At 46.5% G+C, this 103,342-nt stretch overlaps 1 protein-coding gene across 4 annotated transcripts; it reads right to left on the bottom strand.

Moving 5' to 3' along the window:
* Positions 1-50,730: 50,730 nt before the first annotated feature.
* On the bottom strand, positions 50,731-98,571 carry LOC142466880 (uncharacterized). 4 transcript variants are annotated; one of them, XM_075572447.1, is made up of 3 exons: positions 98,348-98,571; positions 93,525-93,713; positions 50,731-53,317 (listed from the first exon to the last, which is right to left on the bottom strand). In XM_075572447.1, exons 1-3 carry the CDS (start codon positions 98,460-98,462, stop codon positions 50,874-50,876), a joined length of 2,748 nt encoding a protein of 915 aa, XP_075428562.1. In that variant the 5' UTR covers positions 98,463-98,571; the 3' UTR covers positions 50,731-50,873. The 4 variants fall into 4 exon arrangements, with proteins under 4 accessions (XP_075428562.1, XP_075428564.1, XP_075428566.1 ...); XM_075572449.1 differs by lacking the exon at positions 98,348-98,571 and adding an exon at positions 97,900-98,251; XM_075572451.1 differs by lacking the exon at positions 98,348-98,571 and adding an exon at positions 74,627-74,931 and having other exon boundaries at positions 93,525-93,635.
* Between the last annotated feature and the right edge of the window lie 4,771 nt (positions 98,572-103,342).

The following is a 103,342-nucleotide window of genomic DNA, read 5'->3' as shown; positions in this document are numbered from 1 at the left end:
TGAGAGTTACCTCTCGTTTTCAAGTATGTCCTGGGCACAGAGTAAAACAAATAATACATGGTTACAAATACAGTTACATAAATGAACAGGGTATACATTATATACAAGACATTGCATGCACAGTTAAAGAAAATATATATTATGGGCGTATGAAACAGTTACAGACCAGGTTAAAATGTGAGACAGCCTTAGATTTGAAAGAACTTAAACTGGTGGTGGATGTGAGAGTCTCTGGTAGGTTGTTCCAGTTTTGGGGTGCACGGTAGGAGAAGGAGGAAAGTCCGGATACTTTGTTGAGCCTTGGGACCATGAACAGTCTTTTGGAGTCTGATCTCAGGTGATGAGTGCTGCAAGTGGTAGGGGTGAGGAGCTTGTTCAGATAGCTGGGTAGCTTGCCCATGAAGAATTTAAAGGCAAGACAGGAAAGGTGAACTTTGCGCCTGGACTCTAGTGATGACCAATCTAGTTCTTTGAGCATTTCGCAGTGATGTGTGTTGTAGTTGCATTGGAGAACAAAACGACAAATTGAATTGTAGAGGGTGTCAAGTTTGCTAAGGTGGGTTTGAGGTGCCGAGCCATATACTGTGTCTCCATAGTCAATAATTGGCATTAGCATCTGCTGTGCGATACGCTTTTTGACCAGGAGACTTAGGGAGGATTTGTTCCTGTAAAGTACCCCTAGTTTGGCATAGGTCTTGGTTGTCAGGGTATCAATGTGCATCCTGAATGTTAAGTGGGAGTCCAACCACATGCCCAGGTATTTAAAACTAGTAACAGGAGTTAGGGTGGTGTTAGTGTTGGTTCTAATCTGGAGCTCAGTCGCTGGAAGCTTTACAAATTTAGTCTTGGTCTCAAATACCATTGTTACAGTCTTGTCAGTGTTTAAAAACAGTTTGTTTTGGGAAATCCAGTTTTCGAGTCTCAAAAAGTCAGACTGAAGTATGTGTTGAAGGTCAGAGAGGCTTTGGCTGTGTGCATATCGGATTGTGTCGTCTGCATACATGTGTATTGAAGCTTCCTTACAAGCTGTGGAAAGATCATTAATGAACACTGAGAAGAGTAGGGGCCCCAGAACAGAGCCTTGCGGGACACCACAAGTGATATCCAGGGGGTTGGAGTTAGAGCCTGAGATGGACACATGTTGGGATCTACCTGATAGGTAGGACTGAAACCAGTTTAAAGCATGCTTCCCTATTCCAGAGCTCTGGAGTTTGTTAAGCAGGATAGCATGATCAACTGTGTCAAAAGCCTTTGCAAAATCTAGGAATACTGCACCAGTGAGTTGTCCCCGTTCCATTCCACAATGGATTTCATTGCAAACTTTTAGCAGGGTAGTTACGGTGGAGTGTTTGGGACGAAAGCCAGATTGGAATTGGCTAGGGAAATTTGTCTTGGTGTAGAAATCGCTTAATTGGGAGTGGACACATTTTTCCATGACTTTGGATAGAATTGGGAGAAGTGAGATTGGCCTGTAATTTGAGACAGTGTTTTTGTCCCCACTTTTGAAGATTGGGACAACTCTGGCAGTTTTCCAAGTCTTAGGGATATGGCCTGCAGACAGGATAGAGTTGACTATGGAAGCAATTGGTTTGGAAATGGCTGGGGCACCAAGTCGTAGGAACCTAGATTGTAGTAAGTCGGGTCCACATTGGCTGCTTAGTTTTAGTTTGAGGAGCGCTTGTGTAATCTCTTCAGATACTGGGCCAAATTGAAAATTGTGGGCAGTGTTGGGAGGCGGTGGGGCTATGTGTGTACTCCCAGGGTGAGATTCAGATTTGTGGTTTGGGCTGCGTTTCGCTAATAAGTTAGTGGCACACCCCACAAAGTAATCAGTGAATGCATTTGCAATGTCAGTGGGGTTTGTCAGAGTAATATCCCCCTTAGTGATGTTACTTGGTTGTTGATGGTTAGGAGGCTGGAATATATTGTAAATAACCTTCCAGAAGTTAGCTGGGTTTGATGTATTTTGGTGGAGATTGTCAGAGTAATATTGTGCTTTTGCATGCCTTGTTTGCCTTGTGCACATATTCCGCATGCATCTGTAGTGATTGAGATCCTTGGTAGTGCCAGTTACTTTGTAGCTTTTCCACAAGGTATCCCTGAGCTGGTAGAGTGCAATAAGGTCAGTTGTAACCCGTAGTGGAGCATGGGTATCGCAGAGTTTTAAGAACTCTGATTGGAAATAGTCGAGCGCAGAATCAGGGTCGGGAATTAAATCGATTCTGTGCCATGGGCAGTTGGTAAGGTCATCCAGAAACTGTTGTGGGTTAAAGTTCTTAAATGTTCTGGTGAGGAGAACTCTAGGGCTTGAATGGGGCGGTTTAATTTTCCTTACACAGTACACTATTGCATGGTCACTGAAAATATCAGGAAGGATGCCAGAGGATTGGATTCTGCTGGGGTTTGAGGAGAGAATCCAGTCAGGTTTATCCGTGTGGGTTGGGAAATGAGTTGCGATAGGTTAAGTGACTTGAGTTGTATCTGGATTTTGTGGTTTTTCGGGTCAAGCCAATTGAAGTTGAAATCCCCAAGAACTAGCAGCTCACTCTGCTCATTCAGAGAGGAAATGGAGCCAAGAAACTGGGTGATATCAGTCAGGGATTGTAGAGGGGCTTTAGGGGGGGCGGTAGATGCCAGCAAGCAAGACGGGCTTAGAAAAGGGGAGGCAGATTTTGCCAACTAGAATTTCAAAAGAGGGTGGGCTTGGGGGGCAATTTAACAGTGTAAATTGTAATGTGTCTGCAATATAAAATAACACTCCTCCTCTCTTTGACCTATCTCTCCTAAAAATGGAGTATCCCTGAATGGCGATATTTGCATCAGGGGTTTCAGGGGTTAACCATGTTTCTGTAAGAACGATGGCTTTTGGTTTATGCATAAGGCACCATTCCCTTAGTTTGTCCAGTTTGGGCAGCAGGCTCCGGATATTTATATGGGCGACAGATAGCACTTTTTGGAATTTAAAGGTGGAATTCTCAGGGGCATGGGACAGAGCTGAAATGGGAGGACCTGGGTTAGGTTCAATATCACCTGCTAAAGAGAGTAATAGTATGAGTAGAAATTTGTATAGTTGTTTGCAAGTTGTAAATTTGTGGTGTTTGCCATTAGAGTGAGCAGTGGTTGTTGTGCTGCTTTTTAGAGTTCTCCACCAACATTCAGTAGATAGTGCAAGGCTTTTGAGTAGTCCAGAGTGTATGGTGATGTTGGGTGTGGGCCAGGATGGAGGAGTTTGTAGTGGATAGAGGGAGTGACATGAGGCCAGGAGAAAGAAAAATGTTAAGATACAAAGCAGGTTCATTATGCCAGAGGTAGGCAGTGCTGCATGGAGCTGTTGTGAGCAAAGTGAGTGTGTGCAGACTAAACAGCAGGGGTGAGCCTGTTCCTTGTCAAGTGTTTTGCTGCATTGCAATGCTAGAGTCAATTCAGGGTTTCAGTGTTTTGTGCAGTCGGTTTTGGGAGAGGCTGCAGTAAATAAGTTGTAAAGGGGTGGGGGGTTAAAATATGCATGTTAACAAGCATGGGATCATAGTGTGGTCATAAAAGCTCACAGTTTCTTGACTTGAGTAAGAGAGTTTGCAGAAGGATGAGTCCCCAGTCACCTCTAGTCAAACTATAGTCTAACTATTATTGTCACTTAAAATGATCACTTTAAATGCATCACTCTTAAGATGCCAATGCTACTGGGGTGGGGGCTACTCACAGGCTCCCCACTGGAGTTGGGGGGGGCTGCACATGGCCCCCACTGGAGTGGGAGGCTACATCTGGCCCCCAATGGGATGAGGGGCTTGCACATGGGTCCCCACTAGGGTGGGTTGCTACATTTGGGCCCCCGCTGGAGTTGGGGGACACACATGGGGCCCCACTGGGGTGGAGGGGCAACACTTGCGAGAGCTTTTGTATAAACGTGCCTTCATGCATTGTTATAATCACAGAATTAGGTTATTAATAGGCTCTAGTATTGGTAGTTATATTGGATTGAAGAAAATGTGCATCTTGTTCATTCTTATGCATTGCTGGCACCAAAGGGTTTTGTTATATTGGGCATATTAAGCTTTCAATTGGTTGATAAAACTCATCATGAATGCAACAGTAGTTTAAAACCCTGTGTTCTATCACAGGTATAGGACTAGGTGACATGTTACAGTTTCAGCATGTTTTCGCTTTTTGATTTGGAAGCTACACTCATTCATAATTCCACAGCATTGCTTTTGGTCTAGTGTTAAGCTATATTGTGTAACGGCTTCCATATATCTCATAAGCAAGGCTCTAAAAGTCTCTTTCCCGAGTGTGGTCCTGTGAACCTCATTGTGGTCACACCCTGGGATCACTTTAATCTGACATATAAACGTCATATTTAACATGGGTGGAATAACATGACTCTATGAAAGACGTGCCCGCAGTAAGAGTATGAATCCAACATAGAGTATGAAGACAACAACAAAGTTCCCTTAAAGAAGCACACAGGTATATATAAAGAGTAACAGAAGTTTATTGATATAACATTAAAAACAGGGGAGAAAATACATCAAATGGGGGAGGGCACTTAAAACCGAATACTGGAGGGAACGGAACTCAATGGCAAAAGAATGGCTGAATTAGTGTCTGAAAATCAGAACACGAAATCAAAGGCCCACAAAGGGTCTAATGATAAACATGTGTATACACGGTAGGTAGACAAGATGGTAAAGGAGCTCACTGACTGCCTAAATACACAACACATGTAACATATACAACCATGCTCACAGAGAGTATATAAGCAGAATATCAGCTTGAGGCCAAAAACAGAAAAAGTATCAAATGAATTCTGAGAGTGAAATCTCTAAATTATGGCCTGCAATTGTAAAGCATGGAAGCAACAGTCCAAAAAGATGCAAGTTCCTGAAATACGTCACCAATAAACAGGGAATAAGTGTATCCTGTGGTTGGTCCCTGATACCAGATGCAGAAATAATAAGTCCCCTTGCCAAGCTCCCACTCCTACGCGTTTCTGCCTGACTGCCCTTCAATTGGGAGTGCTGGCATGGAAGGGGAACGTAAGAGAAAAATTTCACCAGGCGCTCCTGTTGATGTTCTGAACGTACAGTAATACACAATACAATAAACAATAACATATACAAACAGTGACAGTTTGCTGCTCGACCCTCGCTGGACCTTCCTAGATGATCCTTAGTATAATGTGGTTTGTAGAAATCAGGGAGCGCAGGTCACGATGAATACATAGAAAATGAAACAAAAAGATATATAGTGCAACTCTGTGAACACAGAATCTCTCAGAACAAATGAACTGAGAGAACAAATGAAAAGAAATAAATTTAAAAATCACAAAATAACAATAATAAGAGGGATGACCCAATAACATGGGTAGAACAGGAGAAAAACCAGCAGGTATAAAAACACACAAATGCAAAACACACTCAAACAAAAAATAAAAGATAACCAATAAAAATAGAGAAGTCTCCTCAATGAGGGCAAATGAGTGTATAAGAGCTGCACAATGGGTTAGGGTTGCAGCAAAAAAACACTGAGACCGTGGAGGTAAGATCAGCAAGATATATTCAGGGAGATCAACATACAAATGGTGTAGGCAGTGGCAACTCACAAGACATCCCCATGTACAGGCATATGGAGCATAAGGTGCGGCGCAGAGTTGCCCGGGAGTGGAGAGGAGTGAGTGCCGTGGTGTAGACAGCTCTCACAGAGGGTTCGTTGCGCTGACGTCTCCTCCAGTGGTCGCGTCACAGGACTTCCGGGTTCAAAAATTCAGTGTTGCGGTTATTCAGAGTTACCAACTCATAGAGGGTTTCTTCCTATGCGTACTAGTGGATATTCCTCAGGAACAGGATAGGGAGATTAAGTAATTGTTAAACAATCTACACTATCTGTGTCCTCTCTGCTCTGTTCACATATGGGAATTACTTATTCTCCTTATTCTGTTCCGAGAGCTGCACTATCCCCTTATGCAATATATTTATTTCTGTTATCACAAGTGTATTCACTTTAAATATTGTCAAACGGTATTTGCGCTTGAATTTCTATTTTTCCTATAGTCATCTTCTACAGTTTGCTTTGCGTGTGGACCCAAGTGTCATAGGGTTGGGACACACATAGGGTTGCGACTGGTTCAGTCAATCTTTGACAATGGGAGATATGCACATAATATACGGTTATTGGTTTTAGGAATGATATACTACAACATTGTATATCTCTGGTAATAAACGTTCTTTTCCTATGGAGACATTTATGTGTATGTAAATGCTTTTGAATGTGTACTACCAGAATGTTAGTGTTAATAAAGTTTTGTTAGTCAAATGTACACGCTCTGACGTCCGGCGCCGTGCGTCAGTGGGAGGATCACCCGGTTGGCATGGGGTTGGTGGCATCAGCACGTCTAGAGGGTACAAATACACTCCGGTATGTACTGTCTCTTTTTTTACCTTGATAAAGAGCCTTTGGGCTTGAAACATGTTGGTTTGGGCTTAGCTTGTGCTCCATGATCCAATACATTTTGTATTTTACTACTTTTAGGAAACGCATCTCTCTGTTCACCAAGCATGGGTAGTGCTCCGTTTTTGCTCTTTTCTTTTTGCCTACAGACCGCTTCAGCATAATGGGGAACGCACATTTTATTAGAACCAACAGCATGTAAATATAAAACATTATTAAGAACATTTTTTTTAATTTTTATAACATACGTTTTTATTGTTTTTCTGTGAGGAGTAACAGAATGATACAGAGCCAATTGTATACAACATGTACAGGAGTCAAAGATACCAAAGGATAAACAGTAAGGTATGACAGGTATACGAACAGAAGCATACGAATGGCTCATTGTCTATGGCGACCTCGAGTGCAAACAGAACATTGTGTGACGTTCCTTTGTGAACCCAGCCGGGAAGATATCCAACTTGAGAGAATCACCAGTCTAACTCCTCAGAGATGGTAGAAAAAGGACAGAAGGAAAGAGAGGGAGGGAGAAGAGAAAGGGGGGAAAGAGGGGGAGGGGTAGTTAAGAAGAGGGATAGAGATGAGAAGGGGGTAGTGTCCCCTCCCCCACCCCACCAGCGACCCCCGTCCAGGCCGGAAGGACAGCCCCAAGACTCGGCGTGCCGGAGGCAAGGCCTTTCAGAGTCTCTTACAAGCCAGTTTTGTACGCTTTTAGTTGTATGGCCAGAGTTCCCAAACCCTATTGAACTGATCGATTTTCTGACTCAGGAGAGCCAAGAGGTATTCCATTAGTTTGACATTACCCATTCTATGTAGCACCATCTGTTTGGATGGTGGCTTAAACAAGTAGAAAAATAAGGCAGTGCACTGCCCAAAGTAACAGAAGGAGGCTCACGGTTTTAAGCAACAAAAAATAGATTACATAAAAAGTGGACAAAAGGGTCCCCCCTAGGCCACAGCAGGGGTCCACCAACTAGTTTCAAGCAAAAATGCCCTTTATCATGGTGGCTTAATCTTTTTCCAGTAAGCGGTTAATGAGCAGCGGGCCACAGTGAGGACGAGCGAGATAATTTTTTTAAAGGGGGCCGAGGCCTCTTCGACAGGTTTCGCCAAGTGGAACACCCTAGATCCAGGTGGTCCTTGACCTGAGTCAGCTCCTCTATTAGAGAGCGGACCATGCTCCAGAATACCTGGACTCCAGGGCATGTCCATAAAATGTGTGCCAGATCTCCTCGCTGGTCACACCCCCTCCAGCAGAGATTGGACAGCCCAGGGAAGATCTGGCTCAGCCTACTCGGTGACAGGTACCATTGGAATATAATTTTGTAGGTGTTTTCCTTAATGGAAGTGCAAATAGAGGTTTTGGCTGCTGCTTCCCAAATGTCCTCACAGTCATCTCTATATCTAGATTGAGGTCCTCAGACCATTTCAACATGTAGTTGTGGTTGACGGGACCGTGCTATCTCTGAGTAGATCCTCGAGATCAGGCCCTTCGGTATGTGCCAACTGCACAGAGCCCTTCGAAGGACGTAGAGCCACTAAACTTAGACTTATGGGATATCGCCCGGAGGAAGTGTCTGATCTGGAGGAACCCAAAAAGAGGACATTTTACTGGTTGATGTTTTTCCTGCAGTTCCAGGAATGGGATCATGGACCCCTTGTTCAATAGATCCAAAGCTGTTTTTATGTTAAGACTCCCTGAATTGTTTGAAATCCCTTGGGTCGCAGCCGGGGAGGAAGTCCACATTATCGGAGTCAGTATGGAGGGGAGGACGTCAAACCATCTCTATCTTTGCTTTTAGACCATATTTTCCACGTGCATTTCATGGCTCCCAGGCCCGTCCTGCCCGACACTCCCGGACTTAAGGATTGCCCTGAGAGGGGAGAGACGTAGGAGGCCTCGATTTCAAACCAGCAACAAGATGCTGGGTCATTGTTCCAGACCACTGCTTGTTTTCGGTGGGCCATATGATAGGATCTGATTATGTCTGGTACATCGAGGCCACCACACTCCCTTGGTGCTAGCATTACAGATCTACCCACTCGCGGTCTTTTGTCTTTCCAAACAAATTGAAAGATTCTATTTTGGAGGTCCTTAAGGTCGGCCAGCGGTATACAGACCGGAAGAGTCTGGAAGAAATACAAAAGTCTGGGAAGGATGTTCATCTTGACAAATGCCACCCTACCGAGCCATGAAATATGGTATTTGTTCCATCTCTGGAGGTCTTTTTTGAGTTCAGCGAATAGGGGAGGGAAGTTACAATTGAATAATGCTGAATAGGAGTTAGCGATTTTGACCCCCAAGTATTTTATATTAGTGGAGCTCCACTTATAGCTAAAGTTAGTTTGTAATGGTTTTATGTCGTGGGCCAAAAGAGATTCAGGGCTTCTGATTTATCGCTGTTAATTTTGTACCCTGAGATCCGGCCAAATTTTTCTAATTGGGACTGGAGGCTAGGTAAGGTTGTCATGGGGGAGACTAGCGATAAGATTATGTCATCTGCAAACAGAGAGATCTTGTGTTCTCTATCCCCGATGACAACCCCTTTTATGTCCATGTCTTGTCTGATTGTTGCCGCGAGGGGTTTGTGACGATAGCTTCCACAGGCTTATTAATATTACACAAAAATAATTGGGTTTGAACTGAACGAGGCTTAAGATATAATAAATTGTATTTATTCCTTAGAATAAAGGTGAACACAACAGATAATACAGTAACAAACAAGAAGTACACTTACTTAAGGGTTGGGGAATGAGAAGTATGATGTAGCATTTCTCTCAGCAGTCAGGAAATCATTCAGGTGATATCAGGTAACCATATCAGCAAATGAAGACAAAGGATATATGGGTGGACAGCAGTTTATAAACCTTTTGTCCCTCTATCTGTACCATTAAGCACTGGTGATTGGTTTTCAATTACCTCCAGCCAATCTTTAACATGGGAACCCATTTCAACACATGCCCCTCTGCTAGCTGGCCCATGCGCAGTAGAACTCTGGGGTCCCATTTCTGTAGCCCCACATATGCAAATGGAATGCCAGCCCTTCTACCCATTTGGCTTTATGGCAGGAAAACCTTTGTTGGAAGGTGTTAACTGGAACACTTAAGAACTGCCCTGGTTTGGGCTTCGGATAAACAGTGAGGGTGACAAAACTCTTTGAACAATACTTAAGTCCTAGACATTCAGTCGCCTCTCCGGCCATCTGCTACATTATGGCCAAAGAATTTGCCTCTGGAATTTATCCATACCTTAGAATACAGTATTAAGCATAAAACATAGACGTATTAAAATATCCGGTTCCGTTAGGTCTAGCAGGTCCAAACTTCCCAGTTCGCATTGTCAGAACTGGGACACCATATGGTCCAAAAAGCGACTTGCTACGACCTAAGAAACCGGAGTTACACAAATGTACATTAAATCATTTTAATACAAAAATCTCCATTGAAAAAGAAATCTCAGCTTTTCACTAAATCCCCATTGAAAACAACGGGCAGCTCCGCCATAGACTTTCAATGGTAAATCGCCGCCATTGAAGTCAATGGGGGTTTTCTGCCATTGAAGTCTATGGGAAAACTCCCGAACTTCAAGGGGGTCCATACTCCGTCGGGTTGGTCCAAGCGTGTCAAGGATGGTTCTGCAGCGATGCCGGAGCAGTGGCTACAGATACCCCAAACCCTGATCCGCTGAACCCTCCGGAACCGGAGATATGGATTCCTAAGATTCAGCATTTCTCACTTAGTCATTTTTCTGAGCCGTTTCTGCCGCCGCCGGCAAAGCCTATGGCGCGACCCGCTCTATCTGGTTCGACCCTTATCGGGGGTCCAGGATTCGGGGACCCGGTTGTGGTCGAGTGGGGGGAAGCCTAGGAACTAGGGGCAAAAAGAATTTTATTTCTAGGTGCCCTAGAACTGTTTATTCCCACATCAATTAACTTTTGAACTTGACTCAGTGATTGTAACTCTTTTTAGACATTGTATCCGCTTTGTGGTTTGTGGTCTGGACGGCAGCCAACTTCTTCTTGAAAAGATTACCTCGAGGCATCTCCATTGAAGTCAATGGGCCCATTGACTTTCAATGGGAAACCGCCGCTCTCCCTCTCGGACGCCACCTGCTGGTCTTTACAGGAAATCGGACTAAAACAGCACATTCTGCCATTGAAACGCATTGAGCCCTAATGGCGGCCAATGGGGACCTGCAAAATGGTGCCTGAAAAGGCGGGAAAACTACACAAAGAGCTATAATCATTAAAGAACTATTAACCCTTGTGCTCCCGGATGGATTCTAGTGTGAATGTGATGCAGACACTGATTAACACAGACATTACAATGGAACAGGGGAACATACATTTACAGGTCATAACAAGGGTTAAATCACATTTCTGGACCTCAGTCCAGTTAACCCCTTGTCTCCCTGGTGCGGTCAGGGGTGGCCAAATGGGGTGCAACCCCTTTAATACCGGGCCACCCCCTCTCTCCCTCTACACCTCCGCTTCTTAATGCGTGTCCTGTGGCCCACTGGCCCTGACGGGGAGTGGGGCACTGCTGGCACCATTAATGAATTCAGTCTCAGAGGGATAGTCCTGGCGTGAAAGTCCATCAGCATTGCTGTTTTCACTGCCCTTTTTGTGCTGAATGGTAAATTCAAATTCTTGCAAAGCCAAGCTCCATCTCAGCAGTTTGGCATTTTCCCCTGATACCCTCTGTAGCCAACTCAGGGGATTGTGGTCGGTGATGACTGTGAAAGCCCTCCCATAGACATAGGGCTGGAGCTTTTTGAGTGCCCACACAATGGCCAAGCACTCCTTTTCAATGGTGGCATATGCCACCTCCCTGGGGAGCAGTTTGCGACTGAGATACACCACAGGGTGCTCTTTGCCGTCATCCCCCACCTGGCTCAACACAGCCCCCACACCAAAGTCTGAGGCATCAGTCTGAATAAGAAAATGCTTGGTATAATCTGGGGCAGCCAGGATGGGGGCCTCAGCAAGCGCAGCTTTCAGTGCCTGGAAAGCAGTTTCATAGGCAGGAGACCAGGTAATAAGCACGGGCAGTTGCTTCTTAGTCAGATCAGTCAGGGGTTTGGCCACGGCGCTGTACTGTGGGACAAATTTCCTGTAGTACCCTGCGGTGCCCAAAAATGCCATGACCTGTTTCTTGGTTTTTGGAACAGGCCACTGAACTATGGCTTCTACCTTGGCTGGCTCTGGTTTGAGATGCCCTCCACCCACCCTGTGCCCTAAGTACAGGACTTCTGCCATCCCTACCATACACTTAGTGGGTTTTAAGGTAAGCCCAGCCTCCCTGATCCTATCCAGCACCACAGCTACATGTCCTATGTGGGATTCCCAGGAATTACTAAAGACCGCAATGTCATCTAAGTAAGCCCTGGCATAGCTCTGCATCCCTTCCAGTAACCTATTGACCAGGCGTTGGAAGGTAGCCGGGGCATTCTTCATCCCAAATGGCATCACTAAGAACTCATAGAGGCCACTTGGAGTGATGAATGCTGACTTCTCCCTAGCCTCCAGGGTCAGGGGGATCTGCCAATAGCCTTTGCTCAGATCCATGGTGGTCAGATACTTTGACCCCGCGAGTTCATCTAGTAACTCATCCATGCGGGGCATGGGGTAAGCATCTGACACCGTCCCAGCGTTGAGCAACCGGTAGTCCACACAAAACCGGGTGGTTTTGTCCTCCTTAGGCACTAGGACTACTGGACTTGCCCAAGGGCTCTGGGACGGAGTAATTACCCCTAGGGTCAGCATCTCCTCAATCTCTCTCTCCATACTTGTCTTGACCTCTGCTGACACTCTATAAGCGTGCTTATGCAGAGGCTGCAGGTCCCCTGTGTGTACTGGGTGTTTGGTGAGATGTGTGGTCCCTGGCATGTCAGTGAAGAGGGCGCTATACTGAGCTAGCATGTCCCTGGCTTCTCCCTTCTGCCTAGCACTCAACTGTGCCCCTATCTCTACCTGCTCAACAGTGTTTCCTTGCTTTGCCTCCCCTAGGAGATCAGGCAGAGCATTGCTCGCCGGATCCTCCAGCAGTGGGCTACAAATGGCCATTACTGCTCCCATACTCGGTGCTCTGTATTCCTTTAACATATTAATGTGATATGTCTTGTGCCTTTCAGGCGCTACCTGTACAACATAGTTGCACTCATTCACCTTTCGGATGACCGGGTACGGTCCCAACCAGGCAGCCATTAACTTGTTCTCCCGAGTGGGTTTGAGAACAAGCACCTGCTGTCCTGGGATGAACTCTCTGCTACGGGCCTGCTGGTCATACCATTGCTTCTGCTTGGTCTGAGCAGCCCTGAGGTGGTCCTGGGCCACCCCCATAAGCATCTGTAACCGGTCTCTGAGATCTACTACATACTGGATCACTGAAGCATCAGTAGCAGTAGTCTCCCCCTCCCATCCCTCACGGAAGAGGTCCAGAGGTCCACGTACCCTGCGGCCATATAGTAGCTCGAAGGGGGAGAAGCCTGCAGATTCTTGCGGTACCTCTCGGTATGCAAACAGCAAGTGCTGCAGGTGAATCTCACAGTCTTTCCCCTCCGCCTCTATAAAGGTCCGAAGCATCTGCTTCAGGGTACCATTAAACCTCTCACATAATCCGTTTGTTTGGGGATGGTAAGGGGTAGTGCGCTGGTGCTGTACACCGCAGGCATCCCAGAGACAATGTAACAGTTCACTCATGAACTGCGACCCCTGATCGGTTAGGATCTCACTAGGGAAACCTACCCTAGCAAAAATGTTCAGCAAAGCTGCTGCCACTGTCTTGGCACTTATGGTGCCTAGCGCTACCGCCTCAGGGTACCGGGTGGCAAAATCCACCACCGTGAGGATGTAGCGCTTCCCTGACCTGCTAGGAATCATGAGGGGTCCTATCAGGTCCATCGCTACCTTCTGGAAGGGTTCCCCTATTATCGGTAGGGGTCTCAGGGGTGCCTTCACACGGTCGCCCGCCTTACCTACTCGCTGGCAGGCATCACAGGAGCGGCAGAAATCAGCCGCATCCCTGGATGCCCCCGGCCAGAAGTAACGCTGCAATAACCGGGCTCGCGTTCTGGTGACCCCCTGATGTCCCGCTAACGGAATAGAGTGAGCTACCCGTAACAATTGCTGTCGGTACCCCTGGGGCACTACTAGCTGTCGCTTACCGGTCAATCCCTTCTCTATTCCCGGGTTCGCTTCTCTGTATAGGAGTCCCTTATGCCATAGGCAGCGCTCATTGCCCTCCCCTGCCTGAGATTCGGACGCCCGAAGTCTCACGCCAGCCAGGGTAGGGTCTGCCTTCACTGCCTCCCTAAACTGGGCTCCTAAATCTGCCCCCCCCCCCAGTCATGTCATTGTCAGGGGAAGAGGACACGGTAAGTGGGAACAGTAAGTCAGCCTGTGGTTGCAACTGATCCTGGCTTACCTCCCCGGGCTCCTCTGTGCCCTCCGCTAACGTTGGTCCCAAAGGCTGGGGGACTGGGGTGGCCACCACCGGCATTGCCGCGGTCTGGCTCCGGGTAACCGCCGCCACTGCAGCGGGCTGGGGCACACGGTCGTAGGTGCAGGTCATCGGTCCCAGGTCATTGCCCAAAAGAATTTCAGCATCCAAACCTGGTAAAACCCCCACCTCCCGCACACCCTTGCCCACCCCCCAATCCAAAAAAATGCGGGCCACCTGCAGGAAACGTGGCTCTCCGTCAGCCACAGTGATCTGCATCCCAGGGCCTGGGATCAATTTCTCTGGCCGGACCATATCAGGTCGGACCAGGGTCACTGCAGCTCCTGAATCAAGCAAGCCAACTGCTTGCCGGTCACCGACTGTGACCGGGGTGAGATGCTTGCTCCTGCCGTCCGTCTGCTGCAGGTCTGCGCTGTGATGTCCTCCGCTCCTGGCTGTAGGCACTGAAGAAACCGGGGTAGGGGTGACATGGGACGTCTCGCTGGGAGTTGTTTCCATGACCAGTCCTGGTTCTTTGGTGGAAGCCACCCGCACGCGGGCTACCGGCTTTGCAGCTGGGGTGCGTTGCCCTCGGTAGGGTCCGTTGGAACGCAGGGGTTCCGGGCAATCTGGTCTGATGTGACCAGTGCTGTTGCAGTTGTAGCACCGGCGCTCATGCTGGAGCTCTCCTGCCTTCTGTGACCCGCTGCCCGCAGGCGGCTTTTGGGTCCACTGGGGGGTACTCACAGCTTTCTTGGCCGGCGCCGGTGGGGTTACCGCTTTGGCTGGTACCTTGGCGGTCATCTGGGACCGGCTGACCACATAGTCATCTGCCATCCTCGCCACCTCGGTGTAGGTCTTGGGCTTTTTATCATACACAAAAGCCCTCACCGCCGGCGGGCACTGCTGCATGAGCTGCTCCTGAAAGATGAGGTCCAGCAGGCGTTGGTAAGTCCTGGCCTCAGAGCCCTCCACCCAGTGTAACCCGTACAAAGCCATGCGGGTCACATAAGTGACATAGGTCTCCTGAGGGTGCCTCTCCTCCAGCCGGAACTTACCCCGGTAAGCTTCAGGGGTAAAACCGTGCTGAAACAGCAAAAGTTCTTTCAGGTGGTCATAGTCATCAGCAAACTCCTCTGTAAGCGCCATCAAAGTCTGTTTAGCCAAGCTGGAGAGTAGCGGGTCCAGGCGTGCAACCCTATGCTGGGGAAGCACCCCGTACCGCCGGCACTGCGTTTCAAAGTTCCTTAGAAACATGTCAATCTGATCAGTGCCCTCCACATACTTGGTGAGACTGTGCTTGTCCAGTTGGAGTTCATCTTTGGGGGGTCGGACCGGGGGGCAATAAGCGGGTCTGTTCACTGCCATAGAGATAAACTGTAGCCGCTCCTCCGGTGTCCCTCGGTCTCCCCACGCTGTTATCAGTGCCAGCATTTCAGGGGTAAACGGGCTGGTAGCCGCAGCTATCCGTGCCCCTCCTGCTGCACTTGTCCTGGGAGGTGCACTTGGTCCCTCCCCGGGATCCTGCCAGCCCGGCACTGGGTTCAGTCCCTGATCTCCGGGCGGCTGTGAAAGGGCAAGCTGAGCTACTTCCAGGACCTCTGGATGCTCAGCTTCATATGCGGTGACTGCAGCAACCATGTCCTCGACCTCCTGGTCCACATATTCCAGTCCATATGCACGGCACTTGTCTTTTAGCGGATTTCTAGTTCTCAGGTAATAGAGGTTCTCCGCTTCACTCATGGCTCTGAGTTCTGGGTCGCAGCAGTGAGGTGGTGTGACAACTTGCGTTACTTGTTGCACTACTGTGTGTTCAATATCTTTAGTCCCAGGAACTTGCAATTACCATCAAGTTCCCACTGGATCACAGTACCCCGCAGAATACTGTAATCCAGGTCCAGTTCAGTCCCGCCAGCTGCCACCAGTTTTATTAATACGCCTGTGACGATAGCTTCCACAGGCTTATTAATATTACACAAAAATAATTGGGTTTGAACTGAACGAGGCTTAAGATATAATAAATTGTATTTATTCCTTAGAATAAAGGTGAACACAACAGATAATACAGTAACAAACAAGAAGTACACTTACTTAAGGGTTGGGGAATGAGAAGTATGATGTAGCATTTCTCTCAGCAGTCAGGAAATCATTCAGGTGATATCAGGTAACCATATCAGCAAACGAAGACAAAGGATATATGGGTGGACAGCAGTTTATAAACCTTTTGTCCCTCTATCTGTACCATTAAGCACTGGTGATTGGTTTTCAATTACCTCCAGCCAATCTTTAACATGGGAACCCATTTCAACACATGCCCCCCTGCTAGCTGGCCCATGCGTAGTAGAACTCTGGGGTCTCATTTCTGTAGCCCCACATATGCAAATGGAATGCCAGCCCTTCTACCCATTTGGCTTTATGGCAGGAAAACCTTTGTTGGAAGGTGTTAACTGGAACACTTAAGAACTGCCCTGGTTTGGGCTTCGGATAAACAGTGAGGGTGACAAAACTCTTTGAACAATACTTAAGTCCTAGACATTCAGTCGCCTCTCCGGCCATCTGCTACATTATGGCCAAAGAATTTGCCTCTGGAATTTATCCATACCTTAGAATACAGTATTAAGCATAAAACATAGACATATTAAAATATCCGGTTCCGTTAGGTCTAGCAGGTCCAAACTTCCCAGTTCGCATTGCCAGAACTGGGACACCATATGGTCCAAAAAGCGACTTGCTACGACCTAAGAAACCGGAGTTACACAAATGTACATTAAATCATTTTAATACAAAAATCTCCATTGAAAAAGAAATCTCAGCTTTTCACTAAATCCCCATTGAAAACAACGGGCAGCTCCGCCATAGACTTTCAATGGTAAATCGCCGCCATTGAAGTCAATGGGGGTTTTCTGCCATTGAAGTCTATGGGAAAACTCCCGAACTTCAAGGGGGTCCATACTCCGTCGGGTTGGTCCAAGCGGGTCAAGGATGGTTCTGCAGCGATGCCGGAGCAGTGGCTACAGATACCCCAAACCCTGATCCGCTGAACCCTCTGGAACCGGAGATATGGATTCCTAAGATTCAGCATTTCTCACTTAGTCATTTTTCTGAGCCGTTTCTGCCGCCGCCGGCAAAGCCTATGGCGCGACCCGCTCTATCTGGTTCGACCCTTATCGGGGGTCCAGGATTCGGGGACCCGGTTGTGGTCGAGTGGGGGGAAGCCTAGGAACTAGGGGCAAAAAGAATTTTATTTCTAGGTGCCCTAGAACTGTTTATTCCCACATCAATTAACTTTTGAACTTGACTCAGTGATTGTAACTCTTTTTAGACATTGTATCCGATTTGTGGTTTGTGGTCTGGACGGCAGCCAACTTCTTCTTGAAAAGATTACCTCGAGGCATCTCCATTGAAGTCAATGGGCCCATTGACTTTCAATGGGAAACCGCCACTCTCCCTCTCGGACGCCACCTGCTGGTCTTTACAGGAAATCGGACTAAAACAGCACATTCTGCCATTGAAACGCATTGAGCCCTAATGGCGGCCAATGGGGACCTGCAAAATGGTCCCTGAAAAGGCGGGAAAACTACACAAAGAGCTATAATCATTAAATAACTATTAACCCTTGTGCTCCCGGATGGATTCTAGTGTGTATGTGATGCAGACACTGATTAACACAGACATTACAATGGAACAGGGGAACATACATTTACAGGTCATAACAAGGGTTAAATCACATTTCTGGACCTCAGTCCAGTTAACCCCTTGTCTCCCTGGTGTGGTCAGGGGTGGCCAAATGGGGTGCAACCCCTTTAATACCGGGCCACCCCCTCTCTCCCTCTATAGGGTTCAATCGACAGTGCGAAGAGGAGTCGGGATAGGGGGCAGCCCTGTCTTGTACCATTCTTTATTTTTATGGGACTGAGTCTCCACCTGGGAATTTTACAAAAGCCATTGGATTTTTGTACAGAGCTCTTACTCCCTCTAAGAAGGGGCACCTGAAACTGAATTTAATCATAATTTGGTCCAGGAAGTCCCACCTTATCCTACCAAATGCTTTTCGGCATCCAAGCTCAGAAGAAATGCTCTTGCACCCAGCAGATGCACGTGGTCGACAATATTGATTATTTTACGGGTGTTATCCGAAGCTTGTCTGTCTGAAATAAATCCCACCTGGTCTTTGTGGATCAAGCTCGGTAAAATCGGGTTAAGTCTGTTAGCGAGAATATTACAATAGATTTTTAGGTCCGGATTTAGGATATAGGTCTATAGCTGCCACATTGCAGCGGATCTCTTCCCTCTTTTAGTATTATTGCCAGGTTGGCCGAGGACGTGGACGAGGGTACATCCTCCCCTCCCATTAAGGAGTTGAAAACCTCTAGTAAGTGCGGAGCCAGCACTGCCTTAAATTTCTTAAGAACATTTTTTTTTTTTACCTTTTTTTATAACTTTGGTTTTATTGTGTTTTACAATGCATACATGGTAACACATTCCATAGGCAAATGCATATACAACCCATAATATAAGAGCACGGACAAACAAGAACAGACAAACAGGACAAATGACATGAGTGATACAATATCACGACTTACGGGACCGACGAGACAGACAGGACCAACAGGAACGGGGGCACGGGACAGAATGGTACCAGGAGGAGGGGGGTGGTATGGCGGATGGCTGTTCTTTGCCTCTCATATCGGCCTCATACTTGACTTTGGATGACTATTGTGCGCATTCTATCACGCCGTCTAACCTTGGCTCCACACGGACACAGTCTCCGAAATCTCCCTACCTGTTCAGTTGCTATGTGGTCGTGGACCCTGCCTGGTTACCGGAGAATGCATTTCCTGCTATCACTGCAAAATTGTGGTAACCTCCACCCCCGGGATATCCGTCTGGGCCAGCCAAGGCGGCCAGACCTTTAGGAAGTTTGGGCTGGAGTCGTTGACCAAACTCGTCAGCTGCTCCATCCGGCACACATGCCAAATCCTGTTCCTGATTTTGGGGATGATTGGTAAATCTGACTGTTTCCACAATGCTGTGATCTCGCACCGTGTGGCGGTTGCAAAATGTGCACCCAATTTATGTGTCGCGTTCGACACACCCTGGATCCGTCTGCCCAGAAGGAATAGCCACGGGTCCAGGGGTATCTATAAGCCGAGTATCCTTTGCAACCAATCTCAATTTTTTTCCGAAATCGGGACCACCTTTGTGCAAGACCACAGCATGTGTCGCAAGTCAGCTATTTGCCCGGATTCTTGGGACAAAGCGGGGAGTATCCTCTGACAAATTTGGAGAGTTTTACTGGGGTATGGTACCATTGCATAAGGACCTTATATGTGTTCTCCTTTAATGTGGTGCAGATTGAACTCTTGGCTGCCACCTGCAGGATCCTGTCCCAGTCTTCGTCCTCTAAGGTCTCCCCTAGGTCCGCTTCCCATTGTCTGATATAACTGAGTCTGGGTTCGTCCACCGTCTCAGGACAGATCACCTCCCTGTACATCCTAGATGTTAATACAATGTTTGGGGAAGGGGAAAAGGATAGGGGACCCTCGCATCAGCCTATGATGAAATGAAATAAACAACGGTGCAATAAGGGGAGAGAACAGAATAATTACTAGGAAACAAAGACACCCTCAGGGCAGCACTCGTTGTAAGTGATAATGAGATGATGATAAATTTAAAATTAAAATGCTTTAATTGTATTGGTTAAAATAAGTGTCAAAATCGTTGAAATAAATAAACAACTGACAGTGGTAAAACAACACACATAACAGACAAAAATACACAATACTTTAACTGAAATCAAGGGGGGAAGGTAGAGATCCTACCTATCTGCTAATTAGCAGTGATGAGCAATCAATGACTGAATAGTCAACCCCCTGGTTCAGCAATAACAAGGTTAAAAAGCCTGTAACATAGATACAGGTAACGGTGGACTGGTCATGCACAGATATATGCCAAAAGGCTATGCAAAATATAATGCAATAGAGTGAGAGCTCACTGGTGATGATACAGCTACAGTGGACTAAATTGTAGAGCTAGCTCTGGTCGTGAAAGGTCCCCACTAAAGGATTGAGATGACCTAACTTAAGGTGGGTGAAGTGGTGATGCAAGTGTTAATAAACAGTGCACATAAGAGCTCACAAAATGTGATACTTAGCTCTGGGGCACGGATCTAGTCCGTATCCAGTTATAGCCCCCTAGTTCAAATGTGCCACTGGATAACACTTATGGAGACCTTACAATACACTGACAGCAGTAAATATTGTGACACTACACACAAATCTCAATATTGATCTGGGCTGCCGATAGCTAGATGTACAAGAGCTTACAAAATGTAATATTCAGCTCTGGGGCACGGATCTAGTCCGTATCAAGTTATGGCCCCCTAATTCAAAATGTGCCGCTGTAGCTTATACAATAGCAGATAGCAGAGTGAGCAACCACATATAATGAGCTGAGGGGGAGGGAAGGGACACAAACGATGCAGCAATGATGCATAACAATTTATACTTGAATATTCAGGGTAGGGTAATTGTAAACGACCCGTGCCCCTATCAAATATATTCAGCACGTTCACATGCCGGGCAGAGGGTGAGAGGCACTGCTAAGTGCCGATGCATGCTTGAAGGGATAGCATTTTTACACGCAGTAGACAATTTGTACTGTGAATGATGCCGCTGCCTGCCGGATTACAGAGGAGGTAGATAAACTACACCAGCGGTAATTTGCTGTGCAAAGCTCTGACGAGGGCTGAATATATTTGATAGGGGCACGGGTCGTTTACAATTACCCTACCCTGAATATTCAAGTATAAATTGTTATGCATCATTGCTGCATCGTTTGTGTCCCTTCCCTCCCCCTCAGCTCATTATATGTGGTTGCTCACTCTGCTATCTGCTATTGTATAAGCTACAGCGGCACATTTTGAATTAGGGGGCCATAACTTGATACGGACTAGATCCGTGCCCCAGAGCTGAATATTACATTTTGTAAGCTCTTGTGCATCTAGCTATCGGCAGCCCAGATCAATATTGAGATTTGTGTGTAGTGTCACAATATTTACTGCTGTCAGTGTATTGTAAGGTCTCCATAAGTGTTATCCAGTGGCACATTTGAACTAGGGGGCTATAACTGGATACGGACTAGATCCGTGCCCCAGAGCTAAGTATCACATTTTGTGAGCTCTTATGTGCACTGTTTATTAACACTTGCATCACCACTTCACCCACCTTAAGTTAGGTCATCTCAATCCTTTAGTGGGGACCTTTCACGACCAGAGCTAGCTCTACAATTTAGTCCACTGTAGCTGTATCATCACCAGTGAGCTCTCACTCTATTGCATTATATTTTGCATAGCCTTTTGGCATATATCTGTGCATGACCAGTCCACCGTTACCTGTATCTATGTTACAGGCTTTTTAACCTTGTTATTGCTGAACCAGGGGGTTGACTATTCAGTCATTGATTGCTCATCACTGCTAATTAGCAGATAGGTAGGATCTCTACCTTCCCCCCTTGATTTCAGTTAAAGTATTGTGTATTTTTGTCTGTTATGTGTGTTGTTTTACCACTGTCAGTTGTTTATTTATTTCAACGATTTTGACACTTATTTTAACCAATACAATTAAAGCATTTTAATTTTAAATTTATCATCATCTCATTATCACTTACAACGAGTGCTGCCCTGAGGGTGTCTTTGTTTCCTAATAATCATCCTAGATGTTAGTTCCCTTGTGTCCGTTCCTCTAGAACACAGCTGCACAAAATTTGTTCTGGCTGGCCGAATTGGGAATTTATTATAAAATGCTCTGATCTGGAGGTACCTAAACAATTCAGCATTTGGCAGTTCTTTTTCTGATTTGATGTGATCGAAAGTTTTAATGTGTTTTCTACCCTTCATATCCTTCAGTCGTAAATATCCCGACTGAGTCCACAGTGAGATGTTAGTGTTATTCATTCCTGGAGCAAAATCTGGGTTGCCTATCAGTGGGGCCATCAAGGTATACTTAGTGGTGAGAGAACAGCTAAATTTAGAAGCCTCCCAGACCGCCAAGGAGTTGGAAACAGCCTGCAGCGGTGTTCCTAATGTAATCTTACATTTTTTGTGTAACCAAATTAAGTTGTGCAGCTCAACTGGTACACAGCACTCTTTCCAGTGCTACCCATCTCCGGAGACCCGGGTCTGTGTGCCACTGTACAATTTAACATAATTTGGCCGCCTTGTAATATGCCAACAAGCAAGGCACCGCTAACCCCCTTCTCGAGGTAGGCCTCCTCAAGATGTTTTTCTTAATTTGCGGACTTTTTTTATTCCAAATAAACTTCATTATTCTCGACTGGAGAGACAAGATGTCTTCTCTTAGCAGGGGAATTGGGAGGGCTTGGAAAAGGTATTGCACCCTTGGAAGGAGATTCATCTTCATGCTGTGAATCCTCCCGATCCAAGAGATGCCACACTCCTCCCACCTCCTGAGATCCTCTCCCAGAATCTTGAACAACCTGGGATAATTAGCCTTATATAAAGCCTTGTAGTCCTTTGTGATATTAACCCCTAAATATTTGATCGCGGAGGTTTGCCATTTAAAATTGAAGTTGAGGAGAGGCGCATGCGCGATGGCAAGGAGTATGGCAGCATAGCCTTCTAGCTCCATGCCTCGCTCTATACAATAACGCATACAAAAACGGAAAATTAAACGTTGAAAGCCGAAAACCAGAGCAAACACAAGCTACAACTGCAGGGATGTCGAAAAAGCTCACCAAAACCCCCAAGAAAAAAGGTTTACCCGAGTATTTTGGCGGGGGAAGATCCGGCAGGTCAGCCACGGCAATGGCGCCCGCTTCCCGCACAGGTTCGGAGTCGGAGGAAGAGGGGGAGAGGGACCCAGGGGAAGATCAGGGGCTGCTGCCTGTGAGGCGCTGCGACTTTGAACGTCTGTATACTGACTTGAAATCCCTATTACAGGCGGAAATCAAAGCACTGGGCAAGGAAGTAGGGAGCCTGGGAGCACGAACAAACGAGCTAGAGGGGAAGGTGGATGCTAACACTAAAACGGGACAGAAGAATGCTAAAAAAAACGGCGGACTTACAGCTGCAGATAAATGAGCTCCGAGAGACAAGAAGACACGGAGAACCGCAACCACCGCAACAATATCCGCCTCAGAGGGATACCGGAGAGTATCGGGGACTGTGAGGAGTATGTGGCGAGGTGGCTGGAGCATCTCTGCCCGGACACCCCAAAAGACAAGCTCATAATGGACAGGTGCCACCGAGCACTGCGTTCCAGGCCACAACAAAATGAACAGCCGCGGGACATTATCGTGCGGCTTCATTATTACACGGCAAGGGAGGAGGTGCTGCAAAAAGCAAGGACTGCCGCCAACATAGAGTTTGAAGGGGCAAAAATAATGGTCTTCCAAGGCCTATCACCGTCCACCCTGGCCCGTCGTAGAAGCCTATGGCCCATTACAAAGCTACTGAGGGACAAAGCGATACGTTATCGCTGGACATTTCCATTCGGGCTGCTGGTAGTCCGAAACGGATGTCCAATATCCATGAAGTCCCCAGAAGAAGGAGCTGTGTTCCTTAAAAAACTCGGGCTGCGGGAGAATCCCCCAGACACAGGGGAGGAGGATCAGCCCCGGGACCCTCGTGGACAACGGTGGGGACCCCGGCCATGAAAGGAGCTGAGCAGGGATGAAAGAGCCCACAACAACGATGATAATCCTTTGGGGCATTTCAAAGACACAGTTGAAAAGTTGAAAAGTTTTCGGTTAACACAGTTACAAGTTACTCCTATGCTGGAGTCTATCCGGAGGGGCACCAGCAGACAGCTTACATTTCCCCTGTAAGCTACCGTTGAGGCTTGCAATATCCATCAATCACCATACCATGGATAGTGAAACCTGTTAAAAAGACATTGGAGTTACCTCGTGGGGGCATGGCGCCCAAGATGGCGGAGACAGCGCATCCAGCGTGGCACGCAGAACCAGGAAGGCGGGAAGATCGGGTCGAGCGGGAAGAGCTGCTGACGATGCGTCCGCCTCGGTGAGTTGCCCATTCCAAAATGGCGTCCAGGGGAAATACGTCACCGGAAGGGGCGGGACCCGGGGCGGCCATCTTGGAGGTGGCACGGGCCGCAGGAAAGGCCAGAATCCACGTCATCCAGACGTGCCAGATGGAGCGGCACCAACCAGCAGGGAATCGAGCGCCGGAGGTAACAACGCCACGACAGAGAAGGAGCTGCACCAGACAGGCCACGCGGCAGACAGAGGACAGCACCGGAGAAGCACGGAGGGAACATTGCGGACTATACTGGAGATATTAAAAGACAGAGTGCGGAAGTGATTTCGGACGGGATGCAGGGGGTGGTGGAGAGGGAGAAAGAAAGGTGGGGGGGCAGCAAGAGAGTGGCGTAGATCGTACCGAAAAGGAGGCCAAAGGAGGAAGAGGGACAGGTGAAGTTAGAAGATAAGCAAGGAGGGGGAAGTGAAGCATAGAGAGGGGTGATAGATCAAAGGAAACAAGTAGGTGGCATAGAGTAGACAGTAAGGGCGAGAGAGGAAATAGACAGAAGGGTTAGAGGCGGGATGTGAGAGGTGAAGGAAGAGGAGTTGAGGTAGAGAAGGGAAGGCAAGTAGATAAGAAAGAAGGGGACGTGATAAGTTAGACGGCAAGAGTAGGTTAGAAAAGGGAAGTGACTAGTGGAAGTGATGGAGGGAGATGAGAAGGCTGCACCAAATCAAGGGGCTAGAAAGGGACCAGGAGGGAGAAGGAGGGGATACACATAGCCAAGATATAGATAACGCAGGTATGGACAATGAGCCAGAAACATAACTGTATTATATGCGGTACTCCCGATCTCAAATGGCACTCGGAAAAGAAGATTATGCGGCATGCCTGGCCATGCACCACGCAGAGGTAGCAGGTTCCATACAGTAAAGTACATCAGGGGTAAAGCAGTCGTAGAGAAGCGGTGCTAGGTCCGGTAGCAGGTCAGAAGGTATCTAGGGTGAGGGGATCCCAGCATAGGAGGGTTTTTGTTATTAGTAATTAAAAGAGCGGGGCCGGACAGCGGGGGTTAGGGCCTGCACCGGAATCCGCATGGGCCGAGCGCCGGGACACGAGAAGAACTCGCGCAAGGTTACCGGCGAAGTCCCTTGGGTAGGAATTAAGATGGGAGGGGGAACAAGGCGAAGGAGGAGGAAGAGTTTGGCCGTTTCCACGGTGCACCCAAGGGCGTTGGTCCCAGGACCAGGGCACGTATGCCAGGGCCCTGAGACCATAGTATATGTGTTGTGTTTGTGTTTGTCTCAATGTTTCCCTCCCCCCCCCCTCTTGTGTCTTCCTATCCCCCTGCCAGCACCCACTCATATCGGATCCGGAGGAGATGCGTAAGGAGAACGGCAGACGTACCGGTCGCAGCAGTGAACAGCACACAGCACATGTCCATCCCTGATATCGGAGCAAGCACCAATACCAGCAAAGATGAGTAGAGAGCTAATCATGGTGTCACACAATGTTAAAGGTCTTAACAGTCCGGTCAAACGCAGAATAGCATTTAGGGACTATAATCGGATGAAGGCAGATATCGTCTTGCTGCAGGAAACACACTTTTCAAACACCAATCCCCCCAAATATCTAGATAAAAACTATAGATCTTTTTATTTGGCCTCTGCTAATGTTAAGAAAAGAGGGGTAGCTATAGTGGTGCATAATCGAGTAGCGCTTTCCATAGAAAAAATCCACACAGACAAAGAAGGTAGATTTATTATAGTAATAGGTACAATCCAGGGCCAAAACCTAACATTAGTCTCAATCTACGCCCCTTGCGAACAAAACTCAGCATTCTTTAATTGCTTCTTCAATAAGCTGCATAAAGTTGCATAGGGTAATATTGTCTTAGCAGGAGATCTCAATCGCGCGTTAGACCCAGACTTGGACAGATGTACGGGACTTAACTCTACCAACAAACTGGACGTACTAACAATACACAAGGGCATACAAGACTGTCAACTAGTAGACATCTGGCGGGAACAACACCCAGGCTCCCGTGAATATACTTTCTTTTCCCACCCCCACAACAGTTACAGTAGGATAGATTACCTCTTAGTATCCAATAGAGTGGTCCCGGTGGTCGACCATACTGAGATCCATGATATCTCGTGGTCGGACCACACACCAGTAGAGCTGAGGTGCACACTAGATACACTAGACAGACCTGGAGCAAACTGGAAGCTCAATGAGCTCCTTTTAAAAGCCCCCGCAACTGAAGTTGAAATTGGGGACCGGATTAAGGAATACTTTCAAGAAAATGAAGGGAGTGTATCCTCACAGTCCACGCTATGGGAGGCCCATAAGGCTACCCTTAGGGAAATATTAATGAATATAGCTGCTAGACGTAAAAGAGAGAAAGAGAAAAAGATAATAAAGCTGCGGGAGAAATTGGCACAACTCACTGCACTGCATAAAAGCAATAAAAATCAAGATATCTGGAAGGAGCTATCAGATACTAAAACTAAGCTTAATCTAGTGCTGTCCTCCCAGGCCGAAAAGGAGTTAGCATGGTCGAAGCGCAGATTCTATGAACACGCCAACAAGCCAGATACCCTACTAGCCAATAAGCTCCGAAACAAGCTTCCAAATATTCTTATAGCATCCATCAAATCTCAGAGGGGGGACCTTACCTCCGATCCTAGACAGATTGTAGAAGTATTTAAAAACTATTACGCGACACTCTATGAGGGGGACAAGGTCAGCCACACTCAAAAGACCGCAGAGACATTAGAGAAATTCTTAGCTGAGGCACAGCTTCAGACGTTGAGCGGGGAGGAAAGAGAGGCGCTGCAGGGGGATTTCACCCTAGAGGAACTATCAGAGGTAATGAAGTCCCTAAAGCCAGCCAAGGCCCCTGGGCCAGACGGCTTTTCAAATTTATATTATAAGAAATATAGTAAAATCCTGGCTCCTCACTTGCTGAAACAATTTAATGGGATACTGGCAGGGACGCCCTTCCCGGCACACATGCTCCAGGCGTCCATCTCACTGATCCACAAACCCGGAAAGGACCCGGCAGACTATAAGAGATACCGGCCAATATTCCTGATCAATTCTGATATCAAAATATGCTCTAAACTTATAGCTAACAGGGTGGGCATTGTCCTTCCCAGGCTGATACAACCGGATCAAGTAGGTTTTATAGGGGGTAGGCAAGCGGCAGACAATATAAGACGGATTATAGATTTGATCGATCTGGCCAAAAGAACAAATATCCCGTCAATGGTATTAAGTCTGTACGCGGAAAAGGCCTTTGAGAGGATCGACTGGCCCCACCTCAGAGAGACGCTGGGGGCGTTCGGCTTTGGGGGGCGCCTCCTAGAGGCGATTTTAGCCCTTTATAATGGCCCTACGGCAAGAGTGCGACACCAGGGATTTCCCTCGGAATTATTTCACATCCGTAGCGGGACGAGACAGGGGTGCCCATTATCGCCTTTGTTATTTGCCCTTTGCATACAACCCCTTGCAGCTCATATCAGATTGAGCCCTGATATATCAGGGATAGATGTAGGAGAGCAATCGCATAAGGTGGCACTTTATGCGGATGACGTGATTTTGACGTTATCAAAACCTCTCACCTCTTTGCCCAACGTCTTCGAGATCTTGAGAAGATTCAACATGGTCTCGGGATTCAAAATCAACCAGACCAAGTCGGAAGCCCTCAACATTAACCTAGCCAAACCGGTCGAAAAATTGTTAGAGCTCAATTTCAATTTTAATTGGTGGTTTGGGGCATGCGTCCCAATAACAGTGCTCAATCCAATTCTGAACTCCAGTCATATGAATATTTGCAGTCCATATATTTGTGAAGTCAGTTTAACCATACAGTGAGATATTGGACCCAGTGCTATGTAGAAGCAGCAATACCACAACCACTAACAAAATCACTAACAAAGTGAGATGATCCATGTATCAATATAAAGAGATGAAATGAAGGTATGACATACCATGGGTGTGTGGAATAGTGCCATGCAGGACACTGCAGCTGCAGCACTGTTGCCGGTCATCAAGTCTCCACTTGGGGAGAAAAAACAATACTCACTGAGGTCTGCTTCCTTGGTTGCGTGCATCAACGCTCCATAGTCAAAGTTGTGATAGAAATCCCTGGATTCCAGCGGTGCACAGCTTGGTAGATTCAGGAGACCAGCAAGGTGTAGGTTAAAAATTGAACTTTATTAATAGAACATGGTATGGGGGATACACTCTTACACGTTTCGGACCAACAAAGTCCTTAATCATAGAGTTGATTCGCGCCGTTTGGTTCCCCAGTCTTTAAAGGATAAGCCCCTCCCACCTGCGTCATCGCGCTGCGTGCATTTGGCGCGAAAATCGCCGAGCTATCCCCTCATTGGTTAGTGCTATTAGCCAATAAGCAGCCGTATGCCGCGAGTGTGTTCCGAGCAGGGGAATGACGCGCATGTTGGTAGCTGCGCGTACATCCCCTCCTTCCAGACAGGTCGCGACGTTGCTAAGCAACCAAAATAAACAAATATACTGAACTGCCCGTCTCTGTGTTCTGTGAGGATAAATACATCATCGTATGGGGGGGTGGGGGGGGAGGGAGGGGGAGAGGATAGAAGGGGGAAGGGGGAAGGGGGAATGGGGAAGTGGAGAGTAAGAAGGGGAAGGGGGGTGAAGACGGGAACAAAAGGCTAGGGGAAACAAAAAAACGGAATGAATAAAAATTGGCATGATGCAACATGCACAATGATAGTAAAAAACATACATAACAGACAGAAACAATTAAACATTGTATAGCAAATCTTTTAGCTGCAATGGAGATCACAGAGTCTATTAAAGGGCAATAGATTGGTGTTGTATTGCCAATAGATCATAATTAATCATAGCAGTACATTCATCCCAAGGCATAAAACAATTTGTCCCTATTATACTCCATGTTGAGATATAGTAATCAATCATATCTGTGAGTGCCATATTTATTTCACCATGTGGGAAAACTGATATTGACCCCATATATCTTAATTAATGTGATAACAAAGAGTACACTTTGGTTAGCAGCTACCAACATGCGCGTCATTCCCCTGCTCGGAACACACTCGCGGCATACGGCTGCTTATTGGCTAATAGCACTAACCAATGAGGGAATAGCTCGGCGATTTTCGCGCCAAATGCACGCAGCGCGATGACGCAGGTGGGAGGGGCTTATCCTTTAAAGACTGGGGAACCAAACGTCACGAATCAACTCTATGATTAAGGACTTTGTTGGTCCGAAACACGTAAGAGTGTATCCCCCATACCATGTTCTATTAATAAAGTTCCATTTTTAACCTACACCTTGCTGGTCTCCTGAATCTACCAAGCTGTGCACCGCTGGAATCCAGGGATTTCTATCACAATTTCAATTTTAAATGGCAGCCCTCCGCAATCACATATTTAGGGGTATATATCACCAAGGAATACAAAACTCTATACAAAGCTAATTTCCCCAAATTAATGAAGAAGCTGAGGGAGGATCTCAGGGTATGGGCGGGCTATGGCATCTCTTGGTTTGGCAGGATCAATAGCGTAAAAATGAATTTACTTCCTAGAATGCTATACCTGTTTCAAGCCCTCCCAATACCGCTCATTCAGGCTGAGATCCTCGCACTGCAGGCTCATATCATTCAATTCATTTGGAACAAAAAAAGCCCACGAATTGCAAAAGGCATACTGACAAGGCCAGTGACGAAAGGGGGGTTATTGGTACCTTGCTTGATGGCATACTATAAGGCGACACAACTATGCCAAATTGTCCAATGGCACTCGAACCCAGCCAAAAGACGGTGGGTAGCCCTGGAAAAGAGTGCTGTGCCCCAGTGCAGTTACACGATCTAATCTGGCTCTACAAAAAATGTAAGAAATCAATAAAGATGCCGCTCTGCGCAATTGCGAACTCGCTGGCGGTCTGGGAGTCTACTAAGTTTAAATCTAATCTGACCACTAAACAATCGTTGATGACCCTCTTGGTGGGGAATCCGGATTTTGCTCCCGGTCTGTTAGGTAACAGATTTCTGAAATGGACGCAGGCGGGATATAAAAGATTGAAAGACCTGGAAGGCAGGAAATTTATCAAGACGTTCGAAATGATTAAAGCAGAGAAAAGAATGCCAAACACAGATTTTTTTCAATTCCTCCAGGTCAGAGCATTTTATAACAAATTTCCAATTCGACCAGCGCGTACCAATTTTGAACAGCTGTGTTCTAGAGAAACGGACACGAGGGGACTAACGTCTAGGATGTACAGGGAGGTGATCTGTCCAGAGACAGCGGACGCCCCTCGACTGAAATACAAGCGACAATGGGAGACAGATTTAGGGGAGACGCTAGAGGACGAGGACTGGGATCAAATCCTACAAACATCAGCTAAAAGCTCAATATGCGCCACGCTGAAGGAGAACGCATATAAAGTCCTAATGCGGTGGTACCATACCCCACTAAAACTCGCTAAATTTGTCAGGGGATATTCCCCGCTCTGCCCCAAACAGTGCGGGGAAATCGCTGACTTAAAGCATATGCTGTGGTCCTGCCCGAACGTGGTCCCGATTTGGGAAACCATTAGAGATTGGTTACAGCGAATACTCAACTTGGAGATCCCCCTGGACCCGTGGCTGTTTCTAGTGGGCAGACGGATCCGGTGTGTGTCCAACGCGACACACAAATTGGTTGCGCATTTTGCAACCGCCACAAGGTGCAAGATCGCAGCATTGTGGAAACAACCGGAATTACCAGCTTTACCCAAAATTAGGAACAGAATTTGGCATGTCTGCCAGATGGAACAGTTGACTAGTTGGGTCAATGACTCTGGCTCAAAATTTCTAAAAGTATGGGCCCCATGGTTAGCCCAAATAGACATCCCGGGGATAGACGCCGACACAATCTTGCACTAATAAAATCAGATGCGTTCTCCTTTGGCAAAGCAGACCAGACGATGACATAGCAACGATTTAGAGTAGGGCGCTTCTATTGGCCATAGAGAGCAAGTTAGGTCACACACCAAGGTGCAGCTCCTCCCCCCACAGAAGCAATCTTTGGTGCCTCCCTTTCCCCCGCCTGCTCGCACAGGTACCCCACATGTGTCCCGCCCAAGTCTGGTAAGTCATGTTTGTCCCATTTCGTCTGTGTATGTCATTTGTCTAGTTTGTCTGTCGTCTTGTATATCTGTCAAGTTCGTTTTGACGCAAATGATTAACCATTAATATATGCTAATGGGTGGTGATGTAATGTATGCAATGTAAAACCAAATAAAACTGAAAGTTATAAAAAAAAAATTGAAGTTGAGATCAATCAGTTTTTCTACCGATTTGGGCACATTTATGTTGAGGGCTTCTGATTTGGCCTTGTTAATTTGGTTAAATTTCCCCAATATCGCAAAGACATTGGGCAGAGAGGTAAGCGGTCTCGACAACGTTAGAATCACATCGTCTGCGTACAGTGCCACCTTACGTGACTGCTCCTTTAGAGAGATCCCTGATACATCTGGGTTTAAAACCAGAGACAGAACATAAAACACAGACAGAGCTCAGTACACATCCAGTGAAACTCATACACGGTACAGTGCCTAAATATATATGTATAGATATCTATTAAATAAAATGGTCTTTTAGTTTAACATTTTGGCCAAAATTGTTGTAAGCCCCTGAGCCACTACACGGCAGACCACATCTCAAGGGTCCCTAACACTAATATAGATTCTTAATAACCTGTGCATTACCAGGAAGAATGATTTATAATAAATCTGTCAAAATTAGTTGCATAGTTCTAAGTCTGACTGAAGCTTTTATTAACCTGTACATTACCAGGAAAAGCACTCTGTATTAGATTTGTCACAATCAAACTTCAAGCAAGCAAGTTCCTCTGAGAGTGGGAGATGCTCACTCCATAGCATCTCCCACTCTCAGGGGAACTTGCTTGCTTGCAGTTTGATTGTGACAAATCTAATACAGAGTGCTTTATCTGTTAATGTACAGGTTAATTAAAGCTTCAGTCAGACTTGGAACTATGCAACTAATTTTGACAGATTTATTAGAAATCATTCTTCCTGGTAATGCACAGGTTATTAAGAATTTATATTAGTGTTAGGGACCCTTGAGATGTGGTCTGCCATGTAGTGGCTCAGGGGCTTACAACAATTTGGCCAAAACATTAAACTAAAAGACCATTATATTTAATAGATATCTATACATATATATTTAGACACTGTACCGTGTATGAGTTTCACTGGATGTGCACTGAGCTCTGTCTGTGTTTTATATTCTGTCTCTGGTTTTAAATATATATTGCCATGCTCAGTAGCACTCCTCTGTGACACTCATATGCTTATATATATGTTGTGGTTATTTTGGGGTTTCAATATGAGCTTGTAGGTGTCCTGTATGTTTTACATCTGGGTTTAGTCTAATATGCGCTGCCAGGGGTTCTACACAAAGGGCAAACAACAATGGGGATAGAGGACAACCCTGCCTTGTTCCGCTACGAATGTAAAATTGTTCTGTTGGGAAGTGCCTCCTACAGTGCCAAGATGGCCTTCAAGAGACGCCCCTCAAAGCCAAATACTCCCAGCGTCTCTTAGATAGGGCCAGTCTATTCTATCAAAGGCTTTCTCAGCATCCAGACTTAATACCATTGACGGAATATTTTGCTTCTGGGCCAGATTGATCACGTCTATTATACGTCTGGTATTGTCTGCTGCTTGCCTGCCCCCAATGAACCCTACCTGATCCGGATGGATCAACCTGGGAAGGACACTATCCACCCTGTTTGCTAGAAGTTTGGAGAAAATTTTGATGTCAGAATTGATCAGAGAAATGGGCCGGTAGCTCTTACAGTCTGCGGGGTCCTTTCCAGGTTTATGGTTCAGGGAGATAGACGCCTGTAGCATTTGTGCTTGGAATGAGGCCCCCGCCAGAATCGAATTGAACAATTTCAAAAGGTGTGGGGCTAGAATTTTCAGATATTTTTTATAGTACAGGTTTGAAAAGCCATCCGGGCCTGGCGCCTTTGCTGGTTTGTGACTGTGACGGAGAGGAAGGGGTTAATACCTGATTTGCTATGCATTACTGTAGTTGCCCTGTCCCAGCCATTTTTATTCCCTATTTGCAGGCCATTCCCTGCCTGCGAGGGTAAAAGACAAGATGCATTGCTTGCCATACATACCCTCGAACCGGCACATGATGGCAGTCTAGAAGCCGGCATTTCAATGAGAAATACTAATTCTAGAACGAAAGCACCCAGAAACCTGATTTTTAAAATGCAAATACAGTGTAAAAATGATATTTATGCGCATGCGCGGCAGGTTGGAGATGGAAGTGTAACCGCACAGCTCCTCCAACCGCCGGCAGAGATTAGCGAATAATCAATAAAAAACCAAACCGAGAGATTTAAAAACTATCTCCAGCAACACCTCATATACCCCGGATAACAATCTGAAACTAGAGGAAGGATGGCAGCGACCAGACAAAAGGCACGGCGAAAGTCTGATGTGCGGGCCTATTTCACCGGCCAGGGCAAAGCCGGAGCTGCAGAGATATCTGCAATGTCGGATTCAGACTCGGCACATGATACAGAGGGGGCCGCGGCGGCAGCGGGACAGTCCCGCATAATAAAAAAAGAGATTTCCCGACTACTCGTTGACTTGAAAGCATTCTTCAGGGGCGAAGTGGAGGGGCTACGGAAAGACATACTGCAAATCGGTATGCGAACGAATGTACTGGAGGAGCAAATGGAGGAAAGCTCCAAGAGGCATAAAGAGACGCACACGCGGGTACAGGCCCTGGAGGATCGGATCACAGAGTTGGAGTCCCGCCAAGAAGATACCGAAAATAGAGACAGGAGAAATAACCTGAGGGTTCGGGGCATCCCAGAGGAAATTCTAGACCCAGAGGCACTACTGACGAGGTGGATGGCATCTATTCTCCCAGGCAAGGCAGAATCAGACCTGCGGATGGATAGGTGCCACAGGGCGCTGAGATCGCGACCATTGCCGTCAAACCCCCCTAGGGATGTCATACTGAGACTCCACTATTTCTCAGTAAAGGAGGAGGTGAGCAGGATCGCTCGGGCCACACCTCACATCACGTTTGAGGGAATAACACTGACAGTATACCAAGATATATCCCCCCTCACACTGGCCAGAAGGAGAGCGGTGGGGCACATAACTAAGGAACTGAGAGATCGGGAGATTCGCTACTGGTGGGCATTCCCGTTTGCCCTAGTGGCGATAAAAAATGGCCGACCGCATGTGCTCAAACACCCGTCGGAGGGGATGAGCTTCCTGAAGAAGCTGGGAGTCAGAGGGACCCCGGACTCCGGCCCACGGGGGGTGCAGGAGGAGCTCACAGTGGATATCCCACCACGGCGTTCGGGATCCTCCTCCCCGAAAGAAAAACGGCAAGAGAAGACAGCAGGGGGGGACAAGAGTCCATAACTGCCCAAAAGTGCCAAAGTTTAAACAGCTTTTCAAGTTCTAAGTTGCCGCAGGCGCTGCTCGTTTTCCCCAGTTTTAAACCCTATGATCTGAACAGTCCCTCAGTACCAATACCAAGGGTGTAGCAAAAGAAGGCTCAGAAAGACGAAAATCGCCCAAAGACTTTCTTTCCACATTTATTGCCGCCAAAATGGCCACCACAGGCTTACCTGAAGTAGACGAAGGAGTAGAGGCGCGGAGACACCAATGGCGGCCAAGGTCTTGGCGGGAACGACTGCTCCGTGAGGGGGACCCGCCCGTGGAGCCGCCTCCGGACACACCTTCTTCCCGCGAGGAGCTGCCTCTGAATGCGTCCGTCTCGCTCAGTCTGACGACATCACTGAGCCGGCTCTCGCGAGAGCGGGAGTTCGGTCAGACGGACCGGAAGCGGAGGACGCAGGGGGGAATGCCCGGATGTCTCGGGGACCCGGAACAGCAAAGGACCTCCCTGGCGGGGGTGCGCGAATTCCGCCGCCAGGGAGAGGCAAGAGTTGTAACAGCAGCAAGGGAGGGACAGAGAAGGTGGCCCACGAACAGCAGTGCGGTAGCTATGGGCAAAAGGAGAGCCTAGATAAAGGGAGGAGGGCACGATATAGCCAGCTGGTAGGGGGATAAATACAGGAAAGGTGTATTAGAGCCCATACAAAAGAGGGGGGACCCAGTCTAAGGGGATCAGCGGGATAAAAAAGAAGGTTCGGGGTATTTAGTTCACGTTTAACAGGGGGCGTTAGGGGGGTGGAGGGAGGGCAATCAGGGCTAGTTAGGGACAAAGTTGGGGATAGGTTAAAAGATAGTACGCAGGTTTGGGTTATTAGGAAGTGTCGGCGGGAGGGGGGCGGAAAGCCACTCTACCTGCAGGCATGTGCACCGTTACCAGGGAGGTGGGCTTGAACTGTTTCCCTGGCAAAGACCCGGATGGGCATGGCCAAGACGGCGGGCCATGGTCCTGGACCAGGAGGGAGGGGGGTCCAGAGACAGAAGAGATCCACCGGGCAATGAACCAGAGGTCCAAAGGGACCACCATGGTTCTTTCTGTTTTTGTATGTGTTTTGTGTATGTGTCCTTCCCTCATGTTTCACCCCTTCCACACCCCAGCTTCAAAAGGCGAAAGGCAGGAAGAGCCCTACCGATGTCAGCTCTACACCACGCAAGTCTGCCGAGAGATCTTGGATATGGTCCCGAAAGGCGGTTGGTTGAATAGGCGATTTGAGAGTCTGCGCTACGAATTCCACGCACAGAGCATGCCCAGGGCCCGGGGTAAGATCACACCGGCTTACATATTAGGACCTCACAGACACTACTGTATAAAATGGAGGTAATTTTTATCTCGCAAAACGCCAAAGGGCTCAACAGTCCCCACAAGCGAAGAGTCGCTTTTACTGAGTTCAAAAGGAGACGGGCTGACGTGATGTTCCTCCAGGAGTTCACTTCAGCTCGCGCAATAACCCGAAATTCCTCGATTCTAACTTCCGAAAGTTTTCCTAGCATCAGGGGAGGAGAAAAAGAAAGGTGTAGCTATTCTGTTTCAAAATAACACCCCCTTCCAGGTTGAAAAGGTTAAAAGGGACCTGAAGGGGAGATACCTAGTTCTGATCGGGATCCTTAAGGAGGTCAGAATGACGTTAGCGTGTATATACAGTATGCGCCAAATGAAGGCCTATCAGACTTTTACAACGCATTTTTTCAGAAGCTTCAGCTATGGGCCGAGGGGCAAATAGTTCTGGGTGGCGACTTTAACACAGTCATGAACGCGAGGGTAGATAGAACCACGTCCCAGAAAACAAATAAGAGAGAGGGGAATATCCCACTACTGAGAGGCCTCAAACAGATTAGCCTGGTGGACATCTGGAGAGAGCAGCACCAGGGGGACCGCAGTTATTCTTTCTACTCCCACCCACATGACAGCTACAGTAGGATTGACCACTTCTTTGTATCGAGCAAAATGGTCCCACAAATTTCCGATACAAGCATACATGATATCACTTGGTCGGACCATGCATCAGTAGAGCTGAGATGCATTCAATCTGGTAGTGCCAGACCAGGAGCAAACTGGAAGCTAAATGAATCAATAATTAAAATCCCGGAGATACAAAACAAAGTGAAGTCTGAAATTTCAGATTATTTCCGGATAAATAGTGGCAGTGTGGAGTCCCAATCACTGTTATGGGAGGCTCATAAGGCCACGATTCGGGGGGTACTAATCGGGATAGCTGCAAATAGGAAAAAGAAAAAGGAAGCCAAATTATCCCAGCTATATCACAGGTTACATGAGCTCTCTATTCTACATAACCGGACAGGTAGAGATGACGCTCTAAAGGAGTTGAAGGATGTTAGAATTCAGCTAAACCTCCTCCTTACTTCCCGAGCGGAGAAAGACATGAGTTGGACGCAGAGGAAGTTCTATGAGAAAGCTAATAAACCGGACACTATGCTAGCCACCAGACTCCGTAATCGGAAACCAAATTTTAATATTCAATCAATTAAGACAGTTGGAGGCCAGAGTTCCTCAAACCCTAAAGTCATAGTAGGGGAGTTCGCGAAATACTACGCACAGCTATATAATGGAGAGAAGGTAGTACACAATGCTAGGACAAGTAGTAATCTACAGAAATTCCTAGCGGACGCAGACTTGCCACAAGTGAACAGAAGGGAGCGAGAGGCTCTTCAACGAGACTTCACAAGGGAAGAATTAGAGGCGGTAGTAAAAAACTTAAAAGCATCAAAAGCCCCAGGCCCGGATGGGTTCTCCAACCTGTACTATAAAAAATTTATCGGAGTTCTGGCTCCGCACATGCTCCAGCTGTTTAATGGAGTATTAGCAGGGGAGCCCTTCCCGGGACAGATGCTCCAGGCGTCGATTTCAGTAATCCATAAAGAGGACAAAGATCCCACTAGCTGCCAAAGTTACCGGCCAATATCATTAATTAACACAGATGTAAAAATCTACTCTAAATTACTGGCCAATAGATTAAATATAATCCTGCCAGGGCTCATCCACCCGGATCAAGTTGGCTTCATTAGAGGTAGACAAGCGGCCGACAATACTAGCAGAATAGTGGATATAATAGACTTTATGGGAGCCAAAGAGATTCGGGGTATAGCCCTAAGCTTAGATGCGGAAAAGGCCTTTGACAGGATTGATTGGCCATACCTGGAGTCCACGCTTGGCGCATTTGGGTTTGGAGGCATATTCACACAGGCTGTTAAGGCATTATACACGGCACCTTCAGCCAGGGTGGTTCACCAGGGATTCCCCTCGGAACTATTCCCAATTAAAAGTGGTACGAGACAGGGATGTCCGCTTTCGCCCCTGCTATTCGCCTTATGCATCGAACCACTCGCAGCACAAATTCGGAGGAACACTGATATCTCTGGGGTACAGATCCATTCGCAGGAGCACAAAGTGGCTCTGTACGTGGATGATATTATTCTAACCCTGGCCAAGCCGCTCATCTCGTTGCCCAATCTGTTCGAGCTTCTAGAGCGTTTTGCCCAGATCTCTGGTTTCAAAATAAATCAATCTAAATCAGAGGCCCTAAGCCTATACATGCCAAGAGAAATGGAGAAGCTGATAGAACTCAACTTTGAGTTTAGATGGCGCCCCTCCTCCATGAAATACCTAGGAGTGCAGATCACCAAAAAGACGAGCTCCTTATATTCAGCAAATTATCCCAAACTGTTGAGGACTCTCAAAAAAGAGCTACAGGAGTGGAAGGCACATGGTATTTCTTGGTTGGGGAGGATCTATAGTGTCAAGATGAACATCCTTCCCCGAATTCTATATCTGTTCCAAACTCTCCCGGTTGCCGTGGTTAGAGCAGACATTGCAGGGCTCCAAAAAGCTATTTCTCAATTTATTTGGAAAGATAAAAAACCACGGATTAAAGTAAAACTTATGCAGAAAGCTAAGGAAGCTGGTGGCCTGGCAGTTCCGAGCGTCATATCCTACTACAAAGCGGCACAATTGTGCCAAATCACGCAGTGGCATGGGAACCCGGGGCTCAGGAGGTGGGTGGCACTGGAGAGGGAGGTGTGCACCCCGCTGGAGCTCAGGGACCTGATCTGGTACCCGAGGACACGGGTGAAGGATGTGCTCATTCCTCTGTCCTCTGTGCGCAACTCACTCTCGGTCTGGGAGGCTTCTAAAAGTAGCTGCTCTTTGACCTCCAAACACACACTGATGGCTCCTTTATATGGCAAACCGAACTTTGCTCCTGGGCTGGCGGAAAAATGCTTCCCGCGCTGGCGGCAATTAGGGATTAGTCGATTGAAGGACCTGGAGGTTAAGGGCAAGATCAAATCTTTTGAACTATTACAGTCAGAAACGGACTTACCTAACACTGATTTTATGAGGTACCTCCAGGTTCGGGCATTCTATAACGCACACCCGGTGAGACCACCGTTGACTAAATTCGAACAGCTCTGCGTGCGCGGAGCAGACACGCGGGGACTGATCTCTGCCTTGTACAGAGAGGTGGTGAATACTGACTCAGACAGGACAGTCAAATCCCGTTTCATGGTACAATGGGAAGAGGATCTCCAGGCTCAACTAGAGGACGAGGACTGGGCCGCGGTGTTTAAAGCTGCGGCCTCAAGCTCCATATGCACGACGTTGAAGGAGAACTCATATAAGGTATTATTAAGGTGGTATCTCACCCCAATCAGATTAGCTAAATTCGTCAGGGGTGCTTCCCCGCTCTGCCCCAGGCAGTGCGGGGAACAGGGGGATCTGGTGCACATGCTGTGGTCTTGCCCGAGATTAGTGCCGGTCTGGACCCAGATCCGAGATTGGCTGCAGAGGATCTTTTTAGGGCTCAAAATCCAGCTGGACCCGTGGCTATTTTTATTAGGTAAACCTACAAACGAGGTATCTAGATCGGGTAACAAGCTGATAGCACATTTTGCTACCGTTATGAGGTGCGAGACCGCAGCACTGTGGAATCAGAATGCGATTCCGTCTATTGATAAAATTAGAAACAGAATTTGGTTCGTGCAGAATGGAGAAGTTAACGAGTTTAGTTAACGACTCAGCCGACAAATTTGAAAAAGTATGGTCATTATGGCTTGCTCAGACTGATATTCAGGGGATGAATGAGGCCACAATATGGCTTTGATAGAGATAGGTGGGCTCTCCTTGGATGTCGGGCTGGGAGCTTGACAGGACGATCTGACAGTAGGGCTCCCCCCGAGGTATAGCGGTGGACCGATGTAAGGATCAACGAAAAACTGAGGTGTACCGGGTTTAGGCTCCTCTGAGAGGTGGACTGGAGCAGAGCAACGGCAGTTGTGGTGCAGGACTCCTGAGAAACGAGGGAACAGCGATTTTCCCAGGCCGCCCCCCCATCCCTACTCCCCCCCCCTCCCTCCCCGCCATCCTTCCCCTTTTTGCCCTGTCCCTAGATGTTGTCAGTCGGTCTTTGTCCTGTCCTGTGGTCTCCCCAATGTCCGTCCGTTCTTCGTAAATTGTTCCTGTAAGTTTGGTGTATACCTGAAACACTTGCCAATATTCTGTACGCTATGATGTGTATGCACAAAAAACTAATAAAAATAAAGTTGAAAAAAAAAAAAATATGATATTTATGTGCATGTAGTGGCTCAGTTATAACACAAACGTAACATGTTGTTTAATAAAGTGGGTAAAAACTCCAGATCTTAAATGTAAGACAGAAGCAATTTCTTGTAAGTCCAAGCAGGAATTCCGTGGACATCCAGCTGTGATAGGGGTGAATGAGCTTCGGTATTTTTATGACCGAGCCTCAAAGGGCTCTCAATGGGCTGTAGGTATTTTTATGACCGAGCCTCAAAAGGGGTCTCACAGATTTAGAGTCTCCCTGTCTAAAAGGGTGTCAGTTATGAAAAGACCCAGATACCCATAAGTTATACACGGCCGGCATTCTGAGGTATCACAGATGCCAGTCTATTGACATTTATTGTTCAAAAATCAGATGGAGTGGCACCAAGTTTTGGGTGTAGCCCAGGTATGCTAAGTTGCATGGGCGTCAACCTGACCCATGCTCCCTGCCCACCGGACAGCCCTTTTGACCGGTCTCATGAACTGTGGGTAAGTTGGCTATTCGTGGGTTGTTTTGTTCCCACGAGGGGGATTGGATCCACATGTTAAAGATAGCTTTGGCCAGTCTATAACTGTGGCTCCCCAGGTATCCCCAGTGTGATTCCTGAATTTTAATCCATGATGTAAAGATGCAAGACTTTGTTCCAGCCCAGCAGCAACCAGTCCAGGAGTGAAGGGGTTAATAACAACATAACCACAGGACTTTTAAAACCAAGGCTGCATTTCTGGCGCTTGCAAGCAAAGGACAATTTATTTAGTTCCAAGGACAATTAATTTTGTTCCCTTATCCCAGTGAATGTTGTTTTCGGTGTATTCTGCAGATGTCGTGTGTTTGTCTATTAAGTAAATAAATCACAATTTATTTTGCAACTTGTTCTGTTCAATCAAGTACCCAGAAATATAAATGTGTTGATAAAAGTTAGTGTCATCGTGACAGGCTTTTAAAAAACTGGTGGCAGCTGGTGGGATACTGATTGAACCTATATTGCAGTTCCTGCGGGCTCTGTAATATAGTGAGGACCTTGTAGCTTGTGAGCTCTTCAGACAAGTAGCAACTGACACACACTTCTAAAGAGCACGAGAGACTTCACTGTTCCGTTCACCCATACTCCGAAGGCACCATGAGCGATCACTCAGGAAGGTTCAGGTCGTGGACCAGAGAGAAAGTCGTGGAGAAATGTGCGGGTTATGGCTTACCGATAGATGGGCGGTCGAAGGCACAACTGGAGGAGGATTTGGAGCATCATGAGGACCGCAGGGTCCTACCAGGGGGGAAAGTCCCCGTAGCTGCTGTGTTGGCAGATGCTATTCAGCCCGGAGTGCGGGAGGTCCCTCCAGCTCCAGGGCTGCAAAGACACGAGGAGAGTGCTAGTGACCCCCCAGTCGTGGGTGGCTTGGCGCCAGGGGTTGCGGACGAGGTAGGAGCTGCGGCTGCCGAGCGTGCCGTCCCTGGACTCACTGCACTTTTGGCTACATGGGGAACGGGTGTTAGCACTGCGGAGCGGGTACAGCTCCTGACAGCAGTGCTCGGAAGATCCCACAACTCCTACCTTGAAAACGGGGAACAAGGTCTTTCCGGGCGGATCATCACAGCTTCAGCAAGTTCGTGGATGGCACAGATGAACTCGATGCGTTCCTGAATGACTTCGAGACGCAGTGTTCCCGGTTCCGAATTCCAAGGAGGGACTGGGTGGTGAGACTGCGACCCCTGTTATCTGGCAAAGCCAAATGGACTGTGATGGGTATTCCACGCGTGGATGCCGATGACTACGGTCATGTGAAAAGCAAGCTGCTAACCCAGTATGCCCTGACCCCAGAATCTTACAGGGGCAAGTTCCGGACGGGGGTAGTACTCCCCGGAGAGTCATACAGCACCTATGCTGGTAGGATGGCTTTGCATGGGACTCAGTGGGTGGAGGGGAATGGGGTTACAAAATGCCATACCCTGCTGGACTTATTCTTTCAAGAGCAGCTGCTGGAGCAGCTTCCCACAGACATGAGGGGATGGGTCTTTGACCATAAACCTCACACCTATGAGGATGCAGCGAAAATGGCAGATGAGTATGTGGCCAGCCGAGTTGCAATAAAGGACCCTGTAGCACCCAAAGGAGCGGGCCGTGTGGCCCAGGGCGCTAAGACTACCCCTCCGTGGACACACCAGCCAGCGGCAGCAAACAGCACACCCAAGGCTGCGGAGTTCAAGCATGAGAGGCGGTGTTATTCCTGCAATAAAGTTGTACATCTCAGGCCAGATTGTCCAGACTGTCCAAGGGACCCCATCAGGGGCAACTCTCACCAGCTGCGAGGCTGGTCGCCCGTGTGCGACTGGCACACACAGAGGAGCCAAGTACAGCCGTGGAACCAGCCCACAGAGGGATGCCCTGCAGAAAGACTGCACTTGCCACCTCGGGACCAGCAGCGGAGAGCGGGGGACATCAGGTTGCTCCAGTGGGGAGGCAGCCCAACGATGCCTGGCAGAAGCATCTGCGGAAGGTGACCATCAGAGACCGGCAGGCAGACGGCTTGCTAGACTCCACCATGACTCTGGTTCGCCCTGACCTGGTGCAGCCAGAGGATTTGCTCCCGGGCACCGGGATGCAAGTGACCATGCCAGACGGAGGACCGCGGTCACTCCAGGTTGCCCGGGTCTTTTTGGACTGGGGTGTCGGACGTGGCATGAGGGAGGTGGGGTTTTTGCTTGGGTTAGATGCTGAGGTCTTGCTGGGTAACGACCTAGGACACGTTACCTGTGTTTTTACCACTGAGCTGGCGCCTGTTGCAGCGATCACCAGGAGCCAGTCAGCAAGGATCGCAGCAGAACCAGCCCCTGTCCCCCTACATTTGGGACCTACAGTTCCAGTAGTCTCTGCAGAGATCAGACAGGTAAGCCAGACTCAGTCGCTTTTTGACACTGATTTATTGTTCCCTGTACCTGTTCCCTGTCCCCTTGACTCAGATGTGACCAGGGGGTGGCCAGAGTTAGGTGCCCAGTTTAGGGATGCAGTGCGATCTGATCCCAGCTTGGAGGGCATGAGACTGCGAGCGTCTGAGTCTAAGCCAAGCAAAGGGTCTGATTACTTCTTGTGGCACTGTGGTCTGCTGTATAGAGAGTAAGGGACCACCGGGTTAGATGAGGTATGGACAGGGAAGAGACAGCCAGTAGTACCCCGGGAGTATAGGCAGCAGTTGTTGCGGGTAGCCCACTCCATTCCTCTAGCGGGGCATCAGGGAGTCATTAGGACATGAGCCCGGCTGTTGCAGCGTTACTACTGGCCGGGGGTATACAGTGAGGCGGCAGAGTTCTGCCGCTCCTGTGACTCCTTCCAGCGAGTAGGTAAGGTGGGTGACCGTGTGAAAGCACCCCTTACCGGTAATAGGGGAACCCTTTCAGCGGGTAGCTATGGACGTCGTGGGACCCCCCTCATGGTTCCCAGCTGGTCAGGAAAGTGCTACATTCTCACGGTGGTGGATTTTGCCACCCGGTACCCTGAGGCGGGAGCGCTTGCCAGTATTGATGCTAGGGCCGTAGCTAAACTCTGTTAGCCATTTTTGTCTAGGGTAGGTTTCCCTAGTGAGATCCTAACCGATCAGGGGTCGCAGTTCATGAGTGAATTGCTCCAGTGTCTCTGGGATGCGTGCAGGGTGAAGCACCAGTGCACGACCCCTTACCACCCCCAAACCAACGGACTATGTCAATGGTACCCTGAAGCAGATGCTGTGAACATTTATGAGGCAGAGGGAAAAGACTGGGAGATTCACCTGCAGCACTTGCTGTTTGCATACCGAGAGGTACCGCATGAATCTACAGGCTTCTCTCCCTTTGAGCTGCTATATGGTCGCAGGGTACGGGGACCTCTGGACCTATTCCGTGAGGGATGGGAAGGGGAGACTACCACTACTGATGCTTCTATGCTTCAGAATGTGATAGTTCTCAGAGACCGGTTAGAGATGCTCATGGGGTTGGCACAGGACAACCTTAGGGCTTTTCAGACCAAGCAGAAGACTTGGTATGATCAGAATGCCCGTAGCAGAGAGTTCATCCCAGGACAGTAGGTACTTGTTCTCAAGCCCATTCGGGAGAACAAATTAATGGCTGCCTGGTTGGGACCGTATCCGGTACTGCGAAAGATGAACGAGTGCAACTATGTTGTACAGGTAGATGCTGAGACATGGAGAAATAAGACTTATCACATCAACATGCTGAAGGAGTACATAGCACCGAGTGTGGCATCGGTGCTGGCCATTTGCAGCCCACCGATGGGGGATCCGGTGAGCAGTGCTCTTCCTGATCTCCTAGGGGAGGCTAGGCAGGTGGGTACTGTAGAGCAGGTGGAGATAGGGTCTCAGCTGAGTGTCAGGCAGAGAGCAGAAGCCAGGGCTATGCTAGAGAAGTATAGGGCTCTGTTCTCAGACAAGCCAGGAAAGACACACATTGCAGATCACCCAGTGCTGACAGGGGATCTGAGACCTCTGCATAAGCATGCTTATAGAGTGTCAGCAGAGGTGAAGGGCAGTATAGAGGGAGGTAGAAGAGATGCTGGCCCTAGGGGTAATTGTACCGTCCCAGAGCCCTTGGGCTTGTCCGGTAGTCCTGGTGCCTAAGAAGGACGGAACACCCGGTTCTGTGTGGACTACCGGCAGCTCAATGCGGGCACGGTGTCAGATGCCTACCCCATGACCCGCATGGATGAGTTGTTAGATGAACTCGCAGGGGCAAGGTATCTGATGACTATTGATCTCAGTAAAGGGTACTGGCAGATCCCTTTGACCCAGGAGGATAGAGAGAAGTCTGCATTTATTACCCCAAGTGGCCTCTATGAATTTCTAGTGATGCCATTCGGGATGAAAAATGCACCAGCTACCTTTCAACGCCTGGTCAATCGCTTGCTGGAGGGTATGCAAGGGCATACTTGGATGACATTGCTGTCTTTAGTAATTCGTGGGACTCACACTTAGTGCATGTAGCTGCGGTGCTAGCCAGGATTAGGGTAGCGGGACTCACGTTGAAACCCACCAAGTGCTTAGTAGGGATGGCCGAAGTACTGTACCTAGGGCACAGAGTGGGTGGCGGGCATCTTAAGCCAGAACCAGCTAAGGTGGAAGCTATAGTGCAGTGGCCCGTTCCCAAAACCAAGAAGCAAGTCATACCTTTCCTAGGCACCGCAGGCTACTACAGAAAGTTTGTCCCTCAGTATAGCGCCATTGCCAAACCCCTGACTGACTTGACCCAGAAGCGACAGTCTGTGCTGGTAGTCTGGTCTCCTGCCTGTGAGGTCTCGTTTCAGGCATTAAAGACTGCACTAGCCAAAGCTCCTATACTTGCTGCTCCAGACTATGCAAAAAAGTTCCTGGTGCAGACTGATGCCTCGGACTATGGCATTGGGGCTGTACTCAGCCAAGTGGGGGAAGAGGGCGATGAGCACCCAGTAGTATATCTAAGCCGCAAGCTGCTGCCCAGAGAGGTGGCATATGCCACCATTGAGGAGTGTCTGGCCATAGTGTGGGCTCTAAAGAAGTTACAGCCTTATTTGTATGGCAGACATTTCACAGTAATAACTGACCACAATCCTTTGAGTTAGTTACAGAGGGTGTCGGGGGAAAATGCTAAACTTTTGCGCTGGAGTCTTGACTTACAGGAGTGGAACTTCACCATCCAGCACAAGAAGGGAAGTGAGCATGGTAATGCTGATGGCCTTTCCCACCAGGACAGCCCTCAGGACTTACTAACTTCAAGAGCTGGCAGGTCAGCCCAGCCACCGGACGGGGTGGTCAGAGCAGTCCATACGTCTTGAGTGGGGGAGGTGTGATGGGGAAGAAGGGGTTAATACCTGATTTGCTATGCATTACTGTTGTTGCCCTGTCCCAGCCATTTTTATTCCCCATTTGCAGGCCATTCCCTGCCTGCGAGGGTAAAAGACAAGATGCATTGCTTGCCATACATACCCTCTAACCGACACATGATGGCAGTCTAGAAGCCGGCATTTCAATGAGAAAAACTAATTATAGAACGAAAGCACCCAGAAACCTGATTTTTGAGATGCAAATACAGTATAAAAATGATATTTATGTGCATGTAGTGGTTCAGTTATAACACAAACGTAACATGTTGTTTAATAAAGTGGGTAAAAACTCCAGATCTTAAATGTAAGACAGGAGCTATTTCTTGTAAGTCCAAGCAGGAATTCCGTGGACATCCAGCTGTGATATGGGTGAATGAGCTTCTGTATTTTTATGACCGAGTCTCAAAGGGCTCACAATGGCCTGTAGGTATTGTATGCACAGGTTATTAAGAATTTATATTAGTGTTAGGGACCCTGGAGATGTGGTCTGCCGTGCAGTGGCTCAGGGGCTTACAACAATTTTGGCCAAAATGTTAAACTAAAAGACCATTTTATTTAATAGATATTTATACATATATATTTAGGCACTGTACCGTGTATGAGTTTCACTGGATGTGCACTGAGCTCTGTCTGTGTTTTATGTTCTGTCTCTGGTTTTAAATATATATTGCCATGCTCAGTAGCACTCCTCTGTGATACTCATATGCTTATATATATGTTGTGGTTATTTTGGGGGTTCAATAGGAGCTTGTTAGGTGTCCAGTATGCTCCCCAGGTATCCCCAGTGAGATTCCTGAATTTTAATTCATGATGTAAAGATGCAAGACTTTGTTCCAGCCCAGCAGCAACCAGTCCAGGAGTGAAGGGGTTAATAACATAACCACAGGACTTTTAAAACCAAGGCTGCATTTCTGGCGCTTGCAAGCAAAGGACAATTTATTTCGTTCCCTTATCCCAGTGAGTGTTGTTTTCAGTGTATTCTGCAGATGTCTTGTGTTTGTTTATTAAGGAAATAAATCACAATTTATTTTGCAACTTGTTCTGTTCAATCAAGTACCCAGAAATATAAATGTGTTGATAAAAGTTGGTGTCATCGTGACAGTGACTTTATTACCTCCGCCAACTCCTCAACTGAGAAGTCTTCCTTCAACGCCTCCCGCTCCTCCCTGCTCAATGCCGGCAGATGTGCCTCTTTTAGAAACCCCTTCAGATTATCCCTCGCTTTCTGATTGTGGCTAACCTTGTCTCCATCATAGAGCTTCTCGTAGTAGGTTTTGAATTCCTCCACAATTTGCCTAGGATTAGAGGTAAGCCGCCCCCCCCCTCCCGCGTTCAGATAGATTGAATATGGTAATTTGGCAACTTATTCCCAATCTTATTGGCAAGAAGGGTATCTGGCTTGTTGGCTGTTTCATAAAACTTTCGCTTGGACCAGTTTAATTCCTTTTCGGCCCGGGTGGAGAGCAACAAGTTGAGCTGAGTTTTGGTGTCTAATAGCTCCTTCAGAGTGTTATCCTGTTTAAGTGTCTTATGGAGAGCAGAGAGGGATGCCAATTTCTCCTGCAACTCCTTGATCTTACACTCCCGTTCCCTTTTTCGTCTAGCAGCCAAACTCATCAGAATTCCCCTGAGGGAAGCCTTATGGGCCTCCCAAAGCGTGGAGTGTGACGACACACTACCCTCGTTCTCCCTAAAGTATTCTTTGATCCTCTCCTCCACCTCCCGTTCAATGTTCAGGATCATCAGCAGTAGCTCGTTAAGCTTCCAGTTCGTTCCAGGCCTGTCTAGAGAATTTAGGGTGCACCACAGCTCGATTGGTGCGTGGTCTGACCACAAAATGTCATGTATCCCCATATGGGAGACCACTGGGACCATTCTATTTGACACAAGAAAGTAATCTATCCTGCTGTATCTGTTGTGTGGGTGGGAAAAGAAAGTATATTCCTTGATCGCCTGATGTTGCTCCCTCCAAATATCCAACAGTTGGCAGTCTCGTAAGCCCTGTGTGATGATTAGTATGTCCTGTCTGTGGGAAACATTAGTTCCCGTGCATCTGTCTAAGTCTGGATTGAGGTTCCTGTTGAGGTCTCCTGCCACTATAATGTTCCCTTTTGCCGCTTCGTGCAGCTTCTGAAAAAAGAGGGAGAAAAACTCCGGTGCCTGCTCACATGGAGCATAAATTGAGGCTAGGGTGAGAGGCTGGCCCAGTAGGGTCCGTATCAAGATTACGTAACACCCCTCTTTGTCTACTATTTTCTTGTCTACTTGGAATGGTACTCTATTATGAATCACAATAGCCACCCCTCTCTGCTTTACCCGGGCCGAGGCCATATGTACTGACCTGAAGTCCTTGTCTGGGAACTTGGGGAAACGGTCTATTGAGAAATGAGTCTCCTGTAAGAAGATAATTTCCGTGTTGTGCCGTTTATAGTCTCTAAAAGCCAAGTTACGCTTTGCCGGGCCGTTAAACGCTTTTACGTTATGTGATAAGCATCTAACTTCTCTACTCATCCTGAGTCGATGCAGACACAATTCTGGCGTTGCGAGCTGAGGTTGAAGATACTTTTTGGAGCTGTGAAACCACTTATTCGCCACCTTCTATTCAGCCGTTTTTGCCTGACAAAAGAAGGGGGTAGGGAGTGGGACAAGACACAAATCTGCCTGAATCCTCTGCTGCGCTGTTCCCCCTCTTTGTATCCCCGACCGCAACTCCTTCACTTGCCCCTGCGCCCCCTCGCCCTGTGCGCCCCCCAGTGAATCCCTTCTCTCTTCTACGCCCCCTGCCGCTCAGAATCTTAATTGCTGCTTCCGATGCCCTCTGCTCTCCCTCCTCTGCCCCACCTCACTTCTCCCCCTTTCCCACCTACGGCCCCCTCCACGCCCCTCCCCTTCTCACCCTCCCGGCACCCCTTTTACTCCCGGTTCCATTCCCCGCTCTCTGCGTAGCCCCTCATTCCAAGCTGACCTCCGGAGCCTGCCCTTCTCCTGGCCTCTGTAGCAGAGATTGCGCTTCTGTCACTCGTCGCCCAGCTATGGCGTGTATCTGGGTTGCCATCTCCAGCGCTGCCACCTCCATGATGTCGTCCATCCGCCAATCCCCAAGCCATGACGTATATCCGGCTTCTGCCATCTTGGGGTTGTCTTCGCGCTAAGGTGGTGAGTGCGCGTCTTCTTCCCGCTATCTCGGCTCTTCCTGGTCCTGCCTGTCACGCTGGGCCAGGGGGGGGGGACTCCGCTGCTTCCGCCATCTTCGCCCATCTATCAGGCCCGCGCCAACAGGTACGTTTTTGCATATTACAGGTACAACCACGGTAGAATGATGTATCGCCAGGGTCTGTCGATAGGGATTTCTTCAACTTGTTGTCTCCGCTTCCACCCCGCGGCTTTTCACGTCGCAACTTATTTCCTAAGCCTCGAACAACGGCAAACTGAGTAGCTATATAACTTTGATAACAGCAGGCTCCGTTTTGTTTTATTGAATAGTTATTTTACTTTCAGCTTGCTTGTTGTATGTATGTCTTTTGTTAAGTGTTTTATGTTGTTTGTCCCATTTTAATATTACGTATTACACTATTATTTCTTTTTGTTTCGGTCCCTAAGTCACGGACCCCCGGATTGGAGATATTCCAGTGATTGAACCATTTGGATTTTCTTCTCTTCCATCTGTTTGGACTCTATTAGGGACTTTGGACTCTTTTTGGGCGCTGGTCTGTATATGTTGTTTGAGCTATATAACTTTGAAACTTTTCCAAGAACGACCGCGTCGGTTCCACCTCCTCAGCCCTTGTCTACTCTTGACTTGGGAGACCCCGAGTTCCCAGACCAGGTGGGCTCCAGGGACCTCCTCCGTCGCTTACCCTCTGGAGGGAACTCCTTTAAGGCCCAACCTGGACAGGAAAGCCGGACCCTTCGCCGGGTCTCTCATCGTGATGGCAGTACAGAACGGGAGGGCCATCAGGCCGAACGGGAAGGTCCACCTATATCAGATGTCCTGGTTCCTCAATGCTTTAGTTATGGGTAGAATGTTCCGTCTCCTGGCTAGCGCAGCCGGGGACAGATCCTGGAAATTAGCATCTTCGTTCCCTCGAACTCCACCCCCAGGCAGAGCCCTTGTCTTCCGCAGTACTGCCTCCCTGGTAGTATAGAAGTGCAGATGCACTATAATGTCCCTGGGTTGCTCAGCCTGCATTAGTCTAGAGCGTAGCGCTTTGTGGCATCTGTCCATGGCCAATGCCTCCTTAGGGCTGTTTGGTAGCATGGATTCGAGCCACCGCAAAGTAAACTCCTCACAATCCCCTATCACCTCCGGGACCCCCCTGAGCCTGATATTTCGTCTGTTTTCAGCGTCTTCCTGCCGCTCTTTCAGTACATCAATTTGCGCCTGCAGCTCCACTGACAGCTTCTCCGTTGTATTTATCACCTTAACCGTCAGGTCCATTTTGTTTTCCAGCTCCCCTGTTCGTTCCCCCAGACTGTCCACATCCTTCCTCACCTCCTTTATTTCGGCTTGCAATAGTGCTTTCAAGTCTTTGAATAATCGTGCAAAGTCGTAGCGCCGGACAGGCAGTAAGGCTTGATTCCCAAGCCCCTCATCATCTTCCTCCTGCTCTGTGTTAGAGCCAGGATTTGAGCTGGGCGCCATCTCCTCCGCCACTCCAGCTCCCCTGAAGTACCGCCTCACATCGGGTAATTTTTGTTTTTTCTGTCCGTTCGGCTTCCTCAGGGCCATCTCAGCTGTTTTATACAGCCTCTGCTGATGTTTCAGGTTGGATTCTGGTACTTTTGAAGGTTTTATTTATATCATTATATAGAGCGGGGAACGGAGCTAGCTGATCATACAACCATGCTCCTTCCCATTGCGCATGCGCCTCCAGAATTTTTTTTTTGAAATAAAACCACAATAAAAATGATACAGATAACCTTCATTTAAAAAGTTATAACTTTTTTTTATCCTTTTAAAATGCACATTTTATGCACCATAAACTAGTCACTTTTCATTGTGATTTAGCGTAACACAGATACACGTGAGCACTTATATGTGAGCATCTTAGTCGCTGGTTATCCTTAAACATGCCTGGCTTTAGAGAAATGTCCCTCCCCTGTGTGTGTTCTCTTGTGTGTACCCAGGCTGGAAAAGTGACTAAATCCCTTCCCACATTCCCCACATACATGCGGTCTCTCCCCTGTGTGTGTCCTCTTGTGTATGTCCAGACTGGATGACACACTAAATCCCTTCCCACAATCCCCACATACATGCGGTCTCTCCCCTGTGTGTGTCCTCTTGTGTCTGATCAGGTGGGATAACCGACTAAATCCCTTCCCACATTCCCCACATATATGCGGTCTCTCCCCTGTGTGTGTCCTCTTGTGTATGTTCAGACTGGATGACACACTAAATCCCTTCCCACACTCCCCACATACATGCGGTCTCTCCCCTGTGTGTGTCCTCTTGTGTATGTTCAGACTGGATGACACACTAAATCCCTTCCCACATTCCCCACATACATGCGGTCTCTCCCCTGTGTGTGTCATCTTGTGTATGTTGAGGTAGGATAACTGACTAAATCCCTTCCCACATTCCCCACATACATGCGGCCTCTCCCCTGTGTGTGTCCTCTTGTGTATGTTCAGACTGGATGACACACTAAATCCCTTCCCACATTCCCCACATACATGCGGTCTCTCCCCTGTGTGTGTCATCTTGTGTATGTTGAGGTAGGATAACTGACTAAATCCCTTCCCACATTCCCCACATACATGCGGTCTCTCCCCTGTGTGTGTCCTCTTGTGTCTGATCAGGTGGGATGACACACTAAATCCCTTCCCACACTCCCCACATACATGCGGTCTCTCCCCTGTGTGTGTCCTCTTGTGTATGTTCATGTAGGATAACTGACTAAATCCCTTCCCACATTCCCCACATACATGCTGTATCTCCCCTGTGTGTGTCTGCTTGTGTGTGTTCAGGCTGGATAAAAAACTAAATCCCTTCCCACATTCCCCACATACATGCGGTCTCTCCCCTGTGTGCGTCCTCTTGTGTGTTTTCAGACTACATAACACACTAAATCCCATCCCACATTCCCCACATACATACGGTCTCTCCCCAGTGTGCGTCCTCATGTGTGTGTTCAGGTTGGATAAGTCACTAAATCCCTTCCCACATTCCCCACATACATGCGGTCTCTCCCCTGTGTGTGTCCTCATGTGTGTGTTTAGGTGGGATAATTCACTAAATCGTTTCCCACATTCCCCACATACATGCGGTCTCTCCCCTGTGTGTGTCCTCATGTGTTTGTTTAGGCGGGATAAGTCACTAAATCCCTTCCCACATTCCCCACATACATGCGGTCTCTCCCCTGTGTGTGTTCTCTTGTGTATGTTCAGGTTGTATAACCAACAAAATCCCTTCCCACATTCCTCACATACATGCGGTCTCTCCCCTGTGTGTGTTCTCTTGTGTATGTTCAGTCTATATAACCAACGAAATCCCTTCCCACATTCCTCACATACATGCGGTCTCTCCTCTGTGTGTGTTCTCTTGTGTGTGTTCAGGCTGGATAACTGACTAAATCTCTTTCCACATTCCCCACATACATGCGGTCTCTTTCCTGTGTGTATCCTCATGTGTGTTTTCAGGCTGGATGACACTCTAAATCCTTTCCCACATTCCCCACATACATGCGGTCTCTCCCCTGTGTGTGTCATCTTGTGTGTGTTCAGGCTGGATAACACACTAAATCCCTTCCCACATTCCCCACATACATGCTGTCTCTCCCCTGTGTGTGTCCTCTTGTGTGTGTTCAGGCTGGATAACACACTAAATTCCTTCCCACATTCCCCACATACATGCGGGTTCTCCCCTGTGTGTGTCCTCTTCTGTAGGTTCTGGTCTGATAACCAAGTCAGACTCTTCCCACTTTCTCCAAGATCTTTTCTTGTGGCAGCGGCTAATATATATCTTTTGGCATGAGAAGCAGTTACATTGTTTATTAATTGCCTTGACTGGTTGAAAGATGCATTTTCTGTCATATTTATTGGAATGTTGCAAGATTGTTCTGTCTTCATCTTTTCCATATACTCATTTGGGTGTCTCAACTTCAGATGTTTGAGAAGGTAATCCTGACTGATAAAAGCAACCTCGCAGTGTTGGCATGGGTGGATTATTGGAGCTTGTCGTCTCTCCCCGGTCTGTGTCCTCTTCTGTAGGTTCTGGTCTGATAACCAAGTCAGACTCTTCCCACTTTCTCCAAGATCTTTTCCTGTGGCAGCTGCTAATATATATCTTTTGGAATGAGAAGCAGTTACATTGTTTATTAATTGCCTTGACTGGTTGAAAGATGCATGTTCTGTCATATTTATTGGAATGTTGCAAGATTGTTCTGTCTTCATCTTTTTCATATACTCATTTGGGTGTCCCAACTTCAGATGTTTGAGAAGGTAATCCTGACTGATAAAAGCAACCTCGCAGTGTTGGCATGGGTGGATTATTGGAGCTTGTCTTTGTACTAGACGAAACAAAAAAGTCACTGTTACACAAACTGTCTTACAAAAGGTCATGAAGGAGAAGTAAGTTGGCATATCACAAAAAGTTCTGGATGAAAGTAAACTGTACATGTACATTGTAAAAATGAAGGGTTTAGCACAGCATGTGCAGCATTAGGGCCCGGAGAGCAGATGTAGTGGATCATACATTTAAAGTGGATCATAATATTTAACGATTTAAAAGGAAATCTCAGTAGCTGCAAAACACAGATTAAAGTGGCAGAAATCTTTTCAAATCCTTTGATATTAAGTGTGACGGTGAGGGGGTAACCAGGCTCACTAATAAAGGTTAAGCCCGTCTGGTTGCCCCTGATCCATGTTTTGGAGTCCTGGAGTGTCAGCTCTTGGACCCAGCTGTTGCATATGTATTACCATGCGTGAATGTAAATTATGTTAAAAATAATTTTTGTATTTTTACCTTTCATGGGGTGCTAGCACGTGGAGATTGCTAGGCTATGAATTTCAGGGTGGGTTTTGTGGATAAACTTTTGTCAGAATGTGTCTAGGTAAAGGGGTTTCTGAGTTACTGGAGACCCCAGAAATGCACCCAAGAATCAGGTTGGATTCCTGGATACATTATAGCACATTGCTACGGTAAAACATCCCATTGAAAACATTGTTATGACTCACCGCTACGATCCCCTGCTGCAGCACAGACCAGAAAGGTAAATTGGGCATAGGGGATCAAGGTATCCCAGAACATACAAGGGGTTCCTAGAATAAGGAGGGATGGCCAGTTAAATGCCCAAGGTAGAAAAAAGGAAAAAGTAATCCCTCTAATGCTTGCACTCAACCTCTTATTTTTACTAAGAGAGGTGAAACATTTCACCTCCACCAATTTATCTTAAAACCTATATTCCAATAAGTGTATCAAATCAGTTCTATATGTAAATGGGACTGATTTGACAGTAATGCCTAGGATAATTAATATATATCTTGGTAGCCACACACAAGTGAAGATAATAAACGTTAGTGTTAGAGAAATTGTGTGATGTTTACCGTGAATCCCCAAATTTAATAAAGTTCACTATTAATGTGTAAACATATATATCATGGTGTGCAAATAGTGATGAACGGTGAAAGATATTATATTAAGTAAAATAATAAAGATAGTGGTGTGTGTGGTTATTTGTTCCTTTCTTTGCTTCCTAATAAAGTTTGTTCAAAAAGCAAACAGGATGTATTCTCTTGTTTTCAATCATGTACCTATAATAGCAAGCTGTACTTTAAGTAGTACTCAATATATTCAACTTCTAGTAGTCTAATATGGTTATACATTGTAATTGCATGCACATATGAGGCACCTGACTGAATATTTGCTATTGGCAAGTGCTTTCTCTTCTCCTCAAATTACATTGCTCTATATTTTGTATTTAAGAGCTCACAAATGTCCTATATATATATTTAGCCTCTGTGGTATCCTATTTCATTAACCATAATTAATGGTTTGGAGTTCACAAAGTGCTGTATCAAGCACTGTGTCCCTGCTGATCCTAATTCCCTCCGTTTATTGCCTAAGTTGTAAGAGGAGTCTGTGCAGGAACCTAACTGCTAGTGGATTCCTTCCTGGTTCACATCTTTGTTACACTTGCTATATAGATTCAATGATATTCCTAGGCAAATCTTTGCTCGCAAACTTTGTTGCGGTCTCGCTTAGAAAAGGGATGACAATGACGTCTGATTTCTGTGCTATTTAAACTCAGAAAAGGTACTTTTGTAGCCCAGACCCCCAGTAAGTGTGTTTTCTCCTGTAATTTGTAGTCCACTGTGTGTATGTCTGTTTCAATTAAATAAATCACAATTTGTTTTACTTTCTGGCTTTGCTCAGTGATATGATCCCGGTATAAAGGTGTAAATGCATGGTCTCCATGACATTAAGTCGATAGTTTCAGTTGTGAAGGTATAATTAAAAACGGTTTGTACAATAAATAGCATACGTGTCTCATTAGAAGCTCACATATCAGTCACCGGGTGTTCCCGTTACCGTACCATGTACCAGCTCTTTAATAGTTATAGGACGACCCAACTTTCTGCTAAATCCCCATTGTTAAATCAGAAACCAAATGCCCAATTATTGTATTTGACATCACAGATGTTATTCAGACTTAAGCTATACCAATATCATCCAGTGTATTCCAGAACTGTGATGTTTTAATACAATTGTTTAAAGGTTATTTTTAGGAAACAAGGAGTCTGTACTTGTGTTACTGATTCTCCCCTATACAAAACATTGAATTTTATTAAACACTATTAAACACAATCACACACACACACACACACACACACACACACACACACACACACACACACACACACACACACACACACACACACACACACACACACACACACACACACACACACACACACACACACAACATTGCATTTTATAAGAGAAAGAGACAGAGAGAATAAAAAAGATCACCTGCGAGCACATTCACATGGTATGCAACCCTGCCTTTCACCATTATCACCTAGCATATAGTGCTTCCACTGCTATGCAAAGAAAACTCAGGCGCAAACTCAGAAACCAGCGAGTAAACGACTGATACTACCTTGAACCACTCCCGAAAGTATTCCCCACTGGTGCAGACACGCAGGGGTAAACACGTTCCTGCTGCTCAACCCCTCTAGGAGAGAAAAATAGGGGAGCAAGGCATTATGGAATGAACATAAAAACATTAAATACCCAGAGCTAGCAATGCTGCAAAAATTGTTCAGATGCTTCAGAAGGATCTAAACCGAGAGATTTAGGAGATAGGAATAGGACGAGACGCCGAGATGTAATTCTGTGAATACTGTGAAAATATCCCCTCCCCCCATGTTAGTTGCTGTGTTCTATCCCTTATGGTTGCCCCCCCTATCCTCCCTCCATCCTGTGAGGGACTGACGTATGCAATTTTTATACAACACTTCAAATATGTATGTTCAGTAAGGTGAGATATGTGAATGCCGATGTACTGTAATGCGTAACAATTTCCCCAACCTTTTACCCTTCTGTACCCCAATATTACCATTAAAGAAATCTGTTTAAAAACAAAACATAAAATACACAAATACAAAGTTATAATACAGTTGTGGGAAGGCTGCATACGAGTTCATACTGTATACCAGGCCTGCACAACTCGTAAAGCAAGAAGAAGGGCCGAACTGCTCCAAGGAAAAAAATATTGGGCCGCACGGGTAAAAATCATCATCATCATCATCTCTCCTCCAGCACCTCTCATCATCATTATCATCATATATCTCCCCCAGAACCCCTCACTATCAACCTTTGCGATACTCCCCATCTATCTCTCATACCCCCATCTCCCCCTCACCCACACATATAATACTCCCTCTCCACATCAAACACACAATACCCCCTGCACACCACACACATCCCACCCCCCTAAACCTCACATCCTTCTCCCCCCTGCACCTCACACCACTCTCCCCCCTGCACCTCACACCACTTTCCCCCCCTGCACCTCACACCACTCTCCCCCCCTGCACCTCACACCACTCTCCCCCTGCACCTCACACCACTCTCCCCCCTGCACCTCACACCACTCTCCCCCCCTGCCCCTCACACCACTCTCCCCCCCTGCACCTCACACCACTCTCCCCCCCTGCACCTCACACCACTCTCCCCCCTGCACCTCACACCACTTTCCCCCCCTGCACCTCACACCACTCTCCCCCCCTGCACCTCACACCACTCTCCCCCTGCACCTCACACCACTTTCCCCCCCTGCACCTCACACCACTCTCCCCCCCTGCACCTCACACCACTCTCCCCCCCTGCACCTCACACCACTCTCCCCCTGCACCTCACACCACTCTCCCCCCTGCACCTCACACCACTCTCCCCCCCCTGCCCCTCACACCACTCTCCCCCCCTGCCCCTCACACCACTCTCCCCCCCCTGCACCTCACACCACTCTCCCCCCCTGCACCTCACACCACTCTCCCCCCCTGCACCTCACACCACTCTCCCCCCCTGCACCTCACACCACTCTCCCCCCCTGCACCTCACACCACTCTCCCCCCCTGCACCTCACACCACTCTCCCCCCCTGCACCTCACACCACTCTCCCACACCCCCTGCACCCTCACATCACCCCCCTGCACCTCCATTCACCCCCTGCACCTCCAATCACCCCCTGCACCTCCAATCACCCCCCTGCACCTCCAATCACCCCTGCACCTCACCCTCCTGCACATCACCTCCCCTGCACCTCACCTCAATGCACCTCACCTCACCCCCCTGCACCTCACCCCCCTGCACCTCACCTCACCCTCCTGCACCTCACCTCAATGCACCTAACCCCCCTGCACCTCACCTCAATGCACCTCACCTCAATGCACCTCACCCCCCTGCACCTCACCTCACCCCCTTGCACATATCCACATTGGGATCAGGGGGGGGAGCGGACGCAGAAGAGCTCAGCTGGCAGTGACCTCCCCCTCCGTCCCACGTTGCGAGCGGGGGGTGGGGCGGGGGAGGGAGCAAGGAGCGGGAGCGGGCCCTGCGCATGCGTGCCGGGAGCGCGGGGAATCGCCGCCAATTTTTTTTTTAAATCTTATCGAGGGCCGCACAGAGGCCAGGAGCCCTGCTGTATACAGTAGTCTGGGGCTCCTTAGCCATAAGCATAAAAAATATGAGGACACATACTGTACTGCAGGGTAGCGCAAACTTTTTTCCCTGCACCCCCCTACCGGCGGTCCTCTCACTCCCGCGCCCCTCCTAACCCCCACTCACCCGCGCTCCAGAGTCATGACATCACGTTGCCATAGCAATGTGACGTCACATGACCTGCCACGTTGCCATGGCGACGCAGGAAGGAAGCCGGCGGAGCCTAGGTAAGTGAAGGTTTACAGAGGCCCTGCAGCTCCCCCGGCACTTAATTTTAGTGCCTTCGGGAAGCGCGCGGGGCCTCTGTAAACCCCGCGTCCCCCCACCGGCAGTCTCACGCCTCCCAGTTTGCGCACCGCTGCTGTACTGTATACAAAGGGAAAAGAAGTACAGTATTACAAAAATATAACGTCTCGTCTTCTTCCGAATATAAAATATTTTTTCCGCTCATGCGGATTGGAACCTTGTTGAAACGCATACTGTATGCGTGTCATCACATTTCTATATGTATTATTTATTAATCCATACTTTTGTTAGGCTTGCTCTTCTTTTCCTACTGTTTTTATTTTATGCTTATGTGTGTATGTCTCATTGGAACCTTGTTGAAACGCATATGCGTGTCATCACATTTAGGCGCATGCGTGTATGACTTCTCATTCAATTTGAATTTCAAGTCTGAAAAAAAAAACTTTTTTGTTTCTTGGCATGGGCTTGCATAAATTTTTTGGCTACTCTGAGTGTAGAGGGAGAAAGGGGGTGGCCCGGTATTAAAAGGATTGCAGCCCATTTGGCCATCCCCTGACCTCACCAGGGAGACAAGGGGTTAACTGGGCTGAGACCCAAAAATGTGATTTAACCCTTGTTATGACATGAAAATGTATATTCCCCTGTTCCCATGCTTTATTGTAATATCTGGCTTAATCAGTGTCTGCATCACACACACATTGGGATCCATCCGGGAGGGCAAGGGTTAATAATTCGTTAGTGATTATAGCCCTATGTGTAATTTTCCCGCCTTTTCAGGCACCATTTTGCAGGGTCCCATAGGCCGCCATTGGAGCTCCATGCGTTTCAATGGCGAATCTTGCTGTTTTGGTCCTGTTTCCTGTGAAGACCAGCAGGTGGCGTCTGAGAGGAGGAGCGGCGGTTTCCTATTGTAAGTCAATGGGCTCATTGACTTCAATGGAGATTCCTCGACTTCCAGGAACGAGTTGGCTGCCGTCCAAACCGCAAAGCGGATACATTAGCTTTGATCACTTAGCAGTCAAGTTCAACGTTAAGTGGCGTGGGAATCTACAGTTCTAGAGCACCTAGAAATAAAATAATTTTTGCCCCTAGTTCCTAGGCCTCCCCCCACTCGACCACAACCGGGTCCCCAAATCCTGGACCCCCGAGAAGGGTCGTACCGAGAGAGCGGGTCGCGACATAGGTTCCGATGGCGGCGGCAGAAACAGCTCAAGAAATCGGCTAAGTGTAAAAAGCTGAAATCCATGAATCCATATCTCCGGTTCCGGAGGGTCCAGAGGGCCAGGGTTTGAGGTACCTGTAGTCACTGCTCCAGCATGGCTGCAGAACCATCCTTGACCCTCTTGGACCAACCCGACGGAGTATGGACCCCCTTGAAAGTTCGGGACTTTTCCCATAGACTCCAATGGCGGCCAATTTCCATTGACCGGCTATGGCGGAAAAACCCCATTGACTTCAACGGCGGCGATGCCCCGTTGAAAGTCTATGGCGGAGAATTCTCATAGCCGCCAACGGCGGCGGTTTGCCATTGAAAGTCTATGGCGGCGGAGCCCGTTGTTTTCAATGGGGATTTAGTGAAAAACCGTGATTTAATTTACAGCTGAGTTTTTTATATTAAAATAGGAAACGGTTTAAGGTGTATTTGTGTAACGCCGGTTCCGAAGGTCGTAAATTGGACCACATGGTGTCCCAGTTCCGGCATTGAGAACTGGGAAGTTTGGACCCGCAAAGCCCAACAGAACCGGACCTTTTAATATGTTTGTGTTTTACCTATAACACTGTATCCCCAGGCGGGGATAGAACCCAGAGGAAATTCCTTTGGACAAAGGAAAGCAGATGGCCAGGGAAGCGTCCTAATGTCTAGAATCTAAGTGCTGTTCAAAGGAGTTTATCACCTCCACTGTTTACATGAGGGCGGAGACGACTCAAACCAGAGCAGTCTGTAAGTGACACCTTTTAAATCTCACAACAAAGAGTATCCTGCCAGAACCCCCATCGGTAGACTGGCTGGCATTCCTGATGCAAATGTGGGGCTACAGAAATGAGACCCCCAGGGTCCTAATGCGCATGTGCCAACTAGCAGGGGGGCATGTATCAAAATGTATTCCCACGTTAAAGATTGGCTACAGGTAATTGTGACCCAATCACCTGTACTTAATGTTAAGGATAGGGTTACAAAAGGTTTATAAACTGTGGTCAACCCTATATCCTGTCTCTTCTATACCTTCTTGATTGTACCTGAATGCTGGAGAATTGCTATGCAACATACTTCTCATTCCCCATCCCCCAAGTAAGTGTTACCTCTTGCCTGTTACTGTACTATATTGTGTGTTCACCTATCCAAAGGAATAAATATACTTTATTATATCTAAGTCTCGTTCAGTTCAAACCCAGTTATTTTGGTGTAAATTACAACCTGCCATAAGCTATCGTGACACTGAGATTCAATCACTATTGTAGCTTTTTAATTCTACACTAGTCATGTATGTACTGTATGAGGTGGGTGGCATACTGTGATTTTTATTTGGGGGTGTTTGGCTCAAAACATTATGATGAACTGTTGAAAATATTTCTTTGAACTAATAATCCAGCATATAGCGCTCTCCCCCTACCCCCACACACACAAGGCTACAGTATTTCTGCTTCTTATCGACACCTCAACCAAACCATTCATTTGTAATTGCTGGTTTTGTTTAATCTTTGAGGCTTTGTTTACAGTAATTGTGTCACTGAGGCTTCTTGAGGCCTTTGAGGCTTAACGCATGAGCACGTGTGATAATCCCTTCTCGAATTACTCGAATGGCTTTGTTGAGCTGTGTTGTCTCCCCCGTTCGCGCACACGCATGCACATGCGCAATAACAGCCATAACTTATTTTTGGGGGGGCATGGGATGAGTTCAACCGCTGGCCATAAGATTTCTCTGAACCACTAATCCCGCACACACTGCGACTGCAGTACCTACTGTAGCCCACCCCCAACCAGTTCACACACAAAGCCAAACTTTACCCAAGCAATTCACCTATGATAAGCCCTTCATGGAGAATCCCCCACATTCAAACTGAATTGCAAGTTCAAAATAAAATAAACCCTTTAAGGACTGATTGAAATAAACCATAATCCTAAACATGTTTTTGATAAGTTAATGTTTGCCATTCTTTCTTTTTCTTTGGGAGGGTGGGGAGGTTTCAATGATTCTCGTGAATTTAAAGGAATTTTTTTTTAATTTGATCAGAATAAACATGGAAAAATGCAAATAATCAGGAATAAGACAAATTTACAGTCTTTATCTTCTTCGTCATGGCCGCATTGCATTCTGTAGTTAATTGAGAGAAGGGGGGGTTTATGTAAATTATGACTGTTGCTACACAATACACCAACTAATTTTACACATGATAAACCCCCCACCCCTCCCCCGCCCTTCCTTTTTTAGTGCAGCTCTGTCTGAAAAGAAAAAATGAGTGCAGTTAAGTGCATTGTGTACAGTATCACTACTACATATTGGACTATGCAGTTACTACTGTCAAACTATACTGTATACTAGAAATCTATACTACATTATAACTACTGTATAACTACTTTATAACAACATTTTTAGTGCAGCAGCTCTGAAAAGAAAAAATTAGTGCAGTTAAGTGTATATAAAACAATCTGTGCCATACTTACCTGTATCATACTTGGTGTACCTTTTTTTGACGGTTTCACCACTTTTCTGATATGATCCTTGAGCTGATGCCATACCATTTCGATAGGATTGAAATCTGGCGATCTGGAATTGGAGGGGTGAAATAAAGAGAATTAGTTCAAGAGATACACAGTAAACAGTGTAAAAAATGAGAAACTGTTACCGTACTTACTCCGCTGACGTCTTAACCCAGTTGATACCGCTGGCAAGCATATGCGCAGTAGACGCGGTGTGTTTCAGATCATTGTCCTGGTAGAACCAGTGACCATCTGGGAATTCACGTGTAATGTATTCCACAATCTTGGGCACTATTTCCTCTTGTAAAAATACTTTATTCATGATTCCTGTAACAAGAAAAGTGCTCCAAACACTGCACACTTGTACAGTGCATAAGGCAACAGCATGTGACTTTGTGCATTATTTTACTGTCAAAGATGATGATGAATCCTGGTGCACGTCTAGAGATCGCACCCCACACATGCAGCTTCATTGGGTGTTTTGGACGCCACTTCATAGATAAGCGTCCTTTTTTGTGGAATGCAAAAGTGGCAAATTTCTCAAGCGATACAGTTGACTCGTTAGTAAAGATGCAATCCTGAAAAGTCCTGCGACTTTCGATCCATGCCCGTGCCTGATCCACTCTTTTGATTTTGTTGGTGTCCCTTATCATAGGATACGTTCTGTAATGACAAGGAATCATTTTAGATGTACTGTACAGTTACTTAAACCATCTTTTACCTACTGTGCTGTCCAGTACTAACCTTACATGCCCATATTTCCATCCCAATCTGTTTCCCATCACTTTGATGCTGCTCTGAGATGCGGTTATATTGTGATTTTGCTCTAGAGCGTACTTGACCCTTGTGGCACTCCTCTCATCATTCTCTTCACTTATTTGGTCAACCAGAAGAGTCGTCGCCCTACAGTGTAAAGGAAAAACAACAATTTGTTACAGTAGGCCACAAGTACATTCTGGATTACTGGCAGCTATATTCATCTGTGATGCTCCATCATTTATGCTCAGGCCTACAGTATGGCTAAATATACATATATAAATATATTTTATATTATATATAAATATACAGCTATATAAATATACATATATATATATATATATACCACAAGAAAACTAGTCAGCACACTATAGTGAAAAACAGAGAAAAAGCAGATGCTAGTCCCATAAAGAGCACATAACATACGAACCAATCCGGGGACCAGTAAAGAGACAGCAAACTGCACGGGGTTAATCCATATAAATATACAGCTATATAAATATACATATATATATATATATATATATATATATATATATATATATATATATATATAATAAGAGAGAAAAAAAGGCCCTAAAAAAGCACTCTAGTGTGTTTGAAAGTACAAATCACATAATATTTATTGATATATTGTCACAGAACAAAGGTTAAAACAAAGCACAGAAATTGTTTAAAATAGAGCATGGATCCCCTGTTCATTACAAAGCTTGACACATCCTCCAAAAACATACCCTCATGGGGACAAAAGTCAAAGTTGACTGAGATAATATTCTAAAGTACCCGACAAGGTAAATCTGGTATGGCGAACGACAGACTTAATAACCGTGGCTATGGCTACGTGAGCATAAGCAGAAAAACAGAACATACTACTATCCCCTACAGTCTAGGGTTTGTCTATGGTGACAAAAAATAGCATGTGAGTAACAGCAGAGATACACAATATAAAGCCTAAAAAGCACATTTAGGCCTGCATACATAGAGAGTAATACATCACCTATGGTCAGGTACAAAAAACGGTGGATGAAAGGAGGAGACAAGGAGAAGTGCTCAAAGCATAATAACGTGACCCAGAGGGGGGTCAAACCAGGGGATCCTGCCTGCTAGACCTGCTCCTACGCGTTTCAGCCAAGACCCTTCTACTGGGAGTGGTGATGTAAGCAGGGTAACATGCAAGTTAAAAAGGAACCTAATTGGGCTAGTGAGTGTGATCACCTGGCAAAAAAACAGGCAGAAATAAATTGTCAAAAGACAAACAGGTGTGTGTTAAGGGTATGACTGTATGAGTCAATGGTGGTCACAGTTTCTAAGCCAATAGTTAAGTCGTATTATAGGGACACTTTCACTCCTCCATAAGAGGCAGTAATTACATTAATACCTTCCTGGTGTGTCCAATGTATAGATGTGACATCATGCCGTTCTGCAGGTTGTTGCAAATAATCTACCAAAGAGCCACAGCTGACCGCAAAACACTTATACTCCATCTTCACTTGGACACTTTCTGATGGACTTATTGCTGTCCTGTTCATCACTGTGATGTATATCATCTCACATCTCTACTTAGAGATGAATATCTGGAAGGACAACATCTGGCTCTACTACAGGAAATACATCCACCGTTTTTTGTACCTGACCATAGGTGATGTATTACTCTCTATGTATGCAGGCCTAAATGTGCTTTTTAGGCTTTATATTGCGTATCTCTGCTGTTACTCACATGCTATTTTTTGTCACCATAGACAAACCCTAGACTGTAGGGGATAGTAGTATGTTCTGATTTTCTGCTTATGATCACGTAGCCATAGCCACGGTTATTAAGTCTGTAGTTCGCCATACCAGATTTACCTTGTCAGGTACTTTAGAATATTATCTCAGTCAACGTTGACTTTTGTCCCTATGAGGGTATGTTTTTGGAGGATGTGTCAAGCTTTGTAATGAACAGGGGATCCATGCTCTATTTTAAACAATTTCTGTGCTTTGTTTTAACCTTTGTTCTGTGACAATATATCAATAAATATTATGTGATTTGTACTTTCAAACACACTAGAGTGCTTTTATAGGGCCTTTTTTTCTCTCTTACCCTATCTATCTGCCCTTACAGCACCACCGACATATCACTGCATATTGGATTAATCCAGTGTCGGTATTTAGTTGTATTTATTTTCCTTGTGGATGCGGGGTCCATCCTTTTTCTCTTATATATATATATATATATACATATATATATATATATAATAGTTATATAAATATACAGCTACAGTATATAAATTATAATATATATATATATATAAATATACTGTATCATTATAATATAATATTACGTGTACTTTGTGTGTGTGTGTCATACTGTTTACAGTATACTGTTGTGAAGATTGAGATAATGTGAGTGGCTATCATCACCTCCATTTTGGCCTAAACCACCATTTTCTGAGTGTTTGCTATATGAATGTATATTTGTCTCATTCGTGAATGAATGAACTGTGAATGTTTGAATCTGCAGAGTATCGCTTCTGGATGTAACCCCCCTTTGTAATTCCTACGGGGCAGGCAAGAATTGAAATAGCATTCGTAAGCGGTTTCTCGTGTCTTAGATATTTCTGCTAACCGTAAGGGTTCTGTTATCTGACAGATACAGTCACATACAGGGCTGGACAGAGTAACTCCCTTATGTCACAGGGTTGGGAGGCCCACATTATGGTAAATTATCGATAAGAATATAGCAATGTGAAGCATATTTAAGTATCAACTAATTCTGTATTTTTGCATGTCATCATATCATCATTTATCTAGGCCAGCCCCCTTAAGGGGTGTATTACTCATTTTGAAATGTATAAAAATGTGATACTAAGCAATATGTTTTCAGAGGCTTGAGTTCTTTCTGAATTCTTGTCTCCCAAATTGTGCCTTGGTACAGATAAACTCATGTGTTACTTTGTTTTGAACCCTTGTCTTATTGATCTTATTTCTAGGCTTTGACACTGTATACTGCATTGGGGGTGGTGAGCGAGTCATAATGAGTAATAATGGAGTGAGTGATAATTAAGGAAAGAGGTGCAACTCACTTTGAAATACAATGGGTGTCTTAAAATTTATTGATTATAAGAATGTAAATCTTGATCAAATATTAAAAACATGCATTTAATCTGTACTGTACAGTAAAGAAAACATACTGTAAATACATACTCGGTAGTGACTGTTGGTGTCCGCTTGACACTTCTGGCCTTACCATGGGCATGTGGTTGCTGGAACAACGAGGCCCGAAGTATTTAACCAGCATTGTATCTGTGAAATTCGTTGTCCTCTCTTGTACATATCCTGTATTCTCATGCTTAGATCCTTTGAAATCTTTTTAAATCGGCATCGCTGCGTTTAGAAAGAAATACAAGCACAAGAATATGTAGTCGATGTGTATACAATGCGCAGTGGATCAACAAAATGGATATTGTATTGTGTACGCGAAAAAAATAAAAAACAGGTATAAAAGGTGACACAAATTGCATAGCCTACCACTCGCTGATCTGTATCTGAACTTGCCCATGTCCAGATACTGCATTATGCCATCTGCTTCCACGGATCAACCCCGATTCTACGGACGCAGGAATCTGCTTTCTTCTGCCATGCCGACCACGAAAAAACGAAAGCCTTTTCAAAGCCAAAGGATAATAAAGAAAACGTTCAGACGACTCCAAAGGCTAAGTAGCCTGGGCCTTATTATGTGAAGAAGAAATTCGCTGGCGTACAAAGAAAGCAACAGGCTTGGAATCCACTAGCACCCATCCACGACACTGTTATACCGGGAACCCCCAGGTCACCTGCTCCTGCACCCATCCACGACGCTGCTCTACTGCTGGGAAACCCCTGGTCACCTGTTCCAGCATCCACCCGCGCAGATGTCAATAGCACTCCTCGCACCAGATCCAGCTTGTTCGCCCGCATGCAGAATGGGTTAAGTTGTGTCGATCTCCCCAAATACTCTATGGTGCAAAAGATCGATCTTCTTTTGGAGACCATGCTAAATATGGATAGGCGTTTGGAGAAGAATGAGAAGAAGATGGAAAGCAACATAGCGGGGATAAATTAATTGCTTGGAGCTCCTGCCCCTATATGTCGGACGCAGGAGCAGGAGGGTGGCATGGATGTGAGCTTCTCTATTCCATCACCAAGCCCACCCCTCCATCTGCAGAATATGTGTACCTGTATGCCATTGATGAGGATGACATGACAACCCCGGTAAAACCACGACAGATGACAACCCAGATAAGGCCATGACTACAGGAGGAAAGCATCCTCCCAGACCACCTACCTTCGCTCGCTGCCAGAAGCATTCCCGCACCCAACACACGCTTGCATTGAGACAGTGCCAGACATCACCTTGCGCGACCTGCCCCAGAAAGTCAGGGTGAAATACAAGGCTGCAAGTGCTGGTGTTGCCCAGAAATATGCCCTGTACATATTCAAACACCATGTCAGTTATGAGATGTACAGCGGGTGGACCCACAACGTTAATTACGAAGGGAATCGAATCAAAAAGGCTCTGCCAGAAAATTTAAGGAAAACTATTTCGGTGGAACCGCAGCGGTTTTTTATTGTTACCAATCATATGATGAGAACTGTGAGAGACACCATCAATGGCCTTTTGAGGCATGTAAGGGCTCGTCTCTGGAAGGAAAGACTGATGGGGATGGACTTTGCTGCTTGATTGTTCAGTCGTGCAAAAGTTATAAAATGTTGTTTTAATTTAAAAAAAAAGTTGCTTGTTTTAAATTGCATTACCGTTGTGTACGAATGAATGTGTTTGGGTGAGGATTCGTTCCACAGTAAGGGCTTATCAGCCTACAAGAATTTTAATGAATGGCTCGGAGTGGGATGTGCTTTGTCTTATTCCTATACACGCATGCGCATAAATGTGAGAACACGCTCGGGTAGATTAAACGATTAAACTAAGCCACAAAGCTACCCATTACAAATGAGTGGTTTGGCCTTTGTGTGTGTGTGGGTGGGGGGGGGGGAGGCAAAGGGGGAGAGGGCTGTATGCATGATTATTAGTTCAACAAAATATTTTCAACAGGTCATCATAATGTTTTGAACCCCACAGCCCCCCCCCCCCAAAAAAAATCACAGTACTGTAGAATAAATACATACTGTATAGAATAAAAGATTATAACTTTTTATTTTGGGGGTTTCTTATTAAATTAAATGTGCGAGTGTACTGTATTACAGTACTGTATGCAAAAAAGTATTGAATATGAAAACAGCAGCATTCTGTTTAGGGTTTTCTAAAAAGCTCACAATTTTTCTATCCTAATCAATAAATTCATCAATGCGCAAGCAACATTTCAAAAAAGCGATATTATAATGTACATCCATCGAAATTCCTTCATTAGCCGTTCTACGCTTGATGACAAAGTTTCTTTCTGAGGAAAAATAAAATATTATTGTCATGGGAGAGGGGGTTTGGCCTGGGACATTTAGCCACACCCTGTTCTCACTTGGGAAGCAAGGGGTTAACTGGACTGCGGTCCAGTAATGTGTTTTTACCCTGCTTCAGCAAGCAAATGTATATTCCCCTGTAAATGTGTATTGTTCCCATTCCCGTGCTTGCACCAACACATACACTGGGATTGGTGCGGGAGGGAAAGGGTTAAGGTTAATTCAGCGTTTATAGCCCTTTGTCCCATTTTCCCGCCTTTTCAGGCTCCATTTTGCAGCCTCCCATAGGTCGCCATTGCAGCTCCATGCATTCCAATGGCGGATCTGGCGGTTTGGGCCCGTTTCCATAGAAGACCTGCAGGTGGCGCCCCAGAGGAGGAGCGGCGGTTCCCCATTGTAAGTTAATGGAGCCATTCATTTCAATGGGGATTCCTCAACGCCGACCTCCAGGAAAGGGTTGGCAGCCATCCAAACCGCAGACCGCAAGAGCGGAAACATTGTCTAAAGAAGAGCTTTGATCACACTGAGTTCAAGTTCAACTACAAGTGGCGTGGGAAACTTAGGTTCTAGGGCACCCAGAAATAAAATACTTTTTGCCCCTAAGAGCCCCCACACTCGACCCCACCGGGTCTGGGAATGAAGGACCCCCATGAAGGGTCATACTCGTCAAGAGGGTCGCACCATTGACTCTAATGGCGGAGCGGAGGTGCCATTGAATCCAATGGCGGCGCTCGCCCATGCATTGCCTATGGCGGCGCCGGCCATTGATTCCAATGGGGGAAAAGCCGTGTGGCGTTAAAACGGCTAAGTCCGAAAATTTAAAAGTGTGAGCCTATATCTCCGGTCCTGTGAGTACCAGAGGGTTGGGATTTGGGTCGCATGTAGTCACTGTTCTGGCATAACTGCATGGCCATTTCCAGCCCTCTCTGATCAACCAGACGGAGTATAGGCAAATGTGAAAATTGTACTTTTACCATTGACTTCAATGGCGGAGTTGCTCCACTGAAAGCCTATAGCGGCGGAGCCCGTTGATTTCAATGGGAAATAGTGAAAAGCAGCGATTCATTTTGTGAGCGGAGAATCCTGCATTAAAGTAATAAGGGTTTTAAATTGTATTTGTGTATCTCTGGTTCTGGGGGTGGTGGAAGGCTGTAACTTGGCCACAATTGCAAAGGTCCTCCGGCATGAGGACCTGGCCAATATCAGCCCGCTCAGACCCACAGAATGGATTATTTTAATATGTGAAGGTATTAAAGTATGAATTGTATTTTGGGTCTGGAATAAAAACCCAGAGCCCATATGGTATGTTAATACTCAGGAGGGAGACAAATTGTCTACCATAAACCCCCTGATCAAAGGCTGACCGCTCTGATTGTGTACAATAGGGCGGAGAAACACAGGGCCTGAGTGGTCTGTAAGTGTCATAATTCATACTTGCAGACAAGGGAGTTCCTAACTACAAAGGAATCTGCTAGACAGCCAGGCGCCCCAGGGTTAAGGTATGGGGGTTGAAACTCCTTATAAACGAGGGTCAGCCTATACCCATTGTCTTTTCATGTCTGTTCGTGATGGCTTCATCTGAACCTGTATTACCAACTACTTGATGTCTGATCGCTGGGTGAATGGCTAATCCTGTATCCTGATTACTTCACCATCCCCCTAAGTAAGTGTCTATATTTTGCCTGTTATTTGTATATCTTGTGTGCCCACCTTTTTTAAGGAATAAACTCGAATTTATTATATCTAAGTCGTGTTCAATTCAACCCAGATATATTTTGGTGTGTATTATTATAACCTATCACTAGCTACCATGACAATGATATACAGCAGGGCTCCGGGTATATGGCGGGTTCCGTTGCAGGGCCCTGCCGTATAGTGAAAATCGCAGGAAAGTGGATCCGGCGATTTTCAGTTCTCTGCATGCACAGAACGGCGTTTTTCGCCGTTCTGCGCATGCGAGGCCTATGGTCTGCGCGCGCAAACTACAGTATGCACACACAGACAGCGGTCTGCGGTTTAAAGATGGCTGCCTCCTTCTCGGCGCCACCGGATAAGCGGAACGCCGGATAACGAAGCGCCGAGAAGCGGGGCCTTCCTTTATTTCCGTTATTGCTTTATAATATAATATATAAATATATAGAGTGAGCTCCTCTGCTGCGGATGAACCTCATTCACCTCTACGAGATTTACCCGGTGACTATCAACTTTCTAGCTTTGCAAATTTTTGCCTTCTACAAGATATGAATGAGTTATATGATCCTAACAATGTTGAACATACATTAACTGATTGTTTTTCTCCTTCCTCTTTCCTAACAGGTTCGGTCGACTCTGGACTAAAGAGAAAATCTATTTTTTATCCAAAATATGTTAAAAGGTCCCCATGTTAGGACATTTGAACAACTGGTAGAGAAAGACTTTCTTTTATTGGCACAGGGGTTCAAGTTTACATCACACTCACATACCAATATGACGAATGATGAAATTGCGAAATTGAAAACCCTGAAAAAGTAATAAGAATATTATTGTTAAGAGGGCTGACAAGGGTGGAGCGAAAGTCATCTTAGACATTGATGACTATAGCAATGAAGCCCTTCGACAGCTCTCTGATAAAGATTCTTATTTTAAATGATCCAAAGAGCCAACTAAAGTCTATTTATCCCAGTTAAAAAATGTTCTAGAGTTGGGCACCATATTACAGGTCATTAATGACAAAGAAAGCACATTCTTGATTGCAGACGATCCAGTCGTTCCTATCTTCCACCATCTCCCAAAGATCCATAAGTTTCTGGCCTGCCCTCTGGGCAGGCCCATTATTTTGAGCATTGGATCTTTGGGAGATGGTCTTTCAAGATACGTTGACTGTTTTTTACAGCCTCTGGTACATCAGTTACCATCTTACCTGAGGGACTCCACGGATCTAGTCAATGCACTTAAAACATTTTCTTGGTCACATTCTTACAAATGGGTAACCTTAGACGTCACTTCACTTTATACTGTCATCGATCACCAGCACGGCATTTCAGCCATTCAACACTTTTTGGATACTTCTTGCATGTCACCTGCACAGCGCACATTATTTAATATATCTTATTTCTTTTAAACACACAACTATTGCTTGTTTAACAAGTTTTATTATCTTCATCGTGGCACTGCTATGGGCACATCTTTCGCACCCTCTTACGCTAATTTATTTATGGGTTTTGGGAGCAACATTTTATTTACAGTGACACCAACATATGCAGACAACATTAAATTTTATCGTAGATACATCGATGATCTGATTATGATTTGGGAGGGTGACACTGAATTGTTGAGTAGATTCGTGGAGACCATCAATGATAATACATACAATTTACATTTTACCTATATTGCACACACAGTACAAATTACTTATTTGGACATTCTTCTGTTCATTAATTTAAACAAAACCATACAAAGCGACATATATCGCAAAGAGAACTCAAGGAATGTTCTCTTGCAAGCAACAAGCAGTCACCCGAGGACCCTCATTTGTTGGATAACCAAAGGTCAATTTTTAAGACTCAGAAGAATTTGTTCAAGTTTGGAAACGTTCACTGAACAATCTAAAGATCTAGCATTTAGATTTGAACAGAGAGGCTGTGATCGTAACTGCATTCAAAGTGCCTTTGAACATGCATTCTCCATCTCTAGAGACAAATTATTGCAGCCTGCCTCTAAGTCTAATATATCACGTTACAGTTATAAAGCTCAATTTCATGAAGAGGGCTATGCTTCATTACCAAATTTAGTCGCCAATCCGAAGACATAAAATCTATTATCAACAAACATTGGCACATTTTGCAACTAGATACGGCCCTAAAACCATTCGTCCAGAGTCAACCGAAATTTACATTTAGGAAAGCTAATACTTTATCTACACATCTCTCTCCGAGTTTGTTCGTTCCTCCCTCTATACATACTAAAGGGTTTCTTCCTCCGAGATGTTTCCACAAATGTGGTTACTGTTCTGTATATAAATACGCTAAACCTATTAAGTCGATTGCATCTAAAGTCACCCATGACACACATAGGATAAATCATTTGATCACTTGCAATACTGATCACGTGATCTATTCTTTGAAATGTGGTTGTGGGAAAATATATGGGAGGACTATTAGGCCATTAAAAAATTGGCCTATGGAGCATCTAAGATCTATCAAAAAAGGTGACTTAAGATTCCCAGTATCCAGACACTTTACGGGGTGTCCACAAGGCAAAATAGACTCCTTTTCATTTAGTGGTCTGGAATTTATCCCAATACACCCCAGAAAAGGTAACAGATTAAACACTCTTAACAAAAGAGAAATGTACTGGATTTTCACACTAAATGCTTTGCATCCAGAAGGTATAAATACCGACTGGGAACTAAATCATTTTTTGACAGAGCCCAGATATAAGTTTCCTTTTTCTTTCAAGCCTTACCTAACTGTGATCATCACAGAAACATTTCTGTCTTGTATTTACCACCTTTTTGATATTTGGTATATATTGACTGTTTGCTGTGAGATTTATATATCTCAACAGCCAGTCTTATACACCAAATAATACCTCTATCTAAGATACAATAATCAAGCATTGATTTAATGATTATCATGATTTATGACATTGGTATGAACAATTGTTCTAAATTGAGCACTTTAGTATTTCTATATGTCTGTATGTCAATGATCAATAGGGATAAATATGGATACAACTGTTACGAATATGAATTATTAATTGACATTTATAATCACAATATGTGGATACATCTGCATATATATTCATTCATTCACTTGTACATTAGTTCCATATATTCCACAGACAATTCATTGGTCATATTTCCTTTATTTATAGATATTAACACATTTTTATTATAGTTAATGATCTAAAATTAGATCATTATACATATACATAGTTACTCATTGTAATATAATAATTACACATGAGATGTGTTCCTATTGAATAAGTAATTATTTATGTCCATTGATTTATATGTCTTTATTAAATGTTCATCTTTTTTAATTAGTGTTTAATTATTTTCAAACAGGTCGTTTTTCTTCATTAAAACATAGAGTTGCTTGTGTCATACACCAAATATTATACATGTATACTAATTTATATTTATATATATTGAAGGAATAATAATGACCTGTTTGATTAAAAACAGTTCTTGCTGGATAAAGTTTTTTTGTTAATGTTTGTGTTTGTATTCAAGGGTGCATGGACAATGGAGGAGTTCTATTCATCGCCAGTGCTGCCACTCACCTCGCCATGCTCCTCTATTGGTCATTGTACCAAAACAGAGGAACCAATGAGCGAGGGATGGGCGGGACGTCCGGTTGATGATCTTCTTCAAATGTCAGGATCCGAAAAGGGCCATTACTCTTTGACAAAGTGCAGTAGATGCATGAAACGCGTCAGAGTTCCTTCTCAAGATGATTTTTTCTTTTTATTGATGTCTTTGCTGTTCATTAAATTTTTCTACTGAAATCGCCATCCAGTTTCCGTTTTACTTCTTGCTTCCGGAACGCATGAGGCACTTGCTGGCACGCTGTGCAACGCCATCTTTCCCCCTATCCTGGGTGATTTTCTACCATTATACACGTCGGACTGAGAGCACGCCAGGACCAGATGGACCGCACATATAAGGGTCGTGAGTAATATGTCTTTGACACTGTTCCTTATCTATATGGTCTAGCTCTAAGGGTTGTTGTTGGAGTTATTATTTAGATAGGAGTGAGGGTCCCTGGTTTACTTAGGTTCCCTTGACATCCCTTTTCTATGTTTTACCTACACCCCTAACAATGAGCATTATTGACCATTTTTACAGTTTTTACTCACCATATTTACCTGGATCCTCCAACAAAGGTGCATTTGAAATGATGATTATGCTATATAGCTTTTAATTATTTCCAAGGAGAAGCAAATTATTTAACTTGGAGCACTGGCAGAGAATATTCTTCTCTATTCACTTCTATATATAAAATAATGTTTTAACTTCAAAAAAAGTTGAATTTAAAAAAAATTGTTTCATTGTTTCACATTTTATAAAACATACAGTACAGCAAGTACCGTATAACATTTCACATAATGGTTCCTTTAAGAAGGCTACAAGAATTTTAATGAATGGCTCGGGGGCGGGGGGTTGATAAGCGGTTGCATACTGTTGTCTTGTTACAGTAGTAAGACTTGGGGGTGTGTAGCTGTCCACCAATTGTTCAGTATGTATTGTACTGTAGAAACTGCTCAGCCAATCATAGTGCTGGACTACATTTTCTAGAATTGTGAATAAAATAATAGAACTAAATAGCCATGAGCAAAGCGATTGATTACAGGGGAATGGACCGATCTGCAGTAACTAATCACTTGTCTGTGTGCATAATGTATTGATATTTTAAAAAAAGAATAAAATACGGCAACTTGAACTGCGGGTCGTGTAAGTACTGTAATATGTACTCTAGTGTAATACAGGTAGTGTACTGTAATACAGGTAGTTAAAGTAATAAATGATACCGTATTTACCTTCATTATAGACTTTGCCAAACGGGTGGCGATGAGCCACGGTCAGTCCCGTAGTCTTCATTATACACGTACGTGACAGGTGACAGCGGGTCTGCTACACCCGTAGTTGACAGCTGATTAAGCTGGAAATCTTTTTGGTACATGCAAGCTTGCTGGTATCTGTACGTAAAATCAGGCTCATGCTGGAAGTTTTGTAGGTATCCTGGCGGGGACTGATAGCAAGGGTTGCCGGTCACCAGGTTTTCACTGAAGGTCGGACCGTTATTGTAAGCTGGTGCCGGTGCAGGCGCTGTTACATTGCTGGACTGGGATTGACAAATCTTATGTTCATTAAATCTGACCTTTCTCCTTTTGAAGGCTCCATGATCAAAGATACTGGAAAAATCTGGCACCACACACTAATACCCTCCTCTAACTCCGTGTGCAGGGGTAATACGGAAAAAAAAAAAAAACAGATCGCTACTTAACTTTTTCCTTATCACACGCTTCCACACATAAGCATCAGGTGAAAATTTGTAAAAAGTCATAATTTGCGATAAAATATTGATAGATTTCACAAACTGTGGCCATGTTATCAGCTGCGGCATTAATTGCAGACCAAATTACGTATGCATATGTGCAGTCAGGTCTTTTGCAAACGTACTGCGGTGTACTCATTGTTTCCGTCCGGCGATTGATTGTGCAGTGAGAAATACTGTACAGTAAGTAATGTGAAAAAGACACAGAGCATTGAGTTTTTATTATGAAACGCCTAAATTGATAAAGTAACTTGTTCAGTACCAAGGTCAATTCACAATAGACCACTGTGGTTTTTTTTTTTTTTTTTTAAACAACTGCAAGTCGACACATTACTTAGCACATGTACAGTAGTGTACACATTAGAATTCATTACATTTCATGAATATCTGCCACCTGGCAGATACGCGAAGAATTGCCCCCAAGTAAATCCGAACCATTCTAATTAAAACAGATCAACCGCAGTTCAACCCGCGGGTGCCGGGCGGCGCGAATGCAGCATGAGCACGGGGGATGCACCATTTACTCCGTGTGGCATTCAGGACATGGAACCACCACACCCCCGAGAAGTTCTAGAATAAAGGCTGGCACAGCAGTATATATATATATATATATATATATATATATATATATATATATATATATATATATATATATATATATATAGATAGAAGAGAGAGCGCACACCCATAGCGTAAAATTGTAAAATTTAATGAGGGGGAGGGGAGAGGGGGGGATAAGAATTGCACTTACAAAGGTACAATATAAACAAGCAATCTGTGATATATAATCACCACCATCCGGTTTAAAACTGCAGCCTCTTTGTCTTTGCAGTCCTAGGATGACGTCCCAGTCAATGTCCAGGGTAAATGATCTCCTCTGTATCGGTTAAGGAGTCCTGTAGAGTAGCTCTGAGCTGGGAAGCCTCTGCAACAATCGCGCGGGTCAGTGAGTCCCAGCGCGCGGTGATGACGTCAGTGTCATGCGTCTGACGTAATGACGCTCCCTGACGCGTTTCTTCACTCAACGGGTGACTTTCTCAAAGGGAAGTCAGGAGAGGGGAAAGGTCCGGTATTATATACCCTGTCTGATGATCAATTGACTTAATCCAAACCCCTCTCAGCTGAAACGGTGCTTGTTGTCAGTAGATACAATCGTAATGCCTAATTGTTTTAATAAAACTATGGGGACAAGCGGAACTAGACTATAAAAATACAACAATACACGATCAAAGTTAAGAGATTTAAAAACAATTCAGACCGCCACTCGTGTAAGTAGGAGATGGATAGACCTCCAACATACAATACAATACTTAAACAATTCCAATAACCCATTTACGATTAATAAAGAAATATCACATATACCCAAACCAATACAAAATATAAAGCTCAATAGATCATGTATACATATAAGGTGGATAATCCTGCCATTACCTACATCAGAGCCATACCTGTCTAATACATGTTAGACAATGGTATATTAACACATAGTACATAAAAACTGAAAATCAGAAGTATTATTATTAGCAGTAGAAAGCACAGCAGGAGAGCACTGTTGCCATTTGAAAACTGTATATTAATCAATATTGTCTATCCTAGGTCCTGCAATAAAGCAGACATCTAGGAGAATGTCTTTGCTTTGGATCTATCTAATTTTGCCTCCTCTGACTCCACGTTGGAATCTACAAACTAGGACTTTCAAGGCATCGTTTCCTGGAGGGACCTGTCTCGCTGAACACCAAAGGCGAGGGATCCTATTTCCGGTTCCGGCTGCACGAAGGAGGTTCACGCGACGACGCCACTGACCTGAGCCGGACGCTGATGATTGAGTTGTTGGCACATGAGAGCCCATCTCATACACGCTATTGATTGCTGTACCTTTGTGAGTGGGCATTTGATAGATTTTATGTTCCTTTAATACAATTTTTATTATGGTAATGCACTAGGTGTGCGCCTGTTTCTTTCTCTTTCCTTTTTCTAGATATCATTAGGGACTGGTGATCCCTTTGAAACAGGCTGCAGGAACCTGGACTCATTGCCATTGGAACAGGACTTTATGTATTAAAGGTTTTTTATCTTCATTTTCATTTTTTGACAATTTTTTCTATTTTTTACATATTAAATATTTTTTAGATTTTTATCCACATATTTTTTTTTAGGGTCAAATTGTCAAGAGATTGCACTAATATTGTATTATTTTATTGTCTTATCATAGTGTATTAGCCTATATTTAGCCGCCCCGCTAAGCGCATTCATGATTAGCAATTGGTTCTTCTAAAACATTTATTTTTAATCAGGATAATTTAGAGGCGCTACTTCAATCTCTGCTTGTTTTGTTCTATATATATATATATATATATATATATATATATATATATATATATATATATATATATATATCCACTTACACGGCCCTGTCTAAGTGTTGCACGCATCAGGGGTGTCTTTACTCCTCCCCTTGGTCAGTCCCGTCCTTCTCTATTAGATCCACTGAAATCCCTGATTGGTATAGATATTGGGACCCCTTCTTCTCGGAGTGCACCCCCACAATCAATTGCGAGGCCAGAGAGATGTGTTAGATTAAAATATGAAAATTTAATAATGCAATAAATAAGACACACTCGCATGTCAAAGTCCTAGGCCGTGACCGTGTAGTCCATGCCCGCTGCGACGCTACAATATCCCTGCTCCCGCGTCCGGTACACAGCTCCGGGGCACAGCCAATTCACAATCCGGACGGACTGCTACGGTGGCCTCCCTGGAACAGAAAGCTGAGCAACGCGATTCAATAGTTTGGCTTCGTCAGTGTAACAGGAGACTTATCCCTGTTCAGTAATGTACCTCTAATCCAGCAGTGTGGTGGTTAACTGCTGGTAGTCAATTAACAAACACCACCTGCCTGATTAGATGGCTTAGAAAAGTATGTCTTTTGAGACAGGAAGAGAGACTCCTTTGCTCACACCTGAGCTGAACTTTGGAGACAAGCAGTCTTGAGCCCTGCCATAAGAAATAGCAGAGCTGCTTTCAAGACACAGGGGACAAGATTCTAACCTGGAGCATGACATTTTCTGTGCACACAAGGGTGCGGATCCAGGAGAGCAGAGAAGCTTCCCCTACAGCTGCCAGCTAACAGATAAGACTTTTTTTATATAAGACTATTATCTAGGTCTGTGTATTGATAAATGTCTCCATGATTTGGGGCTGGAAAAGAGCCTAGCTAACCAACCCAGTCAGAGAGGGCTGAGCTACATGTGTAGATAGTCTCCAAAGCAGAGATAGGTTTTCTTTGTTTGGCTCACTATTTCGCTTATGTTGATTTTTGCTGTTTTAAGCGACAGGCACAATAAAGCCTTGTTATAATTTCACCTTACAAACAGTCTCCATTGTGTACCTCTGCACATGTCCTCCTACATATGGTGTCAGAAATGTGGGATGAGAGGGGCCTTTGAAGTTTAAAGGGCTGGAGATTGCCTGTGGAATTTTTGTTTGTGCTTTTGCCTGCATACAGTCTTGCAAACAAACCTGAGCAACAAAAACAAAGATTCACCTGCAGCAGAGATCAGAATTAAAGGTATACACACCCAGGCAGGAAACTTACACTGCACTGAAACCTACAAAACCACAGATGGACTCTTTTCCCCAATCCCAAGAGGAGAGAGACTGCTGAAGCAGGTAAAACCTTTAATTACCTATCACAAAGTGTAATACGGTCATTGAAATAGGGATTTTGCCTTCTAGCCATAGTCAGGGTTCAAGAAGTGAGTCAGCCCTTAAAAAGGGATAGGTGTTTGTTGTTTTCAAGTTTCGCTGAAGCAGTGAATACATATGGTGACCCATGAGTGGTGTCATGGAACCAGAACTACCTTTCTTACTCACCTCCCTCTCTCCTTTGCAGCTTCTGTCTATCAGAGCTTATTCCCAGCTGCATGGAGCCTGCACACACATTCTGTGCCTGTGTAACTCGCAACAATGTTGCATTTCCTGCCTCTGGGCATGGAATCAGTGAGCTGCTACTGCAGTCTCTGAGATCCTCACCAGAATGGGTTAGTCCGCCCCCCCCTCCTGTTTGTTCAGACATAGTCTGCCCCTAGACTATTCCTTTACCAACACTGCCTTTCACTTCCTTTTCCACCCTGGAGACAGTGAGTAAAGAACCCCTTCTCTGTTCACCCCCCATGGTGAGGCCATCCCTTTTTACCGGTTTCTAACTAATAATCACCACTACACACCATACACAAGTATCTGTATCCTGCTGCCTTTTCCCAATAAAGTGGAGGAAATATTACAGGGCTTGGAGTGATTTAAAAGGGAACTGTATTAATGCTATCGGGAGCCATTCACACCAAACGTGACCCTGGCTTCAGAAAAGTAAAAAGAGGACCGTGTGCCTTGGGGACACACACAGAGGAGCTGCTACCCACAGCCTTTATGCTAAAGGAACAAGCAAGCAGCTTACACAGCTAATACAGAGCAGCCTCTACAGCAGTACAAGCAAGCAGCTTACACAGCAAACTGCACACAGCCTGCAGCCTTAAACAGACAAGAAGTAGCTCAAACTGCGCAGCAGCTTCGCAAACAAACAGTGCTTCTTACACAAAACCTAATGCCCTTTTCTGTCTGAGCTCACCCTCTGCACAGCCCCATAGTGAGGATCCACCATCTCACCTACCCCTGCGCACGTCCCCCTGCGCACGTCCCCACAGCCAGCGCCATCAAGGGCCACGCCACCGGACACCCGCCAGGACACGGGTCAGAGCCACCGGACACCTGTGAGTACAGCTACCCCTACACTGCACGCTGCCTTACACCGCTCGGCATCATCTGAGACAGACGCCCATTGCTGACAAGGTAAAAGACCGCACGCCACACGCACTGGCAAAAGGCCTACACACACCTACAACATGGCAGAACTCAGAGCCTCACCATACATCACGCAGGAAAGCGATCACTCAGACACAGAGAACGCCGCGCAACCGCAACAGGCGCAAGGCCAAAACGGACAGTCACACTGACACAAAAGGCCCGTGAAAAATATGAGACTGACATTGAAGCGCACCGCGCCAAATTAGAGTTGGCCTGGGAAACAACCGCACTTGGGGTATGCAATATCGCCGGCGCTGGCAATTCTGTACAACTCGAGCAGGCAATAACTCAATTAAAGATAGATCACGCACGCTACCAAAGACTGTCAGAGGCATACGTCACTTACCTGGCCAGGGCTAACACCGGTGAAAGCCTGCAAGAAAGGGACTTACAGCACAATATCGACTTGAAACGAGACAGCCGCGTGCGAACCGCCATCGTGGACAAAGCGAGAGAAAAGAGCTCCTCCTGGAGACCGCATCGCAGCGCTCAAACACATCCAGACACTCATCAAGGTCAGCAAGATCAGCACAATCCAACGCGTCCAGCGCAAGCGCTACAAAGGCACGAGCCACCGCGGAGGCCGCACGTGCCAGGACCGAATATGGTCGGAGAGAGGCAACCGTACGGGCAGAAAGAGCGCGCATAGAAGAGGAAGAGCGGAACGCCGCCGCTGCTACCGCCGCCAATGCCTCCGCCAATGCCGCCGCGCGCAGAAAGGCCGAATTGGACGCGGATCTAGAGGCACTTAACCAAGAGAAGGAAGCCGCTGCCGCCATAGCCCAAGCCAAAGTCTTAGAAGCAGCTGCGAGACAGGACGGCGGGGAGCTACCATACAAACGGATAGCCTCAGAGGATCCAACCCAACGCACTAAAGACTATGTAAGGAGCCTCTTCAGTGTAAACACCAGCGCACCATCTCAACACGGATGGAGTGACTCCACAGACACCGAAGACATGCTAGGCCCACGAGGAGAAGATGCTGTTCCTGCAATGGTACATGCTGCCTGGGATAGCCACAGCCACAATAGTGATCCACACGCCAGCGGGAACAAGGATGCACCACGACAGGCTCGCAATCCAGGTACACCCACGCGGGAGAAAACAGCCCCTCACACTGGCCAGCAGCCATCACGCGTCCACGTCAAGGAAGAGGTGACCACACAGACCGTCACAGCAATTACCTCAGAGTGGAACCAACACGCCGATGCCTCAGGCCTGACAGACATAGCCAAGTACATGATCCGGCGTGACCTGGTGCACGCAGGGCTCATCAGCTTCGATGACCGCCCTGAGAACTACCGGACGTGGAAGTTCACATTCAAAGACGCAATCAACAGCTTGGACTTCTCAGCAAGGGAAGAGCTCAACCTGCTAGTCAAGTTCCTGGGGAACGAATCCAGGGAGCAAGCGAACTTCGGGCGGCAAACGCGCACCAACCCCAAGTAGGTCTTGACCTAGCGTGGGAAAGGCTGGAAGAGTCCTACGACAGCCCCGAAGCGGTCGAGGATTCGCTCTTCAAAAGAATCGACAGCTTCCCCAGGATCACAACTAGAGACTACTCGAAGTTACGAGAGCTCGGAGACCTGCTGCAAGAAATGGAGTTCGTGAGGAAAGACCATTCCTTAATAGGTGTCAACGCCCTAGACTCAGCTCGTGGAGTGAGACCCATCATGGAGAAGCTACCCTACAACCTCCAAGAAAAATGGATCTCACAAGGCTCCAAATACAAAAGGGAGAAGCAAGTCGCCTTCCCCCCATTCTCATTCTTCGTGAGCTTCATCCGCGAAGCGGCAAGGACAAGGAACGATCCCAGTTTCATCTTAGGTGCGCAAACCACACACAGTGCAAGCAGCCTGAGGAATGAGAGACCCGTGGCGAGATACGGTAACACTCAAACACCCATCTCGGTCCACAGGACGGACGTGCCTCCCACGACTCAAACTACTCCTGATCAGTCGGTCGCCGGAGACAAGGAACCCAAACAAGGAATGTCCCATACACAAGAAGCCACACCCACTTAACGAGTGCTTTGGGTTCAGGATGAAGTCCCTGGAGAAACGCAAGAAGTTACTTGGAGAATTCAGAGTTTGCTTCAGGTGCTGCGGTTCCACAACTCACCTAGCCAGAGACTGTAAAGAAGAAATCAAATGTACGGTGTGCGAAAGTGACAAGCACGTGACATCGTTACACCCAGAGGCATTGACACTCCACCAACTCCACAACCCATCCTCCGTAGCGGAGCATGGCGGGGAGAAAGAAGAAGGAGAACCAACATCCGTCACATCTCAGCGCACCGAGGTTTAAGGAAAGGAAGGTGACAAAATGTCGTGCTCAAAAATATGCCTTGTCGCAGTACATCCCCAGGGTCAACCTGAGAAGGCTATTCGGATGTACGCAATCCTCGACGACCAAAGCAACAGATCATTGGTGAAAACAGAGTTCTTCAACCTGTTCAACTTACAGGACAATGCCTCACCCTACACCCTCAGAACCTGTGCAGGGTCGACTGAGTCAACAGGGAGAAGAGCAAGTGGTTACGTCATACGTTCGGTGGATAGCAGAGTGAAGATAGCTCTCCCCACACTCATCGAGTGCAGCCATATGGCCACAAACAGGGACGAGATTTCCACACCGGACATGGCACGCCATTACCCCCACCTCAAAGGAATAGCCAACCACATCTGGCCGGTAGAACAAGGCGCCAAGATCTTGCTGCTTCTCGGCAGGGACATCATGAGGGTACATAAAGTCCGCAAACAGCTCAACTGACCCCACAACGCGCCATACGCCCAAAGACTTGACCTAGGGTGGGTGATAGTGGGTAACGCATGCACCAACAAAGAGCACGGGCAAGACTATGTTGATGCCCGCAGAACAGTGGTAACAGAATGTGGACACACATCTCTCTCTGAACCAGGTCTTGGCCATCTCCAAGTAGCCAAAGGGCCAAGTGAAGAGAAAGGACAAGGTCACACCCCTGAGATCAACAAAAACATCCTCACATCGGAGGAATGTGACAATGGCCTAGGATGCTCAGCAGACCAGACAGCTAAGGACGATGAGTCGACTCCACCAAGGGAAGGAAGTGACCTCCCAAAGGTGACCGACAAAGGGATCGCCCAAATGGCGATAAACAATCAAACAGTCCTCTCGCGAGCAATGGCACGACTAAGATGTACTGTTGTTCCTCTCCACAGAGTGTCAAGCGACAAAGCAGCCGGCTGCCACGGCTGGCGTAGCCGCAAAAGATTGCGCTCAACAGGCGAAGCCACAGTGTCAAAAGGACTGTCCTCTCACACGTCTAAAAAGAGACAGACACAGAGACATGTCATAAAGGGATTTACTAGGGCAAAAGAGACTGTTCTTCGTTACGTTCAGGGAGAAAATAACCTCCCAATGGCAGTCAACAGAGAGACACAAAAGTGTTTCACCAAACTACGTGGAGATGTTCTCGTGCAAGAGAAATGCACCGATGACCTACGGTGCACAGCGTTCCAAACAACAAGGGACGGCAAACAAACACCATCGAGGGAAGATAGAGGATTCCAGAGGTTAACTGTCAAGGAGCTCTCTAAAGACGGACTAGGCAGTCGGGTGACTCCGCTACCATTCCATTCACCAAAAGGACGCTTCCCAAACAATGGCGAACATGCCATCTCTAGGTTCACTTCGCACCTCCGCGACCTAAAAAGAGAACCAGAGACCAAAAACAAATTTGTGGCCTTCATCCAGAAGACATTCTTTACCGGCCACGCAAAGCCAGCACCTCTAATGGAGGAAGGTGAAGAATGCCGGTACCTCCAATCATCTGGGGCCTACCACCCTCAGGAACCCGATCAAATCCGGGTAGTGTTCAGCCCCAACACTCAGCTTCAGGGAGTCTCTCTGAAAGACGCCCTCTTTACTAGACTAGATTCGACAACCAGTCGTCCAGAAATGTTGTTCCGCTTCCGCAAGGAGCCAAAAGCCATCTCCTTCTGCCGAACGCTAGGTGATGGAGCGACAAGCTACCACGACTGGCATACCTACAAGGGGATTTGTGGGAAAAACTACAGAGACAAAAAGACCGCTCTCTCACAAGGCCAAAAGGAAACAGTGCCAGAGACCTTTACACAAAGACATTGTGATGCAACCAGCAAACCTGGAGCTGTGCATCCACCCTGCATCCTTTGCCAAAGAACCTTGACCAAGGGAGTTTGATACCAGTGATACCGGCCGGTGTCACATCGCTATGTGGACATGGACTCTTACATCGTTTGAGAATGTGATGTTATCTTTGTTATGCATTGCACATATGTTCCACATAGTCTGTTATATAGTGGTATCTACAGATAGAGTGTCATGGAACCAGAACTACCTTTCTGACTCACCTCCCTCTCTCCTTTGCAGCTTCTGTCTATCAGAGCTTATTCCCAGCTGCATGGAGCCTGCACACACATTCTGTGCCTGTGTAACTCGCAATAATGTTGCATTTCCTGCCTCTGGGCATGGAATCAGTGAGCTGCTACTGCAGTCTCTGAGATCCTCACCAGAATGGGCTAGTCCGCCCCCCCCTCCTGTTTGTTCAGACATAGTCTGCCCCTAGACTATTCCTTTACCCACACTGCCTTTCACTTCCTTTTCCACCCTGGAGACAGTGAGTAAAGAACCCCTTCTCTGTTCATCCCCCATGGTGAGGCCATCCCTTTTTACCGGTTTCTAACTAATAATCACCACTACACACCATCCACAAGTATCTGTATCCTGCTGCCTTTTCCCAATAAAGTGGAGGAAATATTACAGGGCTTGGAGTGATTTAAAAGGGAACTGTATTAATGCTATCGGGAGCCATTCACACCAAACGTGACCCTGGCTTCAGAAAAAGTGGTACTGATTTTGCAAATAAAGGTTGCCACACCGCGTAGGGCTACCAGCTGTGAATGGAGTATATGCAGAAAAGTGTGAAAATTGATACAAGACTGTGCTGAAGCAGGGGAATTTTTAGCAAACAAATGCTGAGTGTAAAATTGCCCTATAAGGGGAAAAGGTATTTCAAAGCCAATTGCTGAGTGTTGAGTCACCCTGCCAGGAATGAAAGAAATAGTCCACTGCAAAGAATGTTTTTCTGCAAGTAAAAAAAAGTCTGCCTATATACTTTATATCTTGGGAGAAAAACAGATACCCAAAGATGAGACTGAAAATTACTGAACTCAGGCAGAAAACCAAATTCTGTTGCTGAAGCGGAGGGATTGCACCTACTGTAGCAAGAAAATGGTGTAAAGCAAATAGACTTTTTTACCTAGCAACTGCAGATCTTGTATACCTGATAAGAGAAAATGCATGCACAGTACTGCTGATATTGTAAAACTTATCCAAGAAACAGATATTCTACAGAGATGCCTGTGAGAGCTACGACCTCTACACGCAAAATATGCCCACCTGTAGGACTACCACAATTGGGGGTTCTAGCAAATACAGTGGCAACAGCTGCAATAGCGCCTCCTGAGGTCAGGAAGAAAATGACACGATAACCTAAAAATGGAGGACAAGATGCAGCGTTCCTGTAATGAACCCTACCCCACGGAAGTGTGGCCCTTCCATTCAAATAAAGAGGAAGACATCTCTTACGGGGAACCCAAACCGAGTCACACCCACAAAACCCCCCAAGAATGGTGGGGGTGCCTGAACTCGGCACGAACAGAAAAGACCGCTCCCTTTTGATGACGAATATGATCAGAAGGAGACAGAGCGGGAGCAGTGGATCAAGCCAATTGCTGAGTGTTGTGTCACCCTGCCGGGAATGAAAGAAATAGTCCACTGCAAAGAATGTTTTTTTCTGCAAGTATAAAAAGTCTGCCTATATATATATCTTGGGAGCAAAAACAGACACCCAAAGTGTGAAGTGTGAATGCCATAATACCCAAACATGAGACTGAAAATTACTGAACTCAGGCAGAAAACGAAATTCTGTTGCTGAAGCGGAGGGATTGCACCTAGCAAGAAAATGGTGTGAAGCAAATACACTTTTTTACCTACCAACTGCACATCTTGTATACCTGATAAGAGAAAATGCATGCACAGTACGGCTGATATTGTAAAACTTATCCAAGAAACAGATATTCTACAGAGATGCCTGTGAGAGCTACGACCTCTACACGCAAAATATGCCCACCTGTAGGACTACCACAATTGGGGGTTCTAGCAAATACAGTGGCAACAGCTGCAATAGCGCCTCCTGAGGCCAGGAAGAAAATTACACCTGATAGCCTAACAATGGAGGACAAGATGCAGCGTTCCTGTAATGAACCCTACCCCACGGAAGAGTGGCCCTTCCAGTCCGCTAAGGAGGAAGACATCTCTTACGGGAACCCGAACCGAATCACACCCACAGAACACCCCAAGAACGGTGGGGGTGCCTAAACTCAGTACGAACCGAAAAGACCACTCTCTATGATGACGAATATGATCGGCAGGAGGAAGAGCGGGATCAGCAGATCGCTGAATATTTACGCCACCTAACGGAACTGCAAGGAAAACATGGCGGATACATTGAAGCTGCTGAAATTTCAAATAAAGACGGAGACCCCAATATCCCTGATGGGAGGGAGTCGTCAAAAACAAAAAGGCGGAAAAAGAAAAAAGGGTCTTCACTTAACGTGGAAAGAACAGACACATCTGCAGATCCCACGGAGGAAAAGGGGGTCCGAGATGCCCTGCAGCCTAGAAAAAATGGAGAATTCGTCCCGCGGATGACCGAATATCCAGAGGGCCCAAGGCAGAAATCGTGTACCCCAAAGAAGTGTCTGTCTGGTGCTAGTAGTGAGAAACCCTCAACCAACCATACCAGGGAAGCGGAGCCGGAACCAGTGAGTGAACATCCCTTGACCAGCCCTGAAAAATGCCAGGCGTGACTGTGATCTGCTCCGGGAACAATTGGTACTGGAGAGGGAAGATAATGCTGAGCTACAGAAGACTGTTCTCACACTGTATTATGAATCCAGGACCAACTTGGAGGATCCAAGGACAGATCTAGATATAGCAAACGTTACTATTACCGCCATGGATGTAAAGCAGAGCCAATCTGATAAAATGGTGGCTACGCTAAAGCGGAAGAATGAGGAGGCACTTAAGCAGATGACAGTCTTCCAGCAAGAGGTTCACACTCTTCGCATAGAGCTGAATGCCTCACAACAGGAGGTCAACAGTGTCCGGATAGAGGTGGACGTATCTCAGAAAGAGGTTCAGACACTCCGCAGAGCACTGGATGCTTCACATCATGAGACCAACAGCTGCCACACAGACCTGGAAGTTTCCAGAAAGGAACTACACAGTCTCACTGAGGAGCTGGACATTGCTAAAGAAACTACTGTCAATCTTGATACAGATCCCAAAGTCTCTCAGAAGGAGCTTCAGACCCTCAACCTAGAGAAGGAAGTCTCACGCCAGGAGATTGTCATTCTCAAAGCAGATGTGCGTAAATGGAAGGATCCTTAGCTGAAGAAGCTGAACTGGCGACTCCGTGGTGTGGAGAAGCTGCAGAAAGACCGCTTCAAGAGCAGAAAACTCTAAGGGCTAGTCCTAACTGCTCCACAACTGTTGCCATACACTTTGGATACAAAAAGGAGGAGTGCCTGACGTAACAGAAATCTCATGACCGCGCACTCGATAAAAAGACTTTACGTGGAAAAAGTCCTCCTCGAGCGACTGAGAAGTGCTGATCTCAAGCAACTTCGGGAAGAGACAAAAATAAACTGGAGAAAGGGCTCCAATCCCAGAGGGACAGAGGGTTCTCTTCCTCCATCCACTCTCATTCAAGTCACAGAAAGATCTTGAATGAGAGTGGAAGGATGGGCTTTGGCCGTGGTAAGCCCGAGCTTCCCTCAAACAGGGGAGGTATGTAACAGGGGACTTATCCCTGTTCAGTAATGTACCTCTAATCCAGTAGTGTGGTGGTTAACTGCTGGTAGTCAATTAACAAACACCACCTGCCTGATTAGATGGCTTAGAAAAGTATGTCTTTTGAGACAGGAAGAGAGACTCCTTTGCTCACACCTGAGCTGAACTTTGGAGACAAGCAGTCTTGAGCCCTGCCATAAGAAATAGCAGAGCTGCTTTCAAGACACAGGGGACAAGATTCTAACCTGGAGCCTGACATTTTCTGTGCACACAAGGGTGCGGATCCAGGAGAGCAGAGAAGCTTCCCCTACAGCTGCCAGCTAACAGATAAGACTTTTTTTATATAAGACTATTATCTAGGTCTGTGTATTGATAAATGTCTCCATGATTTGGGGCTGGAAAAGAGCCTAGCTAACCAACCCAGTCAGAGAGGGCTGAGCTACATGTGTAGATAGTCTCCAAAGCAGAGATAGGTTTTCTTTGTTTGGCTCACTATTTCGCTTATGTTGATTTTTGCTGTTTTAAGCGACAGGCACAATAAAGCCTTGTTATAATTTCACCTTACAAACAGTCTCCATTGTGTACCTCTGCACACGTCCTCCTACAGTCAGGCTCAAAGATGTTGCTTGGAAATTAGTCCATAGTATAAATAGGCGCTCATTGTCCATGGCCACGAGGTTGTAGATACAATTAGGGTGCTACTAATTAATTTGTAAGGATGAGTGGTGTAAGCTTTGCCAAGCATCCCAGCTGACATCCGTGATGTCATCATGGTATTCAAATCAGTGTTCACATAATATCCTCAGTATTTAAAAAGAGTAATGCAATAAAACTGTGCCGTTGTAGTCCATACTGATACACACCTTGGTACCTATTAACCATATGGGATGTTCATATAGCCCCCACACATTTAGTGGCTCAATATGGTGGATGAAAAACCTTTCACCTATATTCCAAAACATTCCTCTCTTTGGAATGATTCATCCATTAACCCCTTCCCGCTGGCACACTTCCACTGTGAGGTTTCCCTCAATTCTCTCTCAGATAACACTCGGATAAACTTATAACAGTTAGCAGTTATTTGTCACAAACATAAAATCCTTAAACAGCTGATTTGCTCATCACCTTCACAGATTAGAAAAATCTATGAGTACACAGTGTCTTGTCTGTACTTTAACTCAGCCATTTAACTCCTTATCACATTCCACATTCAGAACCATTATTCAAACAATTATTAAAACAAATATGAATCCATTTGGGTCAAGATAAATTACTTCATGTCCTAATCCATAAGGATTTGCATATATTTGTTATGCTTTAGGAAGCCAGTAGTCTAATGAAAATCATCAGTTTTACACAAATATTTTCACAGTCTTGGGTGAACAACTGCTGCTACTATAAAAACAATAATAATGCAAATGAAGATCAGTTGCTTACATACGCTTATGTTTAACCCCTAACGTAATTCTGTCACGAGTCTTCATACTAGATTCATTAACAGTAATGCTGGTTCTGCCAGTTCTTTAGCTAATCCGTTCCTTACGGCCTAATGCAGTTCTATTCAAGCCATTACTTAAAATCAGAAATTGATATTAGTAGGGAAAGTCAGGCAATAAAATACACCCCAGTGGTAAACTCGAAACTCCACCGCACAGATTATACTAAAAAAACTGATATGATTTATATAATATATTACACCTGACTTGTTCTCTATCCTTACATGACTCCACTCCCCATATATTGAGAGGGAGATCTATGGTTAATGCACCCAACTAGTTACATACTTCAAGGTGTTACAAATTCCTCATTTGGGGACAAAAAATTCTTGCATAATCTATTCCCATTTACCACCATTTAGAAAATTCCACACAGTGGTGAATAAAGGAAAACAGGCTGATGCAGCTAGAAAGAGGGGATGTCTCTGGGAGTGAGGAACCTCTAGTGATATACTAAAATAATTGAAGGTATGGCTCCCTCAGATAAAAGCCCTAAGGTCAATGTCGATGTTGAGACCCTCTGGATTCAACGTTTTCAATTTGTAGATCCAGTACGTCTCTGTTTGACAACTTTTTCAGCCTGTCTCCTCCCCTCCAGCTCTGTGGTACTACTTCTATCCCTCTATATATTAACCCCAGAGGACTCCCACCATAGACCAAACTGAAATGTCTGGACACATTGTGTGTCTGAACATTTTTCCTCATGTTGCCCAAGTGCTCCATTATGCAGACCCTCAATGGTCATGAGGAACGTTCCACATACTGGAGCCCACATGGGCATTTCAGCAAATAGACCACAAAAAAGACCGACAGCTGATATAGTGATCAATTTTAAAATCATCCCGTTACTCGTGACTTAAAATGAACCTTCTCCTTTGATGCCTGTTTACAGGCTTTACATGTGATTTTTTTTAAACAAACGATGGGGTTTGCTAGAAAGTTGATTTTGTCTCCGCTATTTTCTTACGTGAATGCCAGATTAAGGTTATTGGTATTGATATATAGAAAAAAATCCTGCAAGGCCAACTCATCACCCTTCCAAATTAAGAGGATGTCATCAATTTATACCTTTTCCAGAGGGCCAGGCTCGCAGCCTAGGACTACACGGTCGCGGACTAGGACTTTATGACATGCGAGTGTGGATTGTTTATTGTATTATTACATTTTCATATTTTAATCCAACACATCTCTCTGGCCTCCCAACTGATTGTGGGTGCGCACTCCGAGACGAAGGGGTCCCAATACCTACACCCATCGGGGATTCCAGTGGATCCAATAGAGAAGGACGGAACTGACCAAGGGAGAAGGAGTAAAGACACCCCAGATGTGTGAAACACTTACACAGGGCCGTGTAAGTGGATATGATATAATATAATATATATTAAGGCACTTTTATATGGGCAGTACCACTGATATTAAATTGGTTGGAAATATATGAGTCTCTCTCCTGTTCTGTTGCCAGCCATTTTGGGTTACTGAATTACCTTTATGTTTTCTGCTATGTACTATATTTATAATTTCATGTCAATAGGTATTTTTATTATTTAGCCCTACACATTAGCTTAGTTTGCCTGGTATATTTATTATTTTTTTCTGTGCTATGCTTATACCTCCTGTGACCGAACGGTTGTGAATCACTATGGGTACTTGGTCCCCATATTGGTTCTATTCATTGAGGTTTATGTTCATTATATAGTTCCCTTGAATTCAATTTATATCTATATATTTCTTTGAGTCCAGTTAGCCAGGGCTTCAGTTAGCTGGTTTTTTTTTTGTTTTCCTTAATATTTTGACTCAATAAATGTATTACTATTATTATTTGCATTATTCGTCTGAGTGCTGTTTGAGAGGTTTCTTTTTCTTTTTCCGTGTTTACATATTATTATATTCCTCTAGCACCGCCAAGTAGACATTATTTCTGTTATTTTCAGCTATTTTCTGCTTTGGTTTAGACAGTGCATTCATCTTTTGGTTGTTTGATGCGGTATTCATTTATGTGTGTGATAGAGATATAGATATATGAGAAAGAGAGGAGAGAGCGCACGCCCCATAGTGTACAACCGTACATTTATTGTTGGGAAAGGAAGGGGAGGGGGAAGAAAATCACTCAAGGGTAAGTAAAATAATAGCAGTTTGGGAATATATCACCACCAGTCTGGTCTGTCCGTGATTAGGATCCGCAGTTCCAATTAACCTCAATGGTGTGGAGGGCCAGTGGTCCGTGCAGGAACCCAGGGGAACCTCAGATAATTCACAAAAGCGCCTCACAAGTCCCAGAGAATGTCTTCTGAGCTGGTGGCCGCAATGCTTTTCCGCACTCGATCCGGCCTCTTCGTGCGCATGCGTGATGACGCAATGTCGGTGCGTGATGCGTAATGATGCTCCCTGACGCGTTTTGGTGCACACGGGCGACTTTTTCAAAGGGAAAGTCTCATTAGGGAAATTATATATATTTCCACTCCATCCGCCATCCTCCCCCCATTGGAACATACAGTAAGTGCATTGACTGTCGTGATTAACCCGTGTGCTCTTTTGTGTGTGTTAGGTGGGCAGGTTACAAGTAGCAGCCTTCCCACCACTGTATAATATCTTTGTATTTGTTCATTTGATGTTTTTATGTTCATTCCATAATTCCTTGCTCCCCTATTTTCTCTCTAAGTGCGTCCACTGCAGCAAGGGATTCTGGGAAATGATATGCAAATGAGCACAACGTGTCACCTTTTGCCTGAAACCCATTTTTACATTGAACCCTTATAAGATAATGCTCGCTGTTAACACAGCATCAGATTATATGCAAAGCCAGAGAAACCACTCACAGACATGGTTCCTCTGGTTTTGCATATAACCCCTTGCTGTGCTTAAAAGCTGTGTTAACAGCGAGTATTAGCGTATAATGGTTCCATGTAAAAATGGTTTTCAGGCAAAAGGGGATACAGTGCTCATTTGCATGTCATTTCCCAGTATCCCTTGCTGCAGTGGAAGCACTGTATGCTAGGTGATAATGGTGAAAAGCAGGGTTGCAGAACTGTCTAAGAGATGTGAAAGTTCTCACAAGTGATCTTTTAATTTTCTATATGATGGAGGTTTCTTGTTGCCTTTTTTAACGGGATCATTTAAATAAAGTATTAACCGTTTGGTGCCTGTGGTATACCATGGCAACCACAAGTATGAAACAGGTTAATGTTATTTTGATCATAGGTTTCCGTAATAAGAGACATTACAGAAGCCTATGATAGAAATATTAACCCAATGCGGTATGTAACACATTATTAACGATCGCGTTAATTCCCATATCGCGAGATTGGCCCAAATATCGCACCCAGTAAATTATTACCACAATCTTGATATGTACCACATTAAAATTGCGGTAATAACACCCGTTACTTTATTATTTCCCCGGGTGCGATATTCACTCCACTTTAACAGAATTTGATGTATCTGAGCCGTAGTGTTTTGTTTATGCCTGCGGGACAAACCAAGAACTAACCATGCTTTACTAGCCACTAAGGTGGCAAAGGGTGGTAGGTAGTGTAATGTGTATATTATCCCCTTTGTGGTCAGCTAGTCATGGAAACCGATGACTAGTTGACCCATGGACTATAAGGGGTTAATATGTACTGTAATATACTTTAATAACTATTTTATCATCTATTCCATGTTGGTTTAGCTTATCGTGCCCATGTATATAATGGGCAGTATATTGGCCATTATATACAGAGGAAAGACAGGGCTAACGCCAGCCTGGAGTAGGTGATAAAATATTTGTGGTATTTCTGCCGTTCATCCCGTTCCGATAAATATCAGAACTTGATGTATGGCAGTTTTTACTTGAAAATGAAGTATTATGCCTGTTTTGTATCAGATTGGATGCTTTTAAACGGGTCCGATAAAAAGTGCTTTATTTTTGGCGCTGCAACTCTGATTCATTGCACGATAATAATAAGGCGCTTTTTTATGGACGGTAATACGGCATTTTTGGTTACTGCAGCTTGATGTATCCGGCCCTTTGACGCAAGTCAGGTTTAGTGATATTAAGTTCTTGTTGACCCGTAATGGTGTATGCAGATCTATCAATATTTGCAATTTAACATCAGTAATAAGACAGTAGAGATGTAAAAACCACACAACACACATATTCCTGATTACCTTGTGCTGACGCGTTACTTTTCCACAGCGTATCCCCACTTGATACCAAGCGCTTTCCCATATTCGTCTCCATACCAGACCAGGAGCTCTGTGTGTGGGGGGAGGTCTGTGTTCTGTAGTAGATTTCCCTGTGGTCCTGCAACGTCACAAGGTTCTGTTCTTCCTCGTTTCTCACACAATTAAAGAAACCTAAAATTGGGACAGTAAGTGGTTATAGGTGTTGCATTTGTTTCATTTGTAATAGCCTTTGCACTGGAGACACATTCTGTCACCCACCTCAGTCTCAAAGTAATGTCTATTTTATAAAGGAAGAGCTGAAAAAAGATACAAGTTGTAAATAATGTGACTTCTTCTCTACAGTTTTTGAGGTGGACAGAAATTTATGCAACAAATGGCTCACTTGTATGTACCCAAAGTTTGAAAGGAATGGGAGCCACAGGCCACAACAGTGACTACTTTATTCCAAAAAATAAAATAAAAAACCACACCTGTAATTAAAAAGTCCCCGTCAAGATGACATGGGTGCCACTAAGGTGTGTTTCCTTCTGGTGGAACTAAACAGAAACAGAAAGTGGGGTTGCAGTAACAAGGTGACCTCTTTTTAAGCTATGGGAAACCAGGAAATTATAGGTGTTGCAGTTGTTCCATTTGTAATAGCCTTTGCACTGGAGATACATTCTGTCATCCACATACAGGTGCTGATATAAAATCTGACACAGGATAACATGCAGAACCACGCATGTAGTTTACTTCATTAAGTGCCCCTGTGGCCTGTTATATATCGGAAAGACAACTAGATTTATTGAACACAAAAGTGTAATCAAGAAAGGTACCGATCCGACCACCTTGGGACAACACTGTGTCCAACACAAGCATTCTATAGCAGCCATGAGAGTAATGGGCATAGAAATAGTTCCCCCGGGAAGGGCTGCCCTACATAGGGACACTGCATTATTAAGACGGGAAGCTTACTGGATATTCCATCTGCGTACCAGTAAGGGAGGTGGATTTAACAAGCAGCTCAATCTGAAGTGCTTTCGTGACAGGCGTTCATTTTTATTTTCAGTAGTGGATCGGCGCCCTGACACCTCCGTCCTTTTCATCTTTTCATATTAACTGGAAGTCTTAAATATGGATCCAGAACTACTTATGCTGTTTGCTGGTTCCATTTCAGTGTTTCTACCCTTTGTTAGTCTTTTATGTTAGTCTGTTTATGTTGTTAGTCTGGGGTTCTGTCTTTTACAGTTTCTGTTCACTTTAGTGTAGCTTATTAGAGATTATTGTCTTGTTTGTATAATAATGTCACCTTTTTGGGTTTTTAATGGTATTTTTCCTGCCACTTTGGGGTTGTACACAGGGACACTGTAAATGGGATTGGATCTTTATTTCCCTGATGTGAGGTAAAGCCTTTTTGCCTTGCTACCCTCCGCTGTCTGACTGTTACCATCAGCTATTGTTAGGCGTCCAGTTGCCATGACAGCAAAGGCGGGGCATGCTGTGTCTCCCTGGCTGGCCATGCACAGTCTGTGGGTGCTGCGCATGTGCTGGGTGTCCCCTGCTTGCTAGCACGCATGAGCAGTAGGCCGCTTGATGCCTGTGTATTCTGTGCATGCGAGGCAGCTCCCTAACGTGCCTGTGTGCATGCGCGTTCATGGTTGGTCTATGCCGGCACACGCTATGCGCATGCGCGGTGTTCTACTGGGTGATTTGCTCACTCTGCGCATGCACAGACCCCCGTGTCGGAGCTGCATGTCATGGGAGATGCAGCATTGGTGCCGTGAGACACCTGTAGCTAGGTAACAGGTGAGTGCATGGGGTATATATACTTCATTTGGTTGCCTGATGTTTAGCCCTCACCTTTACAAAGACTTTTTATGCAGTCGAAATGTTGGAATTGGATTTGCTAATATATCATCTTTTTGCCATACCGTGTGCCTGGTTGCTTTCCTCCTACTCAGTGATTCCCCTGGGGTAGTACAGGATCTCCCCCATCTCCACGAGCACCAGCAAATTGCCTTTATTGCTGCCATTATCGTGTGCCTGTAACCCTCTCTGCATTCACTTGTATGTACCCACAGTTTGAAAGGGATGGGAGCCACAGGCCACACCAGTGACTACTTTACTACTTTTAAAAAAAACACTGTTTTAATTTAAAAAGTCCCCGACACGATGACACAAGTGACACAAAAGGCGAGTTATCTTCCTGTGGAACTAAACAGACACAGAAAGTGGGGTTGATGTTACAAGGTGATGTAGCAGGAATGTGTTCCGTTAGCAACATGAGCGTATAACAGGCCCTGGACTGATTTGGAAACTGGACTATAGAAAAAGCCTTGAGCCACAGTCTAAGGGCTCGTCCAGGGTGGGTAGAGGCACGCTGGCGCTCCAGCGCTGCACCCTGCTCGGCCATGCTTTTCCTGGCCGGCTAGGTGCACGTGCGTCTGGGGCGCGGCCTCTACGTCACGGAGCTGGTTCGCTCTCATTGGGCGAACCGCTCACGTGACGCGCTTGCGAGCGGCAAATTCAAATTTGCTCACTCGGCAAGCGGCTGAGCACCGAGCAGGCGCGCCCGCCCACTCACGCAGGACACGTGCATTGTCGCAACGTGTCTACCGTGAGCGTGCGCACCCGCTCTGCTCCACCCTGGACGAGCCCTAAGGCTGCCACACAGCCTTTGCCCACGCAGAGGCGTGCGAAGGCTGTGACATCACCTGCGTGAAGTGGGTGCGTTTTCTGTCCATGGTGGACGCGCCGTGGGCATCACGGATCTGGTTCGCCATCTTTGGGCGAACCGTTCACATGACCTGTCTGTTGCGCCAAGAAATCAATTTGAAATTATTTATTGCGCAACGCGCGCCCCCTCCTGCTTGCGTCTATGGGCGCGATCAATGCCTTTAGACCTGCCCTAATGAGGTAACAATGTCAGTTTGGGCTTCAATAAGAAAACTAACAAGAGACAGGGGGTGCCCAATGCTGCATCTAATTGACAAAACATATAAAGTAAAATACTTCAATAATAATAATGAATAAGAAAATTAAAACTAAAAAAGTGGAACCAGCCCTTGTAAGCAAGTGTAACATTATGCTCAAGTGCAGGGTCATGAACATATATAATCAAATCAAATACAGAAATGCTGTTTAAAAGGAGTCAGTATGAGAAGGTATCATGCCAAGCACACCTCTGAGGAAGGCAGCATGGCCTTGATGTCTCTGATTTAGAGAAGGAGGGCATCATACTAATTAAAGCAGGAGAATAAAAAGGTGAGAGTGCACATGAAGTCTTAGGCTACGTCCATAGCAGGGGAAGCCACGCTGAGCCGCGCGGACGCTCCGCGCTGAGCCCCTGCATCCTCAATGAGGATGTCTTTAAAGGGGGCTCATGCGAGTGTGCCCTGCCTCTCCCCCGCTCCCCGATCGCGCACGCTGGCTCGCCTGCCAGTTCATTGGATCGCTCCTGACCAGGCAGGCGAGCGTCAGCGCGGGCTGAGGCTCTATAGACGTAGCCTTAGGCTACATCCATAGAGGGGGGAGCCGTGCAGACGCTCTGCGATGAGCCCCCTCATCCTCAATGAGGATGTCTTTAGAGGGGGCTCCAGCGAGCGTCCTCAGGCGTGCTGAGGCGCTGGGATTTTCAGCCGACAGCAGAACTGTTTCCAAGCGCGCTGTCGGCTGAAAACCTCCAATCACAGCGAAGTAGCGTCAACGTCACGGCGCAGTGTCGTCAGCGCCGTGATGTTGCTGCGTTGCAGGCTATTGGACCAGCGACGTCACTTCCCCGGCCGTCCCCGCATCGCGCACGCTGTCTCGCCTGCCAGTCCATGAAATCGCTCCTGACCGGGCAGACGAGCCTCAACGTCAGTGCGGAGGAGCGCGGGCTGAGGCTCTATGGATGCAGCCTTAGGCTTTGATCATAGTGATAGTGAGCATGAGCACTACAGCGCTACTTGCCTCGCGCGAGCTTTACACTCCTGCGAAGTGTGGACTGTAGGATTTTGGAAAGTGAACGAGGTGGTGGGCATGGTCATGACGTGGGGGGGGGGGGGGTCAAGGAAGTGTCATGCATGAAAACCCGTCTTTAGCAAATAATAAAATGCATAATACCATGCAATTTACAGAAGTATTCTGCAAACACATACATACACATATATTCGGAGCCCATATAAGCTAATGCTCGCTGTTAACACAGCTTTAAAGCACTGCATGGGAATCAGATGCAAAGCTGTGTTAACAGCGAGAATCATCTTATATGGGCTCCATGTAACAATGGTTTTTAAGACAAAAGGGGACATGGTGTGCTCATTTGCATGTAATTTCCCAGAATCCCTTGCTGCAGTGGAAGCACTGTATGCTAGGTGATAATGGTGAACGCACTTACTTATTTTATTCCGTATCTATCGGACATCATCTGTGTGGAACTCCACATAGGAGTCATATACACACACAATACTGTTCAGCTTGTGCTCCCCTATTCTCCCTTGTGGTTTTGTCTATAAGGATTCTGGGCCTTAGAAGTGCGCACCCACTATATTACGGGCATTAGGAGCCCGGGGATAAAGGGGCGTGTCAGAAGCTGCGTCACCTGTTACCCACAATCCCCGTGTTGTTAGCAGCAGTGGCCCTGATCACGTGATACAGGAGGCGCGCTCCGGTAAAGGAGGTTCCCTGAGTTACAATGTGTGGGGTTCTTCCCCTGCAGCAGCGGGGCTCGCTCATTGGTTAGCGCAGGAGAGGCTCTGGGGGCGTGTATGAGCCCCCGCCTCAGTCCCTGCTGAAAGGGGGCGGGGCATCTATACAGGCGGCGGCGGCGGCGCGCGGACACTCACCGCAGAGGGGGGGTCCTGCCTGACTCTCCCGGCCCCTCCCAGCATGTGGGGGAGACGCCGCTGCTGCTGCTGCTGCTGCTGCTCGGCTGAGAAGGGATTGCTTCCTGCTGCTCATGCGCCTCCGGTCTAGAGCGACCACGTGACCAGCAGCAGCCAATCACAGCAATAATAATAACCAGCAGAGGGGTTAATGTTAAAGGGGAAGAGACACCATGAGTGTTGCTGCCGGGGGCGTGGCTTAGTGAGTGATCTTGCCGGGGGCGTGGCTTAGAGTGCCTGCCGGGGGCGTGGCTTAGAAGGACCTCACGTGATGCAGATAAGCATAGCCAGATGTTCATAGCAAATGTCAGGAAATGTTTTATATAATTATTAATTATCTTTATCCCATGTGTCATTAAAAAGAAATTGCTGGGTGTGGAAAGGTGCAATGTTACAGTAACCACACACCTGAGGTGTATTACAAATGCCGTTCATAAAACAAGGGATTGATAGAGAGGAGGGGGGCTTTCCTCGGGTCATGACTCTCCCCTCCCACCGAAAGTTACTTTTATAACATAAGCAGGGCCACCAACAGAAATCATGGGGCCCAGGACAAATTAAAGGAGCACCCTCCAAACCCATAGCGCACCTACCAAAAAATATTTTTTAGTGCATAACTTTTACTTAACTATCTTATTATAATACAGAAAAAAAACATTACAATGCAATATGTTTATTTTAATATTTTCAACAAAAGACAAAGTTACCCAAAGCTACATCAAAGGTGACAAAAGGCCTGGGGGGATTCAGTATGGGCCTGGGGGGGGGGGGGGTTAAGTATTGACCTTTAGGTGTAAAGTACAGTATGGGACTAACGTGAATTACAGTACCTCTCTTCAACCGGTCCGCGGTTTGGGCCTTCGATCATTCAGCGAGGGGGCTTTCAACCGGCACATGGGGGGCCTTCAATCAGCCCGCGCTTCAACGTCCGGGGGTGCCTTCAACCGGCCTATGCTTCAACCTGCCAGGTTGGGGGGGGGGGCCTTCAACCGGCTGGAGAGGGAGGGGGGCTTCAATTGGCTGGCGGTGGGGCTAGTTTCGGAAGGGGAGATGGAACGTGGGTGACTGCCTGCCTGTGTGGGTAGGTGGGTGACTGCCTGGGTGGGTGACTGGCTGACTGATTGACTGGGTGGGTGGGTGAGTGACTGACTGTAGGTGACTGGCTGCCTGACTGTCTGACTCCCTGGGTTGGTGGGTGACTGACTGCCTTTGGCTGCCTGGGTGAGTGACTGACTGCATGGGTGGGTGACTGGATGGGTGGGTGTAGCGCATGTATGCCCGCAGACCTGGCCAGTCCGCAATACTGAGGTGGGTAAGGGTATAACACGCACCCACAGCAGTGAGGGTGTGCCCAGAGTGTGGTAAATTGCGTTGCCGGGCCTTGTGAGAAAGGGTTAACGTTATACTTGCTGAGTCCGGGGTGCCAGAAGTCAAAGGGTAAATGTTCAGGAGTCAGGGACAGGAGAAAGCAGCGTAGTGAGGTCCAAAGCAGAGTCCAGGGGTAGCGAGGTACACGTAGTCAAACAGAGCCAAGATCAATCCAAAGGAATCCAAACGGGCAGGGACTGGAACCGGAGCTGACACAGGTAACAGAGCTGGGCATAGACACTGCACACAGGAGCTACGGAGAAGCTTTGCAGAGCAAGGAAGGAGAGGGCAGAGTAGGGTTATAAAGGAAGGAGGGCCAATAGGAGCAAGGGGTGGAGCAGAGTTTTGTCTGGGTACTTGCAGGGATAGGTCCAGGTGAGCAGGGGAGGAGACGGGTGTAATCCAAAGCAATTGCCTGCAGCCGATGGGGGGCGGAGCCAGCGGTGCAAGAGGGCTGGTAAAATGATCGGGTGCGCGCGCCTTCTGTAAGGCTGCCGTGCGTGTGCCCTGATCACGTGCGCCGCGGAGGAACAGCTCGGCGTTGAGGAGGTGAGGGAGCGGGAAACCGGGGAAGCTAACCGCAGTGGGGCCTGAGGTGACGGGGACACGCTGAGAGGCGCGTGTCCCCCAATCCGTCACAAACTATCGGGTGCGTGCGGCGTGCGCCACGGAGGAACGGCTCGAGGTGGAGGAGGTGTGAGTCCGAGGGAGCGGGGAACCGGGGTAGCTAGCCACAGTGGGGCCTGAGGTGACGGGGACACGCTGAGAGGTTCGTGTCCCCCGATCCATTACAGTGGGTGACGGACTGACTCCCTGGGTGGGTGACTGAATGCCTGGGTGGGTGGATGACTGACTGCCTGGGTGACTGCCTGTGTGGGTGACTGCGTGGGTGGGTGGGAGACTGCCTGGGTGGGTGACTGACAGCCCTTGACTGACTGCCTGGGTGGGTTGGTGACTGACTGACTGCCTGGGTGACTAACCTTGACTGGGTTGGTGCTGCTTCCTTGCCTCGCTTCCCCCCATGCCCCCGCGCTTGCTGACCGGGGCGGGAGGTAGTCTCGGGGGCGTGGGAGGTAGGCTGGGGGTGGGGCGAGACTGGCAGGCTGATTTCCGTCGGAGCCTCTAGTTTTCCCCCTGGCAGCATCTAGTTTCCCCCCACCCTCCCTGCAGCATCTAGTTCCCCCCCCCTGCAGAATCTAGTTTCCCCCCACCCTCCCTGCAGCATCTAGTTTCCCCCCACCCTCCCTGCAGCATCTAGTTTCCCAATAACATAATACTACTGCACCTCAAGCTGGGAGTGACCTATTACCTTACGGTGAAGCACTGTCATGGAGAGACAAGGAGAAAATAATTTATCGTAAGTAAAAAAATCCTCTACACCCCCCCCTGACAGCATCTAGTTTCCCCCCCTATCCCTGGCCCCATCTAGTTCCCCTCCCATTTCTCAGCAGCATCTAGCCCCCCCCATCCTTTCCCAGCAGCATCTAGCCCCCCCCATCCTTTCCCGGCAGCATCTAGTTCCCCCCTCCCCCCAGCAGCATCTAGTTCCCCCCTCCCCCCAGCAGCATCTAGTCCCGTCCCCCCGGCAGCATCTAGTCCCGTCCCCCCGGCAGCATCTAGTCCCGTCCCCCCAGCAGCATCTAGTCCCATCCCCCCGGCAGCATCTAGTTCCCCCCTCCCCCCCGGCAGCATCTATTTCCCCCCCCATCCCCAGTATAATCTAGTTTCCCCCCCCCCCCCTCTGGGCAGCATCTAGTTTACCCCCCCCCCCCCCACACCTGGCTTCTGGTCCCTGCGGCTGCTGCCCGAGTCAGGAGGCTGGCACGGGACGAGCTGGGTTGGGCGTGCCACGGCGCTTCCCCTCTGTCCCATGTTGGGAGCGGGTCCACGTGGCTGCTGCAGTTCGGGGTGGGAGGAAAAGGCCGGACACCCTGCGCATGCGCGCCGAGACATCTGAGGTGCGCATGCGCACAGGGATAGCATTTTTTTTTTTTAAAACACTGGCACTTTCGTGCAGGGACCCCCCTGTTGGTGGGCCTGAACATAAGCATGGTGGCACAATGTAGGTTCCCTTTGTGAAAATGGCTAACATGTAATGTGTCACGCTGGGCCAGGGGGGACACTCCGCTGCTTCTGCCATCTTCGCCCATCTTCCAGGCCCGCGCCAACAGGTACGTTTTTGCATTTTACAGGTACAACCACGGTAGAATGATGTATCGCCAGGGTCTGTCGATAGGGATTTCTTCAACTTGTTGTCTCCGCTTCCACCCCGCGGCTTTTCACGTCGCAACTTATTTCCTAAGCCTCGAACAACGGCAAACTGAGTAGCTATATAACTTTGATAACAGCAGGCTCCGTTTTGTTTTATTAAATAGTTATTTTACTTTCAGCTTGCTTGTTGTATGTATGTCTTTTGTTAAGTGTTTTATGTTGTTTGTCCCATTTTAATATTACGTATTACACTATTATTTCTTTTTGTTTCTGTCCCTATGTCACAGACCCCCGAATTGGAGATCTTCCAGTGATTGAACCATTTGGATTTTCTTCTCTTCCATCTGTTTGGACTCTATTAGGGACTTTGGACTCTTTTTGGGCGCTGGTCTGTATATGATCTTTGAGCTATATAACTTTGAAACTTTTCCAAGAATGACCGCGTCGGTTCCACCTCCTCAGCCCTTGTCAACTCTTGACTTGGGAGACCCTGAGTTCCCAGACCAGGTGGGCTCTAGGGACCTCCTCCGTCGCTTCCCCTCTGGCGGGAACTCCCTTAAGGCCCAACCTGGACAGGAAAGCCGACCCTCCTCCGGGTCTCTCATCGTGACGGCCCTCCCGTTCCGTACTACCATCAGGCCGAACGGGAAGGTCCACCTATATCAGATGTCCTGGTCCCTCAATGCTTTAGTTATGGGTAGAATGTTCCGTCTCCTGGCTAGCGTAGCTGGGGACAGATCCTGGAAGATTAGCATCTTCGTTCCCTCGAACTCCACCCCAGGCAGAGCCCTTGTCTTCCGCAGTACCGCCTCCCTGGTAGTATAGAAGTGCAGCCGCACTATAATGTCCCTGGGTTGCCCAGCCTGCATTAGTCTAGAGCGTAGCGCTTTGTGGCATCTGTCCATGGCCAAGGTCTCCTTAGGGCTGTTCAGTAGCATGGATTCGAGCCACCGCGAAGTAAACTCCTCACAATCCCCTATCGCCTCCGGGACCCCCCTGAGCCCGATATTTCGTCTGTTCTCAGCGTCTTTCTGCCGCTCTTTCAGTTCATCAATTTGCGCCTGCAGCTCCACTGACAGCTTCTCCGTTGTATTTATCACCTTAACCGTCAGGTCCATTTTGTTTTCCAGCTCCCCTGTTCGTTCCCCCAGACTGTCCACATCCTTCCTCACCTCCTTTATTTCGGCTTGCAATAGTGCTTTCAAGTCTTTGAATAATCGTGCAAAGTCGTAGCGCCGGACAGGCAGTAAGGCTTGATTCCCAAGCCCCTCATCTTCCTCCTGCTCTGTGTCAGAGCCAGGATTTGAGCTGGGCGCCATCTCCTCCGCCACTCCAGCTCCCCTGAAGTACCGCCTCACATCGGGTAATTTCTGTTTT

Source organism: Ascaphus truei, chromosome 15, assembly GCF_040206685.1.
Source record: "Ascaphus truei isolate aAscTru1 chromosome 15, aAscTru1.hap1, whole genome shotgun sequence".
Taxonomy (NCBI): Eukaryota; Metazoa; Chordata; class Amphibia; order Anura; family Ascaphidae; genus Ascaphus; species Ascaphus truei.
The sequence above is the reverse complement of the archived record's forward strand: the minus strand, read 5'-3'. Positions and strand labels throughout refer to the sequence as shown.

Excerpts from the sequence above, each read along its gene's own strand:
- LOC142466880 (XM_075572447.1), bottom strand. The coding sequence starts at position 98,462 with ATGAGCAGCAGGAAGCAATCCCTTCTCAGCCGAGCAGCAGCAGCAGCA. Across the intron at positions 93,714-98,347 it reads GGCAGGACCCCCCCTCTGCG|GTTTCTTTAATTGTGTGAGA; the intron begins GTGAGTGTCCGC and ends TCCCAATTTTAG. Across the intron at positions 53,318-93,524 it reads AAGTAACGCGTCAGCACAAG|TACAAAGACAAGCTCCAATA; the intron begins GTAATCAGGAAT and ends TGTTTCGTCTAG.